The sequence below is a fragment of the Doryrhamphus excisus genome, linkage group LG7, assembly GCF_037039965.1.
Source record: "Doryrhamphus excisus strain RoL-2023G ecotype Guam linkage group LG7, RoL_Dexc_Guam_v1.1, whole genome shotgun sequence".
In the NCBI taxonomy this organism is placed as follows: domain Eukaryota; kingdom Metazoa; phylum Chordata; class Actinopteri; order Syngnathiformes; family Syngnathidae; genus Doryrhamphus; species Doryrhamphus excisus.
The window spans coordinates 2,587,215-2,706,505 of NC_136363.1; the positions used below are offsets into that span (position 1 = coordinate 2,587,215).

The 119,291-nt window shown below is 36.6% G+C and overlaps 7 protein-coding genes across 8 annotated transcripts; 3 read left to right on the plus strand and 4 right to left on the minus strand.

Moving 5' to 3' along the window:
• Window positions 1-242: 242 nt before the first annotated feature.
• LOC131102198 (NXPE family member 3-like) lies at window positions 243-4,743 on the minus strand. The gene is made up of 5 exons (XM_078791898.1): window positions 4,620-4,743; window positions 2,715-3,490; window positions 1,395-1,465; window positions 1,124-1,327; window positions 243-1,051 (listed from the first exon to the last, which is right to left on the minus strand). The coding sequence occupies exons 1-5, from the start codon at window positions 4,704-4,706 to the stop codon at window positions 492-494; spliced, it is 1,698 nt and encodes a 565-aa protein (XP_078648024.1). The 5' UTR covers window positions 4,707-4,743; the 3' UTR covers window positions 243-491.
• A 9,871-nt stretch (window positions 4,744-14,614) lies between these two features.
• On the minus strand, window positions 14,615-20,766 carry glcci1a (glucocorticoid induced 1a). The gene is made up of 5 exons (XM_058047706.2): window positions 20,580-20,766; window positions 17,288-17,440; window positions 16,992-17,202; window positions 16,529-16,649; window positions 14,615-15,459 (listed from the first exon to the last, which is right to left on the minus strand). Exons 2-5 carry the CDS (start codon window positions 17,429-17,431, stop codon window positions 15,156-15,158), a joined length of 780 nt encoding a protein of 259 aa, XP_057903689.2. The 5' UTR covers window positions 17,432-17,440; window positions 20,580-20,766; the 3' UTR covers window positions 14,615-15,155.
• Window positions 20,767-21,215: 449 nt separating this feature from the next.
• umad1 (UBAP1-MVB12-associated (UMA) domain containing 1) lies at window positions 21,216-24,177 on the minus strand. Its single transcript, XM_058047707.2, has 4 exons — window positions 23,942-24,177; window positions 23,775-23,860; window positions 23,432-23,517; window positions 21,216-22,419 (listed from the first exon to the last, which is right to left on the minus strand). The coding sequence occupies exons 2-4, from the start codon at window positions 23,851-23,853 to the stop codon at window positions 22,141-22,143; spliced, it is 444 nt and encodes a 147-aa protein (XP_057903690.2). The 5' UTR covers window positions 23,854-23,860; window positions 23,942-24,177; the 3' UTR covers window positions 21,216-22,140.
• A 343-nt stretch (window positions 24,178-24,520) lies between these two features.
• On the plus strand, window positions 24,521-27,423 carry rpa3 (replication protein A3). The gene is made up of 4 exons (XM_058047708.2): window positions 24,521-24,682; window positions 24,749-24,823; window positions 25,571-25,682; window positions 27,263-27,423. Exons 1-4 carry the CDS (start codon window positions 24,584-24,586, stop codon window positions 27,343-27,345), a joined length of 369 nt encoding a protein of 122 aa, XP_057903691.2. The 5' UTR covers window positions 24,521-24,583; the 3' UTR covers window positions 27,346-27,423.
• Window positions 27,424-28,689: 1,266 nt separating this feature from the next.
• Window positions 28,690-53,447, plus strand: col28a1a (collagen, type XXVIII, alpha 1a). Of its 2 annotated transcripts, XM_058047361.2 has the most exons (34): window positions 28,690-28,728; window positions 28,974-29,122; window positions 30,624-31,189; window positions 32,517-32,537; window positions 32,606-32,656; window positions 33,983-34,036; window positions 34,136-34,180; window positions 35,238-35,264; window positions 36,015-36,059; window positions 36,151-36,195; window positions 38,519-38,572; window positions 38,664-38,732; window positions 39,070-39,138; window positions 40,421-40,489; window positions 41,397-41,465; window positions 41,532-41,600; window positions 41,673-41,741; window positions 41,896-41,964; window positions 42,551-42,622; window positions 42,798-42,866; window positions 43,642-43,713; window positions 44,055-44,123; window positions 44,993-45,061; window positions 45,297-45,365; window positions 45,446-45,514; window positions 45,626-45,694; window positions 46,641-46,709; window positions 47,367-47,435; window positions 47,538-47,618; window positions 49,161-49,196; window positions 49,282-49,318; window positions 49,659-49,783; window positions 51,123-51,306; window positions 53,108-53,447. In XM_058047361.2, exons 2-34 carry the CDS (start codon window positions 29,002-29,004, stop codon window positions 53,278-53,280), a joined length of 2,844 nt encoding a protein of 947 aa, XP_057903344.2. In that variant the 5' UTR covers window positions 28,690-28,728; window positions 28,974-29,001; the 3' UTR covers window positions 53,281-53,447. The 2 variants fall into 2 exon arrangements, with proteins under 2 accessions (XP_057903344.2, XP_078648025.1); XM_078791899.1 differs by lacking the exon at window positions 28,690-28,728 and having other exon boundaries at window positions 28,931-29,122.
• Window positions 53,448-55,631: 2,184 nt separating this feature from the next.
• c1galt1a (core 1 synthase, glycoprotein-N-acetylgalactosamine 3-beta-galactosyltransferase 1a) lies at window positions 55,632-59,798 on the minus strand. The gene is made up of 2 exons (XM_078791900.1): window positions 59,141-59,798; window positions 55,632-56,247 (listed from the first exon to the last, which is right to left on the minus strand). Exons 1-2 carry the CDS (start codon window positions 59,741-59,743, stop codon window positions 56,116-56,118), a joined length of 735 nt encoding a protein of 244 aa, XP_078648026.1. The 5' UTR covers window positions 59,744-59,798; the 3' UTR covers window positions 55,632-56,115.
• Window positions 59,799-63,704: 3,906 nt separating this feature from the next.
• Window positions 63,705-73,720, plus strand: sdhaf3 (succinate dehydrogenase complex assembly factor 3). Its single transcript, XM_058047137.2, has 2 exons — window positions 63,705-63,973; window positions 71,757-73,720. The coding sequence occupies exons 1-2, from the start codon at window positions 63,803-63,805 to the stop codon at window positions 71,949-71,951; spliced, it is 366 nt and encodes a 121-aa protein (XP_057903120.2). The 5' UTR covers window positions 63,705-63,802; the 3' UTR covers window positions 71,952-73,720.
• The last annotated feature ends 45,571 nt before the right edge of the window (window positions 73,721-119,291 follow it).

Sequence of the window (119,291 nt, forward strand, 5' to 3'; positions counted from 1 at the left end):
TAAATTAAATTAAATTAAATTAAATTAAATTAAATTAAAAAACTCCTACCACTAATCAAATATTGTATTATATATACTGTATTCCCATGCACATTCATATGTGTCAAATGTGTTTTGTAATTAAAAGCTGCATTTAAATTCAAGCTGAACGTCAGCGTAACTGTATGCAGTGTCCAATGCTTACATTTTAAATTAATTTTTACTGTAAGAAATAACAGCAACATTTTTTTTAGATCCGCCACTCAATGCAGCGGTGATGCATTGTAGTGAAATACTGCCATCTGGTGGAGAAACATGTCATTACAAGTCTTTTATATCAACAAGAGAAGCTGTGTGTGTCAAACAGCAGCTAAAATTGAGGAGACTGATTGGTTTACAACAGTTGGTGTCCAAAATGCAGACTGAGGGCCATTTCCCAAAGAAAGCTACCACATAAGAAAACAAATAATTCATATTAGTATTTTCTTATTGTTATCGAACAGACATGAACCTCACCTCACATCAGAAGGACAAACATACGACAATATGAGATCCACCGTGTTCTTGATGATGGCCGGCGGCGGGTGGATGTTATGCGGGAAACGGTGCGCCACAGTCATCTGCCAGGCGTCCACCAGCAGGATATCTAAACCTTTAAACACGGCTCGGAGCACGGCGTCCATTTGCTGCGAGAACCAGTCGCTGTTGTACAGGCTCACCTTGTTTTTCATTTCCTGGGGGTTAGCGGAACGGATCACGATTAGCGTCCCCGGCGCCCGGTTCTTAAGTCGCACAACGGCTTTGCGGATGTTCTGCAAGCGGCGTATGTAGGCCTCCACGGGGAACGTGCTGAAGTGAGCCCAGATGCTGATGGCCACCACCGTGTTGGGACCCCCGCTCAGGCCATCCAGCTCATTAGCGATGTAGCGCATCTCGCTGGTCGTGACTTTGCGGATGCGGATGGGTGGTCCGTGGCAGCGGTACGTCACCAGAATATTGTGTTTGCCGTCCACAGCCAGGAAGGGTCCTTGACTTCTACAACTTTTTGGTACAAAGTTGAATTCCTTCAAGTCTGAACGGAAAACAATCAGGCTTCAGTACTTGAGACTAAGAACCGTTCCTGATTCTAAGACCAAACCCTGACCTGGCAGAACTTTCCCGAGGAATTCAAACCATTGCCGCACAGTGGAGTCGCCGTACATGTGGACCTCCTTATTAGTCAAACACCGAGTGATGGCAGAGGAGTTGAACCGGCGTATCGCGACGGTTCCTAAGGGTCTCCACAAGTCGTTGTAGTAGTACCCGGATGTTGTTTGGTTGACAGTATCTGGTTTCAGTTTCTTGGACTCTACATGGGTACACTTGAATTGAAGTCATCCAAAAGGAAGTGGGGTTAGTGACTTTGGAGGACCTACCTGGTCTTGAAGGCAGCACATGGATTGTGTCATTTCCAGAAGCCCGGATGGGGACTTTGACATTGATGCCACTGGTGCAAAAATAGGAGGATCAGTATTAGGATTGCGAGTCGGACGATTACCAAACTTTACGTTAGGTACAACTGCACAGTCTTCATGAACAAATAAGAGGATCGGTTCTAGACTGGATCGTTGGGAAGACGCAAGGTTTCGGAATCAAGTACAGGGACAAAACCTAGGATCTGCTCGATTGTTTTTTGGGAGGGGGTTGGTTGGAAGGTGATAAAAACCAATTACATTTGTGTTGTCCTTCAAATTAAGAAAGTGTACCCAAGACTTTTACCAGTTCTAGACTGGATCGATTGGAAGATGTGAGGTTTCGGAATCAAGTACAGGGATAAAACCAAGGATCTGCTTGAGTATTTTTGGGGGGTTTGGTTGTAAGGTGATAAAAACCAATTACATTTGTGTTGTCCTTCAAATTAAGAACGTGTACCCAAGACTTTTAGCAGTTCTAGACTGGATCGATTGGAAGATGCGAGGTTTCGGAATCAAGTACAGGGATAAAACCTAGGATCTGCGCGATTATTTTTTGGGGGTTGGTTGTAAGGTGATTCTGAAAGTGTACCCAAGACTTTTATCAGTTTTTGGGGACCATGGATCATTCTGTTATTGGTTGTAAGGTGATAAAAACCAATTACACTTGTGTTGTCCTTCAAATTAAGAAAGTGTACCCAAGACTTTTAACAGTTCTAGACTGGATCGATTGGAAGATGCGAGGTTTCGGAATCAAGTACAGAGATAAAACCAAGGATCTGCTTGATTATTTTTGGGGGGTTTGGTTGTAAGGTGATAAAAACCAATTACATTTGTGTTGTCCTACAAATTAAGAAAGTGTACCCAAGACTTTTAGCAGTTTTTGGGGACTATGAATTGTTCCGTTAAATATAACATTTGAACCGAAGCGTGTACAATTCCGGAAACTCTTGTCCTTCGAAATTGAGAATGGGATCCTGACCTTTGGGGACTATGTCTTGGAGAGGAGCCTCCCACGGAACCTTCCAACTGTACCTACTACTGTATACTTCTACGGCATAAGTACCTGAACCTGGATTCTTTAGGTTAGCTTGAAATAATCCTTGAAGGTAATCAAGATGTGGAAAAGTAAAACTGGTCATTGGCTAGAAGAGGAACCATACCATTCCACGAACAATTGCCATCCCCCAAAAACCGTGATGGACAATATCAACAACAAGCTGTGTGACGCCCATTCCCAGTTTCTTTGATCCAGTATTTTTAGCTAGTGCGGGTGTAGCTAACCTTCGAAAGAGCCATGCTTCTTTATTTGTGATGATGTTTTGGACGTAGCCTCCCATGACGTGGTTGATTCTGGCGCTGCAGTTGAGCGTCTTCGGCTTGTAGCAGTACCACGGCTCCCCGGTGAGTCGGTCGGTGTAGTCGCACAACGGTCCCCGGTCAAGTGGCAGATACATGTTACATATTGTGGTCTCGGATCGAAATCCCAACTTGTAGAGGCTTTTGAAGTACACGCGATCGGAACGCTCTTTCCTCAACCGATGCAGCACGGCAACAGCCTCGCTCGAGTGCACCATGGTGACCGCGACCTGAGACGAACCTTCCCATAGAAGTGGGAATCGGGCGGAGTAGAGTCCGTTCTTGTGGTCTAACACCGTCCCGGTTACGCCGGCTCCATATTTAGGAGAATGCAGTCGAGCCAGAAGAAAATCGCCACCATAACGCTTAGGTCGGCCCTTGGAGTCGTACATCTGGATGATGACTTTGAGCTGGTCGCCCACGTACCGGTGTCCTCCATTATTGGGGGGAAGGACAAAGAAGCGGCTGTGGACCGGGTCACTCGTATTGAGCAAGCCGACAGCAGACGGCGGACCCGGCCAGGCGATAGAATTCAACAACTGGCGCTCCTCTTGCTCTTCTTCTGTCAAGACCTTCTGGTCCAGATGTGTACAGAAGGTACGATTGGTGTGGACCGTCGGGACGGGTCCAGAAAAAGTTGAGTGGATGTGGCTCTGGAGTTGGGGTGGGACTCTGACTGTGTAGCAGTGACAGTTCCAGTTCTGAGGAGATATGGGACAAAACATTTTGACTTAGATCTTCTTCTTCTAGGGAAGACCACTAGACCGCTATCTGTATCTGTTCCCCCATCTGGGTTAAACCAGGAGGGGGCGTGGTTTAGGCGACAATGGGTGGGGCTTACATGGGGCTTAATGGGTGGGGGTGCTGGAGCCTATTCCAGCTGTCTTCGGGCGAGAGGCGGGGTACACCCTGGACTGGTGGCCAGCCAATCACAGGGCACATATAGACAAACAACCATTCACACTCACATTCATACCTATGGACAATTTGGAGTGGCTAATTAGCCTAGCATGTTTTTGGAATGTGGGAGGAAACCGGAGTACCCGGAGAAAACCCACGCATGCACGGGGAGAACATGCAAACTCCACACAGAGATGGCCGAAGATGGAATTGAACCCTGGTCTCCTAGCTGTGAGGTTTGTGCGCTAACCACACAACCGCTGTTATTTTTGTGTCATTTACAGAATGCAAAACTATAATTATTGTCGTTTTGTGTTGTCTGGAACAGATTGGAACAGATGTTTTGGTTAAGAGTCTGTTCTGGTTTCAGTCGGACCCTTTGGAACGGATTAATTACATTAACCAAAGCATCACTATGCTTCATATTTAATTCATTCATTTTCTACCGCTTATCCTCACGAGGGTCGGAGGGGGTGCTGGAGCCTATCCCAGCTGTTTTCGGGCGAGAGGCGGGGTACACCCTGGACTGGTGGCCAGCCAATCACAGGGCACATATAGACAAACAACCATTCACACTCACATTCATACCTATGGACAATTTGGAAGTGGCTAATTAACCTAGCATGTTTTTGGAATGTGGGAGGCAAAACCCACATGAACATGCAAACTCCACATGGAGATGTCCAAAGATGGAATTGAACCCTGGTCTCCTAGCTGTGAGGTCTGCGCGCTAACCACCATGCAAAACTATAATTATTGCCTATAATTATTGTGTTGTCTGGAGCAGATTGGAACATATGCTTTGGTTAAGAGTCTGTTTTGGTTTGAGTCGGACCTTCTGGAATGGATTAATGACATTAACCAAAGCATCACTAACCACTCGGTCGCCGTGCAGCCTATGCCGATGTCAATTTTTGTAAACCGTATTACCTCCAAAATGCTGATGTTGAACAGCAGGTAGGCGACGCCAAACAGAACAAGGACGGCGAGGCCGTGATTCCAAACATTTTGGGACATGGTTGACTTTGGGCTCAGCCAATCATCCACTGTCGCTAAGGCTGGGTAAAAAAAAAAAAAAAAAAATTAAATTGATTATGGACTCATTTCAATTTTACAATATCCATTTATCGGGTACGAGTTCCACCAAGGGGGATGAATTTGGTTTCCAAGATCTACCAAGTTCAAGTGGGTTCATGTAGAAGTACTACAAACCAGGTCTTCAACATGGTCTTTTTTTCAAGTTTTACATATTTTGGCCCAAATTAAGCATTTTCAAGAATAGAAATGGCTAAATGAAATCAAACACAAATATAAGGCATGAAAAAATGTGATGATATTTAGTATGAAACACTGGAGGAATGGAGTGGGTAGGCTTGCCGGACTGGTTGGTTCGGAAGAAGAGAAGAAGTCAATCATGAAGATATTCAAAGATAAGAAAGGCGCTAAGAATTTTTTTTTTATTGTTATTCATATTTTTAGACGATGCAATGCAACATTTCCACTTTCCAAGCCAACCGAAACCAAAAATCCTCCCACCACCACATCCAAAGAACTGCAGGTTTCACTTACCTCAGTTAAGGTCAGTGTCCGTGACTCAGTTAAGGTCCGTGTTCATGACTCCACCATAAAAACGACACGGCGACAAAAAGTTCCAAGACCAAAACCACTGCCGAACAAAAAGAACATTAAGACTCGTCTCAATTTTTTGCCGTGGGACACACACCAAACGTCTGACCCCGTGGTCGGTGCGCGTCAAGTCTCACCACTTCTGCAGGTCGTCTGTCCAATATCACAGCGATCACAGCTTTGCGTGGACGGTGACGAGTGAGCGTTTTGTGCCGCACCTCAAACATGCGTGATTTCACACACTGATTTCAGCAGTGGTGCCAAAAAGGGAATCGGCTGCATCCGTGGTTCAGAAGGCAGCGGATGTGGATGCAGGGGCCCAGCATAGGCTGGCAAACCTGCTTTAGCATGTACTATATAATGTATGTACTTTAATTTTGTATATGTATATATGAGTTCAAGTTACGTTAGGGAGGTGCAAGTGGTCGGTTTGCTTCACAGCCAAGATGTCTTCGGTGTTTAGTTTAGTTTAGATTCATTTTTTTGTTTAGTTTATTTTTTTTGGTTTATTTTTTTGGTTTTGTTTAGTTTTTTGTTTACTTTAGTTTTTTTAGTTAAGTTTAGTTTATTTTTTTTGTTTAATTTAGTTTAGTTTTTTTGTTTTGTTTTGTTTGTTTTTTTGTTTAGTTTAGTTCAGTTTTTTTGTTTTGTTTTTTTGTTTAGTTTAGTTTCTTTGTTTTGTTTTGGGGTTTTTTTTGTTTAGTTTAGTTTAGTTTAATTTTTGTTTTGTTTAGTTTATTTTTTTGTTTTGTTTATTTTTGTTGTTTAGTTTTTTAGTTCAGTTTAGTTTATTTTTTTAGTTTAGTTTAGTTTTTTGTTTAGTTTGTTTTTTTTGGTTTATTTTTTTGGCTTAGTTTAGTTTTTTGTTCAGTTTAGTTTTTTTAGTTAAGTTTAGTTTATTTTTTTAGTTTAGTTTAGTTTAGTTTTTGTTTAGTTTAGTTTTTTTGTTTTGTTTTGTTTTTTTTGTTTAGTTTAGTTTCTTTGTTTTGTTTTGGGTTTTTTTATTTAGTTTAGTTTAGTTTAATTTTTGTTTTGTTTAGTTTTTTTGGTTTATTTTTTTATTTAGTTTATTTTTTTGTTTTGTTTAGTTTTTTGTTTAGTTTTTTAGTTCAGTTTAGTTTATTTTTTTAGTTTAGTTTAGTTTTTTGTTTAGTTTAGTTTTTTAGTTCAGTTTAGTTTATTTTTTTAGTTTAGTTTAGTTTAGTTTAGTTTAGTTTAGTTTAGTTTTGTTTTGTTTTGTTTTGTTTTGTTTTGTTTTGTTTTGGGTTTTTTAGTTTAGTTTTTTTTTTAGTTTAGTTTTTTTGGTTTATTTTTTTGTTTAGTTTAGTTTTTTGTTTTGTTTAGTTCTTTTGTTTAGTTTTTTTGTTTAGTTTTTTTGTTTAGTTTAGTTTATTTTTTTAGTTTAGTTTAGTTTTTTGTTTAGTTTAGTTTATTTTTTTAGTTTAGTTTAGTTTTTTTGTTTAGTTTTTTTTGTTTCTTTTGTTTAGTTTAGTTCAGTTTTGTTCTTTTTTTTTGTTTAGTTTCTTAGTTTTGTTTTGGGTTTAGTTTAGTTTAATTTAATTTAATTTAATTTAATTTAATTTAGTTTAGTTTAGTTTAGTTTAGTTTAGTTTAGTTTAGTTTAGTTTAGTTTAGTTTAGTTTAGTTTAGTTTAGTTTAGTTTAGTTTAGTTTAGTTTAGTTTAGTTTAGTTTAGTTACGACTGGAAAGCACATCCAATAGATTATTTGTCTCCAGTCCTCCTAGGTGCAGATTAAGTATGAAGGTCTTCTGGAGTGCAAGGGCCACTCCTGAAGACGTTCTATGACTCCAAGGAGTTTTCTGCTGGCGTAGCAGTATTTCGGCTGCGGACAGGAAGAGACTGGATAAGATCATCAAGAAGGCCAGCTCTGCCCCCGGGTTGCCCCTTTGACCCAGTGGAGGTGGTGGGAGAGAGGAGGATGACGGCTAAGCTGTCATCCATGTTGAAGAACTACTCCCACCCTGTACAGGACACCTTGACAGGACTGGGGAGCTCCTTCAGCGATAGACCCCCCCCCCCCCCCCCCAAGTGTGAGAAGCAGGTCTATTCTTCCTGCAGACTGTACACCGCTATATACATCTGTGCAATAATACTTTTTATATTCAGTATATTTATTCCAGAATCCATTCACTGTGCAATATCTGATCAAGTTCCACATGCAATTTCAAGCTCTAAGTGCAATATATTAAGTTTTTAAGTTCTAAGTGCAATATTCACAATGCCTCATATTTCATATTTATTTCACTAGCAAGATCTAATGGTGTATATACTGATCATATATTTCATATTTTCATATTTCATATATTTCATATCATCTTCTGTATCTGTATATAATCCTGGGTAAAATTTTTACTTTGTTAATACTTTTAGGTTTTTTATACTGTTTTTTTTATTTTTAATATTTTTTTACTGTTTAACTTTGTGCTGCTGTGCAATGCAAATTTCAACACTGAGGGACGAATAAAGGCTTATCTTATTTTATATTATCTTATGTGCATGCCAGCAAAGCGCAGCAGCCCATACTATTATCGCTCATTTATTCTTTATTATTAATATTAATAATAATTATAATAATTAATATGAATAGTATCTTATTCCTACGCAGAAGAATTCAGGCCAAACCGCACATTGAGCTATTAACATTTTAAAAACTATAAAAGGGAACACTTACCAATGTAATGGACAGGTGGCTCTGTTTTTAAATAATTGTCTTTAATGCGAAGATATGAGGTTCGATTCCGGAGTTTTTTTTTTTTTTTTTTACAATGTTTTTGTCTTTGGTGAAAGTAAGAATGTACATTTATATGACGACGTTTCTTGTAACCGTTTCTTGTATTTCGAAAAAAAAAGAGACATCAAAAAAGGACATCGACATTTTAGAACCGGAGCAGAGCGGTGATTGGACGCCATCAAACGTAAGTGGCTTCATTGTCTTTCAAGCGAAAGCACGACGAACACTTCCTTGTTGTACAATGTTTGTTTGTTTTTTTGTCTTTGTTGCGTGTTTCTCAACATAGTAAGAGTTTAACGACATGTATTAAATTCATATTTAGAGGAAGTTAAGTTATTTATGGTGCTTTATTGACACACCGCGTCGTGTGGCGTTTTTTAGGCTAGCAGTCGCTAGCTAGCTAGCACCAGTTCATAGAAAACAATAAGACACCTTTAATTTAATAATTGTCTTTAAAGTTGGTACAACACGGAAAGAGTCTTTATATTTAACAGGCACATTCTAATAGCAAACCGTTGTCAGTGCTACATTGTTTTTTTTTTTTGGCTACATTGGCTACAACTCTTGTTTACACTGTACTGTGCTACCTTATAGTGAAGTGGGGAAAATATGCAGAAAGAGAATTAAAGAACAAATATATTTTTATTGCAAGAGTGCAAGAAGTATCATGTCATGGTACATGTGGCCTTCTGTGATGTCTGATTGATTGATTGATTTATTTATGAATTAGCACAGGTGAGTAAAACATTACACAACTCCTCCCAGGTCTTGTTACTGCACAAAGTTCCCTTACAAAGTATACATGTGGGTAAAATATATTCTTTATAAGGTGCTGGAATGTCATACGAGATTCCGGTTTACAAAGTGTGATAGGTGAAGCATTGCAAGCACACGAGATATGAACACAACGTTTACATTCATGCATGGAAAAGGATATGGAACAGCAACATGGAGTGTTTATTCGTTGATGCACAGTATACAGCATATTGGACTTGGATGTTGTCTTGGTTAGTGGAAGAACTTAAACTGTGGAATTAAGGGAAAATGGGAATTTTGGCAAATGTGGGAAATGATTATCCTGAATGTTTCCAAAAGACTTTGTCATTTGTTGATCTTTGACTTTCCCATTCTTCTGATTTTTGGTCCGTTGAAGTCATTATTTTATGCTAACAAAAACAAAACTACCTGCAGCCAATCATGATGACAAGTGAGAAATGTTTTTGTGTTTGGGACGACATTCCGGAACCATTCCAGAAACTCCGGAACCATTTATGATACGATTTAGTTGAACATATGTACAGTCAAACCTTGGTTTTCCCACAATCAGTTTTCAGATGATTCAATTTGATACAATTAGCAACCCGATATAATTAAAACTACCTAAACAAAACATCTTAGCTTTGTGTTAAACACCACAAAGCTCATTAGTGTCGTTTCTAATAATATACAGAATTAATCATCCATTTATGATTTATACTTTATGGCAAAAATGGAACCCAAACTGCTTCTACCAAGCATGTGCTTCACAAATATTGTTGAGTTTTTAAGTAATACAAATTAACAAAACAAGCAAAAATACATGTGTGCAAAGTCTTTTCCTGATATATATGGTCTATTTATTCCTGCAATGCCTATAAAACACCACTAGGTGACACTATTGCTCTGCAAACATGTCCCACAGTTGCTATTGTGTCTTTAGTGATATTATATTTCTCGCATAATTCATCACGTAATGTAGTAATGGTAACTGTGTAACGATGTAAACTACACGGTCAGATGACTGCTTGTGAGTAATAGCAAATATATTTATATAAATATTACAGCTGCAACCATTAATCAAAGACTCCATGATTAATTGGATCGATTATCCAATTAATCGACCACTCTTTCGGTATTCGATTCATCGTTTTATTTTATTTAACTTTGACTTTTATCGACATTTTTTATTTGTTTTCTGGCTAAGAAAATGATATGACGTGAATGGACAACAAATGTCTAGCCTTTGGTCTTTAAATACAATAAACAAAAAAACAAAAAAATACCAAATTATAGTTCCTGACCCAACCTTGATAGGTGAATTTCTGACTAAATATTAATCAATGGAATATTTTCATAGTTTGAGCACAGAAAACCTGTATATGGCTTTAGATATATGCTTTTAACTATTATTAGAGTCCTGTAGACATGAAATAACACCCCTATAGTCCCTTATTGACACCACATTGTGCTACACTTTTACGCAGGCAAAGACACTTCTAATTAGCTCCTAATTTAGTTATTCTAAATTTAATAGAGTACTAAATGGAATAGGGTAGAAGGATAAAGTGTGGATTAAGGTAATGTTATGTAAGGTAATGTCCGAGTGACCCCAGAACGAATTGAATGTGGCCCATTACTAGTATAAAAATATGTATATTTGATATATTTATATATATATATTGTGTGTATTTTATGGCTTAAATTAAGCATTTTCATACTCAGAAGATGCATTCAAAGACGTTGTGATGATATGCAGTACTCTACACTGGTCGCTAGGTGACAATAGCCACTGCAGGAAGTACTGTGCAGAAACAGGAAGTTGAAACAAGAACAAACTCTGCTAATGCTAATATGTGTGAGTCTATATTTTGTCTTATTTTCTCTTATTATGCGTACTAGTTGGGGTGTTATTTCACATCTAGAGAGCTCTAATAATGTAAAATTCAGGTTGTAAATATGCTCTAATTATAAAAAATATCCCATTTATGGATGGGACGTTCTGGAATGGATTAACGTTCCTCTTGTGTTAGCTTCCTGGTATCATGTCTTATGTTAACGGGTCGGTTTTGACCCATGTATTAAATCAGGTATAAAATACACTAAAAAACAATAACCATCAAATTTGCTTCTCATGTCTTGGTTACCTTCTTAGGCTTCCTCATTTATGAAAATATTGGTTTTAATACTTTTGGTGTGGGCATGTAGGCCTTTTTTTGTCACTATACCCCTCCATTTCAATTTCCAAAAATGGTAAAATGAACCTCAAAAGAATATTATATATATAATTTAATATATAATTTTAATTTTAAATAATATAAATAACAAATATGTAATTTTATTTATATTTATATATATAAATAATATATATATAAAAAGAATATTATATATATATATATCATATTAATAAATTGAAGGTTCTTTTGTTACCTGGCTATTACTGAGGGCTATAGAACATATCTCTTAAATTAGTTTTATTTATTTACTCATTTTAGTATTAATCACTAAAGAAACATCTATGGTGTTGGGGTGAATTATGACCCATATATATATATTAATGTCAAGATAAGGTAAGAAAAAGTTATTGTTTTCAGCAACAGAACTTTAGTATAAAGTGAAATAAAAAACCAGAACAGGTCCAGATCTTGGTTCAGTGTACTTGTTGCCATTCTTTCCATGATCCAAATTGTAAATGTGAAAATCAGCCAATCAAATGAGTGAATTCACGTCACATGTATACTGGAAAAAAAAACGGTCAAAATGAGAATCCCCTGAAGCTTCCATGATGAGAAGAGGAGCTGGTTGTCATTGTGTTGGCTAATTGTACACTTATGATTTCGGTTGTGGCTCAAAATATTGCTTTATAGCAGGGGTCTCAAACACGCGGCGGCCCGCAGGACACGAGTTTGAGGCCCCCGCCTTGATATGAAAGTTTAATGTTAAGTTTGATATGGATGCTGTATGGTATCATGTACCCAGAAAAAAATTATTACATTTGATTAATGTTCATGTTAAAGGTTAAATAACTGTTAATAGTTATCCTCCCTATCTGTGTGGAAGTGGTAAGTTTTTGGCTATTTAAGTTTAAAGGAAATAACTTGAAGGCTAGCTAGCTCTCTAGTTTGCGAGTTAGCATGTGTCTCAAGACCCTGCAGTTGCGCAATATGTTGTAAATAAAAAAAGTATAAATGTGACTATAGTCGTGTTTTATCATGTCTACAGGGCTCTAATAATGCTTTGTTCATTTTAATCTGAAAAGAATAAAAGTTTGTATATTTTTCTGTTTTTAATAAATGCGTTTTTTTTTTTTTTTGGAAAACCTGATGCGGCCCAGCCTTGCCCAGACCCTAGCTCCAGTGGCCCCCAGGTAAATTAAGTTTGAGACCCCTGCTTTATAGTCATATTATTATAACCGACTCAAAACCGACCCTAACAATACAGTTGTCATAATTTCAACCAGACCATTTTAAAATGTAATAAAACAATTTTTTGGGGTTTATTTTGTTGAAATAGAGTTTCCTGACAAAGTCCAAAAGCCTTGATGCAATAAACAAATCTTATGTGATTCTTTTTATGCATTAAAATGTAAAACAGGTCGATGCCGACCCTAACACAAGAGGAGGGTTAATGACGCTAACCAAGGTTCTACTGTATTTTAAGTTTTCTTAAAGGTGTACCATCTCAAAACTTTTGCCCATAGAAAGCACAGTCAAATCTTTTTATACGCTCTAGTTTTCATATGATTCACTTGTCTTGGTTTACATACAATATTGCACCTAAGAAGTACAGTCCGTTTGCCCGGTAGCGTCGCGTATCGAGTGCCCAAACAAAGCACCCAACGCGTTACTGACTTACTATCTGTCCGTGAATTTTTTTTATTGAGTGCTAAATAAGAAAGTTACGAGTGCCAGCACTTTGATAACGAAGTTGAGAACGCCAAAAGTAGAAATGAGGGGAAAAGAACAAACTAGGGATCAGCCGGTCATCAGTATCTTGTAAACATGTAACACAGTCATACACCTTTTTTCTTCCAAACAAAGTATTTTCTTTCTTCTCAAAGATACAGTATGTGTATTTACAATATATGCATATAGTATTTAGCACTGTGATTGTTTTCATTAGCTCATGTGCATGCTCCCCTAAACAAAACGCAGTCGTGGAATCTGCAATTCATACTAACTTTCAAATCAAATCAACAACTTTGGTCCCGGTATTGACCCCTGTGGTACGCCGCGTATGTTAAGTAGCCTTACTCATAATTCCAAACCCACTACCCTGATACTGTGCTGTTATATATTAAGATATTATGATTGATTGCGGGCGGCGCGGCGGTCGAGTGGTTAGCGCGCAGACCTCACAGCTAGGAGACCAGGGTTCAATTCCACCCTCGGCTATCTCTGTGTGGAGTTTGCATGTTCTCCCACGTGGGTTTTCTCCGGGTACTCCGGTTTTCCTCCCACATTCCCAACAAAACATGCTAGGTTAATTAGCGACTCCAAATTGTCCATAGGTATGAATGTGAGTGTGAATGGTTGTTTGTCTATATGTGCCCTGTGATTGGCTGGCGACCAGTCCTCTCGCCCAAAGACAGCTGGGATAGGCTCCAGCACCCCCCGCCACCCTCGTGACGAAAAAGCGGTAGAAAATGAATGAATGAATGTGGGCGGCACGGCGGTCGAGTGGTTAGATCTCATAGCTAGGAGACCAGGGTTCAATTCCACCCTCGGCTATCTCTGTGTGGAATTTGCATGTTCTCCCACGTGGGTTTTCTCCGGGTACTCCGGTTTTCCTCCCACATTCCCAACAAAACATGCTAGGTTAATTAGCGACTCCAAATTGTCCATAGGTATGAATGTGAGTGTGAATGGTTGTTTGTCTATATGTGCCCTGTGATTGGCTGGCGACCAGTCCTCTCGCCCAAAGACAGCTGGGATAGGCTCCAGCACCCCCCGCCACCCTCGTGACGAAAAAGCGGTAGAAAATGAATGAATGAATGAATGAATGTGGGCGGCACGGCGGTCGAGTGGTTAGACCTCATAGCTAGGAGACCAGGGTTCAATTCCACCCTCGGCCATCTCTGTGTGGAGTTTGCATGTTCTCCCACGTGGGTTTTCTCCGGGTACTCCGGTTTTCCTCCCACATTCCCAACAAAACATGCTAGGTTAATTAGCGACTCCAAATTGTCCATAGGTATGAATGTGAGTGTGAATGGTTGTTTGTCTATATGTGCCCTGTGATTGGCTGGCGACCAGTCCTCTCGCCCAAAGACAGCTGGGATAGGCTCCAGCACCCCCCGCCACCCTCGTGACGAAAAAGCGGTAGAAAATGAATGAATGAATGAATGTGGGCGGCACGGCGGTCGAGTGGTTAGATCTCATAGCTAGGAGACCAGGGTTCAATTCCACCCTCGGCCATCTCTGTGTGGGGTTTGCATGTTCTCCCACGTGGGTTTTCTCCGGGTACTCCGGTTTTCCTCCCACATTCCCAACAAAACATGCTAGGTTAATTAGCGACTCCAAATTGTCCATAGGTATGAATGTGAGTGTGAATGGTTGTTTGTCTATATGTGCCCTGTGATTGGCTGGCCACCAGTCCTCTCGCCCAAAGACAGCTAGGATAGGCTCCAGCACCCCCCGCCACCCTCGTGACGAAAAAGCGGTAGAAAATGAATGAATGAATGAATGTGGGCGGCACGGCGGTCGAGTGGTTAGACCTCATAGCTAGGAGACCAGGGTTCAATTCCACCCTCGGCCAACTCTGTGTGGAGTTTGCATGTTCCCCCCCCCCCCCCCCCCCGTGCATGCGTGGGTTTTTTCCGGGTACTCCGGTTTCCTCCCACATTCCCAACAAAACATGCTAGGTTAATTAGCGACTCCAAATTGTCCATAGGTATGAATGTGAGTGTGAATGGTTGTTTGTCTATATGTGCCCTGTGATTGGCTGGCCACCAGTCCAGGGTGTACCCCGCCTCTCCAGCACCCCCCCGCGGTAGAAAATGAATGAATGAATGAATGATTGATTGTAGAGCTTATTCATACCGCAAATGTTTGAAACCCAACACAAAACATCAACAAAAAAAAATATATAAATACCCTTTTGCTCCCTCCCATAGTTGTTATTCTCCCCAAAGACGATGACAAACTTGAAAGTTACGCAGTGCTGCCTTGTGATGCAGGAGAGGAAGTCTTGTTCGGAGACGTGGTTTCCACATCATGCAGAGATATAGGAGGAGTTAGCGGGGTCGGCACAGACAGTTTCCTGTTGGAACAGGCTGAGGTGTTTTTGGGAGAGTCAGTGGTCACACGTCATAAAGGTGTACCTGGTGATCAGGTCTAGCTGATGGCCGGACTGTCTGTCTGGGAGTCTGCGGTCTCCGAGGGGGAGTCGGGCACCTCCGGGGGGTCGTCTGTGCTGGTGCTGGTGGAGACTTGAGTGGGAAAACCGTGCGATGATGCTGTTGCCGCCTGAGACTCCGTGCTCGGACCTGACTTCTCCTCGGACTGCGCGGTCGGCGTGAGGTGCAAGGAGCCCGGGAGTTTGACAGGGCAGAACGCCGAGCCAGTTGGGATGAAGTTGACCTTGTTCTTGTCCGGGCAGGAGAAGAGGGGGGTTGATGCTGACGTGGACTGCCGGGAGCTGAAAAAATCAAGTGCAGTGTGACTGGCAATAACGTGTGCTCCTAAATCCCGTACTGCTGTTTAACCATATCTGAATATTTACATATTTATAGCAACAGATTTGAATATTCTGGCCTTGAGCGGCAGGGAGAACAATTAAATAAAAAATTTTAATTTTAATTTTAATTTTAATTTTAATTTTAATTTTAATTTTAATTTTAATTTTAATTTTAATTTTAATTTTAATTTTAATTTTAATTTTAATTTTAATTTTAATTTTAATTTACTGCAAATTTTGCAATGTACTGCAAATTTTAAATTTAAATTTAAATTTAAATTTAAAAACTTAAATTATATTAAGAAAGCAGGAAGTGAACAAATGTAACAGTTACTGATTGTAAAAGTACCAGATGAAGAGGTAGGATTTAATAAGCTTTGCTTCTTCCTACTCCTTTTGGACATGTGGAACTGGGAACTGATTATGGGATGCATTCAATTGTAATCTGATGCATGTTCAAATGAAATCAAAATTAAATTAAAGTAAAATAATGAAAAAAATAAAAATAAAAAATAAAAATACAAAATAATAAAAAATAATAATAAAAACAAAAAAACAAAAACAAACTGTATTAGGAAAGCAGGAAGTGAACAAATGTAACAGTTACTGATTGCATGTTCAAATGAAATAAAACCATTACCATTACCAATTAACATAGCATGTTTTTGGAATGTGGGAGGAAACCACAGTACATATAAAAATAGTAGTAAAAATAAAATTTAAATAATTAAAAAATGAAAAATGTAAAAAATAAACAAATAATAAAATATAAAAAAAATAATAATGATAAACAAAAAACAAAAAGAACAGGAAGTGAAAGCAGGAAGTGAACAAATGTAACAGTTACTGATTGTAAAAGTACCAGATGGAGGGGTAGGATTTAATAAGCTTTGCTTCTTCCTACTCCTTTTGGACATGTGGAACTGGAAACTGATTATGGGATGCATTCAATTGTAATCTGATGCACGTTCAAATGAAATTAAACCATTACCATTACCATTATTTTAAATTTAGATTTCGGTTCAAGTACCTCATCTCCTCGAAGGCTTTAATCTTCTCACAACCTTCAGGTGGCTCTCGCTTGAACATGTAGCTGTTGTTGGGTTTAGGCGAGGAGGCGAATTTGGGTAGCGGCGAGCTACTTTCACCGTCTGTGAACAAAAAAAAATTCATATTTTCTGAATATTTTCAACTTGGCGTTTGGTGGGAAACTTGTTCTTGGAACATTGGAACGTCATCTCTGTGGTGGAGAAGGAGCTTGTGCGTAAGGTTGAGACTTTCTGATTAGACATAGTCGAATTCACCTCCACCTCCCTTTCTGGTTCTGAAACCAAACTCCTAGAGACGGGCTGGAACTGTAAAAACTGTACTTCTTGAGTCGTTCACGATCACGTTGTACCAGAACCTGAAGGACAGCATGCTACTAGAACATGATCCCAGTGATCTCAGTATTGTTTTCCAATTTAGAACGACCGAAACAGGATGTTTTTGACCTTTATCGGGATCGTCCAGTAGATCCTCTGTGGAATAGGGACTGCTGTCATGTGATCCGGGTGGACAAGCAGGTGAAGGGCAAGGTGACAAGCTGGAGCAACTGCTGGACCGCCCAGGACCTGAGGGAGTTTGGGTGTCCGTTCCCCGGGAGCTGCTGCTGCGCTGCTGGGGTGGGAAGGGCGCCCTGCGACCGTCGGGAACCTCCAGGGACTACGTTCCATGTGAAGGACAGCATAGTTGTTGAATAAATCAGTAAATATATCAAATATAAATCAAATATATGTACATGTCGCACCTTCAGCTCCTCCTTCTCTCCGTTGTCTTTAATAAAGACCTTCTCCAGCTCGTGGTTGATGCCCTCCATGCTGCTGGGTACCCGAGATATGGAGGGCTTTGGCACCGTGATGTTGGACAGTGGCATCTGGGTTGACTTCGACATGGACAAGTGCTGAAGACGGAGAAGCAGCTTTTAAAACACCATCGTCTTAGTCATTAGTCATACTAATTTCAATTGACGATGAATATGACCTCACAAGGTCATAAGGTCATAAGGTCTGGGGGTGCTGGAGCCTATCCCAGCTGTCTTCGGGGCAAGAGGAAGGGTACACCCTGGACTGGTGGCCAGCCAATCACAGGACACATATAGACAAACAACCATTCACACTCACAATTTGGAGTGGCTAATTAACCTAGCATGTTTTTGGGGAGAACATGCAAACTCCACAATGAGAATCGAACCCACGTCTTCCCGATCTCCTAACTGTGTGGCCTACACGCTAACCATTCGGCATGTTTGTGTATTTGTTTATACACCTTTTGAGTATTAAGTTGCTGTGTGATGAATCGAGTGCTGTTTGTTCTCAGTAAGACATTCACACTCACATTCATACCTATGGACAATTTGGAGTGGCTAATTAACCTAGCATGTTTTTGGGGAGAACATGCAAACTCCACAATGAGAATCGAACCCACGTCTTCCCGATCTCCTAACTGTGTGGCCTACACGCTAACCATTCGGCATGTTTGTGTATTTGTTTATACACCTTTTGAGTATTAAGTTGCTGTGTGATGAATCGAGTGCTGTTTGTTCTCAGTAAGACATTCACACTCACATTCATACCTATGGACAATTTGGAGTGGCTAATTAACCTAGCATGTTTTTGGGGAGAACATGCAAACTCCACAATGAGAATCGAACTCCCGATCTCCTAACTGTGTGGCCTAGATGCTAACCATTCGGCATGTTTTGGGGCATGTTTGTGTATTTGTTTATACACCTTTTTGAGTATGAAGTTGCAGTGTGATGAATCGAGTGCTGTTAGCAAAGTGTTTGTTCTCAGTAAGACATTCACACTCACATTCATACCTGACAATTTGGAGTGGCTAATTAACCTAGCATGTTTTTGGGGAGAACATGCAAACTCCACAATGAGAATCAAACCCACGTCTTCCCGATCTCCTAACTGTGTGGCCTACATGCTAACCATTCGGCATGTTTGTGTATTTGTTTATACACCTTTTGAGTATTAAGTTGCTGTGTGATGAATCGAGTGCTGTTTGTTCTCAGTAAGACATTCACACTCACATTCATGCCTGTGGACAATTTGGAGTGGCTAATTAACCTAGCATGTTTTTGGGGAGAACATGCAAACTCCACAATGAGAATCGAACCCACGTCTTCCCGATCTCCTAACTGTGTGGCCTAGATGCTAACCATTCGGCATGTTTTGGGGCATGTTTGTGTATTTGTTTATACACCTTTTTGAGTATTAAGTTGCAGTGTGATGAATCGAGTGCTGTTAGCAAAGTGTTTGTTCTCAGTAAGACCTATTGACCTATGGACAATTTGGAGTGGCCAATTAACCTAGCATATTTTTGGAATGTGGGAAGAAATCGGAGTACCGGAGAAAACCCACAAGGAGAACATACGTACTCCACACAGAGATGCCCGAGGGTGGACTCGAACTCTAGTCTCCTCGCTGTGTGGCCTGCGCGCTAAGCACTCGATCGCCGTGCAATATTTTTCATGAATTAGAACTAGTATTTCTTTTATTTTTCAAAGTATTACAATGTAATAAAAAATAGATTTCTCTTTCAACTTTATGCCTCTAAAATAATGTTATTTTTCCTCATAATATTTCACAATTATCTGAAATTATAATTGTTCTTAAATTATTACTTTTTTCTCGTAAATTTTCAAAAATTACTGATTATTTTTCCAATTCTTTTTGTTTTAGTTTTCTTGTTAAATTACATTTTTACAATGCCAATAAAAAGCTTGCTACAAATGGTCCTAGAGCCGCATTTTGGACACCCCTCCGCTTGGTAAATGAATTTTTTTTTATTTTTACCACTGAAGTTAAATATTAAATTAAATTAAATTAAATTAAATTAAATTAAATTAAATTAAATTAAATTAAATTAAATTAAATTAAAAAATAAAGAAATTCTTAATAATCTAAACAAAATTATATTTTATAAATTATATAAATATTTAATTTATTTATAAAATTATTCCAAATATAATTATATTATATATTTTTTCTATATTTTCTTCTTCAGAATCGGTAGTCAATATGTATGCTATCAATTCAATAATAAATAAACCAGTGGTTTGAGTCCATAATGCCTTAAAACAGTCACTGATGTACTGCATCGATGCTGAATTGTTATTATACCTGCAGACATGTTTATGAACATAGCTATGCTATGAAGGAAAATACATGAATATGGTTTGCAGAAGACGGCCTGCATTGTTTATTTCCAGACTCCACTCGGCCCGATGTTGTCCTAACTGAACACTTGCCTGCTGACCTCGACGATGAAAAACAACCACAATGTGACAAGCTGCATCATCATCATCATCGCATCGAAGATACGTGTCATTACAAAATAATATCTAATATTGTTAACACGCACCAATATCCACCGCTCAGTATTTCATTATATTTATTTAAACCGCTATTACAGCGTAACTAATGTTATTTCTTATGTGTTTGACCCAATTAAATCGTCATTAGCTAATCAGCAAGACTAGTCAACACGATCTGAGCGAAGCTATCGCGGTGAACCAAAGTCCCTCAATAAAACGTCATTTCTACATTCACTTCCTTAATATTCAGTCAAGTAGCGTTATGAATTTCATACAACTTCATTCTCGAAGTATGTATGTTTTGCTTTACAAATCGGCTTGCTTGAATTTAAGAGAATTTCGGTAGAAAAATGATGCGGTGACCTACTTGTGCTGTTATTTCCAATGCCCTCTCATCAAAACAAAACACGGCGCTTGATGACGAAGGCTGGGAAAGCATTCACGAAAGAGCGATTTTTTGGGTAATTTTAAATTGAGTGATAGTTTATAAATTCGCCGAATACAAGGTAAGGCGATTATTATTATACACACGATGAAGTGTCGCTTAAAAACTCATCTACGCTTCACAAACATAAACTACGCTTCAATTGCCAAATTTCCTTAGCAAGTTTGGTATGACAGTAGCTTAGCCTAGCACTTGTGCTATCAGTACTATGATGGCTGCGTCGAAAGCTAGCACATCAAGTAATAAACCAAATATTACATTCAGTCTTACCTAAAGATTATGGAATGGATTATGGAGATTATGGAGCGCTCCTGCTATCCGGAGGGGTCTCTCTGGTCCAGCCAGGTGTCCGAGCTGCCTCCACCCGGGCTGGCGGGACTGGAGCTAAGAGGCGGAGGACCTCCAGCGTTCTTCCCAGAGACAGACGAGGATGACGGGGTGATGGTGGCTTGTGCTCCGGTGGTACCGAGGATGCAACGGACCTCAGGGACGTATCCACGTCAACGACTATTAACCAAAATTATCATGACATATCCGTGTATACCACTATTAATTATTATGGTGTAGCTTTTTTCAGAATTAATTTTTCGTTTATCAAGCGGAGGGGTGTCCAAAATGCGGCTCGAGGACCATTTGCAGCACGCTTTTTATTGGCATTGTAAAAATGTAAATGTAATTAACAAGAAAACTAAAACAAAAAAAAAATCAGTAATTTTGAGATTAATTCAAACTATTAAGAGAAAAAAGTATAATAATCTAATAACAATTATAACTTCAGATAATCGTGAAATATTATGAAGAAAAATAACATTATTTTTAGAGGCATAAAGTTGAAATATTAAAGAGAAAACTTATTTTTTATTAAGTTGTAATACTATGAAAAATAAAAGAAATACAGTAGTAATTTATGAAAAATATTGCACCACGCAGGCCACAGAGCTAGGAGACAAGAATTCGATTCCACCATTAATGTCATTAATCCATTCCAGAAGGTCCGACTCAAACCAAAACAGACTCTTAACCAAAGCATCTGTTCCAATCTGTTCCAGACAACACAAAACACATTATATAGACAATAATTATAGTTTTGCATGGCGGTTCGCGCGCAGACCTCACAGCTAGGAGACCAGGGTTCAATTCCACCCTCGGCCATCTCTGTGTGGAGTTTGCATGTTCTCCCCGTGCATGCGTGGGTTTTCTCCGGTTTCCTCCCACATTCCAAAAACATGCTAGGTTAATTAGCGACTCCAAATTGTCCATAGGTATGAATGTGAGTGTGAATGGTTGTTTGTCTATATGTGCACTGTGATTGGCTGGCCACCAGTCCAGGGTGTATCCCATCTTTTGCCCGAAAACAGCTGGGATAGGCTCCAGCACCTTCAGAGACCCTTGTGAGGATAAGCGGTAGAAAATGAATGAAACTATAAATTAGACGGTTTGTTTAGACCTCCATTGGTTTTGCTTTTACCATCTTTAATGTACAATATTTTTATGTATGAAATGTTTCCTGTACATATTACCGTATTATTAAACAGAATATAGTACGTAAATATTGACACATGTAAACATCATAAATCAGGGGACATAAAGTTTATGATAAATATTTAGTGCTTTTGACTTTGTCTCCCAATAACAATAACAAAAAAATATATAAGGCACATTGGGTTAATATGACAGTGATTCATCATACAGATCGAATATAAATGTATTATTTGACAATTGTTGTGTAAAGATTATATTTCACTGCACTCCAAAGAAAAGCTGCAACAATGCAAGAGAGACTAATCTAAATGATGATTTCGCATGAAAACAAAATTTGCATAAATGACGCTTATGCATTATGAAGTACAGCTTTCTCTAAACTGAAGTCATACTGGAAATAGGCCAGGTTGGAGTTCAAGTCTTTGGACAGCAGTACATCTGGAATATAAGACAACCCCGCCTGCATTGCTTGCACATGAGGAGACAACGTAAAGGGGATGTCCCCGAGGAGATCTGGTACAGGTGACGCAGCCTCTACGACTGACGACGACGCCGCCGCCGCCGCCGGCAGGGACGTGCTTGATGAGGAGAAATGGTTTTCTCTTGGTTGCACTTCAGGTGGACGTGACTGTGAAAAGTACAAATCATTAGTATCTGTCAAATACTGCTTGTTATTCCACAGTGGCATTAGATAGCGTTAAAGCAGAGGCGTAGCTTTGGTGGGCTGTCTGGCTTCGGATAAATGTGATGCAAGTCTTGGAATTCTGTGGTCTTCATCCTCCATGATGTCCGAATAACTCCATTATAGTTTCATCAGTCCAGAGAACCTGTTGGACAGCCCTAATCTTTTCATACCACTTCAAAATAACATAACCAGGGGCTATTATTGAGTTGTGTTGACTACTACAGAGCAGCTACACACGATAAAGCAGAAAGCTTTCGAGATCTTCCAGACTCTGCGCCTCTTCCTGCAGTGTTTTTCCATGGATTTTTAAATGTCGGCTTTTAACATTGTATCGTAAATCCGCATTTACGGAGTACACAGACAACAGCTTTTGTTTGATTACTTCAGTACGTGACAAAAAAATACGCAAAAAAAATACATTAGGAAAGCAGGAAGTGAACAAATGTAACAGTTACTGATTGCAAAAGTACCAAATGGAGGGGTAGGATTTAATAAAAAACATTTCCTGGGAGCTATTGTTAATGCGGTGAACAGAGCTATGCATAGCGGGGTGAGCGCTGGCCTACAGTGTATCTGGGCATGCCCATATAAGGAAGTGCGGGTTGCACTGTGTTATTACTAGGATTAAATGACAGAATTTCTTGTCTTGTAGGTACTCGGTGTGGAAGACTAATAAATGAATTAATCACATAATTAATTAAAATTAACAGGAAGCGAGTTCACTCTGTTCATTGGTTTGCTCCATAGAACAACAGCATGAATGAAGTGAGACTTTTGTCAATCATACAAGTGGGTGGAGGCAGGGCCCGTAGAATACACACAGAGTGCCACGTAATAGAAATTATATTTATAGATTGCAATCCCGTCTATCGTCTCATCTCACAAACCGGGTGTCTTGTGACCCGCCTTGTGTTTACAGCAGTTTAAAGCTCAGAAGGACCAGTAAAAAGCCGACCTTTGATGGCAGGACAATGACATTTGTCGAAGGTTGCGCAATGTTCATCGATTGCATCTTCTGACGCTGCTCTTCGACGGTTTCTCCTTCAAAGATACAAAACCATTTCTTTGAGATCTCAGGAACCATGCTAAAGATGTCACATTCTAGAGCTAGCATCGACATACTAACTCTTTTGAAGTACTGGCTACACACGTTTTTACACAAACAAAACAACAGTTTAAAAAGGTCACTGATCATTTGATAATCACGAATTACAGCATTATTAAAGATACTATGAAAAAGTGCTTAAGGCTACAATGCGTATGCGTATAAATGCGTAATAACTCATTCTATTGCTTACCAATGATAACAAAACCGCCATCAGATTCCCTTTCTGGTTGCTTCTTTGAATCTTTACGTAAACCCAAGAAAGACAACATGGTCGCTCTGTGTAAAAAAAAAAAAAGTTGAGTATAAAATGATTGGAAATGACATATTGACGACAGCTCAATGACGGAAATTACGTACAGCGTAACAGTAGACGAGGTTCACTGTAGTATTTTATAGGAAAAATCCGGGCATTAAAAGTAGCGTTCGTGCCGGTGGTGCCTTGTTATAAAGTTCTGGATGCCATTAGAGTCGTAAACACAAATTACGTCTTGTCTTGACGTAAAATAGTAGACGGTTATTGTCAATGATTTCAACAAGTTGTTTATTTACAGGTCATCACATTTACTGTGGTACCTTGTTGTGTGTGTCCGTGTAGAAACATGTACTGTCAATTTTCGTATCAAACACATGATAACAGTCGTGTTTTAAATGTCCAGGCATTTTTACATGTGTTATTATTTCTGGATTTTATGTATTGATGACATTGTATTGATGATGAAACAATCATTACAGTAATTAACTGAGAATTATTTACCAACATTTCATGTCAAATCACATACCCCGGAAATAAATCCTTCCGGACAGCGGATATGTTGTCAGATGTCATTTGGGTATGCTTTATTATTTCACCGTGGTGGGCTGCAATGTGGTTGCTTCGCTTTAAACGTAAGCTTCCCGCCCGCGCGGGACACTGTGTAACATAAAGTAAGCAATACATATTTTAGCGCGGGAGCTTGGTTTGTGTTGCTTCAGTATTCGCCATTATAGCTCGCAAACAAGATGTCGACTGTACTGGATGTGCCAAAGCCTCGAATTAACTGCTCGATGTTGTCGGGGTATATTAACAAACCAGTGTGTTTCGTCGGGCGTGTTGAAAAGGTTATTGTCGTGTGATTTATGATACTGTAGACTGAGTATAATTTGTTTGCTTATTTTCTTCGTTAGGTGCACCCAAGTGGAAAAACGTTCACTGTTGCCGACGGAGAAGGACAAATCGCCACAGTAGAGCTAAATGAACCAGTGAGTATTGTAGTATTATTCTCTTTTATACATGTTTGTTGTGTGTAAAGGTGATAAATTACTTCGGATATCTTTACTTACACCTTTATTGAAACAACTTGGTCGAGTAGTTGTGCCATTGTTTTTTAATTCACACAATATTTCATACCGGTTACAGCAACAATAAAACAATTTTTGGTTATCACTATGAGAAATATCACATCCGGCAGTGAAGGACTACGCATGCGTTATGTTCAACTGGCTTCATTACCCCAGCTATACCGGAAACACGATCGGTTCTGCGCATGCGTGATATTCCTGCTAATGTTAATCACAGCAATTCCAATACAATTTAACATGGCAACAGGCTCTTGGTAGTGAAGCGAGACATTAAAACATTTAATCGAGGTACCTGAATTACCTAACCTGTGGCTTTTTTTGTGTGGGGGGGTCACTTAAATACCTCTACCATCATAAAGGATTAAAATTGTATCTTTGAGCATGTGAAAGGATCTGCTTCAATGAAATGGACAGTGAGGCACACTCATTATTGACATGCTCCTCTTACATTTAAGGGAGCTAAATGAACCCCACATAAGCAAGCACTTAGTGACGGAGGCAAGGAAAAACTCCCACTAGGGAAAAACCCTCCAACCCAACCGTGGCTCTGTGGGGTGGCGGCCTTTTTTGGAAGATTGAAGTTCTGCGATTCAGTGCCCTTGCCAGAAAGTGGAGATGTAAATGATAGCGTTTCTTTGTATCTTCCAGCTTGGAGAGGAGCTGAGTGGAATTGTGGAGGTGATTGGAATGGTGTCCAACAAAGGAGCTGTCATGGCCACCACCTTCAACATGCTGCGAGAAGAGAAGGACATTTCTTTCGGTAGGTCCTCTTGCAGGGTCTCCTCGGGGGTCTTTAAAAAGTCTCAATTCCAGTCATTTCAATTTAAGTCTTTAACCTTTCTTGTGTTAGCTTTCTGGTATCATGACTTATGTTAACGGGCCGGTTTTGACCCATGTATTATATCAGCTATAAAATACACTAAAAACAATAAGTCACCATTAAATTTGCTTCTCATGTCTTGGTTACCTTCTTAGGCTTCCTCATTTATGAAAATATTGGTTTTAATACTTTTGGTGTGGGCATGTAGGCCTTTTTTTGTCACTATACCCCTCCATTTCAATTTCCAAAAATGGTAAAATGAACCTCAAAAGAGTCATATTAATAAATTGAAGGTTCTTTTGTTACCTGGCTATTACTGAGGGCTCTTAGATCAATTAGTTTTATTTATTTTCTCATTTTAGTATTAATCTCTAAAGAAACATCTATGGTGTTCGGGTGAATTTTGACCCATATATATATATTAATGTCAAGATAAGGTAGAAAAAGTTATTGTTTTCAGCAACAGAACTTTAGTATAAACTGAAATTAAAAAAAATCAGAACAGGTCCAGATCTTGGTTCAGTGTACTTGTTGCCATTCTTTCCATGATCCAAATTGTAAATGTGAAATCAAGTGAAATCAAATGAGTGAATTCACGTCACATGTATACTGGAAAAAGCGGTCAAAATGAGAATCCCCTGAAGCTTACGTGATGAGAAGATGAGCTGGTTGTCATTTTGTTGGCTAATTGTACACTTATGATTTCAGTTGTGGCTCAAAATATTACTTTATAGTTATATTATTATAACCAGGTTGAAACGACCCTAACAATACAGTGGTCATAATTTCAACCAGACCATTTTAAAATGTAGTAAAAAGTTTTTTTGGGGGGGGGGGTTATTTTGTTGAAATAAAGTTTCCTGACAAAGTCAAAAAGCCTTGATGCAATAAACAAATGTTATGTGATTCTTTTTCTGCATTAAAATGTAAAACGCAAGAGGAGGGTTAACTGTTTCAGTCCCAGCCATTTTTCAAAAGACGATGCCTTTTATGGCGGCCATTTTAGACAATTTTGAAATCAGAAAAAAAAAGTTTTTCTAGCTTTTTCCAGATTTTAGTAAACATCGGTAAGTTTAAGGAAGATATCACTTCCTGACTACGACACTCCTCCTCACTCTCTCACTTCCTGCTTCCTGTTATGTGTTTTTACATACAAAAGATCCATGCTGAGTTCTTATAAAATGCACTTCTGCCACGTTGTAGCCATTTTTACCACTTAAAACAGCTTTAAAAATGACATATTTTACTGTGCAATTGTCTCATCAGCTCTTTTAGCCTCTTGGGCTAAAAAAACCATAAGAGATATAAATAAATCTTTGCGATCGGGCATTCGGGTTTATAAAAACAAATAAATACAAACTCTAAAATTCTTCAAAAATTTAATCAAATGTCTTGAAATATGAATGAACATGACTTCTAAATAAAATAAATGCATAACATCTTGCTGTATATAATGTCCCAAATCGCCTGTCCACGTGTCCCAACCACTTGTGATCATGTTCTGTCTACATGTCCCACAGACTTGGAACTCTACAATGAAGCTGTGAAGGTCATTCACGATTTCCCCCAGCATTATCCTTTTCAAGTGGCTGCAAGCGGATAAACTTTTTTTTTTTTTTTGTCGTACACGGAAGAAAATAGTATGTTTGTCACAAAAGTTTATAATAAACCTTCAAAAATGTCATTGCCTGACTGCCTTTAATCACCTGCTCCCAAATTCTCTCATACATATGCTGCTTTTCATTTGCACATTCACAGGTACATACATTTGTAGTACTTTTAGTTGCGGATATATAACGAATATACAAAACATGCTGTCAGCATTATGACATGAGCGGCTTGATACCACTGAAAATGAGCAAAATATCAAACGGCCAGCAGGGGTCAGTATTAATCAAAGTAAACACTAATTTTTAAGGTCAGGAGAAATGTCATCCATTCCACCAAGTCACAAGAAAATACCTCAGAAATTTGTACTTGGACCCCGAAGAAGACTTTAAGTGTGTATTATGTGTTTTATATATGTGTTTAGTTTATGCATCGCAGGAAGTACTCAGTCATGCTAACATGCACGAGTCTATATTATGTCTGCTATGTTTGAGTTGAGTGTAAAGGTGACTATAGGTGTGTTATTTCATGTCTAGAGAGCCCTAATAATTTTAGAACAGGGGTCTCAAACACGCGGCCGGCGGGCCAAATGTGGCCCGCAGGACACTAGTTTGAGGCCCCCCGCCTTGATATGAAAGTTTAATGTAAGTTTGATATGGATGCTGTATGGTATCATGTACCCAGAAAAAATTATTACGTTTGATTAATGTTCATGTTAAAGGTTAAATAACTGTTAATAGTTATCCTCCCTATCTGTGTGGAAGTGGTAAGTTTTTGGCTATTTAATTTTAAAGGAAATAACTTGAAGGCTACCGTTTAGGTCACTAGCTCTCTGGTTTGCGAGTTAGCATGTGTCTCAAGACCCTGCAGTTGCATGTTGTAAATAAAAAAAAGTATAAATGTGACTATAGTCGTGTTTTGTCATGTCTACAGGGCTCTAATAATGCTTTGTTCATTTTAATCTGAAAAAAAATAATTTGCCTACCCACCAACTATATGTGGTTTTTTAAGTTTGGGAAAACCTGATGCGGCCCAGCCTTGCCCAAGACCCCTAGCTCCAGTGGCCCCCATTTAAATTGAGTTTGAGACCCCTGATTTAGAAGGTCGTAAACATGTTTTTTATGCTCCTTTTATGAAAATATTACATTCATAAACTATAATAGGACTTCCAATCAGTGGCATTTATTGGTGCTTTATGCTTCTGTAGTGGTGGTGAATGTTTGCGGCGGGTCTGCCTAAAAATCGCTTTTCTTTTTGTTGCCTGTCCAGTCAATCCCACGCTTACACACACACACACACACACACACACAGACACACAGACTGCTGATTCCGGTGGTGGAGTCACTCTGGTCGGGTCTTTTATTTGGTAAAGCTGCAGGTATGTGCCACACATTTTTTATTATCCATTATGAGAAATAGTATGTATAAATGCTTAGAAATGAATTGCATGCTCTAAATAATCAACAGTCATACTCACAATATGATATTATTATTAGTAGTAGTAGTAGTAGTAGTAGTAGTGGTGGTGGTCATAATATTGTCAGTGACTTATTATTGTTATTTTTGGTCCTTGCATTTTCTTGAACTATCCTTTGCATGCTCATTGACTGATCGTTTTGACAGGTTGGGAAGCCGTTTTTGCAGAACAACAATGCAGTGGTTGGTGAAGGCTGCAACGGTCATGTTGTTCCTGTCGGGTCTAACAAGATGTGAAAACGGGAGGAGGAAGGGACGGAAAGATGACAGCCATGGCGTCATTGCCAAGACTAAAAGTAAGAGCTGTTTCATGGATTCAATTGGAAAAAGTCATTGTGGCTCGTTATACTTGGGTAATGCAGATATTGTATGGAATGGTATTGGTTTAATGTCATTTGAACGTGCATCAGATTACAATTGAATGCATCACATAATCAGTTCACAGTTCCACATGTCCAAAAGGAGTAGGAAGAAGCAAAGCTTATTAAATCCTACCCCTCCATCTGGTACTTTTACAATCAGTAACTGTTACATTTGTTCACTTCCTGCTTTTCTAATATAATTTTAGTTTTTTTGTGTTTTTTTAACTTTATTTGATTTTTTAAATTAATCTATATTTTTTAAATTTTATTTAATATTTTTTTAATTTTGTAAAAAAATGTTTTATTTTTTTATTTTTTGTCCCGTACTGAAGTACGAGGTGATATGACCATCCAATGACTTAAGTGTCAATACCATCCCATAGTTTGATTCCACAGACTGAAATGCTAAGGTAATTGATTATTTTTAGCCTTGTTTGTTTTTGGGGTTTTTTTATTTTTAATTTTTATTTTTATCCTAATATAATTTAATTTTTTTTTACATTTTTTCACTTCCTGCTTTCCTAATATAATTTAAGTTTTTTTTGTTTTTTACTTTAATTCTAATATAATAAAAAATAAAATAAAAATAATAAAAATAAAATAATAAATTAATAATTAATAATAATTCAAAATAAATATCTTCTTTTTTAATTTTAATTTTTGTCACGTACCGAGGTACAAGGTGATATGAGCATCCAATGCCATAATGGGTACCATAGTAAGTATCAATATAGTGATATATATAGCACATCATGACTGGTTCAAGACTCTTCATCCTTGTATTTAGCAAACATCAACTGCTTGTATTGTTTCTTGAATTGGCTCATCGTTGTGCATTGTTTGAGGTCCTTACTCAATCCATCCCATAGTTTGATTCCACAGACTGAAATGCTAAGGTAATTGATTATTTTTAGCCTTGTGTTTGTTTTTGTTTTGTTTTTTTTATTTTTGTTTTTTTATCCTAATATAATTTAAGTTTTTTTTCATTTTAATTTTTTCACTTTCTGCTTTCCTAATATAATTTACTTTTTTTTTTAATTTTAATCCTAATATAATTTAAAAATAAATAAAATAATAAAAATAAAATAATAAATTAATTAATAATAATCCAAAATAAATATCTTCTTTTTAAATTTTAATTTAATTAATTTTTATTCTTTTAATTGTATTTAATATTTTTTAGTTTTGTAAAAAAATGTTTTATTTTTTTTATTTTTATATAGTTTGATTCCACATACTGAAATGCTATGGCTTTTTAATGTAGTCCTTGCATATAATTATGTATGGATAGATGTGTTATATGCAGAATTATTGCATTTATAAATAAGGAACGGAACCAATTAACCTCAATGAACGAGGGATTACAGTAAATTGTTTTGGAAACACATGACTGGGTCTTGAAAAAGTCGTCTAAATGCTTCTGTTTCCTGCTTAGGCCCGGTTTGCCAAGTGGATATCATGTTTGTCGTGGACGGATCAGAGAAAGCCAAAGCTACGCTGTTCCAGCAACAGAAAGATTTCATCCTGCGATTCAGCACCAAACTTCTTCATCTTCACTTGGACGGCTGGACCCTGAAGCTGCGTCTGGCCGCTCTGCAGTACAGCAACACCGTGGTCGTGGAGCACAACTTCAGAGACTGGCAAGACATGGACGTCTTTCAGAGCAGAGTGGCCTCCATGACCTTCATAGGCCACGGTACCTACTCCGCCTTCGCCATTAGGAACGCCACGCGGGTGTTCACCCATGAGACGAGCTCCACTAGCCTCAGGGTGCTGCTGTTCATGACCGACGGTATGGACCACCCGCGTAGCCCCAGCGCCGTGATGGCGGCCGCCGAAGCCAAACAACACAACATCCGAGTGTTTGCCATCCGACTCTCCAAGATGGACATAAACGATCCAATCGGTGCAAAGCTGCGCTTCATTGCTAGCGCTCCCCAGCAGCAGTACGTCTTTAGTCTGACAGACGGTCATTTGGACCAAAGACTCTTCAATCAACTGGTCAGTCATGTTTAATTCTCTAATTAATACCGCTCTCAAAAAAACATTTAGTCAAACATTTTAAGTGTCGTGATTCGGTATTAATTAGACACCGGTTGCAGAGAACTGAGAAAGACCTTGACTAAATGAAAGATGATCCAGAGTGGTGCCAGTTCGCGCCAAAGATTATTTTTATTTTATTTTATTTTATTTTATTTTATTTTATTTTATTTTATTTTATTTTATTTTATTTTATTTTATTTTATTTTATTTTATTTTATTTTATTTTATTTTATTTATTATTATTAATTATTAATATATTTATATTTTTACTGGCTTGTGGTGGCCCATAATGGCGGCAAAAATATTTCAAAATATTTAAAATCTTCGTCATGCCACTTGCATCAAGCAATCGGCGCAAAGTGTCCACCAAGTGGAACCAAATGTCACAAACAATACGCCTATTGGAATCCACTGGAATGTAATGGCGCGAGCCAAGTTGCTGCGATGATGCTAGGAGTCCACAGGGTCGGCGCCAGTTGGTGCCAGTTTGCGCCAAAGATTATGTGATTGCCGCGTAGTGGCTCGCTAATGTTTTCTCGGCATGTTGACATGTTCCCGTTATCTGGCGCCACGACGAGCCACTATATGCCAATCAGATAATCTTTGGCTCGAACTGGCACCAACTGGCGCCGACCCATTGGACTCCTAGCATCATTGCTGCAACTTGGCTCACGCCATTACATTCCAGTGGATTCCAATAGGTGGATTGTTTGCGACATTTGGTTCCACTTGGTGGACACTTTGCACCATTGCTATTGGCGCGACCAAGATTTTGGAATTTTCTTGCCGCCGTTACGGGCCATCACGAGCCAGTTGGGAGGCAGTTTGATCCACTGCACGCCACTAAGCACCTTATTGGCGACACTAGGCGCCACAGCAAATTGCACTGGCACCAACTGGCACCAACTGGCACCGGCCCATCAGTTTCACTTTCACTTTGCCTCATGCAACTATGGTGTGTTCATGTATGAATGTGAGTGTGAATGGTTGTTTGTCTATATATGTCCTGTGATTGGCTGGCAACACCAGGGTGTGCAAGACAGCTGGGATAGGCTCCAGCATACCCTTGCAACCCTAATGAGTATAAGCGGTATAAAGAATGAATGGACAGTACAGTACTTCCTGCGGTGGCTCATCATTGTCTCACTAGTATAGAATACTACATTTCATCACGTCTTTGAATGTATCTTCTGAATGCTTTTATATTTGTCGAAGTGTTGTGTTCAAAATGGCGTCAAAGTGGTGTAGTAATTACTAACCAAGTCCATTTTTGTATTCCTTTTAGCAAACCGTCGTAAACACCGGGGTAAGTCGCATCACATGAACAAAAAATGTGACGTCTTCACGTCTGACGGATCATTTCCCTTTTGGCAGTGTCCACATCCAAAGCGCTGCTCGTGCGAGAGGGGCCCGGTTGGAAACCCAGTGAGTAACTATCTCTCTCTTTGCTGTTAGCGCTGGTGTCGGATTAGCCACTTTACGAACGGTTCTGTTGTAACTGTGTCATTCAGTCACATGGGTTACGTGTCCGATGTAAACAAAGCGAGATCAGAGTGACCTATTCGTTTATGATTTATCATTCCAATGTAAGAATGGAAGGAATAAGTTTTTCACATGTCCGAAAGGAGTAGGAAGAAGCAAAGCTTATTAAATCCTACCCCTCCATCTGGTACTTTTACAATCAGTAACTGTTACATTTGTTCACTTCCTGCTTTCCTAATAAAATGTGAGTTAATTTATTTTAAAAAAAATGTAATTTTAATTGTCACGTACCAAAGTACAAGGTGATATGACCATCCAATGACAAAAAATTAAATTATTAATTTACATTTTTATCCAAATATAATTTAAGTTTGTTTAATTTTAATTTTAATTTTAATTTTAATTTTAATTTTAATTTTAATTTTAATTTTAATTTTAATTTTAATTTTAATTTTAATGTACCGAAGTACAAGATGATATGCCCATCCAATGACGTAATAAATAATTTTAATTTATCCTAATATAATTTTAATATAAGTTAAATTCTAATATAATATAAATAAGTTATAATTCTAATATAAGTTTGTTTAATTTTAATTTTAATGACCTATTTGTTCATGATTTATCATTCCAATGTAATGAATGAAAGGAATAAGTTTCCAACAGAGGATCGAACCAGCAACCTTCGTTTCTACAGTAGGTGGTACATGTTCGACAGGAAAAAATTTGGGAAGGAGTAGGAAGAACCAAATCTTATTAAATCCTACCCCTCCATCTGGTACTTTTACAATCAGTAACTGTTATATTTGTTCACTTCCTGCTTTCATAATATAGTTTAAGTTAATTTATTTTAAAAAATAATTTTAATTTGTATCCTAATATAATTTAAGTTTGTTCTACAGTAGGTGGTACATGTTCGACAGGAAAAAATTTGGGAACTACTGGAATAATTGGTCGATAAAAACCGAAAGTAAACTCAAAAAAAGTAAGCAGCCACAGTGGGAAGTTAGCCTGCACCCAAAGCCTTCTGGGAAAATACTTGAATCGGCAGGAAACATTCCCTACAGTGAAAGTGTAGCAGGTGGCAAGAGGGCAGCTTAAGGGTGTTGTTTGGACTGCCGGAAAAGGGTCAAAGGTCAAGAATGGAAGCTTAGCTTAGCCACACAAAACGGAGGAGTTGATGTTGTACAAAAGGTTACAGACAGGTCACTACCTCTGCTAGATACACACCATATTCTATACAATATGTCCACCTTGGCTTTCATCTAGGGCAGGCCGGGCAAGCCAGGCTCTGGTGGAGCTCCAGGTCCAAAGGGGTCTCTTGTAAGTCTCTATTGTCTCCCCTAATTCTCTACGGGGAAAACACAAAGAGTCCACACAGCCACGTCTGATCTGTGTTGTGTTTGGACCCATTCTCTATAGGGGGAGTCTGGCATGAATGGACACCCAGGGAGGGCAGGCCTTCATGTAAGAAAAATGTCTTTTTCAGACTTTGACAAAAATACGTATCACTCATAGTTGTAATGGTTTAATTTCATTTGAACATGCATCAGATTACAATTGAATGCATCCCATAATCAGTTCCACATGTCCGAAAGGAGTAGGAAGAAGCAAAGCTTATTAAATCCTACCCCTCCATCTGGTACTTTTACAATCAGTAACTGTTACATTTGTTCACTTCCTGCTTTCCTAATAAAATTTAAGTTAATTTATAAAATTTTTTTTATTTTGATCCTAATATCATTTAAGTTTGTTTAATTTTAATTTTAATTTTAATTTTAATTTTAATTTTAATTTTAATTTTAATTTTAATTTTAATTTTAATTTTAATTTTAATTTTAATTTTCGGTCACGTACCGAAGTACGAGGTGATTATCCTTACTGGCCTTTTTTGTAGTACATTTAGTGAGTGGAGATCGCTTTTATAGTTATTAGCCCATATTTCCACACAATAAGTAAGATATGGTGGAACCGGAGAGCAATAAATATATAGTCCGTTGCTTAACACGTTGTTGGATGGAGTCTGCAATCGAAATGTTGAGTTGAATTGAAAATGGCTCCCAAATTCCAATTCAATTCCATGAATTTGAACAGGAAGTAGAAACAGGAAGTATCCCCTTATTTATCATGATTAAAAGTGAATTTCCGCAAAGTAGGATTCCATATTTGTAAATGGAATATTTTTGCCGTTAGTGCATAGAAAACCTGTTTATAACCATTTGAATACAGTTGTTATTGTTAGAGCCCTCTAGACATGAAGTAACACCCCTATAGTCACTTTTACACTGCTATAACCAAATATAGAGGCACAGACATAATCAGAAATTAGACATAATATTTACTCACATATGGAATTTGTTTTCCACATAACAAAAATTGCTGCTTTTCCCGAAATTTTACATTTTCCGGCCCAAATGTTTACAATTGTTGTACAATCATCAATGTGTTTATGATCTGACCACACACACAAAGTAATATTTTATTTTATTATATTTTATGTAATATTTTTTTCCCTCTTTTTAAGGGTCAACCTGGCCGTAAGGGTGAAAAGGTATTTGCTATTGATGTTGTGATCATACAATAATATCTTTCCTATTTGATTACATTCATTGTACTACATTACACGGCATGAGTCCAACTGGTGTTATTCATATTTTTTTTTTATCACAAAACGTCCTTAGCAGTTAGCAGCATATTAGCTTGCCAACACATGAACAAATGTACCTTTGGTTGTATCAGTGTCATTAAAGTCGACAAATAAAGTGAATAAACAAGACTCTGCTGAATTTAAAATTTATATTGTTTTATATCGTCATATCGTGATACATTGCCCAAAATATCGCAATATATGCTAAGATCCATATCGCCAAACCCTAGTTTCTAGACGTCAAACTCTAACCAAAAAATGTATGTAAACCAAGAAAATAGTTGACTGAAAAATATGCTTACCGAGGGTCCACTGTCGTTTTTGGAACAGATTAATTGCATTTACATTATTTCTTATCAGAAAAATTGATTCAGTTAGAGTGCGCTTTGGTTAGAGTCTGACCCCCTTGAAAGAATGAATGACACTAACCAAGGTTGTACTATGTCTGATAATATTGATATCAGAATTTGGTAAGAAAGCAAATATTGAGCATCTCTATATGTAAATATATGTATTTTACAGAGAATAATTACTGTTTGACATACAGAAAACATTCTAAATAAGGAAGGAGTAGAACTTACACTAATGCTAACCACAAGGTCACCAAGTATGAAGGAAAATGTACTTATCTGTTACCGTGTTGCATTCCAATAGGGCCAACATGGTGAATGTGGTCCTGCTGGAAAACAAGGAGAAAAAGTATGTTTGATCATTGTATGGGTTTTTTTCTATTCTTTCAATACTATGTGTTGTATAACTTACTATAATTTTCCTTATTATTTTGTTTTAGGGTGCCATCGGCTCTTCTGGCCCAAGGGGCCCAAGAGGGGAGAAGGTAAAATTTTAACTTTTGATCGCTTTCATAGATGATGTTCATTTTGATGAATTGATGTAATCCCTCTTTTATTGCGCTTATTTGGTTCACAACCCGACCGTATTTTGTTTGTGCCGTGAGGTAATTCTAACCTGCAATAAAAGCCTGTTGTTTGGCGACGAAGTCTGGTGATTGTGTGTCTCACCGGATCTTAAAGTTACATTACTGACACCTAGTGACCGGTGTAGAATACTACAACCTCTTTGAATGCGTCTTTTGAATGCCATATATTTTTATTTGACTTAATTTTGCCATTTTTATGCTTTGAAATGAACCAAATAAACCCTGTTAAGTTTTCTTAAATAATCTATTTATTATTATTAAGATAGTAATAATAAAATACTATTAATATTAAAATAATATTAATATAATAATATTAATAAAATATTATTTTTAATATTAATTGATATTATTATTAATACTAATTATTATTATTATTAATATAGTAATAATAATAACAAAATATTATTTTTAATATTAATTAAGAATGATCTCACTCTTTTGCGGTGACCAAAAGCTGCCCTATCCAGTTAGACTACTGCTGTCCTATCTAGTCTTTGAGCATGGACTGATGAATCCTGCTTTTATGAAGCGTCTTCTCAGTTTCAGTCTTTTGTGGTGACAAGGAGCTGTCCTATCTAGTCAGACTACGACTGTCCTACCTAGTCTTTTGAGCATGGACTGATGAAGCCTGCTTTTATGAGAGATGATTCTCAGTTTCAGTCTTCTGTGGTGACAAAGAGCTGTCCTATGTAGTCAGACTACGGCTGTCCTACCTAGTCTTTGAACTCCAGTCCATGAACTCATGAAGTTTCCTTGTATGAGAGGTGAAATGTCTCATCATTTTCATTCTTTCCTGGTGACAAAGAGCTGTCCTATCTAGTCAGATTTGAGCTGTCCTACCTAGTCTTTGACCATAGACTCATAAAGTTTCCTTGTATGAGAGGTAAATGTCTGATTCATTTAATTTTTTTCCTGGTAACAAAGAGCCGTCCCATCTAGTCTAGTCTAGTCTACAGCTTTATATGACACCACTGCTTGCATTGCTCGATACCTTCCCATGGCCACATTGAAATATTCAGGCTTGGTCTGAAAAGCATCAACTCTCCTGATCTGCACTTGTGGAATGTGAGCTGTGGATTACATCTTATCCCCATTGGAAAGTTGCTTTTCCAAAGCTTGTGATGTCTGGTTGAGCAGACAATGTCCCTATGGATTAGGATTTCAACATATGATCCATTTGCCCTCCATCCTTGCTCATCATACACGGCGGACGCCATCTTCTAATTGTCATTTGTCATCCATTTGTTTATCCAAGCTTTCTTCCATCCATCTATTCACCCTCTCCACTCACAAGAGAGGAGAAATATGATCTCAGGGAAGAAGTACATTTGAGACACTTCTATGCTAGGACTACGTTATGCTAGCCATAGCATTTCAGTATGTGGAATCAAACTATGGAATGGATTGAGTAAGGAAATCAAACAATGCACAACGATGTATTGACACTTACTACGGTACCCATTATGTCATCGGATGCTCATATCACCTTGTACTTTGGTACGTGAAAAAAAATAAAAAATATTTTTTTTTTTTACAAAATTAAAAAATATTAAATAAAATTAAAAAAAATTTAATAAATTAAAAAAATTAAAAAAAATTTAATCAAATAAAATTAATTTAAAAAAACACACAAAAAAACAAAAATTATATTCGGAAAGCAGGAAGTGAACAAATGTAACAGTTACTGATTGTAAAAGTACCAGATGGAGGGGTAGGATTTAATAAGCTTTGCTTCTTCCTACTCCTTTTGGACATGTGGAACTGTGAACTGATTATGGGATGCATTCAATTGTAATCTGATGCATGTTCAAATGAAATTAAACCATTACCATTACCATCAAATGCATTCATTTATTTATGCATGAATCCATACATGCATTCATTCATTCATCCATCCATGTATTCACTCATCTAAGGCCCTTCCATGTATTCACCAATAAACACATCCATCATTAATCATTAATTAATCATTCATTTAATACCAAATTGATGGGGGAAATGTTTAACAATCATAATAAAGTACAAAAAAAAAGTACAAGCCGAAGTACAAAAATCACCTCTCACACTGACAGGTTTTCACAATATTTTTCACAATATTATGAAAAACAACGGACAATAAGCGGATAATTAGTGAATTACTGCATTACAATGGAAATATTCATACCCTAGTATGAATATATCTATGATGTACAGTGAAATCACAGTATTCGTTCTTTCTCAGGGAGCCCGTGGAGCAGCCGGAGACCAAGGTCCGGAAGGTTCATCTGGGTCTAAAGTACGAATTTATCAAATTAATCAAATTTCATATTTACACATGTATCCATGTATTTACTTTGTATATCTTTATATATTTCCTTCACCCAAAGGGTGACAGAGGACCAAGAGGTGCAAATGGACCTCCAGGAGATAACGGCGTCGGGTTTCCTGGTCCAAAGGTAAGAAAGTGAAAGTCTGCATTGTTAAAATTTTATGAGTAAGCACATGAAATATGAAATATATGTTCAATATATGAATGATGCTCTTTAACCAAAAATTTGGAAGACTGGAAAACTGGAGCTTTGGTATATGGACATGGTCTTCATCAAATGTACACTACACACCCACATGGGATTCAGACTCGCAACAGGACCCAGTCAGCAAGACTACAAATATCAATACAACCGTACATTTGAAATTGTATTAAGAGTCGTTTATCATGTTATTATTATTATTATTATTATTATTATTAGCAGCAGTAGTAGCTCTCACCTGTAATTACATTTGGTTTTACAGGGCGACAAAGGGAACCAAGGAAAATCAGGTCAACCTGGACTAACTGGTACCGGTGAACCAGGAGTGCCTGTGAGTGTCCACACTTTTAACTGATCACATGATCCATTTTTTTTTTTTTTAACACATCTGTATTTTAATCTTGGGTGTGATATATATATATATATACGTATATACTTGCAATAAAATGTAACATTACTTATGCACTGTTTTGTGAGGGATTGGACCCTGGGATGCAGAGATACATGCAGAATTGAACAATAGGTGGAAAAAAGTTGGACCAAGGACCACTCTTTCTCACCAAATTTCTTCTTGATATCTTTTTAGTCGACAATCGTGTTTGCTGAAGTCAGCTCTTTGGTCTTTCCCATGTACTGTACTTGTTTTTTTGGCCTAAAATATGCATTTTCAAGCATTAAAAAATGGCGAAATGAAGTAAAGGAATACTACTTGGTGAATATTCACTTACCATGGTCAGGTCTAGAACCAGTTAATCATGATAATCTGTTTGGTCATATCGCCTTGTACTTCGGTACGTGACAAAAATATATATATATTTTTTTAAATAAAAAAAAAACTCATAATAAACTTAACATATATATATAATATAATTTAATATAATGAAATAAAGTTTAAAAATAAATAAATGGTCATATCACCTCATACTTTGGTACATGATTAAAATTAAAAAAATTTAAAAAACAAAAAACCCAAACTTCAACTATATTAGGAAAGCAGGAAGTGAACAAATGTTCGCATTTACTGAATACACAGACAACTACTTTTGTTTGATTACTTCAGTGCGTGACAAAAATAATACACCAAAAAAAAACTACATTAGGAAAGCAGGAAGTGAACAAATAGTTCATAAAAATAAAATTTAAAAAAATAAATAAATGAATAAATAAAAAAACAACTTAATATTAGGAAAGCAGGAAGTGAACAAATGTAACAGTTAGTGATTGTAAAAGTACCAGATGGAGGGGTAGGATTTAATAAGCTTTGCTTCTTCCTACTCCTTTCGAACATGTGGAACTATGAACTGATTATGGGATGCATTCAATTGTAATCTGATGCATGTTCAAATTAAATTACCATTACCATAAATGCAAGACTACTGTACTTGCACAGAGCTCTAGCGTAAATAACGAACGCCGAGAACCAAACCTTCTTTCCCAGGTATCAGAACGGATTTCAAAACTCCGATTGGAATCTGTCAATGAAAACGGCATTATGAATCAAAATGATTGATTTAATTGTGGTTTGCACTTTTGTTATCAATGTCACAGAAGAGAAAGTTTTTTTTCCATGGAATTCATTACAACAGACATAACTGACATCTTAATGTGCTTAGGGTCCACCAGGGCCACCAGGGATCCAAGGATATCACGGACTTCAGGGTGAAGGTCTCCCAGGGCCCAAGGTATGAAGATGTATTTTCCAATTTGGTTCTGTGCAATCATTTTTAGATGAATTTTTGGATTCATTCATTTTCTACCGCTTTTCCTCACGAGCGTCGTGGGGGGTGCTGGAGCCTATCCCAGCTGTCTTCGGTCGAGAGGCGGGGTACACCCTGGACTGGTGGCCAGCCAATCACAGGGCACATGTGTTTGTTTGGGCATGTTTGTGTATTTGTTTATACACCTTTTGAGTATTAAGTTGCAGTGTGATGAATCGAGTGCTGTTAGCAAAGTGTTTGTTCTCAGTAAGACATTCACACTCACATTCATACCTATGGACAATTTGGAGTCTGTCTCCAATTACCTTAACATTAAATAAATAATTTAATGTTCCATGTCTTGTTAGCCTAGCCTAGCATAAATGTCATGTGAACTGGGAACTCAAACCTCCAAAGTCATCTTCATCAGGGTTAAAATTGAACAGACTCAAAATTCTTTCATCACACACGTTGTCAGTCTCCAGCCATTCCCACTCACATTCATACCTATGGACAATTTGGAGTCGCTAAATTAACCTAGCATGTTTTTGGAATGTGGGAGGAAGTCGGAGAACCCGGAGAAAACCCACACATGCACGGGAAGAACATGCAAACAACACAGAGATGGCCGAGGGTGGAATTGAACCCTAGTCTTCTAGCTGTGAGGTCTGCGCGCTAACCACTCGACCGCCGTACCGCCCATAAAATGTATTATTATTATTATTATATTATTATCCTCCCAACAACACAACACAGCATAGTCTGAGTTCAGGCAATCAAACCCAAGTCCATCATGCAACGAATGGCCAAGCTTCATCATCAAATTATTAGTTTATGATTTGACCAACAAGTGAATCTTCCTCTTATTATATTTGCTGAAATTCTCTTCCAGGGTGACATAGGATACGGGGGCCCCAAAGGCAGTCGAGGGCCCCCAGGACTTGGTTACAAAGGTGATAAGGTAAGTAAGTACACTATAATCCGTATGCACTGTAACAACTGTAACGACTGCTTTCCTGACCCGCAGGGAGTCTCAGGGGCACCCGGTCTTCCAGGTGGGATGGGTTTAGCAGGGGCGGGTCTCCAAGGAGAGAAGGCAAGATCAATATTTTTTTTTAATTTAATTTAATTCCATCGGATGATTTTTTTGTTTTGGTTTATTGTGTAGGGAGATGAAGGACCACCTGGGCCTTCTGGCCTACGAGGACCTCCTGGGTTGGGTATTGTCGGACCTAAGGTGATCAGCTAACAGAGTCATGTGTAATATGTACCTTGCATTGTGTTAGCTCATCAGGTATTTTACCAGTTGGATTATCTGTATGAAAAACACTATTTTCAGGACATTCACTGCCTTTCAGTTGTTTAAGCTGAAGTCCTTTGCTGTTTCTCAGGGTGACCGGGGTTTCCCTGGGGAGGCCGGGCCCCAAGGAGAGAGGGGTATTTGTGAGCAAGGACCAAAAGTAAGTCAAATATCATATAGTGAATAGAAATTATTCATTTGTAGTATATGATATGTACCGTAATTTGCAGATTAAAGAGCCCACACTGAATTCATTCATTCATTTTCTAACGCTTATCATCACGAGGGTTGCTGGAGCCTATCCCAGCTGTCTTCGGGTGAGACTGGTGGCCAGCCAATCACAGGGCACATATAGACAAACAACCATTCACACTCACATTCATACCTATGGACAATTTGGAGTGGCTAATTAACCTAGCATGTTTTTGCAATGTGGGAGGAAACCGGAGTACCCGGAGAAAACCCACGCATGCACGGGGAGAACATGCAAACTCCACACAGAGATGGCCGAGGGTGGAATTGAACCCTGGTGTCCTAACTGTGAGGTCTGCGTGCTAACCACACGTCCACCATGCAGCCCCAATTCATTCATTTTCGAACGCTTATCATCACGAGGGTTGCAGGGGGTGCTGGAGCCTATCCCAGCTGTCTTCAGGGCGAGAGGCGGGGTACACCCTGGACTGGTGGCCAGCCAATCACAGGGCACAAATCACAGTACATTACAATATGCACATGTGGATTTTTAGGGGGAGCCGGGGCCACGTGGTCCAATTGGGGGTCCTGGAATTCCCGGAGAAGACGGAGCTGCTGGGTCAAAGGTAAGACTTTGTGTAATTTATAAAATAACTTTCAGATCTTTTCAGATCTCCAGGCTGTGAGGCCGACATGCTAACCAGGCACCCGTACAAGCAAAACATTTGTGCAGAGATTTGTGGCCATGGCAACGCTGTATCCAGTCACTGTTACCAGGTTTGTCTCTCCCGGGTGCTGTAGGGAACAATGGGGTTGCCAGGTGAACGAGGTCAAGAAGGAGCAGAAGGGAAAGGCATCCCTGGGGAGAAGGTAATCCTAATGATCTGTAGTACTGCCACTGCTTAACTCATTTGAACATGCATCAGATTACAATTGAATGCATCCCATAATAAGTTCACAGTTCCACATGTCCAAAAGGAGTAGGAAGAAGCAAAGCTTATTAAATTCTACCCCTCCATCTGGTACTTTTACAATCGGTAACTGTTACATTTGTTCACTTCCTGCTTTCCTAATATAATTTTTTTTAATTTTAATTTTTATCCTAACATATTTAATTTTAATTTTTATCCTAATATATATAATTTAAATTTTTATCCTAATATATATAATATATCCTAATATATATAATTTAAATTTTTATCCTAATATATATAATATATCCTAATATATATAATTTAAATTTTTATCCTAATATATATAATATATCCTAATATATATAATTTTAATTTGTATCCTAATATATATAATATATATAATTTTATTTTTTTTTCCTAATATATATAATATATCCTAATATATATAACTTTATTTTATTTATTTTTTTACATTTTAATTTTATTCTTAACATATTTAATTTTAGGTTTTATCCTAACATATTTAATTTTTATTTTTATCCTAATATATTTAATTTTATTTTTTATCCTAATAATTTTAATTTTAATTTTAATTTTAATTTTGTTTGCAACTTTTTAGTGATATTGTGATATTGGCTCCCAGCATACCTTGCGGCATTTTTTTTTGTAAGCAGTACATTTTGTACGTTGTACTACATAAGCTTCTGATGGTGTTTTTTTTTTCCCACAAGGGTGATCGAGGGGACTGTGGGCTACAGGGACTCCCGGGACCTCCAGGCACAGGTGGACCAGTGGGAGCTAAGGTATGAATAATTAAAAAGTAGATAGCGGTATTTGATATTTGGGGTTCCCGGTGTGCTTGTGTGTCTTTTCCATTCCAAAAACAGTGTGAATAACATAAGTCAACATATGCATGATATTTTTTTCCTGTTCCGATTTAGTAATATTCTGATGTAGATAAAGTAAGAAATATTGTACAAATATTTGTACAGAAGTAGAAGGGAGCTGTAAAAAAAAAAAAAGATGGTAAAGGAGCGGCACTGTTGTAAACCTTGGAGACACAAGCTTATTGTCTGTTTAACACACACACACACACATATTATGTTGGTTTATGTATTTTCATTTTACTGACCTTCTTCTCCAGGGAGAGACTGGCAACCCAGGAATGGTGGGCCGACCTGGAACACCCGGGCGGGGTCTTCCCGGACCAAAGGTGATGAAATGATTTCTTGTTTTTTTTCTGGACAGCGTACTCCCCGCGGAGGCTATTGTATATATCAGTGGTCCCCAAACTAAGGCCCGGGGGCCGGACACGGCCCACTTCCACATTTGTCCCGGCCCCCTGAACAATAAAGCATGGTCATTTTTCTGTCATAGAACTGGAAATGGTAACCTATTGTGACGTGACTACAACCACACTTTGCCCCAGTCATAGAACATAGAACAACTTTGTGTGGAGTTTGCATGTTCTCCCCGTGCATGTGTGGGTTTTCTTTTCCGGGTAGTTCAGTTTCCTCCCACATTCCAAAAACATGCTAGGTTAATTAGCCACTCCAAATTGTCCATAGGTATGAATGTGAAAACAAACTTTGCTAACAGCACTCGATTCATCACACTGCAACTTAATACTAAAAAGGTGTATAAACAATACAAATACTAATACTAATTTATACTGATACTAAAATACAAATGCTAAAATACTAATTTCGCAAGGGGGCGGCACAGCTAGGAGACGAGGGTTCAATTCCACCCTCGGCCATCTCTGTGAGGAGTTTGCATGTTCTCCCCGTGCATGCGTGGGTTTTCTTTTCCGGGTACTCCGGTTTCCTCCCACATTCCAAAAAACATGCTAGGATAATTGGCCACTCCAAATTGTCCATAGGTATGAATGTGAGTGTGAATGGTTGTTTGTCTATATGTGCCCTGTGATTGGCTGGCCACCAGTCCAGGGTGTATCCCGCATCCCGCCCAAAGACAGCTGGGATAGGCTCCAGAACCCCCCGCGACCCTCGTTAGGAATAGCGGTAGAAAATGAATGAATGAATGAATTGTGCTAATTGTCCATACTTGTCTACTTAATAGGGAGAACTTGGACCTGTAGGACCTACTGGACCTATCGGAGAACCTGGAGTGGGGACTATTGGACCCAAGGTAACATATATATATAGTATATAATTCCAAACAAGGGCACTGCAGAAATCTGAGGAGGGAATACTTTCACCTCAGTCTCCTCAGTCACATGACACACTTTCCGAAAAAGGAAGTCATGAACACAGACATTCCCATCTTAGTTGGACCAGTGGAAGAAAACTACAGAATTCCAGAATATTTTGTTTTAAGAATGTTTGTATTTGTGTTGCCTAATTTGGTTTGGCTTTCTCCTCAGGGAAGCAAAGGGATTCCTGGTCCTGCCGGGCCACCAGGAATGAAGGGGGATAGTTTTTCAGGACCACAGGTGACCTTTTTTTCAGTTCAGAAAGAAACACAAGAAATGTTCATTTATTTGGATGTAATATACTACATGGTTGCCATTAGGGGCTACGTGGGTTACCTGGAGTCCAAGGAGAGATGGGCCCTGAAGGGAAAGGTCTACCTGGGCTTAAGGTATTTATTTGATATTTATCTTTATTAATCTTCAATGTTCTTCCCAGATTCCAAAACCCAATGCAGACCACAGCAACTAATACACTTTGTCAATTATGTCTGTGATACCAGGGCAGTAGAGGCTTACCAGGAGTCTCAGGACCATCTGGTCCCCCAGGAAATGGACTGTTTGGACCAAAGGTGAGTATCGGAATATATGAAAAAGCAGACCAGGACATACTATTTACCATTACTACCTTACAGCCATTTAGTACATACTATTTTACACACATCTACAATTTTAAATTTTACATGTGGAGTACCCCAGGAGTCAATACTGGGACCAAAACTGTTCAATTTGTACATCAATGACATCTGCAAAGTTACAAAGGACTTGAAGTTTTATTGTTACTGCCTTTTTGTTCCGAAAGGTCAGAGGTGAAACGGTCATATTTAAAACAATGGTTTGATAATAATTGATTATCCTTGAACTTAAATAAAACTAAAATCATGCTGTTTGGTAATAGTAGAAAAGATACGTACGTGCAAATGCAAATAAATGAAAAAATAAATAACAAATAAATAAATAACAAATACATTTCTGTGGATCATAATAGATGAATAAAGAGCTGGAAACCTCATATTACAAATATAAAACATGAAGAAATATTGCAATACTGAACAAAGCAAAATTTGTTCTTGATGAAAAATCACATCACACTCTGTATTGCTGTCTGGTTCTACCATATCTAACTTATTGTGTGGAGATTTGGGGTAATAACTATATAAAATCATTGAGATTTCATACTTCTTCAATGCACCGTAGTTTTTTCCCAAATTCCCATTTTTCATGGAATTCCATGTTTTCTGGCTTTCTTGAATGCACCATAGTAGCTAAAGCGAAACTTAAATAAACAGTGGATCTCATTCACATTTTTGATTCAGCAATTTGGGCTCTACAAATTTGCGTGTTTTTTATTATTCTAATTACTTTACTGTTGTTCCTGGAATTCCATATTTTCTGGCTCAAAATTTCCAATTGAAAAGATTGTTATTTTAACTAATTGCGTGCCGCACAATTATTTCAGGAATCTTCAGGAATCTTTTCTTTTTTTCTTCGAGTAAAATGTTTTTATGTCCAAACCAGGGATCTCCAGGGCAGTCTGGTCCACCAGGTCCCACTGGACCTTCAGGGGAGGGCATTCGAGGACCAAAGGTAAATATCTTAAAGAGGTTCCGATGGATAACCAATAGATAACCGATGGATAACCGCCGATAACCGATGATAACCGATGATAACCGATGATAACCGATGATAACCGATGGGTAACCGATGGGTAACCGATGGGTAACCGATGGATAACCGAGGATAACCGATGGATAACCGAGGATAACCGAAGATAACCAATGGATAACCGAGGATAACCGATGATAACCGATGGGTAATCGATGATAACCGATGGGTAACCGATGATAACCGATGGATAACCGATGGATAACCGATGGATAACCGATAGGTAACCGATGATAACCGATGGATAACCGATGGATAACCGATGGATAACCGATGGATAACCGAGGATAACCGATGATAACCGATGGATAACCGATGATAACCGATGGATAACCGATGATAACCGATGGATAACCGATGGATAACCGATGATAACCGATGATAACCGATGATAACCGATGGATAACCGATGGACAACCGATGATAACCGATGATAACCGATGATAACCGATGGATAACCGATGATCACCGATGATCACCGATGGATAACTGAGGATAACCGATGATAACCGATATACTTGGAATTATGGTTGCCTCTTTCTCCACTCATCGTCACGGCTGTTTTTCACGTCACTACAGGGAGAACCTGGCTTCCAAGGCCCCGTGGGTCCCCGTGGAGCACCGGGTGATGGATTTCCCGGAGAAAAGGTACCAACAGATACAAATAATGCCAAATATTCAATATCACTTGTGAGAAATCTAAGTTGTTATCCAGAAATGATCGTAAAAGACTCCATATATTGCTGACAGGGAAATAGAGGCATCTCTGGTGAAAGAGGAAGGAAAGGAGATAAGGGTGACTATGGTGCGCCTGGGCATACAGGACATATGGTAACACACTTGTTGCTGTTCATACGGCCCAATTCTCACTCTTTTTAATTCAATTATGAGGCTCTTAAATTCCGACACTGAAGAGGACGACTTTAGTGGTTTTAGTTCGCAGGAGGAAGATGAAGACAGCGATGATTTATAGATTTAAAATCTCTCTCTGTAACATATTTTAGCCTGTGCATTCAATAGTCCAGAAATTATGGTACAGCGGATTCCCACACATGTTTGATTCCGCATTGACGGACGCTCAAATTGCGTATTTTTCATTTTTTTAAGCAAATTTTTTCCCCACATAGAACACGTCGATCGTAACTGGATGGTTCAGGTTGTTTCGCCTCTCATCCGAGTTTCTCGTCCTAGTTTGACCCGAGTGGACAGCTCTAGTCTGTCAAACCTGGTGTCTTCCATCACTGGTCATCTAGTCCGGATGAGTTTTTTGTTAATGGTAATGGTAATGGTTTAATTTCATTTGAACATGCATCAGATTACAATTGAATGCATCCCATAATCAGTTCACAGTTCCACATGTCCAAAAGGAGTAGGAAGAAGCAAAGCTTATTAAATCCTACCCCTCCATCTGGTACTTTTACAATCAGTAACTGTTACATTTGTTCACTTCCTGCTTTCCTAATATAATTTAAGTTTTTTTATTTTTTTTATTTTTATCCTAATACATTTTAATTTGTTCACTTCCTGCTTTCCTAAAATAATGTAAGTTTTTTTTAATGTTTTTCCTAATACATTTTAATTTTAATTTGTTCACTTCCTGCTTTCCTTAAAAAAAAAATTTTTTTTTATTTTTTTTTTTTTTAATTTTTATTTGTATCCTCTCTTGTAGAGAAGTATTGGATGACATTTTTAGCTAATTGGTTATTTTTAGCCTTATGCATTATTTTAGCTGTTTGAAGATGAGCCACTCTCTGGAACTCTTTGCCCCATTCACTCCGTGCTTGCCCTGACCTTCCCACCTTCAAAAAACAACTCAAAACCCACCTCTTTAAATCTGTTTTTAATGTCTAACCTTTTATATCTGACTGCTGTGCCCCGCCCCGCTTTTTTAACTGTGTATTAACCAATGAATGTTGTATTTTGGTGTGTCTTTCATTCTGTTTACTTGTTCTATTCAACTTCATTCTTTTGTAAAGTGTCTTTGAGTATCTTGAAAAGCGCTATACAAATAAAATGTATTATTATTATTATTATTATATCAGCAAGTTGAAGTATTTGTGATTTTAGAAATAAGGAGTTAGTATGTTCTCTGTAGGCGCCATTATGAATTATCCTTACTACCCTTAAGGTAGGGAGGTAGGTACCCTTTAGTTTTTGCTTTAGTCACGCTCATACAGGAGAGTTGCCATTGATTCAGCACCCTGAGAATACAATGAATATAGTACGCGATAATACAGCATATATGTACCATTGTTGATTTTGGACTTTGCTTCTGAAATGTGAGGGGTGTACTGACTTTTTCCTCAGATTCAGCATATAAACATGTGCCATTTTTAATGATTTGTTTGTGAAAATGTGAATCTGATTTAACAGGGGAGACCCGGAGAAAAGGGTGAACCGGGACTGACTGTGAGTAAATCCCGATCATATCGAAATCCTGACCAACCAACAACCAATGAGAATTATTGCTTCTGTATCTTGTCTTGATGCCCAGAGAGAAGAGGTGGTCCAGATCATCCAGGAACTCTGTGGTAATCTTCAACATTCACCACAATTAATTTAGTATGGATTCAAATGCATTCAATATTCATTTTATAAGAAATGGACACATTCCTAAGAGATATTGTACATAAGGATGCTTAGTTATTGGTTCTGTTGCATGCATTTTACCTCCTAGGAAAAGCAATGATTTCTATGCTTGAAAGTGCTTAATTTATGCAAAATATATGCAAATATTTGTCTAAATATGCATATTTGTGACATCAGGATTTCTAACGTTTTGGAAAATAGTGATCAGTGAAGATCTAAAACGCTTTTATTTTGTCATTATTTCACACAATCACCCTCCTGTTCCTGTGTTGGTCGCTGCAGGCATGGGAGGAAGGATAGCGGATCACGTTTGCGGCCAGGATGGCACACAGGCGTTACTGTCAAACTCTATCTCACCACCTGAGCATCTCCACAAGGAGGGTCCAGTTGATAAGTTAGGGCAGAAGGTATGTACTGCATATAGAATTACTTCTTTTCTATTATTATATTATCTATAATTCTTCCTCTATGGAGTACTGCAAGCACCTCCACTTGTGACATTGCTGTGTATTTTATTGTCCGATTAGCAAGAATAATTATGTCAAACTTCCGTTGCTATATAAAATCATGTTAGCATGCTAGCATTGTTTTGCTATTTTCATAGACGCGTATATAAACACCACTATCATGGGTGTTAGCATGCTTATTTTAGTATGTTAGCATTGCTAGCATGCTAACATTAGCATGCTAGCATTGTTTTGTTATTTTCCTAGATGCATATATAAACACTTACTATTATGCTGGGTGTTAACTCGCTAATTTTAGTATGTTAGCATTGCTAGCATGCTAACATTAGCATAATAGCGTTGTTTTGCTATTTTCATAGATGCGTATATAAACACTTACTATTATCATGCTGGGTGTTAACTCGCTAATTTTAGTATGTTAGCATTGCTAGCATGCTAACATTAGCATACTAGCATTGTTTTGCTATTTTCCTAGATGCATATATAAACACTATTATGCTGGGTGTTAACTCGCTAATTTTAGTATGTTAGCATTGCTAGCATGCTAACATTAGCATACTAGCATTGTTTTGCTATTTTCCTAGATGCATATATAAAACTTACTATTATCATGCTGGGTGTTAACTGGCTAATTTTAGTATGTTAGCAGTGCTAGCATGCTAACATTAGCATACTAGCATTGTTTTGCTATTTTCATAGATGCATATATAAACACTTACCATTATCATGCTGGGTGTTAACTTGCTAATTTTAGTATTAGCATACTAGCATTGTTTTGCTATTTTCATAGATGCATATATAAACACTTTAACCATTATCATGCTGGGTGTTAGCTAGCTAATTTTAGTATGTTAGCATTGCTAGCATGCTAAAATTAGCATACTAGCATTGTTTTGTTATTTTCATAGATGCGTATATAAACACTTTAACAATTATCATGCTGGGTGTTCGCTAGCTAATTTTAGTATATTAGCATTGCTAGCATGCTAACATTAGCATAGTAGCATTTTTGGCCATTTTCATAGGTAGACACTATTATGCTAGGTGTTAGCAATACTAACATGCTAACATGAATTTTCATGCACGGTGTACGAGTGATTAGCATGCTGGCCACACAGCTAGGAGACCCGGGTTCGATTCTCTGTGTGTAGTTTGCATGTTCTCGCCGTGTGTGAAACGAATGAAGAGTAAGGAAAGAGGAAGTAAAAAAGTTACCAAAATAAAAGCTATAAATAAAAGGCAATTTTTTAGCTGAAATTGAACCACTTTTGTTCTCCAGCCTGAAGGTGAAGCACCTGAAGATGTGAAGACATGGCTGCCACCACCAGAGGACACCAAGCTTGACTCTACTGATGGGGAGATGGAACACGGCCCAGCGACCACCACAGTGCCGCTTCCAACACCTCACCCGCATGAAGACATGAACCGGCCTCTTCCAGCCCCGACACGCTCACCTGTGGCAGGTAAACATGAACAGATGGACAGCAGAGCCGCACCTTCCTGTCATGTGATGTTTGGGTCTTATCGTGTCTCGTGTTTGGTTTGGGAACGACTTTTGTCTTAAATGCCTTCCTGTTGTCACGGTAATAACCTCAATCCACTGGGGACTTTGTAACGAGACATAAAACTAGCACAGCTAGTCTCAAGCCTCCTTGTCAATTTTATTGGCAAGGTTTAGAAACTTGCAGTAGTTTGCATGTCAGTATTCAAAACTACTTGTGCATTTTCAAGCATAAATGACTAAAGTAAAATGCAAATACAGTATGAGGCATTCAAAGATGCGATATATAGTATCCTACACTGTTCACTAGGTGTCAGTCATGTCACATTGATGAGACAATAGCCACCACAGGAAGTCATGTACAGAACAGGAAGTAGAACACTCCCAATGCTATATTATGTCTTATTTACTCTTATGTCTACTAAATTGGGTAACAGGAGTGTGACTATAGGGGTACTATTTCATAGCTAGAGGGCTCTAATAATGTTAAAGATTGTATTGAAGAGGTTTTCTATGCTCTAACTTTGAAAAAAAATTGAATTCTTTGAGAAATGTAATATTTTGTAGTTAGAGCATAGAAAACCTATTAAACTTCAAAATATTTTTTTTTATTTATTTATTTTTTAATATGATAAAATTAGAGCCCTCTAGACATGAAATAACACCCCTAATAAAGAAATTTAATATTTTTGTAGTTACAACATAGAAATCCTATTAATGACCTGAATATGATTTTTTTTTTAAATTCTAAATACGATAAAATTAGAGCCCTCTAGACATGAAATAACACCCCTAATAAAGAAATTTAATATTTTTGTAGTTACAACATAGAAATCCTATTAATGACCTGAATATTTTTTTTAAAAATTCTAAATACTATAAAATTAGAGCCCTCTAGACATGAAATATAAATATAATAAAGAAATTTTATATTTTTGTAGTTAGAGCATAGAAAACCTATTAACAAACTTCTGAATACAATTTTTTATTGTTTCATTTATTTTTTTGAATATGATAAAATTAGAGCCTTCTAGACATGAAATAACACCCCTAATAAAGAAATTTAATATTTTTGTAGTTAGAACATAGAAAACCTATTAAAGACCTTCTGAATATGTTTTTTTTCTAAATACGATAAAATTAGAGCCCTCTAGACATGAAACATAAATATAATAAATATAATATAAAGAAATTTAATATTTTGTAGTTAGAGCATAGAAAACCTATTAACGAACGTCTGAATACAATTTTTTATTTTTTATTTTTTTTAATATGATAAAATTAGAGCCCTCTAGACATGAAATATAACCCTAATAAAGAAATTTAATATTTTTGTAGTTGGAGCATAGAAAACCTATTAAACTTCTGAATACAATTTTTATTTTTTTTTTATTTTTTTGAATATGATAAAATTAAAGCCCTCTAGACATGAAATAACACCCCTAAAAGAAATCTAATATTTTTGTAGTTAAAGCATAAAAAAAAATCTATTAATGACCGTCTGAATATGATTTATTTTTTTTATTTTTTATTTTTTCTGAATATGATTTTTAAAATTAGAGCCCTCTAGACACGAAATAACACCCCTATAGTCACCTTCACACTCCCATGACTCAATATCCATCCAACTATGATCAAAAGCCATATTGAACTACAAAACAGCATCATTTATGAATATATTAATATATTCATTCCGCCTTTCAGTTCTGACGTGATAAAAGAGGAAGTGATAAAAGTTCTCGTATTTGCTTTTGTGCATGAAGGTGGGAGCTGCCGTCTGCCCCTGGACCCGGGTCCCTGTCGGCGCTACGTCGCCAGATGGTACTACGACCCGGAAGCCAATGCCTGCGCCCGCTTTTGGTACGGCGGTTGTCAGGGCAACAACAACAACTTTGAGACGGAAGAGAGCTGCGGGATTTCCTGTGTGGTCACATGACATCTCTTCTTCTCGAACCGACCTCAGGCTAGTTTATGAAAATGTGATCCTTCCTCATTCATCCTTTTGAATGAAAAATCACTTTTGAAGACGCATTTTTTTTTTTTTACAGACCTGATCCAAATCTTAAGACCAGTTGAAAAATTAAAATATTTAATTTAATTAAAATATGCTGAAATAGGTTGTAATAAAATGGCAATAAAAGCTAAAAAAATGCTAAAAATGCTAATTTTCTGTCAGGCATTCACACGGTCATACCCTCCTGATGGCTAAAGCTAAGAAGCTTTAAGCTTTAAACATTTTTGGAAAGGTCCTAGTCCCCCCCCCCCCCAAAAAAAATGACACCTGTGCTGAACCGGCGGATCCGATTGGCTGTTCCGTCAAAACACAAGGTGGTCCTCGACCCAAATGAAGTCCCTTACTGGTACCGACTGGAACCACCTGTGGGACAAGGGTTTCAAAACCAAATCATGAATTCAAAAAAATGTAACCTTGGCGGTCCAGATGTCTTCCAACATTACCCTGAGATGGGTTTTTTTTACCTGACACAGTGGAACAGTGGAGCTTCGGGGTGGTGCAGGGTCGTCAAACGGTTATGTACAGATGTCCCTGATGACTGAAGGTCCTGGTCTGTGTGGTAACTGCCAGGTTCTTCAACAGGACAACGCTGCAGTTCGGAATTCTGGCTTGACCAAGGACTTCTTTTGGACCGTCCCGCATGTTCCCCAGGTTTAAATCCCTTAGAGAACATTTAAGGATGGATGGCAAGGGAAGTTTATAAAACTTACCATCAGTTCTAGACAGTTGGTACACTTGGTGATGCCTTCAATGTCCATAATAGCCTCCTGGAAAACACTCATCAAGCATGTCTAAAGCTATTTTTGAAGCAATTAACAAGAATGGTGGAGCAACACAAAGTGCTTTACAGAGTTAAAAACAATTACCACAATTAAAAGGAAAAAACAAAAACAAAAGAAAGCCCCTCCTTCCCACCCTCCATACTAGACACACACACACACACACACCACACACACACACACACACTCACAGTAGGGAGACATGGCACGGCACTGAGGATCAAGGAAACGGCACCTTTGGGGCCGTCCACACTGGGAGGAGCTGCAGGCTCGGCCCCCCGACTCTGACAGACGGGCGAACCCCCACATTAAAGGGAGGAACCCCCAGCCGGCCGGGTCAAAGGGAGTTACTGGAGTTAAAAGCTGAGGACTAAGCAAGAGGACTAAGCAAAAAATAGGACTAAAAAGATAAAAACATAACACTGGAGTTAAAAGCTGAAGACTAAGCAAAAAAAAGGACTAAAAAGATAAAAACATAACACTGGAGTTAAAAGCTGAAGACTAAGAGCAAAAAAAAGGACTAAAAAGATAAAAACATAACACTGGAGTTAAAAGCTGAAGACTAAGAGCATAAAATAGGACTAAAAAGATAAAAACATAACACTGGAGTTAAAAGCTGAAGACTAAGCAAAAATGGGACTAAAAAGATAAAAACAAAACACTGGAGTTAAAAGCTGAAGACTAAGAGCAAAAAAAAAGGACTAAAAAGATAAAAACATAACACTGGAGTTAAAAGCTGAGGACTAAGCAAAAAATAGGACTAAAAAGATAAAAACATAACACTGGAGTTAAAAGCTGAAGACTAAGCAAAAATAGGACTAAAAAGATAAAAACAAAACACTGGAGTTAAAAGCTGAGGACTAAGAGCACAAAATAGGACTAAAAAGATAAAAACATAACACTGGAGTTAAAAGCTGAAGACTAAGAGCAAAAAAATAGGACTAAAAAGATAAAAACAAAACACTGGAGTTAAAAGCTGAAAACTAAGAGCATAAAATGGGACTAAAAAGATAAAAACATAACACTGGAGTTAAAAGCTGAAGACCAAGAGCATAAAATAGGACTAAAAAGATGAAAAACAAAACACTGGAGTTAAAAGCTGAAGTCTAAGAGCATAAAATAGGACTAAAAAGATGAAAAACAAAACACTGGAGTTAAAAGCTGAAGACTAAGAGCAAAAAAATAGGACTAAAAAGATAAAAACAAAACACTGGAGTTAAAAGCTGAAAACTAAGAGCATAAAATAGGACTAAAAAGATAAAAACATGAAAGAAATGATCAGCCTATTTCATTTTAATTATTTTTAATAAATGCCTTTTTGTCACACTCCCTCTTCTTGCTTTTGCTTATTCTAGCTCTACTTAAATCCAAAGGTCAATCCTAGTTATTTTTCAACTGGTCTAAAAATTTTGGATCATATCTGTATTAGCTCCATTTGAATAATTTTGCTTCACTTTATCATGTTTAAAAAAAAATAATAATAATAATAATAATAGAATACAGCCTATAAATTAAGCATAAAGTAGCTAAATGAACAAAAATACAAATTTAAGGCATTCAAAAGATGCATTCAAAGACATTGGGATTATATGTAGTATTCTGCACTATACAATAGCCCCCACAGGAAGTACTGTACAGAACAGAAAGTAACAAAGAACTCTTCAGTGCGATTCTGTGATATGAGAAAAATATTATTTTAGTAGCATAGATTTGTTGTTTTTTTAATTGTAAGATCATAAGAAAGTAAACAAGTGAAGTAGAATAGTTAGATTTTTCACTACGTGACCTTTATAATAGTCTCTCATTCTGATCACTTCCAAACGACCTGCGATACTGGTCAAAGGCAACAAAAGTACCGACTAAACTGGTTTCAGGAAAGCCCAGAATTCCTCATTAGCAAATTCCATACTCCTTTTGTGTCAACAACCTGCATTTACTTGTACTTAGTAACTTTGGATTAAACCATTTTATTCCCATTCTAATGGCTCAAATTCAACCTGTATTTATATCCGTATGGTCGCAGGTGATATGTCAGATACTCCAAAACGTAAAGTTGAACATCGTAGATGTAGTGGAAGGACACCGCGAAATCCGAACAGCAACCTGGACCCTAAGGAAAGAAAGAAAAAAATTGAATTTAATGGCAATATTGCAAAAATATATATGATATATATATATATATAACAATGAAGTCAATGAAAAAGCAATAAAGTTTCACTGAGTCGTGGGTACTTGCAGAAAACTCAAGCTTCACTGACTCACGGGTACTTGAGTATGACACAAGTTCCACCGACTCACGGGTATTTGTGGAAGACTCGCTTTTCACCGTCTCACGAGTACTCATGGAAAACTCAAGTTTCACTGACTCACGGGTACTGGAGTATGACACAAGTTCCACCGACTCACGGGTATTTGTGGAAGACTCGATTTTCACCGTCTCACGAGTACTCATGGAAAACTCAAGTTTCACTGACTCACGGGTACTTGAGTATGACACAAGTTCCACCGACTCACGGGTATTTGTGGAAGACTCGATTTTCACCGTCTCACGAGTACTCATGGAAAACTCAAGTTTCACTGACTCACGGGTACTTGAGTATGACACAAGTTCCACCGACTCACGGGTATTTGTGGAAGACTCGATTTTCACCGTCTCACGAGTACTCGTGGAAAACTCAAGTTTCACGGACTCACGGGTACTTGAGTATGACACAAGTTCCACCGACTCACGGGTATTTGTGGAAGACTCGATTTTCACCGTCTCACGAGTACTCATGGAAAACTCAAGTTTCACTGACTCACGGGTACTTGAGTATGACACAAGTTCCACCGACTCACGGGTATTTGTGGAAGACTCGATTTTCACCGTCTCACGAGTACTCATGGAAAACTCAAGCTTCACTGACTCACGGGTACTTGAGTATGACACAAGTTCCACCGACTCACGGGTATTTGTGGAAGACTCGATTTTCACCGTCTCACGAGTACTGATGGAAAACTCAAGTTTCACTGACTCACGGGTAATTGAGTATGACACAAGTTCCACCGACTCACGGGTATTTGTGGAAGACTCGATTTTCACCGTCTCACGAGTACTGATGGAAAACTCAAGTTTCACTGACTCACGGGTACTGGAGTATGACACAAGTTCCACCGACTCACGGGTATTTGTGGAAGACTCGATTTTCACCGTCTCACGAGTACTCATGGAAAACTCAAGTTTCACTGACTCACGGGTAATTGAGTATGACACAAGTTCCACCGACTCACGGGTATTTGTGGAAGACTCGATTTTCACCGTCTCACGAGTACTCATGGAAAACTCGAGTTCCCCTGACCCACACAAGACTCAAGTTTCACTGACTCCCGGGTACTTGACAAAGACTCGCATTTCACTGACTCTCAGCTATTGACGGGTACCAAAGGAAGACTCAAATATCACTCACGGGTATATAAGATTGATTCAACTGATTCACGGGTACTTAAAGACTCAAGTTTTTCCTTTTTAACTACAATTTCACCTTTCGCGGCCGTACTGTTTTACGATTTTTTTAGTGCAATTTTGCATGTTATGTTTGGGGTTTTTTTGGCTAAGGCTAAGGGACTGTACACCATGGTCAATCAATTTCCTCAGCAAGTATTAAGGACGCAAAAACGCTACAGCCGAGTTTCAGATCATTTAGGTTTGCGCGTTTGGAAGTGGCCGCTGAAAGAAGTTTGGCATGGCTCTGAAGGTTTGGTTTTTAACATTTTTTTTTAAACACAATAAAAGCTCAATAAAAATTGAACTTTCTTATATGGGCACGCCCAGGTACTAGCTGTTAGCTGTAGAAGCTGAGTGTGACCAATCACAGCGGAGTGGGCGTGCAAATTAAACAAATTAAAACAGACCGAATTGGAAATCCAAAGAAATACAGCTGGAATAGGTGCAGATTCTGGAAGATCTAGAAAGCTTTCCGTGTGTAGCTGTCCGCAACTCAATACAAAGGGCCGGGAAAACAAATGTGCCACAAATGACGTGCATTGTTAGCTAGCTGAAAGAAGTTTGGCATGGCTCTGAAGGTTCGGTTTTTAACATTTTTTTTTTTAACACGGCTCAATAAAAATCAAACTTCCTTATATGGGCATGCCCGGGTACAAGCTGTTAGCTGTAGAAGCTGAGTGTGACCAATCACAGCGGAGTGGGCGTGCCCGGAACAAATTAAAACAGAACGAATTGGAAATCCAAAGAAATACAGCTTGAATAGGTGCAGATTCTGGAAGATCTAGAAAGCTTTCCGTGTGTAGCTGTCCGCAACTCAATACAAAGGGCCGGGAAAACAAATGTGCCACAAATGACGTGCATTGTTAGCTAGCTGAAAGAAGTTTGGCATGGCTCTGAAGGTTCGGTTTTTAACATTTTTTTTTTAACACGGCTCAATAAAAATCAAACTTCCTTATATGGGCATGCCCGGGTACTACCTGTTAACTGTAGAAGCTGAGTGTGACCAATCACAGCGGAGTGGGCGTGCAAATTAAACAAATTAAAACAGACCGAATTGGAAATCCAAAGAAATACAGCTTGAATAGGTGCAGATTCTGGAAGATCTAGAAAGCTTTCCGTGTGTAGCTGTCCGCAACTCAATACAAAGGGCCGGGAAAACAAATGTGCCACAAATGACGTGCATTGTTAGCTAGCTGAAAGAAGTTTGGCATGGCTCTGAAGGTTCGGTTTTTAACATTTTTTAACATTTTTTTTTTTAACACGGCTCAATAAAAATCAAACTTCCTTATATGGGCACGCCCGGGTATTACCTGTTAGCTGTAGAAGCTGAGTGTGACCAATCACAGCGGAGTGGACGTGCAAATTAAAACAGACCGAATTGGAAATCCAAAGAAATACAGCTTGAATAGGTGCAGATTCCGGAAGATCTATACAAAGTCCGCAAGTCAATACAGAGGGCCGAAAATAAGCATAAGAAAAATAAAGAAGAAAAACAAACACGTCCTTGTGCTGTACTTACTTGAATGGGAGGGTAGTACTCGTAAAGCAGATGCCAGGGTTTTTTCTGGGTCTGTACCACCAAGTAACGTTCTGGAGGGAAAGGGTGGAACGTATGTCGCCCGTTTCCATCTCTGGTGTCTACCGGTTCCACCTTCATGGCCTCCATGCATTTCCCCAGAGATAAGTCCTCCGTGGAAGAGTAGTGTGTGCAAGCTCCGGTGGCGAAGCCTCGGATGAACCTTCTCAGCGCTTCCTTACTGAGGACGTAACCCGCTCCGCCGCTCATGTAGCCTTGACCGACAAAAGGTCTGAACCTCCTTCCCAGGTACAAAGGTTCCTCGCTGTCGAGCTGCGACACCATACGGCGAAGGTTTTCCACAATCACGTACGTGTCGTCGTCGGCTTTTAGGAACCAGTCCGCATCGTTTAGGTGGTGCTGGTGGATGTGGTGAAAGGCCCGGATGGTCTTCCGGAACAGGTTTTCCCTGCCCTCGCTGACGTTCAGCTCGACAGTCGGGAAGTCCGTCCTAACGGAACTCATGTACAGCACCGTGTCGCAACGCTCCGCCCAGGTTTCCTTAATGTGCTTGGTTCGGGATTCCAGGTTCTTGGGGCCAGTCATGATCCAACACAGAATCCGGGTGCTTTGTGAAGGATTAGCTTTAGAAGTCAAGTTGACACCTGCATGGAAAACAAAGACTTTATTTTCATCTTAATAGAATTTAATCATTCAAAATAATCATTAATTATAATAATAAATATAATGTGTTTTTTATTTTTATTTTAATCCTAATATAATTTAATAATTAATATTAATAATAATTATAATAAATTAATAATAAATGTGTTTTTAATTTAATCCTAATATAATTTAATAATTAAAAATAATATTAATTATAATAAATTAATAATAATTTAAAATAAATGTGTTTTTTATTTTAATGCTCATATAATTTAATAATTTAAATTCATGATTAAAAATAAATGTTTTTTATTTTAATCCGAATATAATTTGATAATTAATAACAATAATTATAATAAATTAATAAGAATTTTAAATTAATGTGTTTTTTATTTTAATCCTAATATAATTTAATAATTAAAGATAATTAATTATAATAAATTAATAATAATTTTAAATTAATTTGTTTTTTATTTTAATCCCAATATAATTTGATAATTAATATAATAATAATTAATTATAATAAATTAATAATAATTTAAAATAAATGTGTTTTTTATTTTAATCCTAATATAATTTAATAATTAAAGATAATAATTATAATAAATTAATAATAATTTAAAATAAGTGTTTTTATTTTAATCCAAATATAATTTGATAATTAATATAATAATAATTAATTATAATAAATTCATAGTAATTTTAAATAATTTGTTTTTTAATTTTAATCCTAATATAATTTAATAATTAAAGATAATAAAAACATAATTATAATAAATTAATAATAATTTAAAATAAATGTGTTTTTATTTTAATCCTAATATAATTTAATAATTAAAGATAATAATAATTATAATAAATTAATAATAATTTAAAATAAGTGTTTTCATTTTAATCCGAATATAATTTGATAATTAATATGATAATAATTAATTATAATAAATTCATAGTAATTTAAAATAATTTGTTTTTTTATTTTAATCCTAATATAATTGAATAATTAAAGATAATAAAAAATAATTATAATAAATTAATAATAATTTAAAATAAGTGTTTTTTAAATTTTAATCCTAATATAATTTAATAATTAAAGATAATAACAAATAATTATAATAAATTAATAATAATTTAAAATAAGTGTTTTTTAAATTTTAATATAATGTAATAATTAAAAATATATAATTAATTATAATAAATTAATAATAATTTAAAATAAATGCATGTTTTTATTTTAATCCTAATATAATTTAATAAGTTTAGAGTCGTATATTTACCAGAACCACGTCAGAAACGTTCAAGGATAAAGTTGTTGTCGTTAATTTACGAGAATAAATTCATAACATCACACGTCATACGTGTCAAAGAAAAAATGGAGCATAGCTTTTATTTCGAACGTGGCAGCAAAACACAAACAGATTAGCATCATTAGCACCAAGGTCACTTAAATCCCCCGTTTCCATAGTCGTCTCAGGCCATTTTTGGTGTTGATTTTTTTTTTTTTTTTAGTTTTTTTAGTTTGCTTTTAAAATGTGCCGCAAAAAAAAAAAAAAAGTGCCGCAAATGGCCCGCTGGGCCGCACTTTGGACACCACTGTTTTAGTTAGAGTTGGATAACATAGGCAAATATGTTACATGATGACATCAACATCAGTGCAGTTTTACTCCACAGAAAACTACAACATTTTTTTGTGAGTGTGTGCGGGTGTGTGTGCGAGTGTGTGTGTGTGTGTGTGTGTGTGTGTGTGCTGTACTGAAGAAGGAGGGCAAGTCATTGTAAATGACAAGTCAATATTTGAAAATGCTTACCTTTGTTTCCACGTTGATCTCCTTGACCGGACGTCGGCCGGACATACGGCGTATATCTCTTAGACGAGTCCAATCCCAAAAAACATCGCATGGACAAAAATCCCATCAGCAATCCAGCGGTGAAGAGGACACGAGGCATTGTCTTTCACAAATCAAACGTCCTTGACAAGGTCATGTGACATCACAGTCACATTTGAAGCTGAAGCTCCTCACGGCATCTGAAGACAACAGAGTGATCTCTCACCTGCTTTGTCATGCAGGTGTTTCCACTCAGTGCCACAAACCCTGTCAGGAGGCGGAGCTTCAAGATGGTGGACAAAAAAAAAAGATTTCAAGGTAAATATCCTGCACAGGGTGGGACTGGGACCAAAATGGGGTCCTGACAGGCCTAAATTAGTGCTGTGTTGTGGTTAAATATGGTCTATTATTGTCAAAAAATATACATAATTATGTAATTTTTAAATATATTTGTCTAAAAATAATCTTTTTTCAAGTATAAAAGTGACTAAATGAAGTAAAATGCAAAGATAAGTCATCCAAAAGACTAATTCAAAGACGTTGTGATGATATGTAGTATTATATTAAATGTAGTATGTAATATTCTACACTGGTCGCTAGGTGTCAGTAATGTTACTGTAATGTTTAGTGACACCAAAGATCAGGAAGTAGTCAGAATAAAACACAACCAAAGTAAAGTACAAGTGAAGTACAACAAGAAAGTGGAATAATATCTACAAAATAGTACAATTCTTACATTGTATTATAAATAAACTAAATTAGTGCTTTGTTGTGGGTGAATATGGTCTATTATTGTCAAAAATATACATAATTATGTCAATTTTAAATATATTTTGTCTAAAAATCTGCATTTTTCAAGCATAAAAGTGACTAAATGAAGTAAAATGCAAAGATAAGACATCCAAAAGACTAATTCAAAGACGTTGTGATGATATGTAGTATTATATTAAATGTAGTATGTAGTATTCTACTCTGGTCGCTAGATGTCACTAATGTCACTGTAATGTTTAGTGACACCGAAGATCAGGAAGTTGTCAAAATAAAACACAATCAAGTAAAGTACAACAAGAAAGTGGAATAATATCTACAAAATAGTACAATTCTTATATTGTATTATCTAGCATGGTTTGAACAGTTAAAAATAAATAAAACAACTACCTGGTTTTCAAAGAATCCACAAAAAGTGTAACATCTAATGATATTTAAATGTAAATTGAATTTATACAATATCTATTTAATAACTATTTATTTTAACTTTGACAAAAAAGGGAATTTCAAGGTGGATATGCTGCACAGGGTGGGACTGGGACCAAAATGGGGTGCTGACAGACCTTAATTAGTGTTTTTTTGTGGTTCAATATGGTCTATTATTGTCAAAAATACACATAATTATGTCAATTTTAAATATATTTTGTCTAAAAATCATCATTTGCAAGCATAAAAGTGGCCAAATGAAGTAAAAGGCAAAGATAAGACATCCAAAAGACTAAATCAAAGACGTTGTGATGATATGTAGTATTATACACTGGTCGCTAGGTGTCAGTAATGTTACTGTAATGTTTGGCGACAGACACCAAAGATCAGGAAGTTGTCAAAATAAAACACCGAACCAAAGTAAAGCACAAGTAAAGTACAACAAGAAAGTGGAATAATATCTACAAAATAGTACAATTCTTACATTGTATTATAAATATCCTAAATTAGTGATTTGTTGTGGTTGAATATGGTCTATTGTTGTCAAAAATATACATAATTACGTCAATTTTAAATATGTTTTGTCTAAAAATCATAATTTGTGTTTAATGTTTAGTGAGACCAACGATCCGGAAGTAGTCAAAATAAAACACAGAACCAAAGTAAATTACAAGTAAAGTACAATAATAATAATAAATAATAATAAAGTACAATAACTATTCGACTAATTGTTAATTAGTCATTAATCATTAATCACGATCGAAGCAAATAGAGACACAACAAAAGGCAGTTTCCCCTGCGCTTTTGTTCCGCTGCAGCAGGGGGCGACATATTACAATATTTTCCTAGTCTCCCGGACCGGAAATGTACTACAGTATCACATCCGGGACAATCCGCAAGGACGTTAGTTCGGTAACTTTACTACCGTTTGCTACTATAAATTACCGTGTTGTGTTAGTAGTATTTATTGTACGAGTTAACGATGAGTAGCCATGTTTCTAAAGTATGTTCGTTGTACAAAAGGATACTTGTACTGCATCGCTTGATGCCGATACATTTAAGAGCGCTGGGCGACCAGTACGTGAAAGAAGAGTTCAGAAGACACAAGACTGCTTCTCCGCAACAAGCAGACAATTTCATGACAGAGTGGCAGGTAAATACTCCCTTAGAACATCGCACTCTATTTCTGTTTTGTATTCTAATCATCACGATGTTGTTTTGATACATTTGCTGTATTTCCTGTAATTTCCGGTATTGACATATACCGAGTGTGCAGTGTCAGGACATTGCCACAAGATGGCGGAAAAGCGCCAACAAACAGTGTATTTGAAAGCTCGTATTGTGGTCCTTCGGCATGGGTTATTTTCCACTAAAGTACTTTTAATTTTGCAATTTAAAAAAATATATATATTTGTGTCTTTTCATGCCTGTTTGAAATGTCTACTTTCCCTGAGGCTGTGAATATATGTAAAATAAAAAAAAATAGGCCACAGATATGTGACACAGACAGCTAAATACAATATAAACAGTGAGCAGCAATGAATGTTTATTTAGCCCTGGTATTAAACTATACTATTATTCTAATAGTCCTAGAACAGATCTCGGCAAAAAATATAGATTTATTTACTGGAACTGACAGAACAACCAATATATAAACTAGAAGGGATCATTATTTAATTAGCAATTTTGCAGAGGATGAAGAAGAAAGCGGATATAGCAAATAATAATGCATAAGGCTAAAAATAAGCAATTAGCTAAAAATGTCATCCAATACTTCTCTACAAGAGAGGAGAAATATGATCTCAGGGAAGAAGTACATTTGAAACACTTCTATGCTAGGACTACGTTAAAAAGTATAGCATTTCAGTATGTGGAATCAAACGTTGGAACTGTTACATTTGTTTACTTCCTGCTTTCCTAATATAATTTAAGTTTGTTTTTTTCGTTTTTTAAATTTTTATCCTAATATAATTTAAATTATTTTTTTAATTTATATTAAAAAAAATTAAATAATGATTAAATAATTTAATTTATGTAATTTAAATTATTTAATTTAAATTATTTTTTAATTTATATTTACATTATTTTAAAATAATAATTAAATAATTTAATTTATGTAATTTTAATTATTTGAATTATGTAACTATTTACATTAATTAATTTTTAAATATTTAAATTTAAATTATTTATTTATTTAATTATTTAAATTTAATTATTTTTTAATAATAATTAATTTAATTCATTTAAGCTAAATTATTTAATTATTTAATTTAAATTAGTTTTTAAATTTAAATTAAAAAAATAATAATTACATAATTAAATAAGTATAATATATAATAAGTATAATAATAATAATAAGTATTCCGAACCTGGAGTCTTTGCATTGGAATTGGTGGAATCCTGAGGCAGCAGGAGCTTCTGTAGAACCTCGGCAGGTCTTTCTATACGGTATATACCCCCCCCCCCCATCCACCCACCCTCCCTTACAGTCGACTAAATGCTATTTTCCACATTGCACCTATTTTAAATAAAGGGCGGGGGGTGATATTGATATTGAAACCAAAACAATATCAGCCATATGTTATTTTCAAGGATTTTCACACACAATATCTGTTCTTTTTCATAATATTTCTTTCTTTCCCACATGAGCTGAATGAAATAAATGTGTAAATACGCCATCTGGCATGTGACATCAGCATCTGCCATCATTGTGTCAACGAGTGAAAGAGGCAGTAATGAGCAAGCACAGAGGAGGCATAAATAAATATGCATAAAAAAGATCAATTAGAATTGACTGTGCCTTCCATTGATATGGTTTGACCTTGTGTTTTAGTAGATGCAGTAGTGTGGGGTGGTTAGCGTTTGGCTGTGGGGGTCATTTAGTGACACGGTAAAAGTTGCGGACAATGTAGTTGTGGTGACCATGAAGGAGTAAGATCTCGATATGCGTGGAGGACGTACGAAAAAAAATCGAAATTTAGTCCAAAATTAACACTAGCAAAATGTGCAAAAGACACACGTTAGCCGTATGGATGACACACAAAGACGTTCGAAGTAGGTTTTTTTCAGGCCGATACCGATTTTTTTTACCGATTTTTTTTTCCCTCATCATCCTTAACCGATTGCCGATTTTGCTTGGGCCGATATTTGTGGCTGATACTGCTTTTGCTCCCTCAATTTACATGAAAAAATTACAATGACAACAAATATTTATTGACAATTAGCAGTATCGGCCACAAATATCGGCCCAAGCAAAATCGGTCATCGGCTAAGGATGATGGAAAAAAAAAAAATAAATAAAAAAAAATTGGTATCGACCCAAAAAAAAACGTACGTCTTCATGTGTCGTCCATACGGCTAACGTGTGTCTTTCGCTTTCGCCGATTTTGCTTGGCCGATATTTGTGGCTGATACTGCTTTTGCTCCCTCAATTTACATGAAAAAATTACAATGACAACAAATATTTATTGACAATTAGCAGTATCGGCCACAAATATCGGCCCAAGGAAAATCGGTCATCGGCTAAGGATGATGAAAAAAAAAAAAAAATCGAAAAAAAACGTACGTCTTCATGTGTCGTCCATACGGCTAACGTGTGTCTTTCGCTTTCGCCGATTTTGCTTGGCCGATATTTGTGGCTGATACTGCTTTTGCTCCCTCAATTTACATGAAAAAATTACAATGACAACAAATATTTATTGACAATTAGCAGTATCGGCCACAAATATCGGCCCAAGCAAAATCGGTCATCGGCTAAGGATGATGGAAAAAAAAAAAAATAATCGAAAAAAATTGGTATCGACCCAAAAAAAACGTACGTTTTCAGGTGTCGTCCATACGGCTAACGTGTGTCTTTCGCTTTCGCCGATTTTGCTTGGCCGATATTTGTGGCTGATACTGCTTTTGCTCCCTCAATTTACATGAAAAAATTACAATGACAACAAATATTTATTGACAATTAGCAGTATCGGCCACAAATATCGGCCCAAGCAAAATCGGTCATCGGCTAAGGATGATGGAAAAAAAAAAATAATAATCGAAAAAAATTGGTATCGACCCAAAAAAAAACGTACGTTTTCAGGTGTCGTCCATATGGCTAACGTGTGTCTTTCGCTTTCGCCGATTTTGCTTGGCCGATATTTGTGGCTGATACTGCTTTTGCTCCCTCAATTTACATGAAAAAATTACAATGACAACAAATATTTATTGACAATTAGCAGTATCGGCCACAAATATCGGCCCAAGCAAAATCGGTAATCGGCTAAGGATGATGGAAAAAAAAAATCGAAAAAAATTGGTATCGACCCGGAAAAAACCGTACGTCTTCATGTGTCGTCCATACGGCTAACGTGTGTCTTTTGCTTTCGCCGATTTTGCTTGGCCGATATTTGTGGCTGATACTGCTTTTGCTCCCTCAATTTACATGAAAAAATGACAATGATAACAAATATTCCAGGTATCAAGTTTGAACAAATATTTATTGAAATGTAGCAGTATCGGCCCAAGCAAAATTGGCCATCGGCTAAAGATGATGGAAAAAAATCGGTATCGTCCCAAAAAAAAACAAAACAAACATATCGGTCGATCCCTACTTAACACACTTCGTACGTCTTCGTGTGTCGTCCATACGGCTAACGTGTCTTTCGCTTGGGCCGATTTAGCTTGGGACGATATTTGTGGCCGATACTGCTTTTGCGCCATCATCCTTAACCGATGGCTGATTTTACTTGAGCTGATAATTGTGGGCGATATTGCTACATTTCAATAACCCACACGCGTATCGGCCGATACCGATTCAAGTAAAGAACGCAAATATCAGCCCCAATATATCGTTCCGGCCGATATATATCGGTCGATCCTTAGTCATTAGTAACAAACATGAGATGGAACGTTTATGTGGCAGAACCTCTTCACAAACATGGAGGACGTGCGGAAAAATTCAAAATTTAGTCCAAAACTAACACGAGCAAAATTTGCGAAAGACACACGTTAGCCGTATGGACGACACACGAAGACGTACGAAGTGTGTTAACTAGAGATCGACCGATTTCTTGCCGATACCGATTTTTTTTCTTCCCCCCATCATTCTTAGCCGATGGCCGATTTTGCTTGAACTGATATATCGGCCGATCCTTAGTGTGTATGCACGGTTCAGGCTGTATAATTGATTCTTGTTTAATGCAGTACTTCTCAACAAGTGGGGTGGGGTCCCTGTTTGGACGGGTACAATGAACTGTCAAGGGGGTTGTTTTCAATATTAGTACAGACTTTTTTCGCTGTCAAATTTAGCAAACAAGCACAATTTGTTGAGGCTTTTGTGTGTTCAAAAAAAATTAACCAACCTACAAACCTCCACTTCGGAAATACTGAAAAATAATGATGATAAAGTCAATTTACGTAAAAAAATTCCTTAAATTCAGTGCTGCTGTGATGTGGTGCTACGTAGAAAATAATACCAGATATACTTGACCTTGTCGGATGTGCAGAGGTCACCTCATATAATGGTATTGTGTAACTGAGAACGTTACGGTTTCGAGAACCAGAAATCCATATTTGTATTTATGTACTTGTGTGTGTGTGCATCTCGACACCTCATCCCGTTCCAAATAGAACTCCGTAAACACGTTTTATGTCATCACGGGGAAAAGCCTGATTTCCAATTCAATTAGAGAGCGCCGATGGATGGAAAATCACCCGGTAGTAAATCGGAGTAGATTGCAGCTGAAATCCAGAGAGGTGCGTTTGTCATTGCGCTCGGCGTCAAACACCAACACGGGACGTCGGAGTCGAATTAGTATGCCTCGTGACAACGACAAATGTTGCCAGACGGGATACTGTCCCGCAAGTTATCATCGTTACATATGACAGAGTTATTGTCGACGTTATTTTCAGCTCAAATGAACCACTGATGTAAGGATAATATATCATAATAATAATAATGCAAGTGAACCCTTTCCAATGTAATAAAGTTTTATGTCAAACAATACCACGTCACGCTTCCAATTTAGCTTTTGTGACAGCTCAAATATTAAAATAACTACACATAAATGACACAAAAAATGGTTGTTTTAAATCAAAATAACATTGATGTCTAAATGAAGTATTTTCAAGCATACAAATAACTACATGAAGTAAAATACAAATATAAGGCATTCGGAAGACACATTCAAAGACATTGATTAAATGTAGTACCCGCCACTGGTCACTAGGTGTCAGTAATGTTACTGTAATATTGGGCAAGACACACAAGCACCAGACTTGGTTGACTTTTATTGCAGGTTGGAATGACCTAATCCACAATAATCCCAAATAACAATCCCTAAATGGAATAATTACCGTAGTGTCCGGATTACTCGCAAAAATGCAAAAATTTTTCTACCGAATTATGCATTTTTGGCATTGTCGACTTATACTCCAGTGTGATTTATGTATGTTTTTTTTCTACCTAATTACGCATTTTTGGCCTTGTGCGACTTATACTCCAGTGTGACTTATGTATGTTTTTTTTCTACCTAATTATGCATTTTTGGCCTTTTGCGACTTATACTCCAGTGTGACTTATGTATGTTTTTTTTCTACCTAATTACGCATTTTTGGCCTTGTGCGACTTATACTGCAGTGTGACTTATGTATGTTTTTTTCTACCTAATTATGCATTTTTGGCCTTGTGTGACTTAGTATACTCCAGTGCGACTTATGTATGTTTTTTTTAACATAATTATGCATTTTTGGCCTTGTGCTACTTATACTCCAGTGTGACTTATGTATGTTTTTTTAACATAATTATGCATTTTTGGACTTGTGCTACTTATACTCCAGTGCGACTTATGTATTTTTTTTTTTTTACCTAATTATGCATTTTTGGCCTTGTGCGACTTATACTCCAGTGTGACTTATGTATGTTTTTTTTTTCTACCTAATTATGCATTTTTGGCCTTGTGCGACTTATACTCCAGTGCGACTTATGTATGGTTTTTGTACTTAATTAAGCATTTTAGGCCTTGTGCGACTTATACTCCGGAGCGACTTATGTATGGTTTTTTTTTTACCTAATTATGCATTTTTGGCCTTGTGCGACTTATACTCCAGTGTGACTTATGTATGTTTTTTTCTACCTAATTACACATTTTTGGCCTTGTGCGACTTAGTATACTCCAGTGCGACTTATGTATGTTTTTTTAACATAATTATGCATTTTTGGCCTTGTGCTACTTATACTCCAGTGTGACTTATGTATGTTTTTTTAACATAATTATGCATTTTTGGACTTGTGCGACTTATACTCCAGTGCGACTTATGTATGTTTTTTTTTAAACCTAATTATGCATTTTTGGCCTTGTGCTACTTATACTCCAGTGCGACTTATGTATGTTTTTTTTTTTTTACCTAATTATGCATTTTTGGCCTTGTGCTACTTATACTCCAGTGTGACTTATGTATGTTTTTTTTCTACCTAATTATGCATTTTAGGCCTTGTACGACTTATACTCCAGTGTGACTTATGTATGTTTTTTTCTACCTAATTATGCATTTTTGGCCTTGTGCGACTTATACTCCAGTGCGACTTATGTATGGTTTTTGTACTTAATTAAGCATTTTAGGCCTTGTGCGACTTATACTCCGGAGCGACTTATGTATGTTTTTTTTTTTTACCTAATTATGCATTTTTGGCCTTGTGCGACTTATACTCCAGTGCGACTTATGTATGGTTTTTGTACTTAATTATGCATTTTTGGCCTTGTGCGACTTATACTCCGGAGCGACTTATAGTCCAGAAAATACGGTACTTTTCCAGCTATACAACCACAAAAAAATGCGACTTATACTCCAGTGTGACTTATGTATGTTTTTTTTTTTTTTTACATAATTATGCATTTTTGGCCTTGTGCGACTTATGTATGTTTTTTTGTACATCTTGTGACAAGATGTATTCATTTCAGCTGTAAAGATCAGCCTTGGGCAAGATGTTTGTCCTTGGTAAAATACTTAACATAATCACATTACATGCTGGACGGAGCTTCACAAATACGCTATGTGACTCGTTTGTGCCCACGATGAGAGCATTCTTATAAGCCAGAAAGCTCTCTGAATGGACACACAAGACATTGGCTGTGTGCTCGTTCTAACACTCCTATTTCATCCATTCTGACTAATTCCATATTGACTATTGTACTGGTTCCGTTATTCAATCTTGGACTGCAGATTACTGCCTACAAAATCACCACATTTTATTTTTTTTATTTTTTTATTTTTTTTATTTTTTTATTTTTTTTATTTTGTATTTTTTATTTTGTATTTTTTATTTTTTATTTTTTATTTATTTATTTATTTTTTTTTTTTTTATTTTTTTTTTATTTTTTATTTTCATTCATTCATTTTCTACCGCTTTTTCCTCTCGAGGGTCGCAGGCGGTGCTGGAGCCTATCCCAGCTGTCTTTGGTGGCCAGCCAATCACAGGGCACATATAGACAAACAACCATTCACACTCACATTCATACCTATGGACAATTTGGAGTCGCTAATTAATTAACCTAGCATGTTTTTGGAATGTGGGAGGAAACCGGAGTACCCTGAAAAGAAAACCCACGCATGCACGGGGAGAACATGCAAACTCCACACAGAGATGGCCGAGGGTGGAATTGAACCCTGGTCTTCTAGCTGTGAGGTCTGCGCGCTAACCACTAAAACACCGTGCCACTTGACCATTTTATTTTTTTATTTTATTTTATGTCTCTAAACCATATTTAGAAGGTTGTAAAGTACAAAACGAAAATATTCCATATACAATTAAGGAATCCTACTTTGTGATTGTGTCTGGAACCAATTAACTGTAGTAAACAATAGATCACAGTACTTTTACTGCTTGTTACGCAATACTGTCCAACATGGTAAAGCGTTTTTTTTTTTCATGTTTTTTTCATGTTTTTTTTCCACAGAACTACAAGGACATTCTGCAATCCCAGATCCTGGAATCATCCGAGGACCAACACAGCTCACCGAGGTTTGGGATCCACATGGCTGATGAGAAACTAAGCGACTTCCAAGATGAACAGATAGGCCAACTGTACGAGCTCCTGCTCGAATCCACTAAACCTAATAGGCAATTTCACATCCAGGAGGACACCAAATGAACGAGTATTCAATGTGTACCAGTCTCCATATCGGACTCCATGCACCGCTAACAGTTTTACAATTCAAAACTCCAAATATAAACAAAAAAATGTCATAATACTACAACAAGAAAAGTCGTACTTGTATGTAGTATTCTGGTCACTCGGCATCAGTCATGTTGTGAGACATGACGTTACATCACATGACCTTCCACACTGCATGGAGACTAGCTACTGAGCCGGCAGAACCAATATTGAATGGAAAAGCTAAACAGTTTCTCCTCTCATTTTGTGTGGAAGTGGTAAGATCTGGGCTTCTTTTTCCTTCTTTCCATTTCGGTTTTTCAAAAATACTTATAGAATAAGTAAACCGGAGAGGCTAGTTAGCTTGCTATGCTAGCAGGGATCGTCTGTTTTGATCCTTAGCGTGCTAATGTGATGTAAACAAAGAATAATAGGAGTGTAAAAATTGACTTTTGGTGTCACGAGAAGGCATGCAAATTTATAATATTTGGTTTGTGGGTGGAAAATATGCAAACAAAATATTGACGCTGAAGTATATATATAACTTTGCAGTATTTCCGAAATATTTAAGTGGCCCTAGCATACTTTCATTTTTCACCGTGTGCTGAATTAATCTATTTAAAGAGACAGTAAATGATATTAATAAATGGTACAGACTTTACTGTTTTTTGTTGATATGAAAATCTGCTTGGGTTTTAGTGGTTTAGAGTCACGATACCGTGTTTTTTAGCTTTCAAATTGCTGCTAAATATTATAAAATTATTCACGACATATGCTGCTCTCTGACTGCTTGCTTGTTTATCCGTTTATCCCTTTAAGTGCTTGTGCTTTCAAATTGTCATCTGTTTTTTTTATAAAATCGGATTTGTCGAGCTTTTAGCCGAGGTTATTCTACTTAGGTGTGATTATGGATAGTGGGCCGGTTACCGTAGCAACACAGACACACCCCAGCAATGATATGATTAATTTTTTAAACGGGCTGTAACCAATTTAACGGGGATACAAAGACAAAAAAAAAAAGCTTTGCCTATAAACATTGCACACCATTTTTCATCAATTTATTCCTCTATACTACTTTTTATTCCACTTTATTCTTTTGTGTGCTAACTCGCAGATTCCTCAACTGATTCAAAACAATCCGGCTTCAAAATGTTCAGCTGAATATTAGCTATCAGGACCCACATTTATTGTAATTTCATATTTACTGTGACAATTTTCTAATTGAAAATGAATGGGGAATTTATTTGGCGCCCCCTACTGGTGTAAAAAATAAATTCCCATTACTTAGCGTGATTGTTTCCCAACCACATAGTTGCTGTTTTGATTCCCGCTCCAATTACTCGACATGTTTATACATTGCGACATTTATAGCGTTATGATTTAACATGGATACAAAAACACTACAGCCGAACGATGCCAGGACGAGTCACTTTGTTGTGTCCGGTGTCAAGACACAAGAATTGATGTTCCGTCGATCAAGGGTTTGAAATTTGGGAGTGAAATCGACCAATTGTGAGCCTTGAAAACTCTCTACACCCTGTCAAGTGCACCCCCCCCCCCCGCAAATGATGTACCAATCTTAAGCTTTTTAAAGCACCACCCATTTTTTATTGCATGTTTTGCAAGGTGCAAAACTTATATCACTCTCAAAAAGACAGGAAGTCCCACCAGCAAAGGCAAAGGAGCAATGATTCTCAGTTGATGCATCAGGACCCAAAATTGTGGATGAATTCTGGGTGGGTTGCAGACAGGAAGTAAAAAAATAAGTGTGTATAATTTCCGATGTGTAACCTGTTCTTAAAGTTTGTACCCTGCATCGTATACAGTAGCGCAGCTAAGCTCTACTTCAGAACGACCAAAGAACACTAAACTCATCACACAACAACTTAACACCCATAATACATAATAAATATACAAACAAGCACCAATACAAGTTTAAAATGGATTTTTAACATAATGCATTGCATTTGAGGAAGGCATTTGTTGGTATATGCCAGTGTGCTGCAATGATATCAGCCTCCCTCTGGCATGTGATGTTTTTTTTCAGGCTACAAATGGCCGTGGTTCCGCACTTTGGACACCCCCTGGATTAAGAGGCGTGTCCTTAGACTTTTGTCCATGTGAGAGTGTGCACGGAAAACAGAAGTTGTTTATAATAACTCGGAAGACAAATGTGTCCCGTTTTGGTGCCAAGCTGTGGTCAAAGACGGGGGGGGGGGGGTTGAGAGGCTTTTAAGAATATTAGATGATATTAAAGTGCTGTGTGAGGGACAGTAATAAGCGGAACTCAATGTTTTTTTTTTTTTTTTGCAGCCATTAGAGGCTACCGATTATTTTTATTTTATTTTTTTAGCATTCAGTGAGCAGTTGCAAACATCGTGAGGTGTGTTTATTCACAACGAATAGTAATGCTTCTTTCAGGCCGAGCGATGATGTCGTTATTTTTTCCATTATTATTCACGCGGAAGTGCAAAACTCTTCTGTCCGGAGAGACGAGGGTGCTGAAGCAGTTAAGTTATGCAATCGTAAGAAAGCTCAAACGTCACAATGGTTGTTCCGACAATGGTCACGTACATGAATGACGTATGGCTGGAATGAATACACGATAACGTCCACGAGGTGTTTTCCCGGTATCGTGGTTTCGATATTTGTCATGAAACAACATTCTTCAAGTAGTGGACACGGACATAAATACTAATTTTATATTCATAATATTACTTTATTCCCAATATTAGTGAAGCAATACAAGCAATATATAACGGGAGTTTTGCACAAAACAAGGGAAGCTGACGTCATTGCAGTTCCCCCAATGAATGCGTTGCTCAGATGCAATGCCTTATGGAACAACTTTTTTTTTTTAAAAGTTTTTTTTCTGAGTGGTTAGTGCACAGACCTCGCAGCTAGGAGACCAGGGTTCAATTCCACCCTCGGCAATCTCTGTGCATGCGTGGGTTTTCTCCGGGTACTCAGACTTCCTCCCACATTCCAAAAACATGCTAGGTTAATTAATTAGCCACTCCAAATTGTCCATAGGTATGAATGTGAGTGTGAATGGTTGTTTGTCTATATGTGCCCTGTGATTGGCTGGCCACCAGTCCAGGGTGTACCCCGCCTCTCGCCCGAAGACAGCTGGCATAGGCTCCAGCACCACCGCGACCCTCTTGAAGATAAGAGGTAGAAAATGAATAAATTAATTTAAAAAAAAAAATAATTTTAATGCAAATTAAACCACATTTTAAAAATGATACAAAAAATTTATTAAAATTAATTGATTTATTAAGTAGAAATATTTGCTAATTTATTACAAGTTTAGAATATATTTATTTATACATATTTTGAATATAATTTTGAATATAATGAATATTTTACCACCTTCCAAATACGCTTAACATTAGAGCCCTCTAGAAATGAAATAGCACCCCTATAGTCAACTTTACACTCCCATTACCCCAAATAGTAGATACAATAATAAAAATACAGTGACTAATAATATAGGAAGTGGGTTTTCTCCGGGTACTCCGGTTTCCTCCCACATTCCAAAAACATGCTAAGTTAATTTAGCGACTCCAAATTGTCCATAGGTATGAATGTGAGTGTGAATGTCTTACTGAGAACAAACAGCACTCGATTCATCACACTGCAACTTAATACTCAAAAGGTGTATAAAACAAATACACAAACATGCCGAATGGTTAGCATGTACGCCACAGTTAGAAGATCGGGAAGACGTGGGTTCGATTCTCATTGTGGAGTTTGCATGTTCTCCCCAAAAAACATGCTAGCTTAATTTAGCGACTCCAAATTGTCCATAGGTATGAATGTGAGTGTGAATGTCTTACTGAGAACAAACAGCACTCGATTCATCACACTGCAACTTAATACTCAAAAGGTGTATAAACAAATACACAAACATGCCAAATGGTTAGCATGTACGCCACAGTTAGAAGATCGGGAAGACGTGGGTTCGATTCTCATTGTGGAGTTTGCATGTTCTCCCCAAAAAACATGCTAGCTTAATTTAGCGACTCCAAATTGTCCATAGGTATGAATGTGAGTGTGAATGTCTTACTGAGAACAAACAGCACTCGATTCATCACACTGCAACTTAATACTCAAAAGGTGTATAAAACAAATACGCAAACATGCCGAATGGTTAGCATGTAGGCCACACAGTTATGTTACATTGTGGAGTTTGCATGTGCTCCCCAAAAACATGCTAGGTTAATTAGCGACTCCAAATTGTCCATAGGTATGAATGTGAGTGTGAATGGTTGTTTGTCTATATGTGGCCTGTGATTGGCCCGCGACCCTCGTGAGGAATAAGCAGTAGAAAATGAATAAATGAATGAATTTAACAGCAGCCTGGTAAAATGAAAGCGGTTATATTCGCACCAAATCCAATTTTTACAGACCACGATACACCGAGGTCTTTCCGACAGTCACAATGTGACAAAGCAATCCCCAAAGTGATTTTCACCTGGTACTCAAACCCGGCACAAAACGTCTTGAGGTTACAAAAGTCAAATTACAACCTGGTCCTTGTCACCTCGACCGTTCACAATTTGAAGCCATCTTCAAGCCATCTTCGAGTGCTCTGCCTATTGTGTGGAATGATAGCCGGAGTCAAAGGTAACATTTCTCCACCATCAGCCGCTTCTTCTTCTGCCTGCTAATCAGTGATTGCTTTGCAGAGACCACATCGTCGTCACCTGTGAAGGTGAGCCTTAAGTAGGAAGACACACCTGCACTAAGGAGGTCAAACAGAGTGGTAGTCAGCTCAGATGTTTTATCCACAAGGACTCATGCGGGGTTACTGGACCTGACGTTGCATCCTGGATGGAAGATTTTTCTAGGTAGGGCATAGAAAAACTTGTTACCACCTTTTTATAAATACAGGTTTTAGCATTATTAGAGCTCACTAGACATTAAATAACACCCCTATGGTTACAGTTACATTGGTATCCCCTATTATAGTAGACATGATAGGGCATAATAGCTCACACGTGAGTCTTGGGAATATATATATATATATATATATATATATATATATATATATATATATATATATATATATATATATATATATATAGTCATGATGTGCTATATATACCACTACATATATTGACAGTTACTATGGTACCCATTATGTCATTGTATGGTCATATCACCTCGTACTTCTGTACGAGACAAAAATAAAATAAAAACTTAAACTATATTAGGAAAGCAGGAAGTGAACAAATGTAACAGTTACTGATTGTAAAAGTACCAGATGGAGGGGTAGGATTTAGTAAGCTTTGCTTATTAACTACTATACTTATTATTACTTATGACTATACTTATACTTACTTATTACTACTACTATTATTTTTGTATTTTATTATTTTTATTTTATTATTATTTATTATTAATTATATATTTTTAAATATTTTTTAAAACAAAATTGTTTTTTTTGTTTAACAACCAAAACAAAATGGGTTTTTTTTTTGTTAACAGCCAAAACTATTTTTTTTGTTAACAACCAAAACATTTTTTGGGGGGTTAACAACCAAAACAATTTTTTTTTGGTTAACAACCAAAACTATTTTTCTTGGGTTAACAAACAAAACCATTTTTGGGGGGTTAACAACCAAAACAAAATTGTTTTTTGTGGGGGTTAACAACCAAAACAATTTTTTTTTTGGTTAACAACCAAAACTATTTTTTTTGGGTTAACAAACAAAACCATTTTTTGGGGGTTAACAACCAAAACAAAATTGTTTTTTGGGGGGGTTAACAACCAAATCAAAATTGTTTTTTTTTTTGGTTAACAACCAAAACAAAATTGTTTTTTGGGGGGGTTAACAACCAAAACAAAATTATTTTTTTTTTTAGTTAACAACCAAAACATTTTTGGGGGGGGTTAACAACCAAAACAATTTTTTTTTTGGTTAACAACCAAAACAATTTTTTTTGGGTTAACAAACAAAACCATTTTTGGGGGGTTAACAACCAAAACAAAATTGTTTTTTGGGGTGTTAACAACCAAAACAAAATTGTTTTTTTTTGGTTAACAACCAAAACAAAATTGTCATGTTATTTACTCATTCAATCCCAGACATATTTCAAAAAACAACCTCTTCAGTACCGTCCATTTTGACTCTCCTTAAAGGCACTCAGAATACTCTGTATATTTATTATTATATTATAATTTTTATATTTAATATTTATGAAATTATTTATTATGTTTTAATTATTATTATTATATTGTTTAATGTATTAGTATTTATTATTTATATTTATTAACTACTCCTTTTGGACATGTGGAACTGTGAACTCATTATGGGATGCATTCAATTGTAATCTGATGCATGTTCAAATGAAACAATACCATTACCAACGTTGTTTTGCTGTTGTAGGGAATCATAACCGTTGCCACGGCAGCCCAAACACGTCTTTGAGTGACAAGCTCTTCAGACCTCTTTGCAAAAGAAATGAAGTGTTTCTGCTTTAGTGACGCATTATGTTTCATATTTGTGTTACATTCCATGTCGGCTGGAAGGATCACACGGTCAGTTGTGAGTCACCGTGCATGCGTGTGTGTGTGTGTGTGTGCATGTGTCACCTTTGGAAAACCTCAACAATAATAATGGAAATTTCATCTGTTTATTTTGCAACAATAGCATGAGAGGCTACGTAACGCACTATATGAGCTGTGTGTAATTACAGTCTAGCTAGCCTCTTCAGTCCTACGCTCTGTTTATCCAATAAATATACAAATAAGTCGTGTTTTTTAGTGCATGTAAAAAAATTGAGTACTACTAACAGCACGACTAAATGTACATTAATTGTTTTTTTCCTCAAAATGAACATACATCATAATCCATAATCCATCCATAATCAGGTCTTCTCAATATATAGTATTTTTTGTTTTGGGGGTTTAGCGACCCCCCTCCAAAAAAAGGGAAATTATATTGTAGAATGAATCTTTAGTGTCATCAGTGTTTAGTGTCATCTGACACACCACCAACGACATTACTAGTCTTTATTTCTGTTTTTTTTCACATATTTCCTGTTTGTGCTTTTATTTTGTAAGCTCCAGATCCTGTTCTGTCGTCAGCGCCAATGCTTTGCGAGCACACCTGCTGCCAATCTGTAACCATGGCGTTATTTATGGCAGCTGGTTGCCGGTCGGTCAGTTCGTCAACGTTCCTTTCCGTATCCGTCACTCGCTGGCGTGGTGTGGATTATTACTCAGCTTTCCGGCCGCTGCGCTGCGCCTCCTGTTGCCGTTTCCTGCGTCCGAGCCTGACAGTTTTTTTTTTTTTTTCACTGTGAGCTGATTTGTTGTGTAAAGACTTGACTGAACTCTCGTTGAATCGTGATATTTCTAATAATAAACACGCGCGTAAGGATGGCTGTGTCCTGAATGCGACATCAATGACTGACAGGTCAGTCCAAATCTTACAACCAATAGAAACCAGATCCCGCCTCCACATTCAAACTGACCAGTAGCTTTATCAAAAATTCAGTTGGAAGATGTCTTGACCGTAAATTACACTTTATGGCAGGGGTCTCAAACTCAATTTAAATGGGGGCCAATGATTAAAATGAACAAAGCATTATTAGAGCCCTGTAGACATGACAAAACACGACTATAGTCACATTTATACTTTTTTTATTTACAACATATTGCGCAACTGCAGGGTCTTGAGACACATGCTAACTCATGCAAACTAGAGAGCTAGCGACCTAAATGGTAGCCTTCAAGTTATTTCCTTTAAACTTAAATAGCCAAAAACTTACCACTTCCACACAGATAGGGAGGATAACTATTAACAGTTATTTAACCTTTAACATGAACATTATTCAAACGTAATAATTTTTTCTGGGTACATGATACCATACAGCATCCATATCAAACTTTAACATTAAACTTTCATATCAAGGCGGGGGCCTCAAACTAGTGTCCTGCGGGCCACATTTGGCCCACGGGCCGCGTGTTTGAGACCCCTGCTTTATGGGTATATCACAGTGAACGTGTCAATTGTTGGCAGTAGGAATCATTTCGGTGTAACACCATTGATTTTTTTTTTTTGTGCCCAGCAAGTTTTTAATCGATTAATACTTGCATGGTTCACATTGGCTAACGTTAGCTTCTAGCTCGGTGAAGTGCTATGGTGGAAATCCTCAAATTTTATGCATTTTTTTTATGGATTTGATGGCTGATCTCTGAGCGTTGGCTTGATTTGTTTACATTTGTCCATTTAAGTGCTCCTGTTTTGAAGTCTCCTTAAATTGGTTTTGTTAAGATTTTTAGCTGACCTTGATTTTACTGACCTTGAAAGTGATGAACAAAAAGTCCCTTTCCTGTGCCTGTGGAAAATATTATGAAACGCTTGTACACCAGGTCAGGAGTTACTGCTGCAATTGCTCACAGGAAGGTGCTGTTATAGAAAATGTTAAAATGAAAAAAAAAAAATCAAAGAAAAATATGCTTTGAAATTTTTGCCATGCGTCTTTCACTCAGCAGACGTCGACCCTGATAAAAGTTGATGTAGCTCGGGCAGCACTTTTGAAGCAAACGTTGTGATGTTTTTCACAAATGAGATGAGCAGGATGCAACCAGCCTTGCTACAAAGTGGAATCACATTGTTTTACTGAAGTCGCATCATGCAATTTAGTTTTTTTTGGTTAACAACCAAAACAGAATTGTTTTTTTTTGTTAACAACCAAAACAAAAAAATTTTTTTTTGGTTCACAACCAAAACAATTTTTTTTTTGGGTTAAAAACAAAACAAAATTGTTTTTTTTTTTTTTGGTTAACAACCAAAACAAATTTGTTTTTTTGGTTAAAAACCAAAGCAAAATTGTTTTGGGGTTTTTTTGGTTAACAACCAAAACAAAATTGTTTTTTCGGGGGGGTTAACAACCAAAACAAATTGGGTTTTTTTTGGTTAACAACCAAAAACAAAATTGTTTTGGGTTTTTTTTGGTTAACAACCAAAACAAAATTGTTTTTTTTTTGTTGACAACCAAAACAAAATTTTTTTTTGGGGGGGTTAACAACCAAAACAAATTTTTTTTTTTTGGTTAACAACCAAAACAAAATTGTTTTTTTTGTTTTGGTTAATTTGCTTTGGTTAACAACCAAAGCAAATTGTTTTTTTTTTGGTTAACAACCAAAACATTTTTTTTGATTAACAACCAAAACAAAATTGTCATGTTATTTACTCATTCAATCCCAGCCATTTTTCAAAAAACAACCTCCGTCCATTTTGACTATCCTTAAAGTCACTCAGAATACTCTTTTCAATGGCTATATAAACATGGAAGCTACATGCATAAAACAAGTTAAAATGCATGTAAATGATGAATGAAAGGGATAAATAAATATCTGAGTTTATGTTTATCTTCATTGAAGACGATTGATCAATACGGACATCACCTTCCTGACATTTCTTCAACTTAATTGCGTTTCTCACTTTCTTTATTAAAAAATGCTGGTACTTCCAAATATATTTGGCTTTGTTTTGGCTTATTTTGCAGCCAGGATAAGTATACATATACGTAGATTAAGTACACCTCACCTTTTCATTTCCTTATTGCAGCACCCTGATGTAGAATCATTATGTGAAAAATCTACGTCAAAGAAAGCCTAACGGTTCTGTCAAATTGTCAAACAGTATAAAGTCTTTGCATTTGATAGAAAGCATAACGAGCTGCTGGTGACATGTTCTCATCAAATGTCATCATTTCTCTCCATGAAGGACGACTAAGTCTTCTCTCTGCCGTCTCTTCCTGTTAGACTCCTGATTGTCACATTGGAAAATACATTTATCACCAAGACGACTGCATTCATCAAAGGAACTGACGAGCCGGTGATTTCTGTTTCTTTGTTTGTTTATCACGTAAATGTTCCAAATCATCAAACTTGGCAAATGTGCAAAAAAAACAAAAAAAATCAGGAAGTGGTAAAGACTAAGTGCAATTCTTAGTATCAGCTTCTTCAACCCTGGGCCATGTTTTTTTTTTTTTTTTTTTTTAAGTACAAAAATCCCTCATTTTCCAGCCTTTTTACGACCTTAATATGGTTTCTAACATTATTAGAGCTCTCTAGACATGAAATAACATCCCTATAGTGACCTTTACACTCATAATACAATATGAAATGATAGTTTTTACTACATATCATTACGTATTTGAATGCGTCTACAGCAGGGGTGGGCAAACTTTTTGACTCGCGGACAAAATTTACGGGGGGGGGCAGACTATATATTTTACACGTAACAGTCCACCTGGTATTATTGTATCTGTAAAATTGTCATGCAATCTGCTATTATTATTTATTATTTTATATTTATATTTAAATATTTTTAAAAAATAATAAAATATTATAATAATTACAATAAAATTAAAATAATAATTATTATATTATTATTATGTAAAATATGCAAATATAACAATAATATTATATATAATTAATATAATAATTAGCATTAATATAATAATTATAATAATCATAATAGTTCTAATAATTATTATAATAATCTAATAATAATAATAATTATTATTATTATTATGTGCTTGTGTCCCTTTTTTCAGGAGCACTTTGTAAACAACAGACCATGTCAAAAAACGAAATTGATAAAAGGTTGGCTCAGGCCATGATGCCAGGTTGTATGTTGACTTTAAATGACTTGGCGGGCCGGATGTGGCCCCCGGGGCGTAGTTTGCCCACCCCTGGTCTACAGAATGCTTTCTTTATATTTGTATTTTAGTTAATTCAGCCATTTTTATACCTGAAAATTACTCAATAATATGAGAACATTATACATAATACAGTATGAAGTGGTAGTTGTCTCATTAATGTAACATTACCAACACCTAATGACTATTTTACTACATATCATTACGTATTTGAATGCGTCTACAGAATGCTTTCTTAATATTTTTATTTTAGTGAATTCAGCCATTTTTATACTTGAAAATGCTTCCTTTTGATAAAAAAAACACATAAAAGTCTAAATTGTGAATTTAAATGGACTCGTATAAAGACGTTCCCATGATCGACTGGGAATATCGTTAATTTTTCTACTCCAAATGTACATGAAAAGCCTATTTTGGGTAGCTGTATCGTACTTCCCACTGTAGACTGGAAGCAACCCAAAGGTCAGATCTCAGTCGGCACTGAGCCCATCAAAGGGGGTCCACCGTGGTGTCTGAACCATCCTGTGGAGGCTAATGAAGTCACGCGCACTAGGCACACTTCTGATCCCTCTGTAGTTTTACAAATGTCATGGAAGTCATCAAGTGTTGTCCCAAAAGAGGCAAGTAATATGACATTTTAGTGGATGTTTTTATTGACAAAATAGATACATTGAAAATACAGCGGTCCCATGAATGCACCACGCTGCTTCTGGTGTCTAAGTGGGCCGAGGCTCTGCAGGTTTTTCTCTCCAGCGGGTGTTTCAATTGATGAGCTCCTTCGCTCAAATTGAAGGAGGTGTTGATGATTAAAATCTGCTTTAGTGACCCGCTGGAAAGACGGCCTGCAGTGTCTCGGGCCTTCGTGGCATGAGTTTGACACCCAAATGATAGAAAACATTATCTATACCCACAGACACCAAGCAAAAACTGTTCAAAAAGAGTACAAAAAATGACTCAGAAACCTGAAGTTAAATGCTTGTAGAGTTGGAATGGACCCCTGTGTTTACTTTACTGTTGCTAGCAAAACAGCCAGACCATTACACTACCACCGCCATATTTTACTATTGCTATGATGTTGTGGGATATTTTTCATTGACAGCAGAATCCATGGTTCCATTTATCACAGCAAGTCTTCCAGGTCCTGAATCAGCAAAACAGCCTCAGACCATCACACTACCACCACCATATTTATTTACTGTTGCTATGATGTTGTGGGATATTTTTGGTAGACTGCAGAATTCATGGTTCCATTTATCACTAGCAAGTCTTCCAGGTTCTGAAGCAGCAAAACAGCCCCAGACCATCACACTACCACCGCCACATTTTTTTTACTGTTACTGTTTTTTACTGACAGCAGAATTCATGGTTCCATTTATCACAGCAAGTCTTCCAGGTCCTGAAGCAGCAAAACAGCCTCAGACCATCACACTACCACCACCATATTTTACTCTTGTTTATGATGTTGTGGGATATTTTTTGTAGACAGCAGAATTCATGGTTCCATTTATCACAGCAAGTCTTCCGGGTCCTGAAGCAGCAAAACAACCCCAGACCATCACACTACCACCACCATATTTTACTGTTGATATGATGTTGTGGGATATTTTTGGTTGACAACAGAATTCATGGTTCCATTTATCACAGCAAGTCTTCCAGGTCCTGAATCAGCAAAACAGCCCCAGACCATCACACTACCACCGCCATATTTTACTCTTGTCATGATGTTGTGGGATATTTTTGGTTGACAACAGAATTCATTCTTCCATTTATCACAGCAAGTCTTCCCGGTCCTGAATCAGCAAAAATATCCCCAAACCATCACACTACCACCGCCATATTTTACTGTTGCTATGATGTTGTGGGATATTTTTGGTTGACTGCAGAATTCATGGTTCTATTTATCACAGGAAGTCTTCCAGGTCCTGAAGCAGCAAAAACATCCCCAGACCATCACACTACCACCGCCTTTTTTGTTTTACTGTTGCTATGATGTTGTGGGATATTTTTGATTGACAGCAGAATTCATGGTTCCATTTATCACAGCAAGTCTTCCACGTCCTGAATCAGCAACACAGCCCCAGACCATCACACTACCACCACCATATTTTGCTCTTGTTATGATGTGGGATATTTTTGGTAGACAGCAGAATTCATTCTTCCATTTATCACAGCAAGTCTTCCCGGTCCTGAATCAGCAAAAATATCCCCAAACCATCACACTACCACCGCCATATTTTACTGTTGCTATGATGTTGTGGGATATTTTTGATTGACAGCAGAATTCATGGTTCCATTTATCACAGCAGGTCTTCCAGGTTCTGAAGCAGCAAAACAGCCCCAGACCATCACACTACCACCACCATATTTTACTGTTGCTATGATGTTGTGGGATATTTTTGATTGACAGCAGAATTCATGGTTCCATTTATCACAGCAGGTCTTCCAGGTTCTGAAGCAGCAAAACAGCCCCAGACCATCACACTACCACCGCCATATTTTACTGTTGCTATGATGTTGTGGGATATTTTTGATTGACAGCAGAATTCATGGTTCCATTTATCACAGCAGGTCTTCCAGGTTCTGAAGCAGCAAAACAGCCCCAGACCATCACACTACCACCGCCTTTTTTTTTTTACTGTTGCTATGATGTTGTGGGATATTTTTGATTGACAGCAGAATTCATGGTTCCATTTATCACAGGAAGTCTTCTAGGTCCTGAAGCAGCAAAACAACCCCAGGCCATCACACTACTACCACCATATTTTACTGTTGCTATGATGTTGTGAGATATTATTGGTTGACAGAACACGCATGTAAGTATGTGTGACCGAATGCTACAAAATTGACGTAATGTTTGTCCAAAGTCAATCGCAGTGAAAGGAGCTTCCTATTGATTGCGGTTGAGTCATATTTTTAGCACAGTTAACAAATCTTCACCCGTGACGGCACCGACTTTTGTGATGATTGCTCAATTCCCGCAGGTGCTGTGCTTTCATCCCATTGATGTCGGCAAGAAGCAGGAGGAAATTCCCGCAAAGGTCAGAGTCCACACCCTTAATCCACAAGACAGCAATAACTAGCTAAAATTATGAATGAGTATAATATGTTATATGTAAACAACGATGTTATATGTAAAATATGTAAACAACGATGCCACAACATGAACAACACAAATGCGTTAAAATGCGTAACCTACTTGGCGCAACACGACGAGATGCCATTTTACTTCCTGGTTGTATTGATGCAATGCAGAGCGCTTATAAAATGTACTTCTGCCACCTTGTGGACATTTTTCACGTAAAAAAAACGTGGGCACCCCTACTATAGGGGTGTTATGTTATGTCAAGAGGGCTCTAAACATGGTAAAGTGTATTTAGAAGGTTCTAAACAGGTTTTATATGCTCTGACAAGAAAATATTTGATTTATGAATAAGGAATCCTACTATGATAAATGATTGGAGTACTTAATGTAGTAAAAAATACCCTCAAAGTGAGGGAACAATATAAGTATTTATTTACATTGTACTTTTTTTCAACATAACTAGCCACTACAAGTAAACGGCTAACATATATATATTTTTATATTTTGCCAAAATATGTAAACAACAATGCCGCAACATAAACAACACATGCGTTAAAATGCCATTCCACTTCCTGGTTGTATTTCAATCGGAATAATGCATGTAGAGTTCTTATAAAATGCACTTCTGCCACCTTGTGGATGTTTTTCACGTAACAATACATACAAATATGACGTTATATGACATCTACGTGACATTTGGCACATGGGGACCCTTGCTATAGGGGTGTTATGTTATGTCTAGAGGGCTCTAAACATTGTCAAGTGTATTTAGAAGGTTCTAAACAGGTTTTATATGCTCTGACAAGAAAATATTTCATTTATGAATAAGGAATCCTACTATGATAAACGATTGGAGTACTTAATGTAGTAAAAAATACCCTCAAAGTGACGGAACAATATCAATATATTGATTAAATAGAATCAATACCCCCATCACGTCACAGCACAGCGTGGTTTAAAGCCACTTGATGTACTGTATATATATATCTTTCTGTATGTACTTGTTATAAATGTAAAGAATACGCATAAGGGGGGGGGGGGGGGGTACGTGGGCTTTCCTGTGGCTGCACAGGATGTGGTCTTTGCTGCTCCAACAGAAGGTGACAGTGTAATTACAGCTTTACGCCTCCTGAGTGGGTGAATGCTTTTCTTTGGGAGTCAAAGCACACGTGTGGCTTATCTCCTCCCCCCCCCAACTGTGTACTCATGTAAAGGGAAATAAAGCAGGTAAAAGAAACACGGCTAGAATATACACCGTTGGGTCAAGGTTGTGTACTTTTATTATTATTATTATTATTATTATTATTAATATTGCATGTTCCTTTTCCACACTTCCAATCCTGTCTTTATGATTTGCTTTTCTATTGACTCTATTGTGAGAACCAAACATTGAAAATAAATGTTCATTAATCTTGTTAATGTTAAATTAATCACCTTTGTTCATCATTTGTGTGCTTTTTTTAGAATTGATTTATGCACATAAAAGTATAATAGTAAAACTATAAAACCATGTTTTGTGTTAATATTTTTGGGGGGTTCTGAATTGGTATTAAGGGCTGCACGGTGGTCGAGTGGTTAGCGCGCAGCCCATTGCATTTTTTTATATTTATTTATTTTTATTATTTTTTTTTATTTTTTAAATTTTTTTATTTATTTTATTTAGTTTTCATTATTTTTATTTTATTATTATTTTTCTTATCTATCCTATCTTGCCTTGTTTGTTTTGTTTGTAAATGGTTGGAAATGTCTAGAGATCTGCTAACCCGGAAATTTTTTTTTTATTGACCGACAAGAAAAAAAAATTGTATAAGTCAAAATATTAAGAGGAAACATTGGAATTTTTTAAAAATAATGTTGGAATATTTCTGTATGCTTTTAGAATTGATTTATGCACATAAAAGTATAATTTTAAAACTATAAAAACATGTTTTGTGTTAATATTTTGGGGTTTCTGAATTGGCATAAAGGGCTGCACGGTGGGCGAGTGGTTAGCGTGCAGCCCATTGCATTTTCTTATTTTTTTTATTTATGTTTATTCATTTTTATTTTATTTATTTTATTTATTTATTATTATTTTTCTTATCTATCCTATCTTGCCTTGTTTGTTTTTGTGTTTGGAAATGTCTAGCGATCTGCTAACCGGAAAATGTATTTTTATTGGCCGACAAGAAAAAAAAAATTGTATAAGTCAAAATATTAAGAGGAAACGTTGGAATTTTTCAAAAATAATGTTGGAATATTTTTGAGGAAAATTTTAGCAGCGTATTTTTTTTAAGTCAAAAAATTTATTTTAAATTTTGGATTTTTTTTTTACAAGAATATATGCCAAATCTGGCTGCACGGCGACCGAGTGGTTAGCACGCAGGCCTCACAGCTCGGAAACCTGGGTTCAATTCCACCCTCGGCCATTTCTGTATGTTTTTTAGAATTGATTTATGCACATAAAAGTATAATTGTAAAACTATAAAAGCATGTTTTGTGTTAATATTTTTGAGGTTTCTGAATTGGTATTAAGGGCTGCACGGCGGTCGAGTGGTTAGCACGCAGCCCATTGCATTTTTTTATTGGCCAAGACAAGAAAAAAAAATTGTATAAGTCAAAATATTAAGAGGAAACGTTGGAATTTTTTGAAAATAATGTTGGAATATTTTTGAGGAAAATTTTGGCAGCATATTTTTTTTAAGTAACAAAAAATTTGGAATTTTTTTTACAAGAATATATGCCAAATCTGGCTGCACGGCGACCGAGTGGTTAGCACGCAGGGATTCAATTGCACCCTCGGCCATCTCTGTGTTGTCACTATAAGAAGTGATCATTTTCTATTTGTATATTGTCATATTATATGCATATTATAGATAATCCTCCCACGCTTCTCCATTGAAATGTTTTGAGTTTTGAAGCAAGTCAAGGTTGTGTACCTTATTTTTTTATTATTATTATTATTAATCTTGCATGTTCCATTTCCACACTTCCAATGTCAACCCCACGCGTGTCCTCCTGTCTTGTTCGCCATCAAACCTTGAGCTCTGCCTTCGCTAAATGAAAAGGTCGGCGCACTTTTTTTTTTTTTTTTTTTTTTTTTTTTACACTTTTCATTCAAATGTGTTGGAGGTCCGTACAGAAAGAAACGGTGGTCAGTAGAAATGCCTGAAAAGAAAACATATTTAAAAGCTGTACTACGCCACAAGCTCAACAAGTAGAGAATGTACTTTACCGTAAATTCCGGTGTATAAGTCACTACTTTTTTCTTTCGCAACACGAGCCATCGGTGCACTTAGAACACGCTTGTCAACCCATTGGAAGTCAGAGCACTTCACTTGCAGTGCTAAATTCCTCACACAGCAGCTTAACACTCCAAAGGTGTATATACAAATATACAAACATGTACCGATATGACTCCAAAATAAAAAAAATATTCATTAATTTTCTACCGCATATCCTCACGAGGGTGACTGGTGACCAGCCAATCACAGGGCACATATAGACAAACAACCATTCACACTCACATTCATACCTATGGACAATTTGGAGTAACTAATTAACCTAGCATGTTTTTGGAATGTGGGAGGAAACCGGAGTACCCGGAGAAAACCCACGCATGCACGGGGAGAACATGCAAACTCCACACAGAGGGTGGAATTGAACCCTGGTCTCCTAGCTGTGAGGTCAGTGCGCTAACCACTCGACCGTTGTGCAGCCCAAATAAAAAAAAATATTAAAAAAAAAAAAGTTGTTCCATTCCATAAGGCATTGCATCTTAGCAATGCATTCATTGGGGAGCTGCAATGACGTCAGCTTCCCTTGTTTTATTTTGTGCAAAACTCCCATTCACAAGCAGAATAGCAGCACCATTTTCTATACTTTATACTTGTTGGTTCTCCTTTAGGATTTTTCAGGATTATACAAAACTTGTATTGATACATTTTTGCATGTGTGTGAAGTATAATATTTGAGTGTTAAGTTGCTGTGTGATGAGTCAGACTGTTATATTGAGTAATTATGACCTCTTGCTAATTTTGAGTTTATTCATAGCTCATGATTGTCTCTTGTCAGTTAAATGCGATTTTATGATGCGGGCATGTGCGGCTTTGTATTAATACGGTAATTTCTGTAGTTTGATTATTGAATATTTGTAAAAAAAAATACTCATTATTCTTCGTCTAATGCGCAAGCTACGGGACGACTGCAGGGACGTGAAATATGAGTTAGCATCCATTTTATTATTGCAAAGTTCAAGGGGACCTATTTTCGGCCCTATGTATTTAGTCGTGGACTCCTATAGAGCAGCTACACACAATAACCAGCACAGAAATCTTTTTAGATCTTCCAGAAATTGCACCTATTCCAGCTGTATTTCCTTGAATTTCCTAAACAATTTGTTTTGATTTATTCCGGAACGGATTAACGACGCTAACCAAGGTTCCAGCGTATAGTTTCACATCTGTGGAAGAGATAGAGAGAACACAACATTTTTCATTTTCAAAGTTTTCAAGGATTTATGAATATCGTTATATATATATATATATATATATTTATAAGCTGACATAGAAACAGGTCCTCGGTCTCGTCGGTGGTACGTACTGTTTTTTTGTGTCCCGCTGGTGCCTCCTTGACCTTTGCTCTTGAATGTTGACTGGAAGAAAAGCTCATATCCTGCCGCGACCACAACGGCAAGCAGAACACGGCGTCACGGCGTCGCCGTTCGGCTAAGCAAACATAAAAACATGCGTTTATGATGCGGTCTGGAACGTGCACAATGGTTTCCAGGAGAGATGGAGGGTGAAACTAGCTTTATGAAAAGGAATTGAATTACTCATATAGGCTTATCACAACAGCAAAAGGGAAATGACTACCCTGTTTAATTATGTAGATGGCCTGTGGTGAACTGTTGGATTGGCTCGTTAAATGGAAGCTATAGCATCCGTGTATTGTAAGTCTTTATGATTGGCTTTTCCATTTACTCTACAGTGAGAACCAAACACTAACACAAAAACTTTCATTCATTTTTCATTTGAAAATAAATGTTCATTAATCTTTATTTATCATTTGTATGCTTTTAGAATTGATTTACGCACATAAAAATACAAATTTCCCCACTGAGGGGCGAATAAAGGCATATCTTAATCTTAAAAGTATAATTGTAAAAGTATTAAATATATATTTTTTTATATTTTGGGGTCAAAATATTAAGAAAAAATGGTGGAATTTTTCAAAAATAATGTTGGAATATTTTGATTTTTAGCAGCATATTTTTTTAAGTCACAAAAATGTTATGTATAAATTTTTGAATTTTTAACAAGAATATATGGCAAATCTGGCTGCACAGCGACCGAGTGGTTAGCGCACAGCCCATTGCATTTTTTTATCCGCCGACAAGAAAAAAAAATTGTATAAGTCAAAATATTAAGAAAAAATAGTGGAATTTTTCAAAAATAATGTTGGAATATTTTGATTTTTAACAGCATATATTTTTAAGTCACAAAAATGTTATGTATAAATTTTTGAATTTTTAACAAGAATATATGGCAAATCTGGCTGCACAGCGACCGAGTGGTTAGCACGCAGCCCATTGCATTTTTTCATCGACCGACAAGAAAAAAATAATTGTATAAGTCAAAATATTAAGAAGAAATTGTGGAATTTTTCAAAAATAATGTTGGAATATTTTGAGGAAAAGTTTTAGCAGCATATTTTTTTAAGTTACAATCGAATTGAATTTTTTACAAGAACATATGGTAAATCTGGCTGCATGGTGACCGAGTGGTTAGCACGCAGGCCTCACAGCTAGGAAACCCAGGTTCAATTCCACCCTTGGCCATTACTGTATGCTTTTAGAATTGATTTATGCACATACAAGTATAATAGTAAAACTATAAAAACGTGTTTTGTGTTAATATTTTGGGGGTTTCTGAATTGGCATTAAAGGCTGCACGGCGGTCGAGTGGTTAGCGCACAGCTCATTGCATTTTAGCCGACAAGAAAAAAAAATTTCATAAGTCAAAAATATTAAGAAGAAATGTTGGAATTTTTCAAAAATAATGTTGTAATATTTTGAGGAAAATTTTAGCAGCATATTTTTTTTTAAGTCACAAATTTTTTTTTACAAGAATATATGCCAAATCTGGCATACATTTTCGATGTTAACCAAAAAAACACTCTAACCGAGGCGTACGCTAACTGAGGTTCCACTGTATAAGCATTTTTAGACCTTTAGAGAAATGATCTGGCCAGGAAGTGAACAACTGCAACGTTGTTTTGTGTACTGACAGTAAAAGAGCTGTTAAAAGTACTACTTGCTCCCCACGATGTAATTACTGTGACAAGGAAACACAAAGGTGCTATTTTTGGCCCATTTTGTCTCACAGCAGCTTAATAGGATTCAGGTCGGGACTTGGACTTTATTTTGTTTTTCTTCAGCCATCTGAAGTCCATTTCCGGAAATTCTCTTTCAGGCTTTTTTTTGGCAGCTGAATTCATGGGTCCCATTTATCAATGAAATCATCCAGGTCCTGAATCAGAAAAACAGCCCCAGACCATTACACTACCACCGCCATATTTTACTGTTAACATGATGTTGTGGGATATTTTTGGTAGACAACAGAATTCATGGTTCCATTTATCATGCAAACCATCCAAGTCCTGAATCAGAAAAACAGCCCCAGACCATCACACTACCACCGCCATATTTTACTGTTAATATGATGTTGTGGGATATTTTTGGTAGACAGCAGAATTCATGGTTCCATTTATCATGCAAACCATCCAAGTCCTGAATCAGAAAAACAGCCCCAGACCATCACACTACCACCACCATATTTTACTGTTGCTATGATGTTGTGGGATATTTTTGTTAGACAGCAGAATTCATGGTTCCGTTTATCACAGCAAGTCGTCCAGGTCCAGAATCAGCAAAACGGCCCCAGACCGTCACACTACCGCCACCATATTTTACTGTTGCGGGATATTTTTGTTAGACAGCAGAATTCATGGTTCCGTTTATCACAGCAAGTCGTCCAGGTCCTGAACCAGCAAAACAACCCCAGGCCATTACACTACCACCACCTTATTTTACTGTTGCTATGATGTTGTGGGATATTTTTGGTTGACTGCAGAATTCATGGTTCCATTTATCACAGCAAGTCGTCCAGGTTCAGAATCAGCAAAAGCCCTAGACCATCACACTACCACCACCATATTTTACTGTTGCTTGTGGGATATTTTTGGTAGACAGCAGAATTCATGGTTCCATTTATCACAGCAAGTCTTCCAGGTCCTGAAGCAGCAAAACAGCCCCAGACCATCACACTACCACCACCGTATTTTACTGTTGCTTGTGGTATATTTTTGGTAGACAGCAGAATTCATGGTTCCATTTATCACAGCAAGTCTTCCAGGTCCTGAAGCAGCAAAACAGCCCCAGACCATCACACTACCACCACCGTATTTTACTGCTGCTTGTGGTATATTTTTGGTAGACAGCAGAATTCATGGTTCCATTTATCACAGCAAGTCTTCCAGGTCCTGAATCAGCAAAACAGCCCCAGACCATCACACTACCACCACCGTATTTTACTGTTGCTTGTGGTATATTTTTGGTAGACAGCAGAATTCATGGTTCCATTTATCACAGCAAGTCTTCCAGGTCTTGAATCAGCAAAACAGCCCCAGACCATCACACTACCACCACCGTATTTTACTGTTGCTTGTGGTATATTTTTGGTAGACAGCAGAATTCATGGTTCCATTTATCACAGCAAGTCTTCCAGGTCTTGAATCAGTAAAACAGCCCCAGACCATCACACTACCACCACCATATTTTACTGTTGATATAATGTTCTTCTACGGCAGATGTAAACAGACCCCAGGGTATTTTCCCAAAGATCTTGGGGATCATCAAGATGTTTTCTGACAAGCCTTTATGTTTTTGTTCATCAGTGGTTTTGGTCTTGGGACTCTGCCATGCAGGCCGTTTTTACCCAGTGTCTTTCTTACGATGGAGTCATGAACACCGACCTTAACTGAGGCAAGTGAGGTCTTCGGTTCTTTGCATGTTGTTGTGGGGTCTTTTGCATTCTTGGGGTCGTTTTGTGGGAAGTTCACCACTCTTCCATGTTTTCACCATTTGTGGATAATGGCTCTCACTGTGCTTTGCTGGAGTCCCAAAGCTTTAGAATTGGATTTATAACCTTTTTTAAACTGATAGATCTCAATTAATGTCACAAAAGTTATGTTCCTCATAACATGACAATGAGGAATTTAATAATCATGATAATAATAATCATTTCAAAACATGCTTTTTTTAAAAATACTTGCTCGCTTGAAGATAAGTACAAGTGCAGAAAGGCAAGAGGTGAGAAATGGTTCATCCAGGAAGCTTACGTGTCCAATCTGGACCGTCTTCGTTGCACGACAGAGAAGCGACACCCCCCCTTACAGTTTCTCACACACTCTTATTTATGTGTGTGTGTGTGTGTGTGTGTGTGTGTGTGTGTGTGTGTGTGTCTGCAGATGTCGCATTGTGTGAGTCATCCTCGTGCTACAAAAGTCGTCACGTTTGTCCCGCAACCTTGAAAGAAAACCTTGTCAGAGGATATTACTAATGATAACTTTTTTTTTTTTTTTTACTTTCATTTCGTTATTATTCATTAGTCACTTATCACATTCCCACATTGTGTTGTCACATTCAGTCATAACAATCCTTAACAGTCAAAGTACTTTTTATTAATTTTTTTTGGGTACATCTTCAATGAATGTGATCATAAACGTCCTTAAAGTGACCTGAAATGTTCATTTATCTTCTTTATTCATCATTTTTATGCTTTTAGAATTGATTTATGCACATAAAAGTATAATTGTTAAACTATAAAAACGTGTTTTGTGTTAATATTTTTGGAGTTTCTGAATTGGCATTAAGAGTGGTTAGCGCTCAGCTCATTGCATTTTTTTTTATTGGCCGACAAGAAAAAAAAATTGTATAAGTCAAAATATTAAGAGGAAACATTGGAATTTTTCAAAAATAATGTTGGAATATTTTGAGAAAAAATTTTAGCAGCATAATTTTATTAAGTCACAAAAAAGCTATGTATAAATTTTGTTTTTTTTACAAGAATATATGCCAAATCCAGCTGCACGGTGGTCGAGTGGTTAGCACGCAGGCCTCATAGCTAGGAAACCTGAGTTCAATTCCACCCTCGGCCATCTCTGTGTGGGTGTTCTCCGGGTACCACATTCCAAAAACATGCTAGGTTAATTGGCGACTCCAAATTGTCCATAGGTATGAATGTGAGTGTGAATGGTTGTTTGTCTATATGTGCCCTGTGATTGGCTGGCCACCAGTCCAGGGTGTACCCTGAAGATGGCTGCGACCCTCATGAGGATATGCGGTAGAAAATGAATTAATGAATATTTTTATTTTGGAGTCATATCGGGACATGTTTGTATATTTGTATATACACCTTTGGAATATTAAGCTGCTGCGTGATGAATTTAGCACTGCCACTGAAGTGCTCTGACTTCCAATGGGTTGACAAGCGTCGTCTTAGTGCACTGATGGCTCCTGATGTGCCCTGTGATTGGCTGGCCACCAGTCCAGGGTGTAACCCCGCCTCTCGCCCGAAGACAGCTGAGATAGGCTCCAGCAACCCACCGCAACTCTCGTGAGGATAAGCGGTATAGAAAATGAATGAATGAATTGGCATTATTTCTTATGGGAAGAATTGATTTGGTTAGCATCCGCTTCAGTTAGAGCCGGAACTTCTGGCACGAATTAAGGATGCTAACCAAGGTTCTACTGTTCTTCCACATTTGTTAAACACCAACACCAAAACATTTAGTCTACTTTCCGCAACCTGTTGACATGGATGTCATTTCCTACATTTCTCAACCCATTCCGCCATCAAAACACTCAGGTAAACAACTTTTAGTCGTTCTATATTTTACCTTGTAGACTTGATCTTCATCTATTCAGGCGGTTCCTCCACAAAGGCCCTTGATCTACGTTCGGCACCTGAACGTCACCGGCATGTTCCGGCATTCCTTGAAGTGTACTTGACATTTGGCAAACAGCAATAACTAACTCAAACGGACGATTTAGAGCAACGGCTACATCACATGGCGTTGTCAAGCCACCGCTTCATACCGAAAAAGGTCAAGGCTTTTGGGATTGACTAGAATAGTTGGTGCAGTACAAAGATCAACTATTGATTGTGTTGTGAAGAGATATCACTTTGAACAAATTGCAGTACATTTTTAGTTTAGAGCGTAGGTGTCGAAAGTGCGGCCTGGGGGCTGTTTGCGGCCCATTGCATTTTTTTTTATTGGCCCACAAAAGAAAAAAATTGTATAAAGTCAAAATATTAATCGGAAAATGTTGGAATTTTTCAAAAATAATGTTGTAATATTTGGAGGAAAATTTTAGCAGCATATTTTTTTAAAGTCACAAAAATTTTGGATTTTTTTTTACAAGAATATATGCCAAATCTGGCTGCACGGCGACCAAGTGGTTAGCGCGCAGACCTCACAGCTAGGAAACCCGAGTTCAATTCCACCCTCGGCCATCTCTGTGTGGCGTTTGCATGTTCATGCGTGGGTTTTCTCCGGGTACGCCCACATTCCAAAAACATGTCTATGTCTATTAGTTTATTTAGCCATGTTTATGCTTGCAAAAAAACACTAAACTCATCACACAGTAACTTAACACTCCAAAGGTGTACCTAAAAATATACAAAGAAGTACCAATATGAGTTTTGAAGTTTCCCATTCTGCATTGTGTCTGAGCAAAGCAGTTCATTGGAGGACATGCGGCATAGAAAGTGGTTAGTGCGCAGGCCACACAGCTTGGAGACCCGAGTTCAATTCCACCCTCGGCGATCTCTGTGTGGAGTTTGCATGTTCTCCCCGTGCATGCGTGGGTTTTTTTTCCGGGTACTCCGGTTTCCTCCCACATTCCAAAAACATGCTAGGTTAAATAGCCACTCCAAATTGTCCATAGGTATGAATGTGAGTGTGAATGGTTGTTTGTCTATATGTGCCCTGGGATTGGCTGGCGAACCAGTCCAGGGTGTACCCCGCCTCTCGCCCAAAGACAGCTGGGATAGGCTCCAGCACCCCCGCAACTCTCGTGAGGATAAGCGGTAGAAAATGAATGAATATTTTTTTATTTTGGAGTCATATCGGGACATGTTTGTATATTTGTATATACACTTTTGGAGTATTAAGCTGCTGTGTGAGGAATTTAGCGCTGCCAGTGAAGTGCTCTGACTTAATTGGCGACTCCAAATTGTCCATAGGTATGAATGTGAGTGTGAATGGTTGTTTGTCTATATGTGCCCTGTGATTGGCTGGGGAACCAGTCCAGGGTGTACCCCGCCTCTCGCCCCAAAGAAAACAGCTGGGATAGGCTCCAGCATACACCGCGACCCTCGTGAGGATAAGCGGTAGAAAATGAATGAATTGGCATTATTTCTTATGGGAAGAATTGATTTGGTTAGCATCCGCTTCAGTTAGAGTTGGACTTTCTGGCACGAATTAAGGATGCTAACCAAGGTTCCACTGTGCTTCTACATCAACGTGACAAAGATGTGTCCTTTCTTTTTTTTTTTTTTTTTTTTTTTTTTTTTACTCTGTGGTCCTCGCTGGAAAAAGTTTGGACACCCCTGGTTTGGAGGCAGGGTGCCAATTGAATCACTCACGTTGTGTTGGGGAACCTTGGGATGTAATATAATCACACATCCAGGGACTCCAGTCGTGGTCCATTTAATTAGGTTGTGCTGTGAGGGATTCTATTGGTCCCCAATGGGTCTTGACGTCATTGTGTGAAACACACGAACGCCTCGTTATTGATCGTATGTGGTAAAACACATCGTGTATCATATACAAAGAGCGAATACTCACTGAAGCCTTTCAAAATGTCCAAGTCAATTTTCATTTGGGGAATCGTTTAGTTTGAAATCAGCCAGGAAAAGCTTCCGTGTTGGAAATGACCGGAATGATCTGATTTTCCATTTGTGTTGTTTTTTTTTATTTTTTATTTTCAAACTATTTTGAAATTCTTATACATTTTTCTTGTTATAATCATGACTATATTTACATATTTTCACTTTATTTTCATAACATTATAATTTTTTCACAATGTATTTTTTCATAAATTACAACTTTTTGTTTTTCAGAATTTTATGACTTAAACATTTTTTTAACATTTTTAATATTTTTTTTATATTCCCAGTTTACACAACTAAAATGTTATTATTCCTTATAATATTACAACATAATTCTTTTTTACAACTTTTACTATTTAGAATATTTTTTTTCTTAATATTTTCCCCATATTCTCCTGTTTTTTAGATTTCATGTTAAATTATATTTTCAGGATGTGCTTCCCACTCCTGGCATATCGATTTAAAGACTAGAACTACCCAACTTCCTCCATTAGTACAAATGGGTAAAATGGCTTAATCCAAGACCATCTAACAAACTGTGGAGGGAAATCGAACAATCGTGTCGTAAGGATATGAATATTATTAACCAACCCTTGATTAGTCTGGAAAAACGTCAATGTCAACACTTGTCTGGGAGCATGGTGGGAATTTTTTGAAAATAACAAGGTCTTCTTCTCATCCCATGCTGGCTTACATCCAACTGGAACCAATGTTATGTTTTAGTAGCTTAATGTTGAAATATTAATGTAGAAAAATAGTAGAGACAAAATCATTGTGGAAAAGGTTATAATGTTATGAAAATAAAATCAAAATATTATGGTAATAATGTCATCCTTTTAATTTTTTTAAAGAAATGGTGGAAAAAGGAGAATGAAGTCAAAATATTATGGTAATGAAGTCATCCTTTTGAGAAAAAAAATTTGATTTTTTTTTAGAGAAATTGGGGAAAGCTGTCATTTTAGGAGAATGAAGTCAAAATATTATGGTAATAAAGTCATCCTTTAAAAAATATTTTTTTTTAAGAAATGGGGAAAAAAACTGTCATTTTCAGAGAATAAAGTCAAAATATTATGGTAATAAAGTTATCCTTTTGAGAATTTTTTTTTAAGAAATGGGGGGAAGAGCTGTCGTTTTAAGAGAATAAATTCAAAATATTATGATTATAAAGTCATCCTTTTGAGAAAAAAATATATTTTTAAAGAAATGGGGGGGAAGCTGTCATTTTAAGAGAATAAAGTCAAAATATTATGATAATAAAGTCATCCTTTTGAGAAAAAAAAAATATTTTTTAAAGAAATGTGGGGGAAAGCTGTCATTTTAGGAGAATAAAGTCAAAATATTATGGGAATAAAATCATCTTTTTGAGAATTTTTTTTTAAGAAATGCGGGGAAAGCTGTCATTTTAGGAGAATAAAGTCAAAATATTATGATAATAAAGTGATCCTTTTGAGAAAAAAATATTTTTTTTTAAAATGGGGGGAAACAGTCATTTTAGGAGAATAAAGTCAAAATATTATGATGATAAAGTTATCCTTTTGAGATGTTTTATTTAAGAAATGGGGGAAAGCTGTCATTTTAAGAGAATAAAGTCAAAATATTATGATAATAAAGTCATCCTTTTGAGATTTTTATTTTTAGAAATGGGGGAAAAGCTGTCATTTTAGGAGAATAAAGTCAAAATATTATGATAATAAAGTGATCCTTTTGAGAAAAAAAATATTTTTTAAAGAAATGGGGGGGGAAGCTGTCATTTTAGGAGAATAAAGTCAAAATATTATGGTAATAAAATCATCTTTTTGAGAATTTTTTTTTTAAGAAATGAGGGAAAAGCTGTCATTTTAGGAGAATAAAGTCAAAATATTATGATAATAAAGTGATCCTTTTGAGAAAAAAAATATTTTTTTAAAGAAATGGGGGGAAAACAGTCATTTTAGGAGAATAAAGTCAAAATATTATGATAATAAAGTCATCTTTTTGAGATGTTTTTTTTTAAGAAATGGGGGAAAAGCTGTCATTTTAGGAGAATAAAGTCAAAATATGATAATAAAGTCATCCTTTTGAGAATTTTTTTTAAATAGGGGAAAAAGCTGTCATTTTAAGAAAATAAAGTCAAAATATTATGGTATTAAAGTCATCATTTTGAGAAAAAAAATATTTTTTAAAGAAATGGGGGGGAAGCTGTCATTTTAAGAGAATAAAGTCAAAATATTATGATAATAAAGTCATCCTTTTGAGAAAAAAAAAATATTTTTTAAAGAAATGTGGGGGAAAGCTGTCATTTTAGGAGAATAAAGTCAAAATATTATGGGAATAAAATCATCTTTTTGAGAATTTTTTTTAAGAAATGCGGGGAAAGCTGTCATTTTAGGAGAATAAAGTCAAAATATTATGATAATAAAGTCATCCTTTTGAGAAAAAAATATTTTTTTTTAAAAGAAATGGGGGGAAACAGTCATTTTAGGAGAATAAAGTCAAAATATTATGATGATAAAGTTATCCTTTTGAGATGTTTTATTTAAGAAATGGGGGAAAGCTGTCATTTTAAGAGAATAAAGTCAAAATATTATGATAATAAAGTCATCCTTTTGAGATTTTTATTTTTAGAAATGGGGGAAAAGCTGTCATTTTAGGAGAATAAAGTCAAAATATTATGATAATAAAGTGATCCTTTTGAGAAAAAAAATATTTTTTAAAGAAATGGGGGGGGAAGCTGTCATTTTAGGAGAATAAAGTCAAAATATTATGGTAATAAAATCATCTTTTTGAGAATTTTTTTTTAAGAAATGAGGGAAAAGCTGTCATTTTAGGAGAATAAAGTCAAAATATTATGATAATAAAGTCATCCTTTTGAGAAAAAAAATATTTTTTTTAAAGAAATGGGGGGAAAACAGTCATTTTAGGAGAATAAAGTCAAAATATTATGATAATAAAGTCATCCTTTTGAGATGTTTTATTTAAGAAATGGGGGGAAAGCTGTCATTTTAGGAGAATAAAGTCAAAATATTATGATAATAAAGTCATCCCTTTGAGAATTTTTTTTAAATAGGGGAAAAAGCTGTCATTTTAAGAAAATAAAGTCAAAATATTATGGTATTAAAGTCATCATTTTGAGAAAAAAAATATTTTTTAAAGAAATGGGGGGGAAGCTGTCATTTTAAGAGAATAAAGTCAACATATTATGGTAATAAAGTCATCCTTTTGAGGAAAAAAATATTTTTTTAAGAAATGGGGGGGAAAGCTGTCATTTTAGGAGAATAAAGTCAAAATATTATGGTAATAAAATCATCTTTTTGAGAATTTTTTTTTAAAGAAATGGGGGAAAAGCTGTCATTTTAGGAGAATAAAGTCAAAATATTATGATAATAAAGTGATCCTTTTGAAAAAAAAAATATTTTTTTTAAAGAAATGGGGGGAAAACAGTCATTTTAGGAGAATAAAGTCAAAATATTATGATAATAAAGTTATCCTTTTGAGATCTTTTATTTAAGAAATGGGGGGAAAGCTGTCATTTTAGGAGAATAAAGTCAAAATATTATGATAATAAAGTCATTCTTTTGAGATTTTTTTTTAAATAGGGGAAAAAGCTGTCATTTTAAGAAAATAAAGTCAAAATATTATTTTATTAAAGTCATCATTTTGAGAAAAAAAAAATATTTTTTTAGAAATCGGGGGGAAAAATATTGTCGTTTTAGGACAATAAAGTGAAAATTTTAAGAGAAAAATAAGTTGTTCTCTCATGAGAGAAAACAACATTGCAATTTACGATAATTGGTTAAATTAGTAAATATAAGTTTTGCAGATGAACAAGTAAAAAAATCAACTGAATAATGAATAATTACATAATTACAAGTCATTAATCTACAACATGTGGTGGTTAGACTCATCTTCTCCGGCAAACGAGCTGCTTTTAAATTCATTGCATGCTGCAAGTGTCTCTCCCCACTAATATATGCGTGTCCCACAGCAGCGTTGCGGAGCCCACAGAGTCCACAGTGGCCCGACGACACCCGCCATCACCTCAGCAGCAGCAGATCTCCATTTGAACCTCCCACATCTTTCTCCTCAAGCCTGCGTCTCCTGTGGTAACAAACGGTTCACCACCTCCTCGCTCAATGCTTCTTTCTAGCTCGACGTACAAACATGGCGGCCGGGTGAACGCCAGGCATCATTTCTTGTGGTACTTTGGTTGGAACCCAGGAACATCGCAAAAAGCTCCCGTCATTCATTGAGAGCATTGACCAGGACTTTGCTGACTCATGTCATGAATATACGCGCTTATTGAAAATGAATGAAGCGATTCTATGACTCAGCGCTTCTCGTCTCCAGCATCGTCATGGAATGAGTCAGTGGCCATTTTCTAAGTTTCCAATGGTTGGTGGTCTTGTCCTTGTTGACATTGATTGGTCAGGAAGGGGGACCAAGACCGCACCAGATCCCCAAGACCAGTCGGACTAGATAGGACAGCTCTAGTCTAGTTCACTGCCCTAGACTTCACTGCCCTATCTGGTCCTATCAGTTAATGCTCAAAAACTAGAGACACACACCAGGCAGACCAGATAGGACAATCTGGTTCATACTCTAGTACACTTTATGCTGTAGATTAGAGCTGTCCTATCTAGTCTGACTGGGGTGTGTCCCTATAATAATAATAATAATAATAATAATAATAATAATAATAATAATAATAATAATAATTATTATTATTATTATTATTATTATTATTAATTATTATAATTATTTTAATAATAATAATCATAATTATTATTATTCTAATATTATTATTATTATATAACAATAATATTAATAATAATATTAATAATAATAATTATTATTATTATTATTATATTATTATTATATTATTATTATTATTATTATTATTGTTGTTATTATTATTATTATTATTATTAATAATTATTATAATTATTTTAATAATAATAATCATAATTATTATTATTCTAATATTATTATTATTATATAACAATAATATTAATAATAATATTAATAATAATAATTATTATTATTATTATTATATTATTATTATATTATTATTATTATTATTATTATTATATAAAATATAATTATATAATAATTAGAATTATTATTATTATAATAATTATTATTATTGTTATTATTATAGGGACACACCCCCGTCAGACTAGATAGGACAGCTATAATAATAAAAATTATTATTATTATTTTATTATTAATTATTTATTATTAATTATTATTATTATTAATTATTATTATTATCATTATTACTGTTAAATATTGCTATGATTATTGCTGTTATTATTATTATTATTATTAATAATGATAATGGGATGGACATAGTCTTTGAGCATGAACGTGTGGTTTGATAATAATAATAATAATAATAATTATTATTATTATTGTTGTTGTAATTATTGTTGTTAATAATAATAATAATAATAATAATGGGATGGACCTAGTCTTTGAGCATGAACATGTGGTTTGATAATAATAATAATAACAATAGTAATTATTATTAATATTATTATTATTAATATTGAAATTGATATTAATACTGAAATTGATATTAATATTGATATTAATATTGATATTAATATTGATATTAATATTCATATTGATATTGATATTGATATTAATATTGATATTGATATTGATATTAATATTGATATCAATGATATTTATGTTAATATTGATATTAATAATGTTTTGTGTAATGTGTACCACGTTGTGAACTGTACGCCTGTGTACTGAATGAAATGTTGTGAAAAAGCATCCTATTCTGATCCCATGTGCCATGAGGCCCCCAAGTAGACGTTGGTTTGTTGTTGAATGTTAGCGAGGGCGTTTGTTTGTGTTGGGCAAACAAACCATTGAAACAAAGCCATAGAAATGAAATAGTGAAAGAGTGAAATGCAAATTGCTACTTTGATTAATCATCAGATCTTTGAGTGGCACTCAGGAATCATTTGTATTTGTCATAAACACATGGATAAATAAAGCAAAGTGCTTGATGGAATAAAGGAACTTGAACTTGTGAAACCTGACGTTGATTTCGCCTTGAAGAAATGCTAATCAGTGGAACGGCGAGGTCACTGGAGCATCTCCTCATCCGATGATTATTTGTTTTTGAACATTGAAGAATGTCACATGATTACATCAGCACAATGTCCCAACATGGCCGTTATTGAATTCAATGTACAACTCCAATTACAGCAGGACGAATGAATAGTATGGATGACATACGTTTTTTGGCAAAAATGACTAAATTCTAACTCTGGCATTTTATGCCATTTTTGGGTGCTTCTGGTGCCCCTGATGAGCGTGTGTGATGTTTCATCTTTATTTTTGAACAGAAAAGTGCATTTCAAGCAAGTTGAAAAAATGAAAAAAAACGACATACTAACCCCTTATGTTTTTTGTCAAAAATGAGAAAATTCAAACTCTGGCAGTTTGTGCCATTTTTGGGTGCTTCTGGGGCCCCTGTTGAGCATGTGTGGTGTTTCATCTTTATTTTTGAACAGAAAAGTGCATTTCAAGCAAGTTGAAAAAATGAAAAAAAACGACATACTAACCCCTTACGTTTTTTGTCAAAAATCAACTCCATCAAACTCTGGCATTTTATGCCATTTTTGGGTGCTTCTGGCGCCCCTGTTGAGCGTGTGTGAGGTTTCATGTTTATTTTTGAACAGAAAAGTGCATTTCAAGCAAGTTGAAAAAATGAAAAAAAAACGACATACTAACCCCTTACGTTTTTTGTCAAAAATCAACTCCATCAAACTCTGGCATTTTATGCCATTTTTGGGTGCTTCTGGCGCCCCTGTTGAGCGTGTGTGAGGTTTCATGTTTATTTTTGAACAGAAAAGTGCATTTCAAGCAAGTTGAAAAAATGAAAAAAAACGACATACGTTTTTTGTCAAAAATGACAAAATTCAAACTCTGGCATTTTATGCCATTTTTGGGTGCTTCTGGGGCCCCTGTTGAGCGTGTGTGAGGTTTCATCTTTATTTTTGAACAGAAAAGTGCATTTCAAGCAAGTTGAAAAAATGAAAAAAAACGACATACTAACCCCTTACGTTTTTTGTCAAAAATCAACTCCATCAAACTCTGGCATTTTATGCCATTTTTGGGTGCTTCTGGCGCCCCTGTTGAGCGTGTGTGAGGTTTCATGTTTATTTTTGAACAGAAAAGTGCATTTCAAGCAAGTTGAAAAAATGAAAAAAAAACGACATACTAACCCCTTACGTTTTTTGTCAAAAATCAACTCCATCAAACTCTGGCATTTTATGCCATTTTTGGGTGCTTCTGGCGCCCCTGTTGAGCGTGTGTGAGGTTTCATGTTTATTTTTGAACAGAAAAGTGCATTTCAAGCAAGTTGAAAAAATGAAAAAAAAACGACATACTAACCCCTTACGTTTTTTGTCAAAAATGACTAAATTCAAACTCTGGCATTTTATGCCATTTTTGGGTGCTTCTGGTGCCCCTGATGAGCGTGTGTGATGTTTCATCTTTATTTTTGAACAGAAAAGTGCATTTCAAGCAAGTTGAAAAAATGAAAAAAAACGACATACTAACCCCTTACGTTTTTTCTCAAAAATCAACTCCATCAAACTCTGGCATTTATGCCATTTTTGGGTGCTTCTGGGGCCCCTGTTGAGCATGTGTGATGTTTCATCTTTATTTTTGAACAGAAAAGTGCATTTCAAGCAAGTTGAAAAAATGAAAAAAACGACATACTAACCCCTTACGTTTTTTGTCAAAAATCAACTCCATCAAACTCTGGCATTTTATGCCATTTTTGGGTGCTTCTGGCGCCCCTGTTGAGCCTGTGTGAGGTTTCATCTTTATTTTTGAACAGAAAAGTGCATTTCAAGCAAGTTGAAAAAATGAAAAAAAACGACATACTAACCCCTTATGTTTTTTGTCAAAAATGAGAAAATTCAAACTCTGGCAGTTTGTGCCATTTTTGGGTGCTTCTGGGGCCCCTGTTGAGCATGTGTGGTGTTTCATCTTTATTTTTGAACAGAAAAGTGCATTTCAAGCAAGTTGAAAAAATGAAAAAAAACGACATACTAACCCCTTACGTTTTTTGTCAAAAATCAACTCCATCAAACTCTGGCATTTTATGCCATTTTTGGGTGCTTCTGGCGCCCCTGTTGAGCGTGTGTGAGGTTTCATGTTTATTTTTGAACAGAAAAGTGCATTTCAAGCAAGTTGAAAAAATGAAAAAAAAACGACATACTAACCCCTTACGTTTTTTGTCAAAAATCAACTCCATCAAACTCTGGCATTTTATGCCATTTTTGGGTGCTTCTGGCGCCCCTGTTGAGCGTGTGTGAGGTTTCATGTTTATTTTTGAACAGAAAAGTGCATTTCAAGCAAGTTGAAAAAATGAAAAAAAACGACATACGTTTTTTGTCAAAAATGACAAAATTCAAACTCTGGCATTTTATGCCATTTTTGGGTGCTTCTGGGGCCCCTGTTGAGCGTGTGTGAGGTTTCATCTTTATTTTTGAACAGAAAAGTGCATTTCAAGCAAGTTGAAAAAATGAAAAAAAACGACATACTAACCCCTTACGTTTTTTGTCAAAAATCAACTCCATCAAACTCTGGCATTTTATGCCATTTTTGGGTGCTTCTGGCGCCCCTGTTGAGCGTGTGTGAGGTTTCATGTTTATTTTTGAACAGAAAAGTGCATTTCAAGCAAGTTGAAAAAATGAAAAAAAAACGACATACTAACCCCTTACGTTTTTTGTCAAAAATGACTAAATTCAAACTCTGGCATTTTATGCCATTTTTGGGTGCTTCTGGTGCCCCTGATGAGCGTGTGTGATGTTTCATCTTTATTTTTGAACAGAAAAGTGCATTTCAAGCAAGTTGAAAAAATGAAAAAAAACGACATACTAACCCCTTACGTTTTTTCTCAAAAATCAACTCCATCAAACTCTGGCATTTATGCCATTTTTGGGTGCTTCTGGGGCCCCTGTTGAGCATGTGTGATGTTTCATCTTTATTTTTGAACAGAAAAGTGCATTTCAAGCAAGTTGAAAAAATGAAAAAAACGACATACTAACCCCTTACGTTTTTTGTCAAAAATCAACTCCATCAAACTCTGGCATTTTATGCCATTTTTGGGTGCTTCTGGCGCCCCTGTTGAGCCTGTGTGAGGTTTCATCTTTATTTTTGAACAGAAAAGTGCATTTCAAGCAAGTTGAAAAAATGAAAAAAACGACATACTAAGCCCTTACGTTTTTTGTCAAAAATCAACTCCATCAAACTCTGGCATTTTATGCCATTTTTGGGTGCTTCTGCTGCCCCTGTTGAGCCTGTGTGAGGTTTCATGTTTATTTTTGAACAGAAAAGTGCATTAGAAGCAAGTTGAAAAAAATGAAAAAAAACGACATACTAACCCCTTACGTTTTTTGTCAAAAATGAGAAAATTCTAACTCTGGCATTTTATGCCATTTTTGGGTGCTTCTGGGGCCCCTGTTGAGCCTGTGTGAGGTTTCATGTTTATTTTTGAACAGAAAAGTGCACTACAAACAAGTTGAAAAAAATGAAAAAATCGACATACTAACCCCTTACGATTTTTGTCAAAAATCAACTCCATCAAACTCTGGCATTTTATGCCATTTTTGGGTGCTTCTGGTGCCCCTGTTGAGCGTGTGTGAGGTTTCATCTTTATTTTTGAACAGAAAAGTGCATTTCAAGCAAGTTGAAAAAATGAAAAAAAAACGACATACTAACCCCTTACGTTTTTTGTCAAAAATCAACTCCATCAAACTCTGGCATTTATGCCATTTTTGGGTGCTTCTGGGGCCCCTGTTGAGCATGTGTGGTGTTTCATTTTTATTTTTGAACAGAAAAGTGCATTTCAAGAAAGTTGAAAAAATGAAAAAAAACAACATATAACCCCTTACGTTTTTTGTCAAAAATCAACTCCATCAAACTCTGGCATTTTATGCCATTTTTGGGTGCTTCTGCTGCCCCTGTTGAGCCTGTGTGAGGTTTCATCTTTATTTTTGAACAGAAAAGTGCATTTCAAGCAAGTTGAAAAAATGAAAAAAAACGACATACTAACCCCTTACGTTTTTTGTCAAAAATCAACTCCATCAAACTCTGGCATTTTATGCCATTTTTGGGTGCTTCTGGGGCCCCTGTTGAGCCTGTGTGAGGTTTCATGTTTATTTTTGAACAGAAAAGTGCACTACAAACAAGTTGAAAAAAATGAAAAAATCGACATACTAACCCCTTACGTTTTTTGTCAAAAATGACAAAATTCAAACTCTGGCATTTTATGCCATTTTTGGGTGCTTCTGGCGCCCCTGTTGAGCGTGTGTGAGGTTTCACCTTTATTTTTGAACAGAAAAGTGCATTTCAAGCAAGTTGAAAAAATGAAAAAAAGCGACATACTAACCCCTTACGTTTTTTGTCAAAAATGAGAAAATTCAAACTCTGGCATTTTATGCCATTTTTGGGTGCTTCTGGTGCCCCTGATGAGCGTGTGTGATGTTTCATCTTTATTTTTGAACAGAAAAGTGCATTTCAAGCAAGTTGAAAAAATGAAAAAAACGACATACTAACCCCTTACGTTTTTTGTCAAAAATCAACTCCATCAAACTCTGGCATTTTATGCCATTTTTGGGTGCTTCTGGGTCCCCTGTTGAGCGTGTGTGAGGTTTCTCTTTTATTTTTGAACAGAAAAGTGCATTTCAAGCAAGTTGAAAAAATGAAAAAAAACGACATACTAACCCCTTACGTTTTTTGTCAAAAATGACAAAATTTAAACTCTGGCATTTTATGCCATTTTTGGGTGCTTCTGGCGCCCCTGTTGAGCGTGTGTGAGGTTTCATGTTTATTTTTGAACAGAAAAGTGCATTTCAAGCAAGTTGAAAACATGAAAAAAACGACATACTAACCCCTTACGTTTTTTGTCAAAAATGAGAAAATTCTAACTCTGGCATTTTATGCCATTTTTGGGTGCTTCTGGGGCCCCTGTTGACCCTGTGTGAGGTTTCATGTTTATTTTTGAACAGAAAACTGCACTACAAACAAGTTGAAAAAAATGAAAAAAACGACATACTAACCCCTTACGTTTTTTGTCAAAAATGACAAAATTCAAACTCTGGCATTTTATGCCATTTTTGGGTGCTTCTGGGTCCCCTGTTGAGCGTGTGTGAGGTTTCATCTTTATTTTTGAACAGAAAAGTGCATTTCAAGCAAGTTGAAAAAATGAAAAAAAAACGCCATACTAACCCCTTACGTTTTTTGTCAAAAATGACAAAATTCAAACTCTGGCATTTTATGCCATTTTTGGGTGCTTCTGGTGCCCCTGTTGAGCGTGTGTGAGGTTTCATCTTTATTTTTGAACAGAAAAGTGCATTTCAAGCAAGTTGAAAAAATGAAAAAAAAACGACATACTAACCCCTTACGTTTTTTGTCAAAAAGGACAAAATTCAAACTCTGGCATTTTATGCCATTTTTGGGTGCTTCTGGCGCCCCTGTTGAGCGTGTGTGATGTTTCATCTTTATTTTTGAACAGAAAAGTGCATTTCAAGCAAGTTGAAAAAATGAAAAAAACGACATACTAACCCCTTACGTTTTTTGTCAAAAATGACAAAATTCAAACTCTGGCATTTTATGCCATTTTTGGGTGCTTCTGGGTCCCCTGTTGAGCGTGTGTGAGGTTTCATCTTTATTTTTGAACAGAAAAGTGCATTTCAAGCAAGTTGAAAAAATGAAAAAAAACGCCATACTAACCCCTTACGTTTTTTGTCAAAAATGAGAAAATTCAAACTCTGGCATTTTATGCCATTTTTGGGTGCTTCTGGTGCCCCTGATGAGCGTGTGTGATGTTTCATCTTTATTTTTGAATAGAAAAGTGCATTTCAAGCAAGTTGAAAAAATGAAAAAAAACGACATACTAACCCCTTACGTTTTTTGTCAAAAATGACAAAATTCAAACTCTGGCATTTTATGCCATTTTTGGGTGCTTCTGGGTCCCCTGTTGAGCGTGTGTGAGGTTTCATCTTTATTTTTGAACAGAAAAGTGCATTTCAAGCAAGTTGAAAAAATGAAAAAAAATGCCATACTAACCCCTTACGTTTTTTGTCAAAAATGACAAAATTCAAACTCTGGCATTTTATGCCATTTTTGGGTGCTTCTGGGTCCCCTGTTGAGCGTGTGTGAGGTTTCATCTTTATTTTTGAACAGAAAAGTGCATTTCAAGCAAGTTGAAAAAATGAAAAAAAACGACATACTAACCCCTTACGTTTTTTGTCAAAAATCAACTCCATCAAACTCTGGCATTTTATGCCATTTTTGGGTGCTTCTGGGGCCCCTGTTGAGCGTGTGTGAGGTTTCATCTTTATTTTTGAACAGAAAAGTGCATTTCAAGCAAGTTGAAAAAATGAAAAAAAACGACATACTAACCCCTTACGTTTTTTGTCAAAAATCAACTCCATCAAACTCTGGCATTTTATGCCATTTTTGGGTGCTTCTGGCGCCCCTGTTGAGCGTGTGTGAGGTTTCATGTTTATTTTTGAACAGAAAAGTGCATTTCAAGCAAGTTGAAAAAAATAAAAAAAAACAACATACTAACCCCTTACGTTTTTTGTCAAAAATCAACTCCATCAAACTCTGGCATTTTATGCCATTTTTGGGTGCTTCTGCTGCCCCTGTTGAGCCTGTGTGAGGTTTCATCTTTATTTTTGAACAGAAAAGTGCATTTCAAGCATGTTGAAAAAATGAAAAAAAACGACATACTAACCCCTTACGTTTTTTGTAAAAAGTCAACTCCATCAAACTCTGGCATTTTATGCCATTTTTGGGTGCTTCTGGCGCCCCTGTTGAGCGTGTGTGAGGTTTCATGTTTATTTTTGAACAGAAAAGTGCATTTCAAGCAAGTTGAAAAAATGAAAAAAACGACATACTAACCCCTTACGTTTTTTGTCAAAAATGAGAAAATTCTAACTCTGGCATTTTATGCCATTTTTGGGTGCTTCTGGGGCCCCTGTTGAGCCTGTGTGAGGTTTCATGTTTATTTTTGAACAGAAAAGTGCACTACAAACAAGTTGAAAAAAATGAAAAAATCGACATACTAACCCCTTACGTTTTTTGTCAAAAATGACAAAATTCAAACTCTGGCATTTTATGCCATTTTTGGGTGCTTCTGGCGCCCCTGTTGAGCGTGTGTGAGGTTTCATCTTTATTTTTGAACAGAAAAGTGCATTTCAAGCAAGTTGAAAAAATGAAAAAAAGCGACATACTAACCCCTTACGTTTTTTGTCAAAAATGAGAAAATTCAAACTCTGGCATTTTATGCCATTTTTGGGTGCTTCTGGTGCCCCTGATGAGCGTGTGTGATGTTTCATCTTTATTTTTGAACAGAAAAGTGCATTTCAAGCAAGTTGAAAAAATGAAAAAAACGACATACTAACCCCTTACGTTTTTTGTCAAAAATCAACTCCATCAAACTCTGGCATTTTATGCCATTTTTGGGTGCTTCTGGGTCCCCTGTTGAGCGTGTGTGAGGTTTCTCTTTTATTTTTGAACAGAAAAGTGCATTTCAAGCAAGTTGAAAAAATGAAAAAAAACGACATACTAACCCCTTACGTTTTTTGTCAAAAATGACAAAATTCAAACTCTGGCATTTTATGCCATTTTTGGGTGCTTCTGGGTCCCCTGTTGAGCGTGTGTGAGGTTTCTCTTTTATTTTTGAACAGAAAAGTGCATTTCAAGCAAGTTGAAAAAATGAAAAAAAACGACATACTAACCCCTTACGTTTTTTGTCAAAAATGACAAAATTCAAACTCTGGCATTTTATGCCATTTTTGGGTGCTTCTGGCGCCCCTGTTGAGCGTGTGTGAGGTTTCATGTTTATTTTTGAACAGAAAAGTGCATTTCAAGCAAGTTGAAAAAATGAAAAAAAACGACATACTAACCCCTTACGTTTTTTGTCAAAAATCAACTCCATCAAACTCTGGCATTTATGCCATTTTTGGGTGCTTCTGGGGCCCCTGTTGAGCATGTGTGATGTTTCATCTTTATTTTTGAACAGAAAAGTGCATTTCAAGCAAGTTGAAAACATGAAAAAAACGACATACTAACCCCTTACGTTTTTTGTCAAAAATGAGAAAATTCTAACTCTGGCATTTTATGCCATTTTTGGGTGCTTCTGGGGCCCCTGTTGACCCTGTGTGAGGTTTCATGTTTATTTTTGAACAGAAAACTGCACTACAAACAAGTTGAAAAAAATGAAAAAAACGACATACTAACCCCTTACGTTTTTTGTCAAAAATGACAAAATTCAAACTCTGGCATTTTATGCCATTTTTGGGTGCTTCTGGGTCCCCTGTTGAGCGTGTGTGAGGTTTCATCTTTATTTTTGAACAGAAAAGTGCATTTCAAGCAAGTTGAAAAAATGAAAAAAAAACGACATACTAACCCCTTACGTTTTTTGTCAAAAATGACAAAATTCAAACTCTGGCATTTTATGCCATTTTTGGGTGCTTCTGGGGCCCCTGTTGAGCATGTGTGATGTTTCATCTTTATTTTTTAACAGAAAAGTGCATTTCAAGCAAGTTGAAAAAATGAAAAAAAGCGACATACTAACCCCTTACGTTTTTTGTCAAAAATGACAAAATTCAAACTCTGGCATTTTATGCCATTTTTGGGTGCTTCTGGGTCCCCTGTTGAGCGTGTGTGAGGTTTCATCTTTATTTTTGAACAGAAAAGTGCATTTCAAGCAAGTTGAAAAAATGAAAAAAAACGCCATACTAACCCCTTACGTTTTTTGTCAAAAATGAGAAAATTCAAACTCTGGCATTTTATGCCATTTTTGGGTGCTTCTGGTGCCCCTGATGAGCGTGTGTGATGTTTCATCTTTATTTTTGAATAGAAAAGTGCATTTCAAGCAAGTTGAAAAAATGAAAAAAAACGACATACTAACCCCTTACGTTTTTTGTCAAAAATGACAAAATTCAAACTCTGGCATTTTATGCCATTTTTGGGTGCTTCTGGGTCCCCTGTTGAGCGTGTGTGAGGTTTCATCTTTATTTTTGAACAGAAAAGTGCATTTCAAGCAAGTTGAAAAAATGAAAAAAAATGCCATACTAACCCCTTACGTTTTTTGTCAAAAATGACAAAATTCAAACTCTGGCATTTTATGCCATTTTTGGGTGCTTCTGGGTCCCCTGTTGAGCGTGTGTGAGGTTTCATCTTTATTTTTGAACAGAAAAGTGCATTTCAAGCAAGTTGAAAAAATGAAAAAAAACGACATACTAACCCCTTACGTTTTTTGTCAAAAATCAACTCCATCAAACTCTGGCATTTTATGCCATTTTTGGGTGCTTCTGGGGCCCCTGTTGAGCGTGTGTGAGGTTTCATCTTTATTTTTGAACAGAAAAGTGCATTTCAAGCAAGTTGAAAAAATGAAAAAAAACGACATACTAACCCCTTACGTTTTTTGTCAAAAATCAACTCCATCAAACTCTGGCATTTTATGCCATTTTTGGGTGCTTCTGTGGCCCCTGTTGAGCGTGTGTGAGGTTTCATCTTTATTTTTTAACAGAAAAGTGCATTTCAAGCAAGTTGAAAAAATGAAAAAAAGCGACATACTAACCCCTTACGTTTTTTGTCAAAAATGACAAAATTCAAACTCTGGCATTTTATGCCATTTTTGGGTGCTTCTGGGTCCCCTGTTGAGCGTGTGTGAGGTTTCATCTTTATTTTTGAACAGAAAAGTGCATTTCAAGCAAGTTGAAAAAATGAAAAAAAATGCCATACTAACCCCTTACGTTTTTTGTCAAAAATGACAAAATTCAAACTCTGGCATTTTATGCCATTTTTGGGTGCTTCTGGGTCCCCTGTTGAGCGTGTGTGAGGTTTCATCTTTATTTTTGAACAGAAAAGTGCATTTCAAGCAAGTTGAAAAAATGAAAAAAAACGACATACTAACCCCTTACGTTTTTTGTCAAAAATCAACTCCATCAAACTCTGGCATTTTATGCCATTTTTGGGTGCTTCTGGGGCCCCTGTTGAGCGTGTGTGAGGTTTCATCTTTATTTTTGAACAGAAAAGTGCATTTCAAGCAAGTTGAAAAAATGAAAAAAAACGACATACTAACCCCTTACGTTTTTTGTCAAAAATCAACTCCATCAAACTCTGGCATTTTATGCCATTTTTGGGTGCTTCTGGCGCCCCTGTTGAGCGTGTGTGAGGTTTCATCTTTATTTTTGAACAGAAAAGTGCATTACAAGCAAGTTGAAAAAATGAAAAAAAACGACATACTAACCCCTTACGTTTTTTGTCAAAAATCAACTCCATCAAACTCTGGCATTTTATGCCATTTTTGGGTGCTTCTGGCGCCCCTGTTGAGCGTGTGTGAGGTTTCATGTTTATTTTTGAACAGAAAAGTGCATTTCAAGCAAGTTGAAAAAAATAAAAAAAAACAACATACTAACCCCTTACGTTTTTTGTCAAAAATCAACTCCATCAAACTCTGGCATTTTATGCCATTTTTGGGTGCTTCTGGCGCCCCTGTTGAGCGTGTGTGAGGTTTCATGTTTATTTTTGAACAGAAAAGTGCATTTCAAGCAAGTTGAAAAAATGAAAAAAAACGACATACTAACCCCTTACGTTTTTTGTCAAAAATGACAAAATTCAAACTCTGGCATTTTATGCCATTTTTGGGTGCTTCTGGCGCCCCTGTTGAGCGTGTGTGATGTTTCATCTTTATTTTTGAACAGAAAAGTGCATTTCAAGCAAGTTGAAAAAATGAAAAAAACGACATACTAACCCCTTACGTTTTTTGTCAAAAATCAACTCCATCAAACTCTGGCATTTTATGCCATTTTTGGGTACTTCTGGGGCCCCTGTTGAGCATGTGTGATGTTTCATCTTTATTTTTTAACAGAAAAGTGCATTTCAAGCAAGTTGAAAAAATGAAAAAAAGCGACATACTAACCCCTTACGTTTTTTGTCAAAAATGACAAAATTCAAACTCTGGCATTTTATGCCATTTTTGGGTGCTTCTGGGTCCCCTGTTGAGCGTGTGTGAGGTTTCATCTTTATTTTTGAACAGAAAAGTGCATTTCAAGCAAGTTGAAAAAATGAAAAAAAACGCCATACTAACCCCTTACGTTTTTTGTCAAAAATGAGAAAATTCAAACTCTGGCATTTTATGCCATTTTTGGGTGCTTCTGGTGCCCCTGATGAGCGTGTGTGATGTTTCATCTTTATTTTTGAATAGAAAAGTGCATTTCAAGCAAGTTGAAAAAATGAAAAAAAACGACATACTAACCCCTTACGTTTTTTGTCAAAAATGACAAAATTCAAACTCTGGCATTTTATGCCATTTTTGGGTGCTTCTGGGTCCCCTGTTGAGCGTGTGTGAGGTTTCATCTTTATTTTTGAACAGAAAAGTGCATTTCAAGCAAGTTGAAAAAATGAAAAAAAACGACATACTAACCCCTTACGTTTTTTGTCAAAAATCAACTCCATCAAACTCTGGCATTTTATGCCATTTTTGGGTGCTTCTGGGGCCCCTGTTGAGCGTGTGTGAGGTTTCATCTTTATTTTTGAACAGAAAAGTGCATTTCAAGCAAGTTGAAAAAATGAAAAAAAACGACATACTAACCCCTTACGTTTTTTGTCAAAAATCAACTCCATCAAACTCTGGCATTTTATGCCATTTTTGGGTGCTTCTGTGGCCCCTGTTGAGCGTGTGTGAGGTTTCATCTTTATTTTTGAACAGAAAAGTGCATTACAAGCAAGTTGAAAAAATGAAAAAAAACGACATACTAACCCCCTACGTTTTTTGTCAAAAATCAACTCCATCAAACTCTGGCATTTTATGCCATTTTTGGGTGCTTCTGGCGCCCCTGTTGAGCGTGTGTGAGGTTTCATGTTTATTTTTGAACAGAAAAGTGCATTACAAGCAAGTTGAAAAAATGAAAAAAAACGACATACTAACCCCTTACGTTTTTTGTCAAAAATCAACTCCATCAAACTCTGGCATTTTATGCCATTTTTGGGTGCTTCTGGCGCCCCTGTTGAGCGTGTGTGAGGTTTCATGTTTATTTTTGAACAGAAAAGTGCATTTCAAGCAAGTTGAAAAAAATAAAAAAAAACAACATACTAACCCCTTACGTTTTTTGTCAAAAATCAACTCCATCAAACTCTGGCATTTTATGCCATTTTTGGGTGCTTCTGGCGCCCCTGTTGAGCGTGTGTGAGGTTTCATGTTTATTTTTGAACAGAAAAGTGCATTTCAAGCAAGTTGAAAAAATGAAAAAAAACGACATACTAACCCCTTACGTTTTTTGTCAAAAATCAACTCCATCAAACTCTGGCATTTTATGCCATTTTTGGGTGCTTCTGGGTCCCCTGTTGAGCGTGTGTGAGGTTTCTCCTTTATTTTTGAACAGAAAAGTGCATTTCAAGCAAGTTGAAAAAATGAAAAAAAACGACATACTAACCCCTTACGTTTTTTGTCAAAAATGACAAAATTCAAACTCTGGCATTTTATGCCATTTTTGGGTGCTTCTGGCGCCCCTGTTGAGCGTGTGTGATGTTTCATCTTTATTTTTGAACAGAAAAGTACATTTCAAGCAAGTTGAAAAAATGAAAAAAAACGACATACTAACCCCTTACGTTTTTTGTCAAAAATCAACTCCATCAAACTCTGGCATTTTATGACATTTTTGGGTGCTTCTGGCGCCCCTGTTGAGCGTGTGTGAGGCTTCATGTTTATTTTTGAACAGAAAAGTGCATTTCAAGCAAGTTGAAAAAATGAAAAAAAACGACATACTAACCCCTTACGTTTTTTGTCAAAAATCAACTCCATCAAACTCTGGCATTTTATGCCATTTTTGGGTGCTTCTGGGGCCCCTGTTGAGCGTGTGTGAGGTTTCATCTTTATTTTTGAACAGAAAAGTGCATTTCAAGCAAGTTGAAAAAATGAAAAAAAAACGACATACTAACCCCTTACGTTTTTTGTCAAAAATGACTAAATTCAAACTCTGGCATTTTATGCCATTTTTGGGTGCTTCTGGCGCCCCTGTTGAGCATGTGTGAGGTTTCATCTTTATTTTTGAACAGAAAAGTGCATTTCAAGCAAGTTGAAAAAATGAAAAAAAACGACATACTAACCCCTTACGTTTTTTGTCAAAAATCAACCCCATCAAACTCTGGCATTTATGCCATTTTTGGGTGCTTCTGGGGCCCCTGTTGAGCATGTGTGGTGTTTCATCTTTATTTTTGAACAGAAAAGTGCATTTCAAGCAAGTTGAAAAAATGAAAAAAAACGACATACTAACCCCTTACGTTTTTTGTCAAAAATGATAAAATTCAAACTCTGGCATTTTATGCCATTTTTGGGTGCTTCTGGCGCCCCTGTTGAGCGTGTGTGAGGTTTCATCTTTATTTTTGAACAGAAAAGTGCATTTCAAGCAAGTTGAAAAAATGAAAAAAAACGACATACTAACCCCTTACGTTTTTTGTAAAAAATCAACTCCATCAAACTCTGGCATTTATGCCATTTTTGGGTGCTTCTGGGGCCCCTGTTGAGTGTGTGTGAGGTTTCATCTTTATTTTTGAACAGAAAAGTGCATTTCAAGCAAGTTGAAAAAATGAAAAAAAACGACATACTAACCCCTTACGTTTTTTGTCAAAAATCAACTCCATCAAACTCTGGCATTTTATGCCATTTTTGGGTGCTTCTGGGTCCCCTGTTGAGCGTGTGTGAGGTTTCTCCTTTATTTTTGAACAGAAAAGTGCATTTCAAGCAAGTTGAAAAAATGAAAAAAAACGACATACTAACCCCTTACGTTTTTTGTCAAAAATGACAAAATTCAAACTCTGGCATTTTATGCCATTTTTGGGTGCTTCTGGCGCCCCTGTTGAGCGTGTGTGATGTTTCATCTTTATTTTTGAACAGAAAAGTACATTTCAAGCAAGTTGAAAAAATGAAAAAAAACGACATACTAACCCCTTACGTTTTTTGTCAAAAATCAACTCCATCAAACTCTGGCATTTTATGACATTTTTGGGTGCTTCTGGCGCCCCTGTTGAGCGTGTGTGAGGCTTCATGTTTATTTTTGAACAGAAAAGTGCATTTCAAGCAAGTTGAAAAAATGAAAAAAAACGACATACTAACCCCTTACGTTTTTTGTCAAAAATCAACTCCATCAAACTCTGGCATTTTATGCCATTTTTGGGTGCTTCTGGGGCCCCTGTTGAGCGTGTGTGAGGTTTCATCTTTATTTTTGAACAGAAAAGTGCATTTCAAGCAAGTTGAAAAAATGAAAAAAAAACGACATACTAACCCCTTACGTTTTTTGTCAAAAATGACTAAATTCAAACTCTGGCATTTTATGCCATTTTTGGGTGCTTCTGGCGCCCCTGTTGAGCATGTGTGAGGTTTCATCTTTATTTTTGAACAGAAAAGTGCATTTCAAGCAAGTTGAAAAAATGAAAAAAAACGACATACTAACCCCTTACGTTTTTTGTCAAAAATCAACCCCATCAAACTCTGGCATTTATGCCATTTTTGGGTGCTTCTGGGGCCCCTGTTGAGCATGTGTGGTGTTTCATCTTTATTTTTGAACAGAAAAGTGCATTTCAAGCAAGTTGAAAAAATGAAAAAAAACGACATACTAACCCCTTACGTTTTTTGTCAAAAATGATAAAATTCAAACTCTGGCATTTTATGCCATTTTTGGGTGCTTCTGGCGCCCCTGTTGAGCGTGTGTGAGGTTTCATCTTTATTTTTGAACAGAAAAGTGCATTTCAAGCAAGTTGAAAAAATGAAAAAAAACGACATACTAACCCCTTACGTTTTTTGTAAAAAATCAACTCCATCAAACTCTGGCATTTATGCCATTTTTGGGTGCTTCTGGGGCCCCTGTTGAGTGTGTGTGAGGTTTCATCTTTATTTTTGAACAGAAAAGTGCATTTCAAGCAAGTTGAAAAAATGAAAAAAAACGACATACTAACCCCTTACGTTTTTTGTCAAAAATCAACTCCATCAAACTCTGGCATTTATGCCATTTTTGGGTGCTTCTGGGGCCCCTGTTGAGCATGTGTGGTGTTTCATCTTTATTTTTGAACAGAAAAGTGCATTTCAAGCAAGTTGAAAAAATGAAAAAAAACGACATACTAACCCCTTACGTTTTTTGTCAAAAATGACAAAATTCAAACTCTGGCATTTTATGCCATTTTTGGGTGCTTCTGGCGCCCCTGTTGAGCGTGTGTGATGTTTCATCTTTATTTTTGAACAGAAAAGTACATTTCAAGCAAGTTGAAAAAATGAAAAAAAACGACATACTAACCCCTTACGTTTTTTGTCAAAAATCAACTCCATCAAACTCTGGCATTTTATGACATTTTTGGGTGCTTCTGGCGCCCCTGTTGAGCGTGTGTGAGGCTTCATGTTTATTTTTGAACAGAAAAGTGCATTTCAAGCAAGTTGAAAAAATGAAAAAAAACGACATACTAACCCCTTACGTTTTTTGTCAAAAATCAACTCCATCAAACTCTGGCATTTTATGCCATTTTTGGGTGCTTCTGGGGCCCCTGTTGAGCGTGTGTGAGGTTTCATCTTTATTTTTGAACAGAAAAGTGCATTTCAAGCAAGTTGAAAAA

Coding starts and splice junctions, on each gene's coding strand:
- col28a1a (XM_058047361.2), top strand. CDS start 29,002: ATGCAGTGGTTGGTGAAGGCTGCAACGGTCATGTTGTTCCTGTCGGGT. Junction 34,181..35,237: donor CAGGGAGGGCAGGCCTTCAT/GTAAGAAAAATG, acceptor CCTCTTTTTAAG/GGTCAACCTGGCCGTAAGGG. Junction 49,784..51,122: donor TTGATAAGTTAGGGCAGAAG/GTATGTACTGCA, acceptor TTTGTTCTCCAG/CCTGAAGGTGAAGCACCTGA.
- rpa3 (XM_058047708.2), top strand. CDS start 24,584: ATGTCGACTGTACTGGATGTGCCAAAGCCTCGAATTAACTGCTCGATG. Junction 24,683..24,748: donor TCGTCGGGCGTGTTGAAAAG/GTTATTGTCGTG, acceptor TTTCTTCGTTAG/GTGCACCCAAGTGGAAAAAC. Junction 24,824..25,570: donor CAGTAGAGCTAAATGAACCA/GTGAGTATTGTA, acceptor TGTATCTTCCAG/CTTGGAGAGGAGCTGAGTGG.
- c1galt1a (XM_078791900.1), bottom strand. CDS start 59,743: ATGACTGGCCCCAAGAACCTGGAATCCCGAACCAAGCACATTAAGGAA. Junction 56,248..59,140: donor AGTACTACCCTCCCATTCAA/GTAAGTACAGCA, acceptor TTCTTTCCTTAG/GGTCCAGGTTGCTGTTCGGA.
- glcci1a (XM_058047706.2), bottom strand. CDS start 17,431: ATGTCGAAGTCAACCCAGATGCCACTGTCCAACATCACGGTGCCAAAG. Junction 17,203..17,287: donor GAGAGAAGGAGGAGCTGAAG/GTGCGACATGTA, acceptor CATGGAACGTAG/TCCCTGGAGGTTCCCGACGG. Junction 15,460..16,528: donor AAAGCCTTCGAGGAGATGAG/GTACTTGAACCG, acceptor TGATTTTTTCAG/CTCCCGGCAGTCCACGTCAG.
- umad1 (XM_058047707.2), bottom strand. CDS start 23,853: ATGTTGTCTTTCTTGGGTTTACGTAAAGATTCAAAGAAGCAACCAGAA. Junction 23,518..23,774: donor TGGCGGTTTTGTTATCATTG/GTAAGCAATAGA, acceptor GTATCTTTGAAG/GAGAAACCGTCGAAGAGCAG. Junction 22,420..23,431: donor TCATTGTCCTGCCATCAAAG/GTCGGCTTTTTA, acceptor TACTTTTCACAG/TCACGTCCACCTGAAGTGCA.
- LOC131102198 (XM_078791898.1), bottom strand. CDS start 4,706: ATGTCCCAAAATGTTTGGAATCACGGCCTCGCCGTCCTTGTTCTGTTT. Junction 1,466..2,714: donor GAAGCATGGCTCTTTCGAAG/GTTAGCTACACC, acceptor TTTTTGCACCAG/TGGCATCAATGTCAAAGTCC. Junction 1,328..1,394: donor TGTGCTGCCTTCAAGACCAG/GTAGGTCCTCCA, acceptor GTACCCATGTAG/AGTCCAAGAAACTGAAACCA.
- sdhaf3 (XM_058047137.2), top strand. CDS start 63,803: ATGAGTAGCCATGTTTCTAAAGTATGTTCGTTGTACAAAAGGATACTT. Junction 63,974..71,756: donor ATTTCATGACAGAGTGGCAG/GTAAATACTCCC, acceptor TTTTTTCCACAG/AACTACAAGGACATTCTGCA.